Here is a 126374-nt window from a genome sequence, read left to right as displayed (position 1 = left end):
GGTCCGGTGCTCAACTGGAGATCCTTTTCTCTGAGCTTGCCTTTCCACGAGGCAGCGATAAATCCAGAAATGGCAATGACTATAAAATAAAATTGGCCTACATTGTTATTAAGTCCTTCATGTAATTCTAGCAAAATTCAAAGTCCATAACAGTCAATTCATACCCAATACCTCGACATCACCGACCTCCAGCGTAGTTCTAGCCAATTCCATGGGCATAACGGTCATTGCAGAAAAAACAAAACAGAAAAGGAAAATAAAATTTTAAAAAAAGAGAAAATAGATGGACGGCAGAGGAAATGGCTCTATGTATATATATATATAATCGGAGGGCATTCGGGAATCTACGCGAGCCCTTCACCTCCAAAGTATCCTTATTAATCAAATAAAGCCCAAACACTTGGCAAACTACAAACTATAAACCCCTCTCCACTCACCATCCCAAAAAAAAAAAAAAAAACTGTATTTCTTCTCTCACTCTGTGTGTGTGTGTGTGTGAGCTTTGCGGAAAGAGAGAAGCTATTGCATAGGAGTTGGTGAATTCGTAACGTTTTTCTCCGGTGTTTACGTGTGGCGTTGTCCTAGTCATCTTTCTTCCTCTTAGTCATTGTTGTTTTGTTTCTCTCTCTCTCTCTCTCTCTCTCTCTCTATTTGTGTTTTTGTTCTGTTTTGAGAGTTGAGACTCAGAGTTTTTCCGTTTCAAGCTCTGAGCTTTATTTCGAATACAGGTATTGTCCTTGCTCGCTGCTTTCTGTTAATTCGTTTGTGACTGTGAATTCCTTTTTTTTTTTTTTTTTTAAATTTTTACTTTTTTAAAAAAATGATGGAGAGGATAGGGAAAATGACTTTGAGATGTCAGTTTGACGCTGAAAGGCGGCTGAAAGTTTCCATGGAATTTTCTTCTCTCTTATCTGAGAGTTTTCGCGTTAGCCAAGCAGAGCCAAGACTTTGCTGATTTTGTTTTCTTTCTACGTTTTTAAGCTCTCAAATTCAGCTTTTCCGTTCACTCGGTCTCTGTGTGTGTGCTTTTTTATTATTTATTATTTATTTTCTCTATAAAATTTCCTTGGAAAGGCGTTTCTGTTTTATGCTTTTAGGTAATGATTTTCGATTGATCCGTGTTTTGGCAACTTTCTAAGTTGGGTTTATCACACGGTTTCCGTTTCTTGTTTTGCTTTTTTTTTTTTTTTTTTCGTTTCAATTAATTTTTCTCATTTGAATTTCAAAACCTTATATTGGCATAAGCTTATGTGCTTCGAACCAAACATTTAATGAATTGCAAAGTTGTTTAATGGCTTTAAACCGAATTTCGAAATTGATTGATGATTCTGCTATCGTTGGCTAATTTCCTGGAATCTGTTTTCCGGAGAAATTCTGGAGAGTTGACTGTGTTGACCGTCGTCAAAAACCCCCAAAAAAAAAAAAAGAAAAAAAAAAAGAAGAAAGCTTCGAAGCTTCGTTATGGTCCTCTCCAGTGTGCTGGAAACTTGGATCGGTCATCGCTATTGCCGAACTTCCTTTTCAACCTCTCTTGAGATTTTGACTTCACCATTTTACATACTTTAGATATCTTCCATGACCTTCTACTTCATTCTTCTTCAACATAAATTTGCTTTTTGTATTTTGTTTTAATTTTGTATTTGAAGGATTGCAATTCCTATTGTTAGTGTTCTTTTCTATTTGTTTGGTTGCCAAGAAAGCCGTGGAAAAAGAAAACACTTATGGAAATTTTATATTCAAATCTTTCAACGTCTCGGTTTCTGTAAAGTGGTTAATAGAACAACCAATGGGCATATCACTTATTGGTTGTGCGCATTAATCAGCAACCCATTGGAGTTTTTTTTTTTTTTTTTTTTTTTTTTTTTGAGTTGTTTAAATGTCGCTCAACTATTTGCCTGAGCACATGTAACTGGGCCATGGATAATTTTCCATATTTCTTTTTGGGTATTCTTTTATGATTATAATTGGTTGTCGAGAATATTCCTGGGCTTTATGGCTATCCTTGTGAAGAAGATTTAAATTCATGTATCATCAACATTTTGTGTATTGCACTGAAATATTAATTTTCATTATTCTGGAGTTAGAATCCGAGAGGATGTTGGATAGAATGGAAGAATTCAATGGGGATAAATGGATAGAGGAGTTCGAGGCAATTACAAAGGATGCTGAACGCGTCCAGAGAGAGAGCCTTCGGAAGATTTTGGAGGATAATGGGTCGGCAGAGTATTTGCAGAGTCTAGGCCTCAATGGAAGAACCGACCCAGAGAGTTACAAAGCTTGTGTTCCACTTGTTACTCACAAGGAACTCGAACCTTATATTCAGAGAATTGTAGATGGGGATTCCTCACCCATTCTCACTGGAAAGCCAATCACAACCATCTCATTAAGGTATTTGTGAACCTTTTTTTTTTTTTTTTTTTGGTGTGTGTGTGTGTGTGTGTGTTTTCTACCGAATTTTAAATTTTTATTATGTAGAATTATTGTTTTCTTAAGAGTTTTTATACTATTGCAGTTCTGGTACTACTCAAGGAAAGCCAAAATTTGTACCATTCAATGAAGAATTGATGGAAACTACCGTTCAAATATATAAGACTTCTTTTGCCTTTAGAAACAGGTAAAACTGGCCTTTATGTACACTATTTCACTGAAGCTTTGTTTTATTTATTTTTTATTATTATTATTCATTTATTTTTTTTTTTTTTTACTAATTGCTGAACATGATGGTACTTTGTGATGTCTGTGATTCTTTCTATTTAATTGATCAGAAAATGCTTTTTTAAAAAAAAAAAAAAGTTTTATTGAATCTTGTGATATTTGGAGAATGAAGTAATATTTGTTACACTATCAATTTTCAGAGAATTTCCAGTTGGGAATGGGAAGGCTTTACAATTTATATACAGCAGCAAGCAGTTCAAAACCAAAGGGGGTTTGGCTGCTGGGACTGCCACCACAAATGTATTCCGTAGTTCACAGTATAAAAAAACAATGAAGGCACTTCAAACTCCATGCTGCAGCCCAGACGAAGTGATATTTGGACCAGATTTCCATCAATCGCTGTACTGCCATCTCTTGTGTGGACTAATTTTCCGCGAAGAAATCCAGTTGATATCATCCACGTTTGCACATAGCTTGCTCCATGCCTTCAGAACATTTGAGCAAGTGTGGGAAGAACTATGTGCCGACATTCGAACCGGGGTGCTAAGCAACCGAATCACCGTCCCTTCCATCCGAACAGCCATGTCGAAATTGCTAAAACCAAACCCTGAACAGGCTGATTTGATCTATGAAAAATGTTCAGGATTGAGTAACTGGTGTGGATTAATACCGGAAATTTTCCCTAATGTGAAGTACATTTACGGAATAATGACGGGTTCAATGGAGCCTTATTTGAAAAAATTGAGGCAGTATGCAGGGGAGGTACCACTGATGAGTGCTGATTATGGGTCATCCGAAGGGTGGATTGGAGCAAATATAAACCCAAAGTTGCCTCCTGAGCTGGCTACTTATGTTGTGCTCCCAAACATTGGATATTTTGAGTTCCTCCCTCTGTCTGAGAACACTGGGGACCAAGACCAAGATAAGACTGAACCCACTTTCCTTTGTGTGGATTCCAAGCCTGTGGGTCTCACTGAAGTCAAGATCGGTGAAGAGTATGAGATCATTGTCACTAATTTTGCAGGTACTTTATTTCTTAATTTCATGTTTAAGTTTTCGGAATACATATAATATAATATTGCTTTGGCTTGATTTGTCTGGATAGTGTGCAGATTCATTGCATCAACACCCATTCATCCATTGCATCCCAATATCTTTTTATTAGAATCTGCTATTTCTTGGTGGTATGCATTTGATGCTTGTTATTGATCAAAGCCACTTTTAAATGTGGACTAGTAAAAAAATTTTAAATGTATTTAACATATTCCTTGTAAAGAGGCAAACTGGGCTTTAATGGCCACCATCTGATTCCAATAATCGGGGGACAAGATCTTGTTTACCGGATTACTAGTGCAGTATGCTAATGTCCACAGCTGTTTGAGTTGTTTATTTACAATTATTGGTTATCGAAAATAGATGCTTAATTTACTGGTTCGTTGACATGACTGAACCAGCTGGCTAAGACGCATGCATCCCAGGATTTGTTTGGATAACAGAATAATCATGTATAACAGTTGAAAAGGCATTTAAATAATTAGCTTATCAGTAAGATTCTTGTACCATTGCTTTGTGGGAGTAGATGGGAATTTTAGTGTCCGCCATGTATTGAACACCATTACCAAACACGAAAGGCCATGTGAATATATTTTTAATTATTTATTATTATTATTATAATCAATTTTTACATTAAAAGCTTCCCTACTGTACTTTTCTTTGGATACTGGACCATCCTGGACAGTTTTTTTTTTTTTTTTTTTTTTTGTCAGTATGCATTGGTAGTTGAATTTTCTATATATCAACTTGTGGTTTTTTTTTTTTTTTTTAGTTGCATTATTCTCATTTATTTAATACCTATTTGTATTCAAAGTTATCTCATCCCTATCTTGTTTGTGTAGTACTTATCTGGAAATTTTTTTCAATTTTGCTTTTTTTTTTTTTTTTTTTTTTTTTTTGGGATGAAATGGAATTTTTGCATTAAGCAAACAAAAAGCCTCCTAAAAGAAAATTACACAACAGAAACAGCAGACAGCTGGTTCAGCAAAAGTTGATCAAGCAAGCGGGGGTGGAAATCCCATCCATACAGTCATTAAAAACAAAAGACAAGCAGAGGGGAAATTCCAAGTTTGAAACAGGCAGTTAGGAAATAAACCAATGCATCTGTACACTATTGTAGCAGGGCTTTTTGGTCATCTCATCTTCCATGTGCAATTCTCTGTCGCTATCTTTCTTTGTCCATCAGTCCATATGATAAACAACTGTTGACATAAGAAAAGATTGATGTTTAGTTTAAGTAAATCTGGTAGTGGAAGAAAAGGCATAGGAACATATTTTATTGGTGTTTTCAGCTTTATCAATGTAGCCATTGGGCATCATAGGGTGGGACCACTTAAAATTGCCTTTTAGAAGATCTTTAATTTAAGCTTAATTAATTTTGTTCATAATTAATTTGTAATTAACTTGCAGGTCTGTACCGGTATAGGCTAGGAGATGTAGTGACGATAGTGGGCTTCCACAACTCAACCCCGGAGCTCAAATTCGTCTACAGGAGAAATCTTCTACTTACTATCAACATCGACAAGAACACCGAGAAAGATTTACAACTGTCTGTGGAAGAAGCAGCGAAGGTGTTAGCTGGAGAAAAACTAGAAGTTGTTGATTTTACAAGTCTTGTGGATGTTTCTACTGAGCCAGGCCATTATGTTATATTTTGGGAACTAAATGGGGAAGGCAGTGAAGAGGTTCTACGTGAATGCTGCAACCGATTGGACCAATCGTTCGTTGATGCAGGCTATGTTAGTTCTCGCAAGGTCAATACCATTGGTGCACTCGAGCTCCGAATTGTTCGGAGAGGAACTTTCCAGAAGATTCTAGATCATTTTCTAGCTTTAGGAGCTGCTGTTAGCCAGTTTAAGACACCTAGATATGTAGGACCAACAAACGGTATGGTTTTGCAAATCCTGTGCAGCAATGTTGTTAAGAGCTATTTTAGTACTGCCTTTAAGTGAAAGCTATATATGTTAAGAAAAATATATATGTAATTTTCCATCTTAATCCAATCTATCTGAAGCATTGTTTTTAGGCAATAAGCTTGCTGCCAATCTACCATGTGCATTTTGAAGTTTTAGTTGTATTTTGTGAGCCATGGGAGTTAAATTAATTTGTCAAATGTCTAGGTATTTTAGGGCACAGGTTAGACATTCTGGTCTAGGTGTCTTTGAAGTGTGGATGTCCCACTGGCCGATATATATTAGTTGCGTCCAGTCTATGATCTTGAGAAGAACAGGGTTTGACAATCAAGTACTCACCCACATGTAATGTTGGAGGAATTTAAAGTCTTAAGCAATTGAAGCATGATAATGATATACACTGCGTCCTACTTGAGCCAGGTGTTAAACGCCTTTTTTGTCTAATGGATTTGGTTATGTAGGACCACATGGAAGGCGATCAACCTTCTAAGAGAAAAGACAAAAATTGGGCCTAATAAAATAGGTGTATGACAATGATCCTTCCATTTATATATATATATATATATATATATATATATAGTGTTGTCTTTTATAATTTAAAATAAAAAGAGTAATTACAATAACTTAGAAATTAATATCAATTTAGGTGAAAATAAATTTTAAGGCATCAATTTTATAAATTCGGTAACCAAAAATAATATTGACTCGTGATGTTGTTGATCAATTTTGGCTAAAATCAAATTTAATATTAGATTATCAACAAAAAAACAAAATAGTCTAATATTAGATTCCCAGCATTCTATCAATCTTATGAGTTTATTTATTGATTAATTGGTTACTTTGGTGAGAATTTTTTTTAAAAAAAATTAAAGCAGTAAAGCAAATATGAGTTGCATTCAAGGTTAATTTAGTGGGGCTATCAGTATGTTTCTAGAATTGCGAGCCTGCCATGCATTCGATCTTTCTTGCCACCGGAAATAGCTGAACCATGAACCAGACCTATCGTGGCACTTTTTTTCCGTATAGAAGATACAGCCTTTTGAAATCGACTTCTACAAAGTGCAAAACACTCCCTTACAAGTGTATATTAGAAAATTGAATTTTATAAGCTCTATTTGAGAGAAAGCTGGTCTAGTAGTTTCTAAGAAAGTGGATTATGATTCATGATGAACAGATCTTATGCAATTATATGGAAAAAAAGAAAAAAGAAAAAAAAGCAAAAAAAAAAAAGATCAGCATGGATCACAATTTTAATGATAAGATTAGTCTTAGCTACCTTAATTGGATATGTTTTCTTTTTAATGAATTAATTGAAAATTTTCCTATTTATAACAAAATCCAAAAAAAATTTCAACTAGCTCCCTACGCGTGCCTGATAAGACTTCCTAGCTAATTATTATTATTATTATTTTCTTTTCGCGTCAACAGGATATACCTTTTATAACTAGCTATCACTATCATTTTATCTATTTATTTATTGATAAATTAAATTGAAGATAATTTAACATCCAATTTTGAATTCAGAATTTAAAGATTTTTATCAATTATCATTATTGTTTAGGCCGTTCAAAAATACAATTATCCTTTTATTTAATTATGTTGAAATTGCACGCTAAAATACCGAAATTTGGACATACAATTTCCACCGGAAAAACCAAATTTGGACCTACTTGAAATCTGCAAGGAAAGATACAACTAATCATAATTTATCATAGTAGAAACTATTTAATTGGAATTCTAATTATGCCCAGGAAATTATTTACATTATATATATCATTAACACATATAAAAAGGGTGACAAAATATTTCACAGAAGAGTGGCAGAATTTGGAAATGTGTAGATTTTTCTTTTATCATTCTTTCATTGGTTATTTAACGTTCGAAGTAGTTGATAACATTCTTAAAATGCAGATTATGGTTTAGGTGGTGAATTAAATGACTTCAAAGCTAATAAGATATATTAATACGAATATAGCTCATAGGATTTGAAACCCAGTATTCAAACCAGCGGATCTGTCGTTTTCGTTATCCAACTCTGGACAAATAATACACATTTTTTTAATAAGATAGACATCTGTCGTGTCAAAAGGACATTTGGTAGCACATTAGATGCGTAATCAGTTTCTCCCCTGCAGGGGCATTAAGGGGAATTCACTGTTCTAAAGGACAAAATTAAATTATGCAGAGAGCAATTATATTAAACCGCAGCTTAAATTAAAAAGTGAATAATAACTTGGGTACAAATCTCTGCTAGTTGGCCACAAAACACAGAAGAAGACAATGCATGCTTGTCAGCCTGCCTTGGAAAACGCTCTTTTAAACCAATCTAAAAGTTGAAGACCTTGCAGAAGATGAAACAGACAACATTGGAAGGCAAAAATGGAGATCACAAAGAAGAAAATGAAGCTTTGGCCAAATGGGATTGTGGAAGCCCCTTATATGACTCCTATGAATTGGTTTCACTTAACCATCTTATCGAACGGCATCTAATGGCAATTCCGTCCCTTGGTGGATCAAGGCGGTTCATCTCCCAATTCTCTCATCCATCATGCGGTGTGATCATCAACCCCTCAACAACTGTGGATTTGGGATCCACAAAGGTGGCAAAATGGTCTTCCATGGTGGCTTGTTTGAGTGAATTTGTGGGGAGGAAAGTGTGGAAGAAAAGGTTGTTTGGTGAACGGAAGGACAAGGTCAAGAAGTTGAAACTTATTAGGCCTCTTGGCTCTTGTAGTAGCATTGGTTTTGGGAGGAAATAGGAATTAATACAGGTAATTCCGATTACCATGTAGAAATTGTTATTTATGTATGAGATTGTACACATTTTATTTCCTTTATATATATGATCTTTAGCCTGTATCGATTTCCATTTATAAACCAAATACTGTCTTAAATGCTCCTTTTTTGAAAAAAAAAAAAAAAAAAGTGTTTTCTTATAGCAATCTATTAGTCTTAAATCTTAATTTAAGGATTCAATTTTACAAGTGAAATAACATATATATTTGTACATTTTATATTTCTCTTTGTTTTTATTTTCTTAAGTAAAAAGCCCTTCATCCCTGGTACAGCCAGTAAAAAAGCCTCAAAAAAGTGATGGAACTAGCTTAGGTATATTCTAAAGCGTTAACAATCTTTGAATCTGAATCTTAAACGAAAGACAGATTGACCAGTCTATTAATAAATCTATATAAAGTTAATTACTAATAACTCAATTTATTACTTAATAAAGGTACTATAGATCTTATGTTTTGATTAATTACCAATAAAGAAAATAGATTTTATGTTTTGGTCCTCGCAAGTAACCCTGTTCAACAACGAGAATGAACTTGAGTATATATGCATTAGATGTTGAACTAGGATGGTCACTAATCTAGAAAAATGGCTTGCGTTTATTGTTAAGCATCAAACGCAATGTTATATTTCTATTTTTTTAATTATTTATTTTGAAGCCTATGTTTTGTCCGTTGGCAAGGGTCTAATAATGGAATTAGTGGGCCGAGTCTCCATCATTGGATTAAAAATATTTTGGAATTGAAACTATTTAATTGTCCATAAATGTCAACGAAATTTTAATAAAATAAAATTTATATTAGAATTTTGGTGGGTTGTTAATCTAAATGATAGTTTCTCGAGTAATACAAAACTGAGAAATTATTAATTTATTTTAGAGACTAATTATAAATTATTTTCGAAAATAAATAGTCAAATAACAACGATGGAAAAATCTCATTAAAAGATAACCATTAAACTCTAATAAACATTCCTTTCACCGTTATACCAGAAAAAAAAAATTAAAAAATCCTTTCACCTAAATTGAATTCTGATAATTTATTCATTACCTCGATTTACTTTTTTTAGACCTAATTATCTCACTTCACTTATATAGAAATAAATAAACGAAAGGAATTTTATTATTTATCCAAATTTCCTTGGGGGCAACAGGAAATTTTTTGTCTTTTTAGTTTTTTTTTTTTTCTTAAAAAAAAAAAAAATTAATAATTTCTTAAGTAGACTAGAAGGCTACCCGTATGACCCAGTTTTGATCCATCTTTACTTGGGCTAAGGTTAATAGCTCACTTAAAGTTGGAATAGCAGGTGTGAGGCCCACAGTACAAATGGATCGAATAGTGGATCAGTGCCTGTTGTGCAGTGCAGTGCAGTGCAAATATTCCATTTGCTATGTAATTGTTGTTGTTTAGTGACCATTTGTGGATATCCGGGAAACTGCCGTTGTCTGGCTTTTGATAACAAATCAATCCCATCATCTGATCTCTTTTTAGCAACTAGGATTCCGTGTCTCCCATCATCATCATATTCACAGAGCAGAGATGTTGACCCGCACCTACCTTGCGGTCAATCTTAAGCTTCATCTACTGCAATGAACTGCACTCGCCAATCAGCTATGTATATTTATTCGACCACAGTGTAATGTAATTGGGCTCTGTCCATCTTCTTCTTATTCTGTTTAGGCCCAAAAATTTCTCCTAATCATGGGCTTTCGGCTGTGATTACACGACGTGTAATTTACCTTGTCCTTTTTGAACCATAATTAAAAGTATCATAATTCTGTTCCGTACACTGCCAAATTTAATAGGACTAGTTATAAATTATATGCACCGTCCGCAGAAACATTCAACCTGTGGAGCTTATCAAAACCGTCCACTGGTTGACTCCGATGGACTGATCAGGACTCGAATCCACCATGTTAGCAAAATTACAACGAACTTAGAATATTGAACTTTTTTTTTTTTTTTTTTTTGGTGAATAACATAGAATTTTTTTTTACTGTTACGATCATATGCATACCATACCACTATATATAACATTGACTTTTACTGGATAAGTCTTGGTCCACTTCAGCGCGTGTAATTTACAAGTAAGCAAGGGGTTTCATACACCAGATGAAGCAAACTCTAAACAAATCGTTGGAAATATTGCTTGGAGTTGATATTCTTGATTTATTTATTGATCCACTAGACCATTAATCCTATTGACTTGCACTAACCATAATTTATTGTTAGAGGGTCAAATTTAATAAAAGGTTATGTTAACTTAGCGATATATTGTTTAGTCCAATATGATAACTGGAAATACAAGAGTTTATTCTTGCATTTCCATTATTTTATAAGTTTGTTTAACATATAAAAACTAGCAAGTAGTTGTATTAACAATTCATTAACCTATATTTTTAAACATAGAAAACAATGCTTGATGCTGCAACATTACCAGTTAAAATGTGTTTGCACAGATCAAAGTCAAACTCACCCGTTTATTGCTGTATGCACAGGTGCCAATAGTTCTCCACAATCGATACATTGATTAGTCTAATAGATTTCTTGTTAGTTAATGGTTACTTTTCCATCTTCCAAAATCATTGTTTATCAGCAAACAAAGAGTGAAACGCAATATAGAGCTTGTGATTGGAAGACAAAAGCATTCAAACAATTGAAAAGACCAACTCGATTAGGATGCTTCCGAAGATTAATTTCCAAGCCACTTCTTGTTTTTTGAGACCTTGATACAACAAAGTACAAAAAACCCTGTTAGTCTTTAAATAATTGAACAAAATTAAAATATACTGAATGAGCACTATGAAGCATCTTTAACGGCCAAAAACCCAAAGAAAAAAAGAAAAAGAAAGGAAAAGTTATAGAAAAAAATAGAAAAAAGTTAGATTTGAAGAAGAAACAAGACCCCCTTTTTGCATGTGAAGTCGATGTACTTGTTTGGGCACTAGAAACCCAACCAGGCACCCCCTTTTGGCCTTGTGATGAGTGTTAAATAAAAATATCAGATCCCCAACTTCCCAATTTATGTGCCATTTATGCAAAATTAGTTATAAGCCATAAAATCCTCGTAAATTTGTATAATGATCGTTCAGCTACATGGCTTTCTGATACGTGCAAGCAAGCACTTGCACTTCCAACTTCCAACTTCCAATGATCCACACCCCTCCTTCCTCTCTGGTGTGTTAATAAAAACTTCCAGCTGGGAAATATTTATTCTCAATAAAAACCTAAAGTTTTAATTTAATTTCTTTTATTTATTTATTTGGTTTTAGAAAAATGGAAAAATGTGGATAACAAAATTGTGAAAAAAAAGTCAAAAAGATGGCATTGAATGAGATGCAAATGGTGAGAGAGTTTGATGGGACAAGGAAAAAGAAGAGCAATAAGAGAAGTAGGGACCACCATAGAATTAGGTGGGGGTGTAGGGCAGGGGAGCAGAGAATCATATAGAGACTAGTCAGAAGAAGCCTTAGATTTGTCAGTCTCTAAGATTTTACACTGCCTTCCTCTTCTTTTCTTTCATTTCTCTTCTTTTCACATCCTCCAAATCCTTGCTTTTATTATTATCGTTTTTTTTTTTTGGCCCTTTCTTCTTACTCACCCGTCACATACGAGAAAACTCAATGGGTAAAATAAAAATAAAAATAAAAATTATTAACAAGGAAAGTGAAACAACGAATAAAGTTAAAGAAAACATGGGAAAAGAAAAAGGTTCGATTGCGAATCACTAATGCCACTCTATATTTGTCTAGGCTTTTTGCTTCTTCCACTCTCGTGGAAAGGAGTAAAGTTTGCGTGGAAATAGTAGTAAATGGAGTACACATAGCCTTGTCTCCCTTGTCCTTGCAATGTGTTATTTCTTCAACCCCCACAATCACAGCGATTCCCACAAACTTCGTACACCAGACAGACAACATAAATAAAACGACAACGTTTGAGCTGGCAATTTTTTGTTACTTTAAGAAATCCGGCAATATGATTTTTTTTTTTTTTTTCCCTAAAACATTGGAAAACGATCCTTGAAGGCGTGAGCACTCTATAATAATAAGAATAATTATTAATAATTAAATAAAATAAAAGTCATAAAAAAAGGGGCATAAACCGTAAAAATCACATTTCTCAGAAAACACAAAAACTATGCCCGAATAGAATTTTCAGACTTATACTTCCAGAAGTTCTAGGTTCTCCCTCCATAGTTCCCCGACAACATTGTCACCACCTATAAAAGCTTGCAAATTTTCCTTTCAACCACCTGTTTGTTTCCTGAGAAAACTCAGCACAAACAAGATAACCAACAGCCTAAACAATCCAACCCAACCGAATAAGAAGTAGATTTCCTATCTTCCATTCTTCCTCCAAGTCTTTAAACTCGAGCTTAAGAACGATATTCTCATTCATTTTAGCTCGTTACCTCATTTTCTTTTCGTTTCTGCGTTCAGACGTTGACTGACCCAATAGTTATTTTTTACTTTTAGTCACGTCGCGTTGTGCTTGTTGTTTTTCTTTTTGGTTTTCTTGAGGTCTTTTGGCATTTTTACAAATGGAGGAATCGGCTAAAGTACGGCTGGTTCGATGCCCAAAGTGTGAGAATCTGCTTCCGGAGCTAGCTGATTACTCTGTCTATCAATGTGGTGGTTGTGGTGCTGTTCTTCGAGGTATGCTTTCCTTCGATTTTTCTTGTTCTACCCACTAATTTTCTATCAGTTTTTTCTGTTCAGTGAAAATGCGAAACAAAAGAAAAGAGGAAAAACCATATTTTTAATTTCGTAATTAATCTCTGTTCTGTTCCAAAGCCAATATGTCAATTTATTTTTTTTTCTTGGTATTCAACAACTGCATTACGATTTCTTTGAACTCAATCTAACATCAATTTTGAATTTTTTTTTTTTTGCCCTTTTCCCTGTTTACTGTATAAATCTATGTTTGATTTGTGAAGCTGGACTTTGTGTTCGTATTCGTATAGAACCCAAGAAGACCAACAACTTTCGTAACGCCTAGTGCTTTCTGTTAGTGGATTTGAGGTTTTTTAAACCAGAAGTAAATATATATATAACTCGAGGTTCAAGATTACTACCTCTTTTGTCTCTACTACCCAAGGAACGTTATTTTACTTTCTTAATTTGAAACAAAAACACCATTTCTTCTCAAATTTTGTTTATGAAATTATTGTCTTATACAAATTGACAGCCAAAAGTAAACGCCGAGAAGGGGATACTTTGTCAGAGAAGTCAGAAGAAGAAAGGGTTGGAGTTGTTTCAGTCAAATCGGATAATTCTTTGGAAAAAAGAGCAGTGGAATTGTGTGATGCTTCTGATTCAGATGTTAAGTCTAGTGGTGGTTCTTTAAGGTGTGATCAAAGTGACTTCGATATAGAGAAGGAAGATGTTAAAAACACTGAGAAATATAGGAACCAATCAAAGGTTACAGCGGAGAAATGGATTGTTGAGAATGGTCTTGACATGAATTTAAATAGAGATTGTGAGTTGGGAAATGCAATGGCAGGAAGAGAACATGGGCATTTTAGTACCCAAGTTGGTCCAACAAATGCAAACCAAAGATCAGCAAGAATGTCAGATTGGAGAATTGGGGATGGAGGTGAAATGGAGGAGCCTTGGAGAAACCCAAAAACTGATGTTGAAGGTGTGAGGTTTTCAACTTCCAATTATGCGGATGAGGGCTCATCTAATTACCAATTAGGTTCTTCTTATGGTTTTGGAGAACCAGTGAAGAAACATAACGACCCAGATGGACCTAATAGAGCTCAGTACCTTGAACATGACCGAGCTGAGCTTCTGAAGAAGCTGGATGAGCTGAGGGACCAACTTAGCCGTTCTTGTGATTTGGTTGACAAGACAAAAGAAAAAGTTCCTCTGGATGCAAGGGTAATTCCTCCAGATCCTTATGGTGGTTCAGACTCTTGGTTTCCAGATGCTCCACCAGGGGCTAATAGGGCTTCCATGCAGTTCTTTAGACCTGATAAACATGTTGGACCCTCTCAGTTCAATCATTACACTGAGCCTTATCCTTATACCAATGGGCATGAAATTCCTGCTCGGAGCTTTTATCCTTCAATGCATAATCCACATCGTATTCCTGGATATGGAGATCCTTTCGGATCCCAAATGCTCAATGGAGGTCCACAACACTTTCCTAAGCAATACCAGCAACCTTCCCATCCATACTTCTCCACACGGTATGTGGATACTAATCCTGATCCTTTTGAACCATTGACACAAAATGCAATGTTTCACCAGCCTACATGTTCTTGTTACCATTGCTACGAGAAACATAGGAGGGTTTCAGCACCAGTTCCATCCACTGCTTTTTGTAATAATCGCTTCCCTGATGTTTCAAGCAATCCCATGCCATATCACCATGAAAAGCCTGGAGCATTTGGTCCATTCGATCCTACCAAATCTAGGACCGCTGTGCATTCAAATCTACATGTTTTACAACCCCATACAAGAAGGCCAAGTGACATTAACTCTGATTTGGGCCATGTTCGTTCACGTCCTCGAAGGATCATGTTGGCAAGTGGTGGCCGCCGTTGCCGGCCCATTTTTGGTGGTGCTCCATTTCTGACATGTAGCAATTGCTCTGAGGTTCTGCAACTGCCCAGAAGAGTTTTGCATATGGTGAAGAATCAACAGAAAATGCAGTGTGGAACCTGTTCTACTGTAATTGATTTTGCTGTTGTGGACAAGAAAATTGTTCTTTCTGGAAACCCAGAAAGATATAAAATTCCCACAGTGGTTAATAATAGCTTTAATGAGGTGATCAAAGATGGTACTTCGAATTCCCACAACCATGTGAACCGGACTTATGCTAATTTCTCTTCCGATGATTATGATAATTCTGGTTATGATTTTCAGTCAATAGATAGAGAACCTGTTTCACTATCTATAGGCTCTGGCTTGAATTCAAACAAGCCTCAAGAGATGCAAAGTTTTCATTCATCATCTCCATGCATGTCAGATGATGAAAATAGCCCAGAAGTTCCAAGTGCTCAAAGGGAGGTTACCAGCTCAATGCAACGGTCAATCAAAGCCGCTTTATCCCCGCCACCTCCTGGTTCACCTCTTCAAGAGCATTTTGACTACTCATCTAATAATTATGCAGGAAACCGATTTGGGAAGGGAAACCGCAGTAGTCGCTCAGACCAAGAGAAGGTGAAATCAAATAAAGCTACCTCTCGACAGAATTCTTTGAAGGAGGCATCACTGGCAACTGAGATGGAGGTTTCATTCAATGAGTACTCTAATACTGGGATTTCCCAGGATTCTGGGGATGCAAGCAGAGATGATTACCAGCCGAAAAGCAATAAAGGTGGTGAATCCTTCCTCACGAATATCATTAAGAAGAGTTTTAGGGACTTTTCCAGATCTAATCAAACAGATGATCGTGGCAAAAGTAACATTTCAATAAATGGGCATCTCATACCAGAAAGAGTGATAAAGAAGGCTGAAAAACTGGCTGGACCAATCCATCCTGGACAATATTGGTAAGTTGTTGGTATGAATGAGGTGTCCTTAGCTTGAGTACATTTATGTTGAATAAAACTGATTGATTCTGATTATCCTGATTTGGTACGTTTGCTTAATCAATCATTTCATAGGCATTAGCATTACTAAGTTCATAGGAAACGTAGATGTTCATCATCAGACAATCTTTCTTGTGGACTTTTCTTTTTATTTTATTTTATTTTGGTGCATTATATTATAAATTTATTAAACATCTACTGTATTGATTGTTTTTCCTTTCTTCAATTCTTTAAACTAGGTATGATTTCCGAGCTGGATTCTGGGGTGTTATGGATGGGCCTTGTCTTGGAATAATACCTGTAAGAAAAAATTGATTCTTACACAATAAGTGCACCAGCCATTATTTATAGGTTTTATTTCCTGGTTGTATTGATGGAATATTGCCATTACTCATGCAGCCATTTATTGAAGAATTTAATTATCCCATGCCCGAGAGCTGCTCTGCTGGAAACACTGGGGTCTTTGTGAATGGAAGAGAGCTTCACCAAAAGGATTTGGATTTACTGGCCGGTAGAGGACTTCCAACTGCTAGAGATAGATCTTACATCATTGAGATATCTGGGAAAGTCCTGGATGTGGACACTGGAGAAGAGCTAGACGGCCTCGGCAAACTTGCTCCAACGTAAGTACCATCAGCAGTGATGAGTGTTCTTCCTTTTTCCTACTATTAGTTTTTCCAAGACCGCTTTTCATGTTCATGCCATGTGGTTAACTCTAGCCATTGCATATCAATTTCATGCACCGGTTATGCTATCAAACTCCTGATGATACATGTTATATTTTTCTGTCCCGATTAGAAAGAATTAAAAGTAGTGAAATATTAGGTAGATCTAAAGCAAATCTGTATGGGTTAATTTCACTGTTAGCTGAGGGGCATTAGAGATGAACATCTATATAGTAAGCTTCTTTTGGGTTTGGTGGCTATCACATCTAGTAGGATTGCAATGATGACATTGTGCTTTGGGCTATGATGAAATTTTGAATTGTATAACATATTGTTTTTGATGGAAATTGCGTATGATGTCTGTACATTCCTTGAGTTCCCTGCAATATGTACTTGACCAGGTATTACCTTTTGAGAATTTGAACAGAGTTTTATTTTTGGTGAACAGAGTTGAGAAGGCAAAACATGGATTTGGCATGAAACCTCCAAGAGCAGCTGCATAAATCGACTTGGAAATTTTACAATTTCTTCTGACTTTGTGGAAAATCACGAGGCTTCCTTTCTGTCTCCTGGTAAAAACTATGATCCGGACCAAAGTCCTGATATTTTCTGCACTGCAGGACACCATGTATTGTCAGATGGAAAACAAGATATCTAATGGTTACTATGACAGTGTTGTCTGAAAGCTACTCTTCTATCAACAACAACAAATTTAATGCTTCGACTCATCCAAAATTTCCTAAGGTTGTCCGATGCCATGGTTTGTGGTTGCCTTGTTTTGGCCTTTTTTTCTTTTTTTTTTTTTTTTTCCCCCTTCTTTTTTTGAAGATTTCGATCGGACTCCAGTTTTTGCTGTATATGGTTTGATTTGTTACTTTCTTCTACTTTCATTTATCGAAGTAATTCAAGTGTTCAATTCTTACTGTATATGCTTGGAGATTAATATTTAATATTCAAATAATTCTTTCGTTTTTTTTTTTTTTTTTTTCCTTTCCCCTTAAATATGCTCGAGTATTCAGTTAACCATTCTTCGGCGTACGAATTTAATGGAACAGAAAAATGTTCAGACTCAGAAAATTTTTGCATTAAAAATCAACTAAAATTGACAGCGTTTCTAGTAGATGAATGTAATTTCTTCTTGGGTTCATCGAAAGAACACGAGATTGGGCGCGGGCACGATATCCTAAAGAGATTGGGCACGGGCACACATACCAACCATTCCCTGTCGTTGGTACAAACAGACATATTGGACCTATATTATGGGGGGCCCAGAATGTATTGCACTAGGCCCACAATTATATATTTGGGGCTGTCTGTGGGCTCTCTCCCATTCTAGCCTACTGCCCACGGACGGTCTTCTTTATTTTTAGAAAGTCCGACAACTGCTCAGCCTTATTGTTAGGCAGCAGTAGCACCTACCTTTTAGGCTTTTTATGGATTAATTGGCATTTAAATTATAAATTATTCATTTCCCAAAAACAAAAAAAAAAAAAAAAAAAACTTTCAAAAAGTATATCTAATTGCTAATTAAATACATTTGCTTTTCCATATACTAGACAGGTAAGTTTAAATTTTTTTTTTCTTTTCCATTTTTCTATTTTGGCCACTGCTTCTGATGAATTAAATTCTTTGATGTGTGATCTTGAAGAATAAATGGTTGACGTATTAAAAGAGAAGCTGGTGTTTGCATGAAGATTCCTGCTTTCTCTGTTTTTTAATGCTAAAATAAAATATCCATATCAGATTATACATTTAAAGCATTATTCGTGCTTTTGGATTTGGATTTGTAGCTCGATTAATGATTCGATTTGAAAGGTTCCTACTTTCATTTTAGTCATTTGGAACCAAACCAAATTTCAGTCATTAAAAAAAAAAAAAAAAAAACACAAAAAATCTCAACCTATTCTTCAATTCTTTTTTTTTTTTTTTTTCCTTAAATTTATGGTAGGTGACAAGTAGGACTGCAGGTGAAGTAATATTTATTTATGGTCATAATGTTATAATAAAAATAGCAATAAACATGTCTTTTTCATTATAGGGCCGGATAGCTGCCATCTTGTCCTTCCTGGCTTCCACATAACTCCTCCGTCTCTTCTCTCTCTCTCTCTTTCTTACTCTAGTTCAAACAAGTGGACAAAAGTGTTTGACATGGAAAGCTTTTAAAACTATAGCTTTGCTGATTACAGTTACAGTACCTGTACACCTTTGGTCACTTTCCCAAGTAAACTTATATTCTTGTATATATCCCATTTATGAGTTTTGTTCAACTTTAACGTCGAATTTACAAAATAATTAGAAACCTACTCAATTTTCTAACCAATTGATTTGCACATTTCACCTTGATATTCTCGAGTCGCAAGTTCCAACCTCTCTAGAAATGCAGTGAGTCAAACGCTTAAACAATAACAGTATAATATAAATTTAATATGTTTGAAAATGTATTTGCCACTGATCATTTTTAAAATTTATATATAATTTGATAATTTAAAAATTATATTTTTTAACTAAAAAATGATTAAATAATTAAAACTAATCAATAAATAATTATTTATCGCTTATAAAAATTATATTTTTCATTTTTTCTTATTTAAATAAAAATGATTATACTCTTAGGATAACCTTGATTTCTGAACCACCTTAATAAAAAAAAAATTTAAAGTACAACGACTGAAAATAATTTTTTGAAAAATTATTGTCGAGATCCATGCAAACAATGACCACGTAATTTAAAAACCAATACACCTTAATTGTGTTTTGTGTGCATCTAAAAATAATAATTCACCTTCTTTGGCTCCTCGATATATGGTTTATTTCCCTATGCCAATTGAGAATGACCACTGACTGATATCATATATGGTCTTTAAACTATTAAAAGAATTTCTATTCTTCTCACATGGTCATACCTACCATTTGGCAACATATCTCTCAGATGCCTGATAAAAGTGTAAATTAAATCATTAATTTTCATTATCAAGTTTCAAGAATCTGGTCTTTCACATTGATGTTGACCCAATACCCAATAGTTGGAAACATAGATGCTACACCTTACTAGATATCAAATAGAAAGAGAGAGAGAGAGAGAGAGAATGTTTTCAGCAATTAAATGGATTCATGAACGACAGAATGAGTAAAATTGAAGACTGCAAAACAATACACATATAGAAGAAGAAGAGGAAGAAAAAAGAAACAAAGTGCAAGGTTGAAAACTTCAAGATTGTCTTCTTCTTGCCTCAAAGTTAGAAAAGAAATAAGAAAAAGAAATTAAAAAAAGTGGTCCACCTATGATGTAAGACACATTAAAGCAGCTAAAAAAAGCTCCAGCCAGCTGTGCCCATACAATCTAATCCACTGTTTCACTCAAAAATTAAGATCAAAAGTATGAGGAGGAGAACCGGGCATGTGCATTATACATATCTCTGTTTCCCCTACAACTTGCAACCAAAAAGAACTAATTTCATATTTGATTTAGACAATATGACACTTATTCTTTTATCTTCCTGCATACCCCATCTCTATTCTTCTTCTTCTTCTTCTTCTTTTTTTTTTTTTTTTTTTTTTTTTTTAATATCAATTTTCTTTTTCCATACATAAAAATTGTAAAAGATTTGTTTCAATTTCTTTAATATGTTGAAGAAAAATAAGTAAAATACAACATTTTATTGGGTTTTGTGTATTTCTACTCACTCCTTATCTGATGCGCTTAACATATGGAAATCAATCTTGCTTGTTGGTTAAGCACAAATCAATTCTGTCCCACCACTTCTTTTGTCTTTATAATATTGGGGGGGAGGGAGAGAGAGGCGCTAACATCCTTTCATCTTTATTAAGAAAAATTAATTCATTTTCAAAACAACTCTTTCACAGAAGTAAACTAAATTCCACACACAGAGAGAGTTACAATAAAAGGGTAGATCTTAGGTCTGAGTTTGATTGAAAAAAATAAAATAAAATAAAGAAAGAAAAAAAGTCAATTTTAAATTTTAATTCAATACCAACCAAACGAAGCCTCATATACACCAAAGATCACCGCCGAGTCACTCAATCCCATGTAAAGAATACGTACAACATGTCTATGTATTAACTAGTGAACAGTCATCAGCTACCTAATAACTAATAATACGCAATTTCTTCTAAAACACCGTCTGGTTTGTTGCAAAAGACCAGCAAATTTTAACACTTTGTTCTGTTTTTTGTTTTTTGTTTTTTTTTTCTTTTTTTTTCCCTCTAACGTTTCAATAACTATTGAAGAGATTTGGTTGGTTTCTCTAAAACAAGCCACCAAAACCAAAACGGCGAAGGAAATGAGGTTCGAATCAAACCCATTATCATCACTGCACAAGCAAAACCATTTCTTAGTTAAGTTTGCAGTCTCTTTTCTCTTAATGGGTCTTGCTTTTCGTATCTTCTTTTCCGATTCCATCAGATTATCTTCGGTGTTAGAGACAACTCCTCTGGCGGAGCAAAAGCCAGAGCCTCCTCTGGCCGAGCCAAAAACAGAGGATTCTTTGGCCGAGCAAAAGACAGTGTCCTCTCTGCCTTCATCTCCTACTTTTGATTTTCCAGGAAATGAAAGCCAAACATCACAAAATGGTAGGTAAATATTTTCTCTGTCGGTGTCTTTTTTTTTGCTTGGTTGAATTAGACAATGCTTACAAAGAAAACAATATAATATATGTTGCTCTATGTATTTTTTACTCTAAGAAAGAAAAATCGATTAGTTGAATCTGTTTAAATTTCTTTCTATTTACATACTCAATATTCCCTTAAAAAGCTAGATCTTTCAGACTTTAAATCTGCATTTCTTCATTCAATCAAATGGGTTTTGGTAAAGTTTTCTCATTTTTATATTGACTTCTGATTTTGCTGAATCCATTTTCCTTCTCCTTCAATAATTCATACACTGAGAGGAAAATTTATTTCTTGAGCTTCCTACCTTCTTTGTCTCTTGAATTTTGTAGTTTTTATGTCCTTTTATTCTCTATGCTATTTCCATCTACTAGTTTCATAAATCCAGGGGACGAAATTTCAAACTAAATTACTGAGGAAGAAAATAATATTTTTTCTTTAATGCTTATTTTTTGTTATTTTGTTTTAATTTCTGTGAGACAAAGTCAATGCTATCCACATTGTAGTCCATAAAACAGCTGCATCATTGAACTCTTGTACTAAATTTAGTATTGGATATTGGGAAAGTGGGCATGGAAAGCAGCATAGTTTAAGTTTGGAAACAAAATCTATCTCTGAAAGCCTCTATGCTCCTTGGTGGTAAACCTTTTTGAATTATTTAGGAAATTTTTGTTCAGTTCTTGGCATTCTCCTGAGCTGTGCATCAAACTGATTTGAAGTTACCAAATGCAGATGCTAAAAAATGTGACATATTCAAGGGTGATTGGATACCAGACCCATCAGGTCCAAGATACACAAACGAAAGCTGCCATGTGATGGAAGCTCATCAAAATTGTATGAAGAATGGACGGCCTGATTCCGGCTACTTTTACTGGAGGTGGAGTCCACGAGACTGTGACTTGCCCAAGTTCAATCCTCAAAGTTTTCTTGATATGATGAGGAACAAATCAATGGCTTTCATTGGGGATTCAATTTCCCGTAATCACGTACAGTCACTCCTCTGCATTCTCTCTCAGGTACCACCATTCTAATCATCTCTTTCTTTTGGACCCAAGAATAATGTCTAGGTTTTAAAAAAAAATTATATGAATTTCGAATTTACTTTCGAATCAAAAGTAGTACTTGCATTCTATATCAAGCATAATAAACTAGCTTGATCTGTTTTCATCTGCAACTTATATTTCTTTATTTGACCATAGACCAGAAACCAAATGGTAAATCAACTTAAAATAATCCATAAAACCATTAGCCTCATCATTTATTTATTTTATTTCGGGAATTGAATATGTGAACCAGTGGACAAAATTATGGTGTGGGGTCATTAGTGGGTAATGGTCATAGGCTTATTTATTTCTGGACGCCTAGATGTATCGATGCCTCCATTAAACCGTCACGTAAAAGCTTTTTAGGACCGTGACACTGGGTCCTAGTGCTCTAATTTCCCGAATTTTTCCTTCTAACTAAGAAGGGGTTAGGGGATTTACTACTGGCATCGAGTCATCGACTGTGAGACTGAGCTTTATATTAGTTCATCTTAGTGCTGCTAGATCTGTTGAGAATTTCTAATCAAACAGTCAACTAAGAAATTTGTTGTAATTGGTGGACTACAGCTGCGATATTCATGGTTAGAACCCTGTTTTTAAATTTAATAGGTTAGAAGGTCATTTTCATGGCAGGTTTACCTACTATATGTGAGGATTCATTATTGCTAATTTAGTCATTGTCTTTTTTCTTTTTTAGAGCTGTTTGTTTTTTTGATAATTAATGCTTAACTGCGTCTGCTTTCTTTTCAAGTAATCAATTAATAGCATCTGATAAAATTTTCTTTCTTTCTTTCTTTCCTTTTTATTTATTTATTTAACAACCAATGGTCGAATTATTGGTTTTTGTTGTATTCTGACTGCATAGAAAAAATAGTAAAATTAAGAAAGACAAATTAGCATCCCTTCAGGATCTCCATCTTATGAAATGTCTTGATATTATATGTCTAGGCATGATATAGCTATTTGACCATATGATGGTTTCTATGTTTCTGACCCAACATGGGAGGCTCAGGTTGGTTTATATTTGAATTATAAACAACTAAATTATCTTAATGGAATAAATAATTGGTTAAAACAGCCGTATATGCTTTTATAGTAGATATATGTATATTTTTATGTTGGTAAGCCATCAATTTGAGTTGAATCTTAGATGTGGAGATTCTGACTCTTGGGACCTGAACATGTTGAGACCAGTCCTCGAAATATTCAATGTATGTTCATTTGGACCCAGAGTTGCACCCACATGAAAAAATTGGAACATGTACAAAAGGACCTACCCTAATACTATCACATAGCAATATTACTATTGTCTGTCTTCTTCTTCTTTGTTCCATATCATTTGGTCGGTCCCACAAATGGTATAAATTGACTATCAAAGCTCATTGATTATGTCCCACAGGTGGAACAAGCTGATGAAGTATACCATGACAAAGAATACAGATCCAAAAGATGGCACTTTCTTTCTCACAATTTCACTCTTTCAGTAATTTGGAGTCCATTCCTTATTAAGGCAGCTATTTTCGAAGATATGAATGGGGCTTCTTCGTCGGAGATCCAACTTTATCTTGACAAACTTGATAATTTGTGGACTGATCAGTTTAACAAGTTCGACTATGCTGTGATTGCCGGAGGCAAATGGTTCCTTAAAACTGCCATTTACCATGAAAATGGCACCATAACAGGCTGCCACTACTGCCCTGGAAAGAACATAACCGAGTTGGGATATGAATACGCCTACCGCAAAGCAGTAGAGCTAGTTCTCAACTTCATTACTGGGTCTGAGCATAAACCAATGGTTTTATTTAGAACTACAACGCCGGACCATTTTGAGAACGGAGAATGGTTCAGTGGAGGGTATTGTAATAGAACAGTGCCGTTTAGAGAAGGTGAGGTTAACATGAAAGATGTTGATGGAGTTATGCGAAATATTGAGTTGGAAGAAGTAGAGAAAGCTGCAGGCATAGGATCCGAAAAGGGGCTGATGTTGAAGATATTGGATACCACCCAACTTTCATTGTTGAGGCCCGATGGCCATCCGGGTCCATACAGGCAGTTCCAACCATTTCCTAAGGACCAGAATGCTAAAGTTCAGAATGATTGTCTACATTGGTGTTTGCCTGGACCTATAGACTCTTGGAATGATTTAGTGATGGAATTGTTGGTCAACGGTGATAAATATCGATGATCCTAGTTCATTTATATTGGGTCTATACAGGGTTTTTTTTTAGATTAATGGCTTCAATAAACCTTGGTCATTCGACAAGAAGCGGAAAAGGTTAACTTGAAATATGAAATATATAGTTTTTTGTACAAGTTTTTCCCCGTGAGATGATTTTGTTTCTGGAAGGGCAGGAACCCCTTTGACCTGTAATTTATATACGTTGAGATAATGCTTACAAAAAGGTATATGAGATTGCATGTACCATTTCAAATATTGCACTATTGCAAATCGTCTCCCTATATTTTGTTACTCAACCTTTTCAAATCCAAATCCTCTGAACTACCAAGTTACTTCCTAATCCAATTCTAACAACCATGTAAGTTTTTTTATAACGACAATGTCATCTACATGTTCTACTCGTCTAATACATTGAGTCTCTACTAAATTGACTTTGAAACGTTGAAGTCGAACTGCAGGCATTGTCACTGCCCATTTCGTAGGTAAATTAAAGAAACAGCTTAAGTTAGAAATGCCCTAAAAAAAATGATAAAACAGATCACAACAAATACAACAGCAAGAAGTTTACTGCATTAAAGACTTAAAACAAAAACAGTTGAAGAACAGAACTCAAATTCAATTCTGAAATTATTAATGACGGAATTCGGTCACAAACTGCAGAAATCAACATCACACTGCATTACATGGTTGGTTAACCAACAAAGGCAAAGACACAAGCTTTATTCACCTCCTTCTTTCACTTGGTTGCTGGGGTTGCATCTGGCTTTCTTTTCTCGGGTTTAAGAAATCGATCCTATCGAATTCATAACATGTAAATTAGATACTATAACAAGCAATTCAACCCACCACTATATAACAAAACATAGGATTAAAATTCCAATGAAAAAGGCAGTTCGAAGAACACAAAGAAGTAGGATTCAATCATGTGGAGTAAGATATTGAAAGTAGTATTTCCCCATCAGAAGATTCAAGTAATCAACAACCAAGTAGTGCAGCTTAAGGTAACCCCAAAAAAAAAAAAAAGAAGAAGAAAAAAAACTAACTATCAATATTAATGAAACGTTGATATAATAATGAGTTTCCGTCATTTTTCTCATGTTCAAAAGTAGAATGTGAATAACTTGTACAATTTATTATAATATATAACTTCTCCAAACTCCCCAAAATTAAGTCTCCCAAAATTGGTGTCAGATCGTAGAATCCCACTCGAAAGTTTCAAAAAGAGAGATTTTTATTACTTTGACAATCAATAATGAAGCTAAACGATCCAACTATCAAATGGTTTATAATCTCTCATAACAAGTAAAAATATATATATATATATCACCCGAAATTGTAAATTCCCGACATACACAGCCGATTTCAGTGCAGAAATTGAGTAAATTTCAATATGCAAGTTAAAACGACGATTTCTCCAAACAATACAGATACCCGAAATTTCCTATTCCAAATAGTTGTTATTTTAAGATAGCTAAATCTTTAGTAAAGCGAATCAGCAAATTTCGGAAACCCTAACTTTGCAGATCCAAGACACAGAAACTGCAAAGCGATTCGGGTAAAATAATATTATCAACTTAAATTAAATAAATAAAACTACAGATTTTGATTTAAAAGAACATATAGTTTATCATTAACCATTCAAAAAGAACCAAACATAATAAAAAAATAAGATAGGGATCCAAAACATAATGGAAATTAAAAAATAAAAATAAAAAAAGAGAGAGAGCGAGTGGGAGATCAAAATTACGTTATCGACGAGCAGGAAATGGGCGACGACGACGGTACCCACTATGCCTCCCAAAATCGCCACTGGGCCTGTTAATAGACTCCATTTCCTGTATATCATCTTCCTTCTTCTTCTTCTTCTTCTTCTGCTGCTGGTGCTGCGTCGTCGTTTTTTTCCTTCCTCTTCTTCTCCTTCTTAGTTTCTGGCTAAATGAACTATACTCGCCGTGTCGTCTGATTGGTATTGATCATTCTAGACGGCGTTACTTTTTGCTAATCGTGGGCTCAGCGATACACTTTCATCAATGGGCCTTTATTTGGGCTGAGCAACATGGGCCTTGACTTTTATTACACTTGAGAATTTCAGATTTCTTTTAAATCTTTTAGTCGTTGCGATGATGCAAGATTATCCAAAAGTTGATTGCACGAAAATCAATATTAATATAAGTAAAACAAGTGATCTAATAAGTTGATTTTGATATTATCAGTCAAATTCTTTCATTTTGTTGAAAAAAATCTTAAACAATAATTAGATTGATTGAATATTAATAGAAATTATTGGATTTAAGTCGTACAATCTTAATTTTTGTTTATATTGAATGAGTTGAACTGTGTATATGTGTATATATATATATATGTAAAAATTGCCCTCTTTTTATAGATTTTCAAATGAAAATATAATTTTCAAAATAAACAGTAAATTTAGGTAAGATACATACAAACTCATTATAACAATGAATCTTGGCGATAAAATGCCAAATTGATTTTAAATGTTGGTGGATGGGGTATCGTGTTCCATTCTTGTAATTGAGATTGAAAAGCAAAACAAATAATAATAACAAAAATACAAAAGCAAAAAATTGGAAACCCCTTTAAAAAGCCAAAACCAACCAAAATTGGAGCCGTATCACATTTTCAAAAAATAAATAAAAATTTAATATTTGACCAGTAAAAACTTTAAAAAAATAACAAAAAAGAAAGATTAAAAGCTTAAATTGACAAATGAGAATGACCCTACGTCTAATCTTTTATATATTACCTCAATTATTAACTTTTTGTCCCTATTGATGGTTGCATACTTTTTAAAAAACTTAGAAGCATTATATGCGTTTCACAGCCTCCACTATTGACAGGGTTTAGAACCAAACCAAAATTCCATTTTTGTTCTAATTTCTTTCTCTTTTTTTTTCTTTTTTTTTTTTCCATATATATAAGCATCATATTTTCATCACCGAAACGTCATTATTGAGTTTAATAAACAAATATGTAGAGGAGAAGAAATATGATTTGTTCAGAAACTGTTTGCTAATGTATGAATGACGCACGTGTATCTAAAAATAACAGAGAAAATGGCAGTCAGCATTGATAACTCTTTGGCTGCGTTTTAAATAATGTTACAAAATGGAATAGTATTAACAGGCTTCTGAAAGATGTCCAAATAAGAACGTAGATGCATAAAATTTGCATGATTCACTAAAATGATCATCAGTATAATATGAACACTTAGCCTTAAAATTACGTGTCTTGTTTTTTTTCCCCCCACTTTCAAAAAGCCACTAATTGCTTTTTCGTTTCATTTACCAATTGGGCAAAAGGCATCATATGATGACTACTGCTCAAAATGGCTTACGAAGTCATTACATATGATGTACTTGATGATTCTTCCTAATATATTTGTCATTTTATTTTAAAAAAATTAATTAGTTACAAAATACAATTAATTTTGTTATGGATGAGCGTCACCTTCTTTATTAGGATTTTTTTTTTAAATTTTATTTTGATACATCATATGCACACATTAGAATTAATATGTTGTCAATTGTAAATTCTCTCTAATAAATTGTTGCTAATTATTGTTATCATTAAATGTTAGTAAATGTTGACAATGCACGCAGTATATTAAGCCTAGCAAGCTCCCATAACCAACTGCTCCCAAAGACTCAAAGTGGCAAAGGCCAAATTAATGAAAAACAATATTAAATGTGGGTTGGCGGTATAGCTATTGACCAATTTTAAGAGATTGGAAATATCTGCCAATTATTAATTACATAAATCAATATTTATAAGTTAACAGTAAATTTTAGTCAAATTTGCAACTTAGTATTAACATTGAAACATCAATATAAAACGTATTTTTTCTTTAAAAAAAATGAAAATGTTAACTTGAAATTACATACCAAATTTAGCTTTACATGATTAAAAAGAATAAATCGAGAAGGGCATGCCGTGCAAGTGCTTTCTAATCGAGTTTTTATAAATTGTCAATATTGTATGAATTGCTCTGTTTTTTTAAATATAAATTAATTGGTTTATAATACACTTTTTTGTGGAATACTGCATCGAACATGTCCGACGGTTAAAGAATCTTATATCTAAACTGGACATTGGTGTTTCAAAAAAAAAAAAAAAAAAAAACTGGACATTGGTGATAGGTCAGTTTGAACCTGATTTTATCTTCCCGGTTTGGTTAGAAAAAAAAAAATTAGTTATTTTGATAAAAGATGATATTAGTTATTTTATCGAGTGTTTTTACACGTTTTTTGATTTTTTTTTGCAAATTTTTTTAAATATTATACAAAACAATAATTTAACAGCTCATATGGATAATAAATTCTAATGTATATTGTCATATATGCTATATGGTTATTAAATAATCTAGTCAACTAAATTCATCTATTTATTCTATTAATACATTTATATATAAATATATATATATATATTTTTTTTTCCTTAAAATGGGACGATGGCGATGGAGCTGCTGAGAGATGACGAAATTTCATAAAGAAAAATAATAAATTCATATTTAGTAATCTTATTAGTATAAATTTTTCTTAAAACAAAAACTTGTCTTGGTTTTTGGTCCTCTGATTATGCATTAATGATGATACCCATCATTAGTTTGGCAAAAAGCAATTTTCAGGATAAAATGCAAAGTACAAAATCCAAAAAACAATTTGTAAATGGATTTTGATTACATAAGGCTTACGCTAGAAATGACATCACCAAATGGGCCTACATGGACAATCTTACATGCGTTGCACATTCCATCACATCCGAGAAAACTCTTTAACTATCTCCCTCTCTAGAACATCCCGTCCCTCCTCTGACCATACGCCGTATTCGTTTGTTGAATATTACACATGTATTCCTCATCAAAATTTACAAATATTCTAATCATCAATTATCAACCACCCCTTCTTCAGATTCCAATCACACCTACAAACAAAACGATTAAATTAACAAATATCCAAAAGCATGAAAAAAAAAAGAAAAAAAGAAAAAAGAAATTAGAAAACTAATCCATGGAAAAATAATCTCTCTCACACGTCAAAAGCTACAGAATTAAAATTTTTATTTTTTATTTTTTGAAAACAATGCCTCTATATAAACCAGCCAAATGCTTCTCACCGTGCTTCATTCCTCTTCATCCTACAACAAACCGTAAACGAAACAAAAGCAAAAAGAAAACAATTGCCAGAATGGAAAATTCACAGAAACAAACCACCACCACCACCGCCACCACCAAATCGCAACCATCACGGGTAGTGATATTTCCGACACCAGGGATGGGACACCTTATTCCGCTGGTGGAATTCGCAAAGCGTCTGGTCCAATACCACAATCTAACCGTCACCTTTATCATCCCAACCGACGGCTCTCCTCCCAAAGCTCAGAAATCCGTACTCGACGTCTTGCCCGCTTCCATCGACTACGTCTTTCTTCCTTCCGTCAACTTTGACGACGTCCCTCAAGGTGCAAGGATCGAAACCTTGATTTCCCTCACCATCGTTCGCTCCCTTTCCTTTCTCAGACAAGAATTGAAGTCTTTGCTTTCCCGTGCTAATAAGCTCGTTAGCTTGGTGGTGGACCTCTTCGGCACCGACGCCATCGATGTCGCTAAGGAATTCAACCTATCGCCTTACATATTTTACCCTTCCACCGCCATGGCCTTGTCTCTGTTCCTCCATTTGCCCAAGCTCGACCAGTCCGTGTCCTGCGAGTACAGGGACCTACCGGAGCCGGTGAGAATCCCCGGCGCCGTACCGATTCCGGGGAAAGAGTTGCTCGATCCTGTTCAGGACCGACAAAACGACGCCTACAAATGGGTTCTTCATCATACCAAGAGGTATGGATTAGCAGAGGGTATCATAGTCAACAGCTTCAAGGAGTTGGAACCCGGGCCGATTTCCTTCTTGCAGGAGAAAGAGCCCGGCAGGCCACCAGTTTACCCGGTTGGCCCACTTGTGAATATGGAGGCTAGTAGTAAAGCCGATGGGTCGGGGTGTATGAAATGGTTGGAGGACCAGCCACATGGTTCGGTGTTATTCGTCTCTTTCGGCAGCGGTGGGACCCTATCTTCTGAGCAGATCAACGAGTTGGCTCTGGGTTTGGAAGCCAGTGAGCAAAGATTTTTATGGGTGGTGAGGCGTCCCAATGACAAAGTTGCTAATGCCACATATTTCAGTGTTCACAGCTCGGATGATTCTTTTGATTTCTTACCAAATGGGTTCTTGGAAAGGACCAAAGGGAGGGGCCTTGTGGTTCCTTCATGGGCACCACAGGCGCAGATCCTCAGCCACGGCTCCACGGGTGGGTTCCTAACCCATTGTGGTTGGAATTCTACACTTGAGAGTGTGGTCAATGGTGTGCCTTTGGTTGCTTGGCCACTCTACGCTGAGCAAAAAATGAATGCCTTCATGTTGACACAAGATATAGGTGTGGCACTTAGACCCAAACCAAAGGAAAGTGGTATAGTTTGTAAGGAAGAGATCGCCAAAGTGGTTAAGGCTCTCATGGAAGGTGAAGAAGGGAAACGGATTAGAAACCAAATGAAGGACTTAAAAGATGCAGCTGCAAGAGTTCTGAGTGAAAATGGATCTTCAACCAAGGCGCTTTCCGAGGTGGTTGCAAAGTGGGAGAACCAGTGTGTCCATTAGGAATTAATTAAAATTGCAATCATTTTCTACTTTTATCCCTTTTTTACTGTCTTTAGTTTTTTTTTTTTTTTTTTGGCCCCTCTTGTTTAAATGGTCTAAGTTCTACATGATAGTATAATACTTTGTGTTTGACTAGAAGAAGTGGGTTCGATTTGCATTTATCTTTTTGCCTTTTTGTGATGTTTTGGAGAGTAGGTGTGGTGGATGTAGCCATAAAATTGGCACAAAGAGCACCATCCAAATGTAGCCAAAGAAGGGGACCCAACTGCTGAGAAATTTTGTTACATCACAATAAAGTGGTGGACACTAATTAGTTGGTTGGCTTGCATTGACATTGATCAATTGCAAAACAAAATATATGTATTAATTATAAACGTAATGGGCATTTCAGAAATAGAACTGTTTGATTATCCGGGTAAGTCCAATTATGCAATCTACTTAAAATAGTTAACAATTTTCAAAGTGTTGCTTTTTTGCTGTGGCCCGATTAAATAATCGCTCTAAAAGGTTTGAGATAAGGCCAAAAAATTTTAAATATAAATTACAATGAAACCTGAAGTCGTCTTCTCTATAATGTAAACTGAATTGTTAGATTTATCACCCACAGAGAAAAACGTAACAAGAAACATTAGTTTAAAAAAAGAAGTTATATTGGGTTTTTGGCATGTGGTTTAATTGGATCCTTCTTTCTTTGATATATATTAGTAACATATAGAAAATTCAAAATACATGCAAAGCAGACTATATTAAATCCCAGAATATGGTATTGGGAATTCAAAATGCATAAAATTTAACAACGAATCACACGGTGTGATAAAATTTTTAGTACTTTAGTTTGCATGGACAAATCTAATATTTAAAAAAAAAAAATTCCTCTTCATTCATTATATCTAAATTGTTCAGAATTTGGGGAAAAAAATCGCGTAAAAAATAATAATAATAATAATGAACTTTTTGATAAATAAATAAATAAAACTATCCAGATAATCTTTTTTACTTTTTTCTACAGTAATATACACATATAAAATTCATATGAACTTATCAAAAATCAAACCCATTAACTTCTACAAACAAACAAATGTAACAAACAAATGTGATGAGTCGGCCACTTCTTTCCGTTTGATTCACCCCTTGGTGTAATAATGGTAGGCTTGGATGTCCCGTGAACCACCCAATTGCGAATCAGTACTTTTTTATTTTTATTTTTTGGTGAATAATTGCGAATCAGTACTTAGAATCCAAAAGATAACAAGAAGTTTGACAAATAAACACACAAAAAATCCCATCACTGTATATATATGTATACGTATATGTACGTCAACCTGCGCAGAAGGAAATGACATTCCAAAGACAATCTGCTGCTTACTATCTCACTGTGCTTTGTGAAAGCTACGATTCATTACGATCACGCCCCAGCGGTAATACTGAATTATGTGAAACCATGTGTGGGCTCTGTACTTCCAAAGCTTCAGTCTTTGTCTATGAAAATAAATTATATTAGACTACTTTAATTCCATCCTTGATGGAGAATTTAATGATAAGAAGTTTCTACTTTTATCCACCATGCTAAAGTGGACTCATCAGAAAGTTTTGAATTAAAAAAGGTCTGGAGCTGGAATCTTAATTTATTGCAAGAAAAGTGTTCATATTAGCGTTCAAATTTTCCGTGACGCACACCTGAGGGTTTTTTTTTTTTTTTTTTTTTTTTTTTTTTATAAATTTTTTTAGAAAAAAAGAGTAAAACATCATCCTTGACGAGCAGCGTGATAATCTCTATTCTCCCGAAGTTGTTGTAGCCTACAGATATTATTAGTAATTTACTAACTTTCTACAATTTGTTTGAAAAATCACATCTTGCTTCTTAAGCAGTAATGCGTAGAGAGTTATTTTTAACTAAAAAAGTAGACCAAAACTAGATTAAAAGATGTTTAATATTTGCATGTATATATATATATATATAATTTTACTATGATACGTATTAAATGATACCAAACAATATATTTCATGACATTTTTATTTTATTTTATTTTATTTTATTTTTTGATGAATCATCTTTATCCTTTATTAGATAAAATATTATATAACATATAACATATTATTAGATATTAAATATTCGAGCAGAGCCATATATAGGCTAGCTCCTAGATCCCTGCCTCCCGAGCCACTCGCAGTCGTACAGCTGTCCCTACTCTTGATGGTGCCGTGAAAACGACACAGTTTCTTACAATTAATTCTTTTTATTTTTATTTCAAAAGCCCATCAAAATGGATGGAATTATTTATTAGTTCCAGCAAATGACATGGAAAGCCGTAAAAAGTGAGAAAAATTTTCAAAATGTAAGGAGACCCACCTTGATGGTTTTCTATCTAGAAGATATTTACACAACACCTTAGATTGAAAATAATGGTGGGGTAAGTAATCAAAACGCTATGATCACAAACTGTTTTTAGAGGGTCAAAAGTTGTGAATCATTTCCTTTTGGCCTTTCTAACTTCAATTATTCTCCTTTTTTTGGGTACTTTTCCACGCGCCAGCCTTCTTCTTACTTTTCTTTTTTTTCTTTTTTTTTGTTTTTGGGCATCAAACTTCCAATCGCAAACCAAACTTTTTCTCGACCTTTTTCACAGTGGTATTTGTGATGATGCAGTTTTTAATATATGGTGGTGGATTGGTTATTACTTTTTTCTGTTTGGTGAATGGACTGGTTATTATTTACCACACTGTGGAAATGCTTTTCCTTCTACAGTGAAAACGTTGGATATTACCAGTGGCATAAGTTTGTATATTGAAAATTTTGTTTTGCTGCAAAACAGTTCTATTTAACTTTTTAACAGCAAATTTACTGATGGAATATATATATATATATATATATATGTAGCTATGGAACCATGTTCTACATATTAGAATGTTGCTTTAATATGGAATTAGACTCGGTACAAATTCTTGTGTTCAAATCCTTGTTTATTACCTTTTTTTTTTTTTTTTATTGTGGCTAAACTTTTGCTTATTACTTTTTTGCTGAAAAAACTTTGCTTATTACTTTTTTTTTTTTTTTTTTTTTTTGCTTATGACTTGATGTTTATCAAAGTGAGCCTTTTCATGAGATGCTAATTATATATATATTTTTTCCATGAGAAGCTAGTTATCAAAGATTCGAATCTTTTTGGATTTAATATTTATGTGTATTTTTCGAAGAGGATAGTATATATATATATAGGCTGTGTAGCATAACCTATAATACATGATAATGATGACGATGTGGCACAGCTGTAAATTAATATTGCTATATAAAATTTGTTTATTCTACCAATATGTAGCCCAAAATCATGTAGTTTACTAAATTATAAATTATATTTATATAAATATAAAAATCCTAACATGGGCAACGTTTCTCATTAAAAGGTGGATGATAAGTATTTATTATCATTTGATTAACGCGTAACATATACGATTACATACACTTATACTAAATCAAACAATTGTCGTCTATTAATCAGTGGGCAACATAAGCCATATAAGCAAAATCATATATATATATATATGTATATTAATTTTTGAAAAATAAGAAAGCCTTATGTTAGAATTGTCTTGAGAAACTATTAAAACCTTCCTTGTTAGTTTTTTATTTGTTTTAAGAGTTGAAAAATGCATTTTAAATTTAAATAAATCTATACATATTTTATTTATTTTAGATTTAGTGTATTACCAAAATCATAAAATTTAAATGTTAATTTTTAAATAATTTAAAAGCTAATGATAAGCACTAATGGTAAGTTTATAAGAACATCCTAGGAGAATGAAGATCTGGCAAAAGAGTATAAATTGGTAAGTTAACAACGGAATAAAGCAGTTTCAAATAAATAAAAATGTAAATATATATAAATAATTGAAGGGGAGTGCGTAGAGTTCACATTGTTGTGCGAAGAGAAGAATCACAATGTTATGAAAAAATGATCCATAATCCATTATGAGGAACGGACAAATCGTTCAAATTTGAGAAGCCCAAACCTCGAGGTGCCCTGTGTGATCTCGTGAACTCATCTCCAACTTATATAAGAAACGTTTAACGTTTCTCTAACGTTTTCATCAAGTTGCAATATTTTGACGCAGGCAAGCCAAAATATATTATTATCAATAATTTGAAAATCTAGCAGCTGCGGAGTATAGCTACACACCTTCGTTTAACAAATTTTCCAATTCTACTTGGTTGACTGCGTCATTAATTCTACGAGCTGCTGTGATCTATCATTATTAATTAGTTTTATTTGTTCTTATAACAGTTTCAGATTTTACCAAGGTGCTTATTCAGCACATGTGGGGATGTAAATGAGTTGAGTATTAAAACTCTCTATATATAATTTTATAAGTGTTTAAATTTTACCTAACCTCATAAAAACTTGAATTAACTTGTTCAAATTTGGTTTACCTAATTTATAAAAAGCTTGAATTTAGCTTATTATAACATAAAAATTTAAAAACTTGAATATTTTTTTTAAAAAAAATAAAAAATAAAAAATAACATTAGTTATTTTATTTACTTTATTAATTTTATTAGAAAATTAATTGATTTTTAAAATAATATTTAAGTTTAAAATATAAAAAATATTATTTATACATTATAAATATTTAATGAGTTTAAATTTATAATATAATTTTTATATAAATACATGTAAATAACATATTCAAACAACTTACAAACTATCCAAGGTTTATTTTATTGTTTAAAATTAATTTACGAGGTTCATTTTTTATTTATACTTGCTTCATTTTCTTTATGTATAAAGTTCGAATGAGATAAGATTAAGTAAAGCTCAAGCTAATCATAAGCATAAGCTGCTAGAGCCTATTTATAGCAATAGGTACCTAATATACAATTCCATGCATGTGTTAGGGAATTAGATTGAACTCCTAACTCCAAAACTCCACTTTTTTTTTTCTTTTTTTTTTAAATTTTTATATGTAAAAATAGACTGAGCTGGTTTTTCCTCTTTAATTAAATTAGAATAATTCTAATACCAACAAATCTACTAAAATATTTACAAAATACTAAGTATCACTATTTTATTGATTTTATAATTAATTATATTTATTTTTTAATGATTCATTTAATCATATTCAAATCAAATTAATATTTCAACCAATAAAATAATAAATCATCTTGCCACATATTTTGTTTAACACCTTAATAGACTTCTTGGTACTCTAGCTTTACTTACTAAATTATCTACAAAATAGACGATATATATGCACTTGCCAATTTCTTGCACAATCAGCTTTGTCTTTTTTCTTTTTTGACTTTTACACGCTCAACATTTGCGCCTCCAATTTTTGGTCCGCATTCACCCAAGTAAAAATAAACTGGTTTAATTAATTCGCCTTGTTCCAATCGAATTTTGTATTAATTTATATGTGCTTTCAGCTTAGTCGAAAAGGTTTAGTGGAGATTTTTCAAAAAGAAAAAAATAAAAAAAGGGGGTAAGTTGGGTTTTATATTTTTCAGTGGAGTTGGGTTTATCTGGACATATATATATATATATATCGAACTTGTATATAAAAATTGACGTATATTAACTTTGACCTCTGAAATTATTTTTGTCATAATTTCAACTTCCCTTTGTAATTTTCGGGCCTTAGTTTCTTCTTGTTTATGATATCAAGGCTATGTTATCTTAATTTAATTAATTAGCCTTGGTTTTTATAAATTCCTGCAACCAAATCCTTAAATTCAAAATTACACAGATGAATAATACCATAAACATTAACTAATTTATTAAATATATACATGTTATTATATTGTTGGTTTATATTTAAATATATTTATTATTTTAAAAGTTGACTTATACAATTATATTAATATATTAACAAATCAAATAATGATATATATATATATATATTTAATAAAATAACTTTTTTTTCTTGTTCATTGTTCGTTTGGTTTTTTTTTTTTTTTCCTCAAAAGCACTTTTTGATATTCAAAAGTTTTTTTTTTGTAAAAAGTAAAAATATCAATCAATAAGTATTTACTGATAAAAAAATAATTTTATAAATTATTTTTAAAAAATTTAAATTTTAAGTTTTTCTAAAAAAAATTGTTTTTTAGTTGCTATAGCAAAAATAGAATATTTATTGCAGTTTTTTTTTAATGATAACCAAATATCCATTAATTTTTTAATAAAAACTTTTTTCTAGATAGATCTATTATGAAAAATTCTAAAAAAAAATCTATTTTCATAACCTATATTAAACAAACCATTAGTAAATAGCTTAGTAGTGTAGTTAATACCTGTTGTACGATTCTATATTGATAAGGAACTTGCAAAAAATGCTATGTGATTGTTGGACCGTGAGTTGTCTTTTTATAAATAACATATCGATGTTGAAGGTTGATATATATAATACTAACATCTATATATAATTTAAATTAAATAAAACTCAGAAATGACTTTTGGAGCCGTTAGACGTTATACAACAATTTTTTTTTTTTTTGATTTTTTTCTTTTGGGAATCGATATTTCTGTGCTTGAAAAACCTAAGTCGATGTACTTAATTGGTGGGGAATACAAGTCACCTACCCCAACAAACTGATGAAACAGAATTTAAATATACATTTATGATATATTAATTAGCAAAGTTAACAACGATAATGACATACGTTTTTCTTCTTATAATTTTTTTCATTTTTTGGAAAATCCTAATTCATACATATTTGATCGTTTATCCTTAAAATTTTGTTATTTATCATGGCAAAAGATGTTTCCACGTGATACATTGGCTATGAGGTGCAGAGATGCTAATGTTAAAATTGTCTCGTTTTTGTCTTTTATTAATTTAATTGCAATCCCAAATTGCAGTACTCTACAGCCTTCCACTTCACCCTAAAGATGCAGGAACACCCGAGCAAAAATTGCAATTTTTTTTTTTTTCTCAGCACCCTTTATTAATTGTAACCAATTGAATTATTACATGAAATGAAACTTGATGTCTGCAATGGAGAAGAGGCAGAGCAAGGTATGTGTTACAGGAGGCGCAGGGTACATAGGGTCTTGGCTCGTCAAGAAGCTTTGAGAGAAAGGATACACCGTCCATGCAACACTCAGGAACTTAGGTGTGCGTCTTCATGATCTTAATTAATTAATTTCTCATCCACTGGCTCTTTTTCTCTGTTTGATCGCCACTATTTTTATGTGATGACCATCTGGTTAATTTATATGGCAGATGAGCAGTCGAAGGTGAGGCTTTTAAAGAGCTTGCCTGGTGCTGATTCAAGATTAGTGCTGTTTCAGGCTGATATTTACAATCCAAATGAGTTTAGCCTTGCAATTGAAGGTTGTGACTGCGTTTTTCATGTTGCAACTCCCTTGCAACACACTGAGAGCTCTCAGGTTAATGAATTCGCTAGCTGGCCCATATGCAAGCCATAATTGCTATTATGTTCTATATTCATTTTTTGTCTCAACATATTCTTTAATAGTATTAATTTAGTGTCATGTTAAATTACAAGAAGTTAAATCTTATATATAATGAAGTGCAGTACAAGAACACGACAGAGGCTGCAGTTGGTGGGGCAAAAAGCATAGCAATGTGTTGTGTAAGATCAATAACAGTGAGGCGACTCATATACACTGCCTCTGCGGTTGCTGCTTCTCCACTCAAAGAGGACGGCTCTGGTTTCAAAGACTTCATAGATGAAACTTGTTGGACGCCCCTCAATATCTCGTTTGCTTACAGCAATAATTTCTTAACGGTAATTAACTAACTCAATTTCCAATAACCTTCTATTTAGTATTAATGTTGTAATCTTTTGTAACTTGTAAAAAGGATGAGGACCAGGGAAATACTCATGTATATTAATTTATGTACATATAATATTGCAGTCGTACGTATATTCGAAGACGTTGGCAGAGAAAGAAATCTTGAGGTTCGGGAACCAAAAAGATGGTGGTGAATTGGAGGTGGTAAGCCTTGCCTGTGGTCTTGTAGGAGGGGATACATTGTTACCATCAACACCCCACAGCGGCGTGGTACTTACTTCTCAGCTTACAAATCATTGATATTTTTGGAGGAATTGATTGGAAAAATTCCAATCATACACATTGATGATGTGTGTGAAGCCCATATCTTCTGCATGGAAAATCCTTCAATCCGTGGTAGATTCTTATGCGCAAGCTCCTTTGTCTCATCTGCAGAAATTGCCACTTACTATCAACATAATTATCCACGGTTTCATGTCAAGCAAGAGTAAGTAATTAATTATGTATTAAATAGTTTGTTTATAATCTTATTTATACTATTACCATGGTTTGCAAGCTTAATGAATAAAGTGGGCTTTGGAATTGGGTCTAATCAGGTACTTGGATGGGCCGGATAGGAAAATAAAGTGGGCTTCTTCAAAGCTCAATGATGAGGGTTTCGTGTACAAGTGTGGTACCAAAGTGATATTAGATTGCTGCATCGGTTGTGCGAGGATGGGCGACCTCGTCTAAATATTAATTAAAATATTGGAATAAATGGCTCTGCTCCATTAATTATTAATTAACTACTAGATGAATTTTCTTGTTCAGTAATTTGAAATTGTAGTTAAAGTAGTAGCTAGCAATCATGCATTATATTATTCAATTATGTGTGGAGGCAGTATTAAATGTATTGGAGAGGCGGTTCTTCTGCATCGATTTTTAATTGTTTGATTTCTAGTACTTCTTATATATGTATATAATTTTAGTTTTGTTGATTATTGAAACCAAAGCAAATTGCAATCAATTAATGCATGAAACCGAAGTATAATTTAGAAAGATAACTACTTTGTCCACAATAATAAATAAATAAAATTAAATTAAACAGTGATTTATAAAATTGAAATTGACTACGTTTGTAATACCCTTCACACTCAAACTTATGAGACAATGGGCTCAAGATACAATACCCCAATCATAAATGTTGGTATGGTTGCTCAAGTCTTCCTTTATAAAACGAAAGTGACAGATTATTTCAGTATCACCCTTTTTCCGTCCTGTGATTTGGATATCATAAACTCTCACTCAACTGTATATAATATATCTCTCAATCTATTCATCAAAAAAATAAAATAAAATAAAACAAAAATCTCTCAATCATTCAAATATATATGTATTGTGTCAGGAATCAATTTTATTTATTAATGAAAATATAGAATTAATATCATATATACACCCCCTATAATTTATTTATTCCTATTTTAAATTATATTTGTGATTTAAAACATTTTAAAAACCTAAAATATAATTAAAAATAGAGACAAACCAGTAAGGCTTAGATGATATTAACCCTTAAATAAGAAATTATTCACATGGAATGTGAATTAGTGTACATATCCATTTAAAATTGCCATGTGTACAAATTCATTGCACGTCAGGATTGAAGAATCCAAATCAGCACCTCATTAATTTAACGCTTTTTGTTAATTAGTTTTCCCCTTTGTTGCCAGAACTTAAACCCTCCTTCTCCATAGTGGGGTTAAATAGGATCCTATTCTCAGACATGGAGTTTCTTTGATGAATATACCACAAGGGACCTGAATTGATCATTCAACTATATACAGCTCCATGAACAAAACTTGCGGGACACCTCCATCCTCCATACCGTCCAAAATGTGACTCAGGGTCTCCCACGGCTGCTGGAATAACCCATGTTGTCTTCTTTGTCTATTCGTTTGGGCTCCTTTCTTTCTATCTAAGGTCAACTATCAACGGAAACATTAGATTTATTCGCAAAATAATAATAATAACATTAATATTAATATTAATTCAGAAACATCGGATTCTCCTTGTCCATGTCGGTCATATGGTTAATCTTGATTATTGTTGTTTTGTATATTATATCAGTTGAATAAATATTTATATATATATATATATATATATATACAAGAGCCATAAGAATCAACCAAAAAAAAAAAAAAAAAAAAAAAACAAAACTGCTGGGGATGAAGATCTGCAATTGAGTTTGAAGGCGTGGTGGAGAAGAAGCGTTTAGGCCAGAGAAGGAATACGGGAAGTATTAATGACTTAATGCTTATTTGGATTTTTTAATGATATGTTTATTAATACTACATGTGGCATTTTTTTTTTTTAAAATTTTTTTTTTATGATTATACGTACCACATCAGTTGGTATAAAATGTATACTGAAATATGTATTGTCTATTATCTTCTCCCTGTCCTTTTCAGTGTTTTGATTTTTATAAGAAAAGGTAGATAAGCGCAAAGGTTTGTAGTGGTTTGAAAATGGATGACACCATAGTTTGTGTGACTGGAGGATCAGACTACCCGGGTTCTTGTCTAATTAAAAGGCTCTTAGAGAAAGGATATACTGTCCATGCCACAGTCAGAAATCTGGGTCTACATCTTTCTCTTTCTCTCTACCTCTCTGTCTCTCTCTGATATTCTGTATATGCATTTGTTTGACAAAAAAGAGAGAATTTGCAGGTGATGACCGTAAAGCAGGGCTTCTCAAGGGTCTTCCTAATGCAAACACCAAACTTAAATTGTTTGAAGCAGATGTTTATAGTCCAGATAATTTTGATTCTGCAATCCAAGGGTGTCAGTTTGTTATTCACATGGCCACGCCTCTTCAACATGAACCCAAGCAAACTCAGGTGTGATCCATCTTAGTTTCTTCCTTTTCCGGACTCTTTATTATCTTAATTTGGAAGCTGCTTCTTCTTCTTCTCAAATTTTTTTTTTTTTTTCAGCTTCATTTGCCATTCTTTTTTCCATTTGAGATATCTAGAGGTTAAACGACTTTTATTTCTTCTAAAGCAGTTAGAATATATTAGAGAAAAGTATAAGGGAACATTTTTTTTAATATGTAACGTAAAAAGAGTAGAAGAGAGGTGTTACACTTGTTAAGAATCTTTCCCACACCAACTATTGGAAGAGGCTACACTTGACAATTTATTCTGGGAAACATCATAACTAATCATCATTTTCATTGATTTGAATGTTAATGGTAAGCCCTTTGTCTATATTAGGTGTGTGTTTGAATCATGCTTTCTTCCTTTTTAGTTAGAAGATATTGTAATCCAGATCAAAAAAATGTTACTAGCATGTTAATCTTTCAAATGTTTTAAAGACACAGTTTTTTTTTTTTTTTTTTTTTTGACAATTTTGAGGCTGTAGAATTAAATTAATTTGTTAATTGAAAATAATTACAAATCAAGATATAAAAGGCACATGACGACCATTACAGATGGCGTTTCGACACTACAACGACCCTTGATTTTTTATTTATTTTTATGCGGACTAGACAAGTCGCTTGGTAGCCCAACCTTTGTTTGTTATTTGGTAGAAAGTCAGGCTTCTAGGCTACGGTTTGGTCAATGCCCTGATGGTCCATTTTTAGGACCCTGACATTCCATGCAAATTCCAAAAAGCTCTTGGTCTACCACTACTTATCCACTGCATTATTTTTCATTCTCTATTTTCAATCTTACAATAAAAGTGCTGACACATATTTGTCTGGTTGCTTACAACAAGTTGTGGAGATTCCTTTATCATACTTATCATTTCTACTATTTTTGCATTTCTTTTCTGGTTTCCTGTTTGATTAAGACTTTGCTTTTATTAATTTGTCAAATTTCAAGCAAAATCAGCATTACTTTCTTATGTAAAACTAAATGAACTTTTCTAACAACCTCCTTGATTTTTTTTAAACTTTCTTATGCAAAACTAAATGAACTTCTCCAACAACCTCCTTGATTTTTTTAAATTTTTTTTTTTTTAACTGAAATTCTTCAACAACCTGGATTAAAGAATAAATTGTAATAGGTCAAATGTATATTTGCTTTGTTTAACATGGACAGTTGAGAAATACTTCAGAAGCTGCAGTTGGAGGTATAAAAAGAATTGTGGATAGTTGCATTAGATCAGGCACTGTGAGGAGACTTATTTACACTGCCTCCGTGGTTGCTGCACAACTAGGCAACATGATGGGAGCGGCTTCAAACATAAAATCGACGAGTCCTGTTGGACTCCCTTCAATTGTTCTTTCGAACCAGGCTTTCACATGGTAACTTTATTACATTAGATATCAAAATATTTATCAAATAATACATGTTAAAAATATATTCATATAATTTAAATATAAAAAAATAAATCATTTAATAAATAAATTAAATATTATCATATCATTTGATAAATAAATTTAATGAATATTTTATTAATTTTAACATATTGATTTTGTTAAGCTAATAGGAAAGGAACCAAATTTGTCTTCTTTTTTGTTATTGTTATTATTTTTCTTCCAGTCATGTTTGATTTTCGTTTTAATTATTAAAAGAGGGAATATGCACACTCTAAGACCCTGTCGGAAAAAGAATTGTTGAGGCACAATGGTGAGCATTGTTTGTGGGCTAGTTGGAGGGGACACAATTCAATCTACCATGCCTCAATGCATGCAGGTCCTCATCTCACAAATCACCAGAAACAAGGAGATGTACTCCATCCTAAAATGTTTGGAGTATTTGTTGGGAAAAGTCCCAATTTTGCACATTGAAGATGTTTGTGAAGCACATATATTCTCCTTGGAAAAGTCCTCTATCAGTGGTCGATTTCTATGTGCTAGTGGATATTTGTCTTTGGCTGAAAGTGCTAGTCACTGGAGAATATATTACCCAGAAATCAACATAGGGGAAGAGTAAGTTATCTCCAATCTAATTACGCTAGTCAAAATGATTTAAAACCAATTCTAATGTAGGCCATGGTATGTGACTAGCCCAAGTTTTTTATTTGTTTTTTATTTTATATTTTTTTTATTGATGCCTTGTTTTCAGGTTTGTGGAAGATTCAGGCACTGAAATTGTTTGGGGTTCCACAAAGTTGAAGGATATTGGATTTGAATACAAATTTGATTCGAAGGTGATATTAGACGACAGTGTGAAATGCGCAAAGAGATTGAACGAGTTTGATGCACCAAACTAGGATCCTACCCAAATGTTCCAATACTGATGGATTGCTTTCCATCTTTCCGATGAGTAATATGTAATATGAAGAAAGCCAAGTGAATTTTAGAGTCATCTTCATTTTGCATGATTTATCAAGCCAAGTGAATTTTAGATTCATCTTCATTTTGCATGATTTATCACTATTACTAGAATTTAACAATTTACATGGCAGCAAGAATGCAAATTTTATCCCTCAACAACTTACCACTTATCATCTTGCACCAAAAATAAAAATAAAAATTATAAATCAATTAGACTGCCTAGGAAAAAGGAAAAAAACTCTCTTGGCCAGCATCAGAGCCATAATCATGTCATATTCTATGCTTTGAAATGGCCACCATACGTATCAACATTCTTTTCGTAGATGTTAATATGCTGGCAGGATCATCAACCTCATTGCTTATCCAGTAAACTGAACTATTCAGGATTGAAGAACACTTAGGAGAAAAGTTCATGGTTGTCGAAGGAGAAATTCAATTGAAAATCATCCTCATTGAGTTGGAAATCCAGGTCCCCGATCGGCGAATTGGCGACTGATGTAGGGGCTGACAGTATCTCGGTGAGTTCGGATTCGGAAATTTGGACATTGTCTCTTAGTCCAAAGTTGATCAAGCGGAAAGGTGAAACAGAGAGGTAGTTTGATTCTGACGTTGCTGGAGATATAAATGGTGGAGAAAAACTACCCATGAAGTTGTTTTCCATCATTGACTCGGAGAAAATTTGGTTTTCCACATATTCACATTCTGTTGATGTAGAAGGGAAAGAAAATAATGGAAAAATGTCATCCTCCCTCGTGTCCAAGTCCTCTGTTTTCACTTTAAGCCCTGCTACGTTATCACTCAACATTTTCTGCGGCTGCTTTGGCTTTTCCTTTTCATGTTGTCGAAAAGTAATTTCGTTTTCTTTTTGTTTAAACTCTTGTTTGTTTAGTGTTGCTGATGCCGTGGCTAAATGAGAGGATTGCCTACAGGTATGCCGTCCTCGGTATGTTACTTCCAAAATCGATGCGTCTTCATTCAACCTTTGAACTAGCTTTGTAGCCAAACAACCTTGAACATACCTATGTGTACATCTATAGTAGCTCCTGAAATGCCAAAAAGAAGGGAAAAAGGTTAAAAATAAAAATAAAAATAATAATTCCCATATCAGAAGCAGAGCATATGTGGTCCAAAGATGTAAACTTCAAAGAAAATAGACGTTTCTAAATTTGGACCCATCTGGCCTTGGTTCAGGAATTTGGTCCTAAGGTCATTTGCTTAATTATAGTGCCCCATTGGTCACGCCAATATTTTGGCACAATTCCACAAATTTAACCCCACAATCAAACCGCAGTACAAGGAATAATAAAAAGAACAAACGTATAAATCAAGTTGGTACAACCTTTATGGTTATGAAATTTTGAGTCAGTCGACACTATACGGAGAAATAGCCTGTAATTGGTCCTCTGGATAAGTTGAAGTATCTTTTTAGAGTCTTATTTGATTCAGAACCTTACAGTTCGGATATAAAGACCATATGTTCCATTTCATACTCATAACAATATTAGATTGTCCCTAAAAATACGTCGTCATATCTATGCGTTTTTGTTTCATCCATCCAACATTGAAGAGCAATTATATATTGAGCAAACTTATTAAAGTTACCTTGGATAATTAGCTCCAAGAATATCTTTTTGGCCGTACTTCCTCCAGCAATAACCATCATCTGTAGGTCCATCAAGCCCTGACTCCGAGCAAACCTTCACTTTCTCAGTCCACCTGGGCATTGTTTTCCTGCGATACAAAAAAATCCAAATAAATTAACTTAATTCTGACTAATTTAGCTAAGATTTAAAAAAGGGTACTCATTTTAAGTGTTAAATTTACCTTTTCTTGAAGATATCTTTTTGGTCAGAATCTTGATCACAGATCTCACTTCTTGGGCTGCCAAAGGGACTCGGGGATTCTATTGTGGGCTTGGTTTCTCCATGAAAAGCACTCTGATTAAGCAGCGAAATCGCTTTTTCATAGGACAATACTATCTGTGCAGCCAATAAATCTCTCGTTTCTTGGGATGAACAAAGTTCAATCTGTCTCTTGAGCTGCTTTGCTAGTTCCTTCCCTTGGATTAGCTCACTGATTAGATTCTTTTGCTCCAAATCCATGGTCTTCTCCATTAGAAAGTAAAAGACAAGGAATTCACCAAAAAAGAATTCAGTTTGTAGCAAATGGCTAATGCTAGAAGGAAACAGAGGACTCTGAAAGGCTTTGAAAACGGTTGCTTATGTTTGAGGAAACAGAAACCACAAACATGAAAGTAGCTTGACACCCAATTGTGTTTGAAGTTTGAGGAAGTGAAACATTCACTGTCCTTTTTAGGAGTAGAAGATGAAGGAAGCTAAAAACAGAAAATGGGTCTGTAAGATCAGTTGCTTAAACAAAGTAAAATGGGCAAAATGTTAAAAGGAGATAGATAGTTATAAACAGAACCGACAGAATCTTGAATTGAGATTTGATGGATAATACTTACAAAATTTGGATATATAGCCCTTCGAAGCAAGAGAGAAAATGGTGAAGCTAATGGATGTAAAGGCAAGGAAGAGGCTTTCTTAGTGAAGAAGGTGGGAGGAAGTGGGAGATATAGAGGGAAGAAAAGAGAAGGAAAAGAGACATTTGACCGCGAAAAAATAACTTTTTAAAAAAATAAAAATAAAAAATAAACAAGAAAAACGTAGATTAGTAAATATTAGTTTCTGAGTGATAACTCCCTTATGGCTTTGGATTAAGATATAGGGAAAAAATCCAAATGCTGACCACTTCAAACCCCCAACGACTAATCACCCAAAAACAAGCCTTCTCTCTCTCTCTCTCTTTCTCTGTAACAACGCGGAAGAAGATTTGAAGATTCTTGTTGTAGGCTAATCTCTGACTTTCCTTCCCATTTCTTTTTTAGTTTGAATGCGACAAAGTAGAAACATAACACTCCTCAGATGACGTAATTTGTTGTTGTAATTGAAGCCCCTTTGCTTACGTTGATGGCGATTGATAGCCCATGTGATCCACACATTTAAATTACCCGCACTCCCACTTTTATATAATTTATTTATATTATATATTCCTATGTTTACAATTCGGTTTATATTAATATATATGGAAATTTTATGGTAGATAGTTCGTACAGGATCGCAGTATTAGTGAAGATTTTTTATAATATTAACTACGATTTTTTAGAAAATCATCATTAATATTATGAAAAACTGTCACTAATACTGTGATCCGTATAAAAATCATCCGCACCATATACGAACTGATAATATATATATTAAATCCAAACCAATCTTCATCTTTTATCCTATGCATATATTTTTATAAGCTCATTTTGAAGAACTCTTAGAGAAATTATTTTGTTTAATTTGAAGCTAAATCTAAATCTATATGCAATAATACTAGCATTTGTTCTGACTTAGTCTTATTCACCGTCCAGCGGGGAAATTTACCAAGTAGGAATTGAAAATGCTAGTTGATGTGATATGCTTCCCCATGACACAGATTTATTTGTTCCGATTTGTCACTTTTCAAATTCAATGGAGGAATTCCCAAAGAACAAAAAAAAATAATAAAAAAAAATAAAAAAAATTAAGGCTTTACTTGAAGACTTTGAAAAAGATACTGTGAGAAGATACACTACTCAATAATAAAATCAAATCTAGATTTTCACCAAAGGACCAAAAAAATAAAAATAAAAAATAAAAAAATAAAAACATAAAAAAATAAATCTAGATTTAGATATAATAATCTCTGTTAATTTGAAGGAACGTTAAAGTATTTATATGAATAATAAATTAATCAGAAAATATGTTCTAGAACATCAAGTGTGAACGCCCATTTGTTTAAAGATCAAATTATTTCATTCTGTCAATTTAGGCAAAGAAAGAGTTGTATTTGGAGTAGTGCCCGGTAATCTGCAATCCATGTGATGTAAGCTTAATATTTGCTTATGCTTTTTACAACTTGGGAATCACAATGTTTTAGATTCCAAAAATGTGCAAAGGATTTTATAGTACCTAAGTTGCAAACTCGGAACAAATTCAATGTATTTTATCTATTTGTTTTGTATTAGCAACTGAGGAACTAGATATCAATACTTCCCTGAGAATCTAGTCATTACTATTAATGCACTGCACGTTTTCACTTCCAGAATTCTCATTGTTTGAATTTAAATATACTTTAGAGTGACAGATGTGATTAGTTTTTTAATATAATTTTAATGTTAGAAAAGGTTGAATGTATACTTACGGATTAGTTACTAGCTGATCATGTTTTTTTTTTTAATGGCTTTTTTAAGCAGTTTACACATCTTCCTTTGATTTATTTATTTAATATCCTGAAAACTGGAAACATAGCTTAAATAATTCAAATTTTCAGCTAAAAAAAAAATATAAAATGATCCAAATTCAAAATCACTGTTCAAAAACAGTAATTTTATTATTAGACGGTCCACAACTAGGCATTAAAATCTTAACAACCCAAGGACTCCTTGAATAAACATAATTGAAGCCACAAAATGTAGGTGATTTCTCATGATTTTCCATTGTTTTGGCTGATTTTGATTTACACGGAGTAAAGTTTCCAAGAAGCTACATTGTTTTCATTGAGAAAGTGAGGACGACATGAAATAAAGGTCAGTCTGTAGGGTACGTACCAAGTATTTATTTATTTTTCTCTTCTAGATGCAAACCGTGTGGGGCTACGGTTCATTTAGAGCCTATCTTTTAAGTTTTGATTCTTCTTTGTCCTGTTATTTTCCCTCAGCATATAAAATCGACCAGGTCAAAATATTTGTGAGGTTTACTGTTAGGTGGGAAATGGACAAAATCCACGTGCCCAATTCACAAGGCTTTTCCACTCGGTTTTCTTTCAGAGTATAAAGAGGGGTTTTAATCAATTAATTAACCCTTAAATTCGATATTTTGAATTTTCAAAGTCATTTAATTATCACAATCAATCATTACATAGAAATTATGAAAAAAAGCCAAAAAGCATTAGCCGGTAATGCATGAGAGTCACATATAATTAGAACGGAGAAAAGGTGAAAGGACTATTGCTAGTAAACTCCATATTGTTTCTTTTCCTTCTCAATTAATTCCTTGATTTGATTTGCTTAACTATCTCTTTTTTTTTTTTTTTTTGGGTGCCTCATCAATCTTTGTCATACCTTTTTCTTCTTTTTCCTTTTTTCTTTTTCTTTTTCCCTTTTCTCTAAATTTGTTATGTGAATCTTTATTTTGATTTTTTCTTAATCTATTTCGAATGCATAGGTCCCTTTATGAAAGTATTGTGTTTCACCCATAAAAAAAAAAAAAAAAGTATTGTGGTGCGGTCTAATAATTCCCACACGATTAATTAGTTCTCTTTCACATTGTTAGACAACAAAAAAAATTGAAATATGATATGCATGGTTATTAATTAGTTGTTTAATTATCATATGGTTAAATAATTTTTCATTTATGTTTCTGTAAAATTAACTGAACCATTTTTTCTGGCAGATTTTCCAAACTTTGATGCCTGAAATTTACTTATTTCTTCTTAACTTCATTTGTAATAATAACTGGTCTTCTCTAGGCTTTTAACTGTTGCCAAAAAGCTTTGTTTAAATCTTAGACGATACTCATTATATAAATTCATGGTGGCTTAGAAAGTTAAAAGGGTAAAACTTTCATCGATCTTTTTTTCTATGTCTTTGATTAATTTCAGATTAAACAGAACATCTGAAAAAGATAACTTTCTTTTTCCTTTTCTTTTCTAAAGCAGGATTTTCTTATATTTATTTTTTCCCTAGAGATTTGAATTCGAGATACCAAACCAGAAAGACCAATTGAAAGAGTATTGCTACTAAAATTACTTAAATATCCTTTGACTTTTTCTTCTTCTCCTCTTTCATTTTTTTCTTTTGTATCTTCTTCAGCCTGCAGCAACCATTAGGATTTAGGAGGACTAGTGAGAGTGACAACCATTTTTTTCAAATCAGTCTTCTTGGATCTGGCAACCACTAGGAAGGAACCAAATATGATCCTTTTTAGTCAATCTAACCTACACTCATTTTCTCAGCTGTAACATTAGCTCTGTTCCAAAAAAAAATAATAATAATGAAGATAATATGGAGGAGAAAGATGACGATGACGATGATGAGGAGGAAAAGGAATTCTAATACTAGGTTGCCGAACAATAATATGGTCTAATAATCTTAGCCAAAAATAGAAAATAAAAATAAAAAAAAATGATTTTTGATGATAAGTTCGAAATGCATACGGGAGACATACGTCGAAAAAAAAAAAAAAACAGTTAAAATATTTAAAAGAAAATAAAGTTTAAAAGGGCTTTTGGTAATTTTAAATATAAAAGCGGTGTAATTAGATATTATTGAAGGGCAAAACGATGCACTCTGAATGTAATCCGGCGACCTCTTTGGGTATTAATGGGCCCAATGAAATTAATGTTCTTGTTTTGGGTTCTAATCCTGTAACTTACTAATCGGCCATACATAATTAATGGGCCCAAATGGTCCAGTCGCTAGTCTTAATCGAAAAAACTCAGGCTCGGCTAACTAATCTGTCCTGCCCATGAAGTCAGCACCAAAGCACCTTTGTTTTGTGTGTGCGTGTGTGCGTGTGTGTGTGTGTTGCGTGCGGCTTCAAAGCATCCAAAGAACATGCTTGAAGCATTGAACACTAAACAACATATTAAAATTTTTCCTAATAACAACATATTCAAAACAATATATTTAGTTAATATCAAGTTAATAAACAACATTTAATACTGAAAGCAGAAACTTTATAATTTTATAAATTCTGGTTTGGTTTGGTTTGGTTGAGGAGGAATGATAAGGGTTCTTATTTCCAAAATTTGAAATTCCCTTTTGAGAATGTATCGAGACACCAAATAAGCCAAAAAGCATTGAATAATAGGGGAAGCAGTCATGATATATATATATATATATATATATGCTGGTTCAGCAATGGTAATTAACGCTGACTGCTTCGTACGTATATTTATGGTTCACGATTCAGGATGTGTGGCTGAATATTTTGTATATTAACGCTGACTGCTTCGTACGTATATTTGTGGTTCACGATTCAGGATATGTAGCTGAATATTTTGTATATATATATATATATATATATATATGTCTCATGATTCAGGATTCGTACCTGCTGAGAGGGAGTTGGAGAGGGTGATAAATATGGGTGTCGCTTTCTGTGTAGGCCTGCTTCGAAGAATAGCTTCTCTCTTTTCTAAATTTATAGTTCCATATAATGAATGCCAATACTTTCCTTGAAATGCTAATTGATTTGTCATGTGTGGAATTTTACCAAGACATTGCATTATTTCTATGATTCAATTTCACATTCTCTCCTAGCTCTTTCATCCATTTCTTGATCCTTTTACTTTGCTAGTTCAAAATAATTAATGCCTAGATTTATCATACATATGTGTGTGTGTTTGTGTATATATATATATATATATATATATATCTTATGTTCATTTTTTCTATGTTTTTCACGGAAATAGATTGTTTCTTTATTCTATTTTCTTGGGGGGGTGGGAACTTGTAAAATGTGAAGGTAAATAACAAGGGGAAGTTTTATAACATCTAAATTAGAAGTTCTTTTCTTTAGAGCCATCTAAATTAGAAGTTCAGAAATGCTATTTTTGTCCCGACTGTGCGTGCTGCATCTGCTTTTTCTACAGTCATACTCAAAAGCTTTGATCTCTGTTTTCTTGCCCCAAATTATTCATATTCAACATGCTCAAATGTAAAATGGACCACAACTAGTTCATTTTTTTCTTTTGGGTAAAAAAACCTCATGTAGTTCATAATCATGTAAGTAGTGACAGATTATATATAGACGAATTTGTGTTTTGGGGCGGGGAATTTGAGGTGTTGTGCGATGAAAGATAAAGACTAACCAACCTTTTTTTGTTTTTCTTTTTATCGCTTGAAAAATAAAGACCAATTATCTGTTAAAAAAGAAAAAAAGAGAAAAGAAATGGGAAAATGGGAAATGATTGTAAGAAGAGCACAGACTGAGTACGCAAGGAGGATCTAACTCTCTATATCTTTCTTGAAACAGAAGTGTCCTTTACTGTCTTTAGTAGCGTGTGAAGGTGGTCAGAGACAAACAGAAAAAGTAAAAATCTCAATAAATTAGCCAAATAAGTTAAGTCACAACTACCATACCTCGTGACATACATAGTAAGTTCTAAAAAAAAATTAAAAACAGGAAAAATACACATTAAAAAAAATACCAAAACGAAAAAAACCCAGAAAAAAAAAAAAAAAATTCCCCAAATTTGAATTTCCACCCTACCCTACTCCGACTGACAAGAACTGCTAAACCAAACCAAACCAAAAGCACTAGGAATCGCATTTCTTCAGCTCTCTCCTTCTGCTTGCAAATACTTCTCCATGTCTCATTATCCAAAACCTCTCTATTTCTTCTGCTTTTCTACCTGGAATCCTTCCAGCTATTAGTGCCCACCTGAGATTCCGACTAAAAAAATTAAAGTACCGAATGCAAATTCATACATACAAATCCAAAAGGCTGGATTTTATTCTCTAAATAAGCTTATATTCTTGTCCAACAATTTTATAAAAAAAAAAAAAAAAAATACATTTATATTCCCGTCCCAAAAAAAAAAAAAAAAAGACACACAAAAAATGGATCAGCATAAAATATTAGGAGCCTCTGTACATTATCTTCAATGTTTATTTTTAAATTAACATGCAAATCACGCATCATATTAAACAATTTTGTTAAACAGTATCACTGGCAAGGAAGAACCCACCACCTCGATTATGCAAAAACAAAATTAGTTTAACCATAAATTAATAGAACAAAAGTTTTTGTGAAAAAGAAACAAAGTCTCTGTTTTTACCTGTCTCCAACGAGTTTATACATTCTAAAGATGAGATCTTCTTCTTGTTCCGTCATGTTTATGAACTCCCACTCGATGCTGCTCACCTCTGCGGCAAATATATAGGTGACAACAACAAACAGAGGGAAAAAAAAAAAAAAACAATAAAGTAATATTGTGTAAAAACCAGACATGAAAACACTATATTGTGGAAAAAGAAAGAGAGAAAACAAGGAAAAACAGAGTATTTTTATTTTTACTTTTTAAATTAAATTAAGACAAAAGGAGACCAGAAACGAATATGGCATGGCAAAAAACAGAAAACGAATGGAACCCATTAAAGAATTGACAAAAAGGAGAAAAACCCATGAAGGAATTAGTCCAACAATGAAAGGAAAAACGAGGACCCAGAAGGGGATTAAAGTGAAAAAGAATGAAGGAAAAAGATTGCCTTCAGAGCAACAGCTGCTAGTCTTGGCTTGCTTTCTTCGGCGTTTGTCCATGGGCTTCTTGTAGTAGACGACTAAAAAAAAATGAGGGAAACACAAGGTAGAGAAGAAAAGCGCAAAAAAATAAAATAAAATAAAAATAAAAAGGCCCAACAGAAGCTTGTGAGTGATAAAAGAGGAAGAATTGGCATTAAGTAGTTTCCCCAGAAGAGAATCTGACCCAAAAAAAAAATAAAAAAATTTGAGACGTAATTAATATGCATTCCCAACTCCCATTGAGATAAGCACTTCAGCTCTTTTGCAAACCAAGCCTAGGAACGGCAGGTCCTACCAAACAAACAAATTATAATTCTGTTGACTTGTAGTTGTCCCTGTTCCATGCAGCTTACCATATCAAAGAGACAGCACCCCTACTGAAATGACAAAAATAACCCTCTCCTCCAATCGCCAAATCCAAAGGGTTTTGTCATTTACGTAGCCCCTGCTTGATTAATTAATTACAGGGTGAAACCATTGGAATATACATATAAATATATAAATATATATATATATATATTATATAATCATTATTTTATAATAGGAATATACATGGGAATATACATATAAAAAAATATATATATATATATTATATAATCATTATTATATATATCGTATCAGACCAAAGCAAAGATTGCACTTCAGCTTGTACTTTCTCCGATTAGGCCTTCTAAATAAATTATTAATTATTGAGTACTTATTTGGGTCAATATAGTGTGGGTAGTCTGGTATCCTACATACATATATATATATATATATATATATTGATAAGATTAACTACTCGATCCAGTGTTGTATTGTGTTTAGGAAATTTGGGACTAAATTTGAAGGCGGTTATTTCAACAGTATTTTGCAAAGGACAAAATAAGCCTCATTATTTAAGTCTTTCCTAATGAACAGAAATAATTATAAACCCCTTGACTCTACCAGTCTCTAACTAATAGTGTACAGTAATTTTACTTTCCCATTGAATGAATCTTAGTTTCCTAGATCATTGATTGCAGCCCAGGTGTGTACTATTGTCATCTAACTTATTTTGTCCACAACCCAGGTGAATATCTTATCTGCAGCACTTATTAGGTTATGTAAATTGAGTTTTAATTTCTTTGAAGGTTCTCTCAATTTAACGTAGAATCAATGGATGGAAAGGAGAAGACATGGACATATTCATATTTCTTTATCATGACCACAGTGAAATTCATTCTGAATTCAGAAGCTTTAATTTTGATCTAAAATATAATAATATACGTAATCATGCTTTTAGACTTGACACTCCCAAGTCATAATCATATTGGCCCCCAATCTTTCCCTTATTAGTAATTTGAAAAGAGAACTAAAATATCTCCAACATGAAGCATGACAATGAGAATGTAAAAACCTTAAATTATTTGTAATGGGGTTAGGTGCAAGAATATCATCCTTTTTTTCCCTTTCTCTTTGAAAATATTTTTAAAATGTCCATGGCTTTCTTGGGCATTGAGTCGGTTAGCTAGGTTGTCATTATCGTTTAGTGTAAATCTGAAGGCATTAAGATTTTAGCTCGTGGCTTATTTATAGGTAAACTCAAAATCAACTAAATATACATATATGTCTATATTTGACTAAAGAAATTAAAAAAGAAGAAAAGGATCAGAAAACACAAGAATAGTCTAAAAAGTAATATTCTTTTTATGTTTGATTTTACTCTTCAGTTGTACCGTGGGAATGACGGCAATTTTACTCAAAGGTTGGTTGGAAGTTGTTGAAAGCATATACATACTAAGCTTTATGGATAACTTTTACTGCCATTGGGAATATATAAAAACCACATAGAATTATTCCTAGCAACTTCCAAAAGATATACTGGATAAGTAATGAATGTTTGGTAGGACAATTAGAAAGGTCAAAAAAAGATATAAAAAGAAAAGACCAAAAATAATATTTACTTTCTAAGATTAGGTCGTATGCCTTCTGATTTTTCACTTTACCTTTGGAATATTTTATTCTTACTCATGTGTTGTCGCTAAAGAATCCGTTTAGTCACCTAAAAAAGCTTAATTTGTATGCATCGCATTTGGCAGCTCTTTTAATGGCTTTAGTTTGCCTTTTAAGCCTTTTTTCTGAGTGAAAAATCAACTTTCAACTGGTGTGCTCCAGATCTTCATCATATCCTTCTTTGGTAAAATAGTATCTTATTTCTTCATTCCACACAGGCTTTTCACCAAAATAAAAAATAAAAATAAAATAATAATAATAATAAATAAAAAAGAGGATCCCCAAACTAGCTACCTAGCTAATTCAATCCTTAATATCTCCCTATTTCTCACAACTCAAAAAACAAATCATAGAAAGAAACCCCATAAAAATACCACAAAATGTGGAAAAGCAGGGCTTTTATTTTTGTCCGTGACTTGGCCATAAAATCAACGTCAAATTTGGGCTTCTTTCTATCATTTTCTATCCTTCTCTTTTCTTTTGTGGGGGTTGTTCTGTTTTCAATTTGGTGGGGTTTGGGAGTAGATTTAGCGGGCAGAATAGCAAATGTTGATTTGTAAACACTATTGTAAGATTACAGATCATTCACAAGTCACAACCAACCCTTTTTTTTTTTTTTTTTTGTTTGTTTTAGGAATCACATGACCAACCCTTTTTTTTTTTTTTGTTTTAGGAATCACATGCATAAGTGCGAAAGCGTAGACCCAGCAGGCTGAGAAGTGAAAATCTGGCTACTTTTTGGTCTTTGTCATGTAACTAAATAGAAGCCCAACATATATACCTGGCGGCCAAGTATCTACATCTATCTTAATGACTCAAACGATTGGCTGCTATCTTGCTAGGAATTCATAGCCAAAAGCCATGGAATGACAAATAAATTGAATGTCGTATCAAGTAATTTCTTGTCAAGTTAAAACATATAAATGAGGATGTATTGACGTTAGAGGTAAAAGAAAATAGAACCATAAGTTTTTGTAAGTCACATCGATCCATAAAGACGATGAGGTCCAGAGTGTTCACTTTATTAAGTTTTCATTTTATGTTATATATTATTCCTTTCTTATCGTAACTTTTTTTGGTGAATGATCATGGAGTGGTCCACTAGCTATACAAGGAACATGAACATCTCTTGGACAAGGTGAAAAGATTTTCCTTTCTTTTTTCCTATTTTTCTCAATCTAACAGCGAAGATTATAGATCACAAACTTCCATTCCCATAAAAGAGTCGAAAGCTCCTTAAATTAGAGATTAAGAGCAAAGTTTATGTATACATACAAGATCATGCTTAATTTTCTTGCTTAGCCCCAACTGGATGTGTGTATTTCTTTAATATGCATTAATTATTAATCAACCATATGTAGAAAGGATTGAAAGGCTATCCACTATGTGTGGTTGAAGTCATAATTAGGAATTTCACCCACTCCCATCAGTCATGCACCAATTCACAGAAGTCATGATTAGGAATTTCACATTTACAGCATATTGTGAATTGAGAGGTTGCTTGCTACTTACCATTTAGGAAATGGACCACAGTTTACTATTTGCTACTTACCAAAGAGGAAAGTGTACGTGTTTTTACTTTCGGCCTAATTCCAATTCCAACCCATGTCTCCAAAAAACGACAATGACCACAATAACAAGACAGAGCCCTGATGCTCCATAATCGTTACCGTTCTTGTCTCATCAATAACTATCTAATTATATTGTCTTCACTTTCATATCCTTGAATCCCTCGGTGATTGGTTCTACTTACAAGTCCTCCATTTCCGCGCATTTTCTTAAAGTTTGTTTGACTAAATGAAACAGAGGTAATAAAACAACAGAACTCGGTGGGTGTATCTATTGCCATATGACAAAAGCCATAAACACTTGAAAAATCGCAACCGCGAATCCTCTGGTCCGTATAATTTGAGCTCATGTCATGAAGCTATCGTTTTGAGAACCCCATGATCAAGCCAGACCAGACTGGTAGCAGATGCACTCACCCTTCTCTGTGTGTTGACCCGGACACCCCACTCAATTCTTCTTCTACCAAACACCTCCCTCTATCTCTATCTCTCTCACTCTCTCTTACGTTTCAAACCAAAAGATACAAGATAATACATACATAACCCAGTTTGGATTGATTAGAGTTAAGACCATCTAGCTACTCTTACTTACGATTGTTGGGCGAAGATGAGCTGCATAAACATTCATTAATTTATTCTCATTTCAGAGAAGCTACATTACATCAACAGGTTTATCCTACCGTCTGCAAAGGAAATACCATCCCCACTATGTCGTATATATGAAGTAGTTGATCGTATTGAATCCAGCAAATAAAATATATATATATATATATATAAAACAGCAACTGAAAAATTGTCTTTGATTTATTTAGTTCATATTGTTCTAATATTCAATAGTTCCAAACACAAACATATAAAGAGCATTACCAAATCAAAACGTTAACAATCAATCAGAATCCTTTAAAACTCCATTATTAACACCACCACCATACACACGCAGAGTAGGCTAAGACCCATGCTAGTCAAACTCAAACATCAGCACCTCCAAGAAGGTGGAGCACCAGGTGGATACTGGAGGGTAGATGCCTTCCTTGTCTTGGATTTTCGCCTTCGCATTGTCAATTGTGTCAGAACTCTCCACCTCAAGAGTTATAATCTTGCCTGTAAGAGTTTTTACAAAATATTTGCGTGCCACCTCTCAACCTAAGAACCAAATGAAGTGTAGATTCTTTCTGGATATTGAAGTCTGCTATTGTCCTTCCATCCCCGAGCTGTTTCCCAGCAAAGATGAGCCTCTGCTGGTCAGGTGGTATCCCTTCCGTGTCTTGTATCTTAGCTTTGACATTGTCAATGGTGCCCGAACTCTCTCAACCTCAAGAGTCATGGTTTTCCCCGTGATTGTCTTCACAAATACGATTCACTCAAATGTTAAATGCTCATAAACTCAAAATTTCAAACATCCAAAAAAACAAAAATACAAATTCAGCCATTGTAATTGTTCAAGGGGTAAGCAACTAATATCTCTAAAACTAGATTGAGTGATTATTATTATTATTTTTTTAAGTTCTTACCAAAATAAGATAAGAAATTATTTCAAAAGACATCAATTCTGTCTAATTTTAACATCAATGAAACAGACATAGTTCTACAAATATGATCAGAGAAATATTTCAGAAACAGCGTATAGAAACTAAAACGAGAAAGCTTTTAGAGAAAAAAGAAAAAAAAAAAAATCACAAAACTTTAGAAACTATCTAAACATAACGGAAATAACAAAGAATTGGACAGCACAAACAAATAGATGAGAAAAACGAAACGTAAATACATTTAAAAAAAATAAAATAAAATAAAGAAAACAAAGAATAACCAATTTATGCGCCGATGTTTGCGTCAAATGGATATATTTCCAATCAAGAAATAACGAAAATAATCAATTTACTACGATATTTCCGATCAAGAAATGAAAATAACACAAAAAAAATAAAATAAAATAAAACAAAATAAAAACAAAAACAAAATCTTGCACAATACGTATGTTTCTCAGGCTCAAGTTTCATCAGAGGGGGGAAAAAAAAAATTCTTAAAATCAAAACTCAAAATTAAAATCATACGCAGAAAACTCCGCTCACAATTGCCCTAAATCTCAATTTCTTATAATTTCGATAATAATTTTCTCAGTGAAAAACTAAAAAAAAAAAAAAAATGTGCAAACAGCTAGTGATAGATGTACCATTGCTTCTCCACATCAAAGAAAAAAAATAAAAATTCATGAACTATCATTCGGAAATTACTGGAAAACAAAGGAAAAAATTCTGTATGTTTTCTCCTCTTTCGATTTTGTGGAATTTGTTGATGATTGCGAAGGAGGCGTGGGTTGTGGTCAGTTGCAATATGAACTCGTGCCTGTTCACTTTTCTTGCTTCCGTAGAAACAAAACGGCGTTTTTGGGCCTTCGAAAGGCCTGGACAATCCTCAATTTCCATCTAAGGCCCGATTATTCTCTTTTCCGCTTTAATATATAATATTAGAAATATTTTTAAAAGTAATATCTTCTCTTTATATGGACCTATTAGTTTTTTTTTTTTTATTGTTTTTTTTTGGAGTCAGTTTTTTATTTTTTATTGTTCAAATCAAATCATACTCGAACATTTGAGATTCTCTCCGAGTCTCAATGTACTTTCTTGTAAAGATATATATACATATATATATATATATATATGTACTTTCTTGTAATTTGCAAAATATGGACTCACGGAAATTTAACTTAAAGAGCAACTTTATAAATCAAATTCACAAATTATACGCATACTACTTTTTTCCTTTTCTTTTTCTTTTTTTCCCCGAAAATATATATACGGCAATGCTAAAGAAGAAATAGCTCTCCTACACGGTTTCATTTGGAAGTTGAGTCAAAGTTTCACATTCACTTGGCAGGTTTAGCACATACATGACGAAGGACAAGCATGTTCAAGGATTAGTCAACCTGGAAAAAGACTTACGCGAATCCCACGCCAAGGCCATCAGTATCTGAATAAATGCCGATGATTTGTGGTCAATGGTACAGACTACAGAAATCAATAGGGGTCGAGAGTCATAAAGAAGATGTCAGGATATACTTAGATTTGAACTTTCTTGGGTAATACATCTGGTAACTACCAGTTCAATTAGTCATTCTAATCCAAACTGGTATTTTCACCTACTTTACTATCACTTAAAACTAAATTACAAAACAATGGCTACCTTTGAAGAATATATGACAATTGGTCGAATGGTTGCTGTGATTAGTGATAATGGTGCTGCTGCAATGAGATATCACCACGGCCTCCCTTTCCCTCCAAGCCTACGCGCCAACTCAAAATCTTTCCTCACTGAAAATAGTAACAAATGAAACAGCTTTAGTACCCAAAGCTCTCCATTGAGACAAGATTGACTGCAATTACAACGTCAAGAAGCATAACAGCATACCAAATGAAGACAAGCATAAGAGTAACTAACATAACTAGCAAAATGTTTACAACTTCCCAATTTTTATCCACAATTTTTTATTTTGTGTCACTACCTTATTAATCATAGTTCCAAAAGGGAATTTACCATGGTACAATTCAAATGGACTTATAATATATGCTTAAATGGGCCTCAGTCAATAATCAAAACCAACAATGTAGTTGACTTTGGATGGAAAGCAAAATAATTAAGAGTTTCTTTTTTTTCTTTTTAATCAAAACATATACATATTTGAGCACTGTACAAATGATTAACAAATTACTAAGAAGATGAAAGATATAAGATATTCCTACAACTACAGATTCCCAAAGTCAAATGTTCATAGCTTAGCAAAGTGAGCACCATGAATATAAACAGGAAGGCAAGCCACAAAACATATGGGTAATCTATCTAGCCTAGGCCCAAAGAAGCATCACTTAAAAGGAATTAATAAAAGGCAGATAACTGAAGAAAAATAGAGGGTAGCACCCACAAACTAACGAATAAATGTGCTCCGCACTTCTCAAAACATTTTAACAACAAAACTTCTTTCATGGTTTCAATTATATGCTACCAAAGCATCAATTTATGACTTGTAAATAAAACATAGTATCTAAAGTGAATTAAATTCTAGAGAATAAAGTGAAATTAAGTTTATATTACATATCAAATTCAACTTACTAAGTGTGACACGCTTTGCATGAATTGCACATAGCATTGAATCTTCAAATAAATGAACCAAAAAATCCTCTGCTGCCTGCAATATTGAAGAAAATGTTAAAGAGTAATGCTTTTATGCCTACTCATTTTAACTGCAAATGAAATATCCAATAGGAATATTAAGAAAGACTTCATGGCCCATGATATGATTAGTATAACGAAAAAGGGCTTCAGAAACAAGACCCAATGATGACAGTAAATAATATCTGTAAGCACAAGCAGGTTAGATTTAAACAGATACACTAGCCAGCAAACAAGAAGTGTATACTCACCTCTTGAAGTGCCATCAAAGCTTCTGGTGTCCAACGCGTAACTTGTGGAGAAAGTTGGTAGCTAATCTCTCTTACCTACAATGAATTAGAAGGCCCATTAGAACAATTTCACTCGCATAGAATTGAAGAGAGAACACTAGCTACTGAAAAAAAAGGGGGAAAAAAAAATGAGAAGAGACTTATTTTAGTGACAAAGCAACACTTATTTGTTTCTGTACAGAAAATTGACATGGTTTTGAATTACGGCCTAAAGTTGATTCTAAAAATAACTTGCAGATTTTCTAGAATAATGAAATCATTGTAAATTGATGGCGTTGCCATTTATATGAGCAGAACATAAACATAGGCTACATAGCATAGGCATCCTGTTCTCAATTCTCAACCATCTAAAACAATGGAGTTGCATAACACTGGTAACCCAAATAATACAATACATGCAGTTGGGATCTATAATGTTCAGTTTTAGAGGCCTACTAACATTTTAGAATAATTCAACATATATAAAATATTAGGCTAACATTTTAGAATAATTTATAAACTGACAAAGTTCCAATACGTCTGTGAGTGGGTGCGTTTCTTTGTGTGGCATACATATAATTCGGTGTATCTGATGCTGTAATAATAATAAGCTCACCGTTCTGAAGAATGGAGCATGAGGCAGTAGCATCTTGAAAGACTTCTGAAAATATCGAATCTCCCGAAGAGCAACAGTTCCTGGTCTGCTGCGACGCTTCTTCCGTGTTGTTGGAGTCCCTTAAAGCCCAAACACCACAGATAATAACCCATACATACATTCTATCACCACCATTTTCCTCAAAAACATAAAAAAAAAAAAAAAAAAAAAAGAAGAAGCAAAATTTATAAATAAATAAGCAATGAAAGATACTTTTACCTTGACCAGCAGCATTTTCAGATCTACTCGTGCTTGCACCAGGTGCCTTCAATTTATTGCAAAAAACGAAAACAGTGTATATATATATATATAAATATCAGTCCCATTTTCGCTACATTTATTAACCGAACAGAAAATAAATTTTAAAAAAAAATAATAAAACGAGAAAATGAAAAACGACAGAAAGTACCGATTTCTTTCTAGGCGATGGTGTGGAAACTCCTCCTGCAACGTGAGAGAGACAGAAAAATTAGGGTTTTAAAAACACCAAAAACCATAAATCTCCGAAGCTAAAAACCAGAAATCTCACAAACATGCTTTTGAGAGACAGAGACTTACCGGATGGCCGTCTGAGCTTCCTTTCAGCAAGATGTTTGGTCCTCGCCATTTCTTTTCTTCAAACAGCTTTAAGAACGCTTATCATTTCAAACTTCTCTTTTTTCTTTTTCTTTATTATTATTATTATTATTTTTTTTTTGGTGTGTATGTTTGTCTATTTTTCAGGGTTTTGCGCTCTCATATTTTTACATATTATTCTGAACCTTTTAACTTCTTGTTTGGAGCTTTAGCATTGGCGGCTAATTTTCTTGGATTTTTTTTATTTTTCTTTCTTTTCGCCAAATCTTAACATCACTTCCCGCTCGATTTCATTTTGATTTGGCATCCGCGTTTGTTTTACAATATGGATCTCTACGACGACGTTTGGTCGAATCTTTTTGTTTCTTGAATTAAGCATACGGCGCGTGTTACATTATGTCATCAATGCAATACAAAAAAACTCTCTTTTTTTTTTTTTCCTTCTTTTTTTATAGAAATTAAATTAATTTCTTTTAAATAATAAACATATTTTTATCATTAATCAAACATGCCTTGGTTTCTTTCATTCTTAAAATTACAAGCAACACATGTATAAAATAAATGGAAATACTATGGACAGTGTTGAGGATTGTAAAGATTAAAGATTTTTAGTGGTTTTCTGATCCACATATACCTACATGCATGGAATGCAAACATGGTAGTGTTTTTGTTGAAAACACAATCGAAAGAAGTTGTATTTAATTATTTATAGAGAATTCAAAAACAGTGCTAATGCTTGTTTCTATAATCATATCTAAGAAAGATCCAGCAACTACCAAAATAGTACTATATCAAGTAGCCTAAGAGATGCAAGTGGACTGCGGATGGATTTTCAAACTCATTATGTTCTTGTTGAAAATTTGATATGAGAGAGAACAAGCTTCACAAACTCGTAGTGTACTTTGAAAATTCCATGCCAATCACTGCCCCATTGTGCAACTTTGCAGATATCTATGCATCCCAACTTTAGGGCTGTGATGGTGTAGGAGATGTTGGAGGCTTGAAATCCGGATACTACAACCAAGAAAAAATGAATAACAATGTGAATGGTGAGCATTTATTCACTTGTACACCACAAAACGAAAAGTGGAAGTATAACAAAATCTTCATGATGGAAATATTATTTTTACCAGGAAATTTGATTTCTAGGACTTACATAAGGGTATGGTGAAAGTGGTTTTGAAAATCCAGGAAGTGATTCCGCTTTAATTTCAGCTCTGGGAACTGAGTTTATTTCTGCAGCTGCTTCTACTTTTGGCTCGGCAATAGCTTCAGCTTTTTGGGGAGTATTATCAGTAGTAGTAGGCTTTGGACTTGCATCTGTAGGAGCTGGAAGAGCCTTGCTAGTCCCAGACGATGGTAGAAGAGCTACTCCAATTTGCTGAAAATTTTAGGCAATTTAAAGATAAACGCAGCATATATGACCATCAGTTGGAATCATCAACATTCAATGTCAAGATAAGTTCCTATGCTGAAGACATATTAATATATTCAGGGGAAAAAGAACTTGGCTTTGTCTCCTCACTTAAAGAATGTGGTCACGGAGATTACATATTTCTAAGTTTGAGTACCTTTATCTCATCAACAAGCTCTTTAGGAGCAATCTTGGTGTTCAAGAACTCATCAACTTGCTTGATGGTTTCCTTGCGGTCCTGCCATGGAAAAAGCAATTCAAAGTTGAATGTTATCCTTACATTTCAGTATGGCACGTGGTCTAGGCTGTCACTAATTTCTGTCTTAATTCTATATATGAACAGGGTACCCCTCTCTCACTAACAGAGAAACACGATCAACTTTTACAAGGGTAATTTAATGTCAGTGTTGTGATACAGTTCCTTTGACAGCCACCATAAACCTTCAATTAAAGAACTTATTGAATGGATACAAAGAATGGGGACTTGCCTCAGCAAACAAGAGTTTCTTGCTCACAAGCTGAATAATTGCAGCTGAGCCTAAAACTTGGAGTATTGTTTCTATCTATAAAAATAGAGCACAATAGTTAACTGGAAATCTCTTATTATAAAAATCATGTTAAAAGAGAGGAAAATCAAACTAAAATCAGTTTTTGCAAAGGGCTTATCACATGCCAACCTCTGAAAAAGCCAAAAAACCTAATCCAGTTGCAGCAAGCCCAAGGGTAACGGTCAAGCCACTTGAGCCTTCCTGCACATAAATCTCCGCATAAGATACATAAACAACTCATTAACAAGAAAATATAAAAGGTATAAAGAATAGTTTAATTCTTTTTGATGACATGTAAAGAACAGTTTAATTCTTTTTGATGACATGTAAAGAATAGTTTAATTCTTTTTTATGACAACTCGTTATTTACTCAATTGAGAATGGAGGATGCATATAGGTCTGATTTTTTGCTTTTTTCCTTTTGGCTTTGCTAATGTCTGAACCTTGGACTTGAAGGTAAAAAAGTCGAATTTACAGCTTGACTGTTGGAATCACTGTTTCCCTGTAATGCCATTCTCTAGGTTGCCACTTATTTACATAAAGTCAAAAATACTTTCATTTCAGCTGAAGCGTTAAACACAACACATACACAAATTTCTAGACTTTCCATCATGATTGATATATTTGTTCGACAAGTCAACTAGATTATAACGTCCTCAATGAAATGGAAGAGATTGAGGTCAATTGAGCACCTTATAGTTCAATATAGACAAATTTCCACTTGTGCATTGAAAAGCAAAATGAATGAAAATGTCAAGATACATACACCAATTGCATCACTAATAGCATCTGTCAAATTGCTAAGATCAAGACTTGCTTTAAGTGGTGAAATCCAAGGAAGACTGCTATTCTGCAAAATGGCAATCCATATTAATTAGCGGGCAGTTTTATACATATTTGTATTTGTATGTCGAAAGCTATTGCTAAAAGGAAAAAAAAAGTTGATGAATAACAGGACAGACCACCCATCCTCGGGGTCCTTCTGCACCATCTTTTATGGCATAAGCAGCCTTGAACCCGTTTACAGTTACCAACTCCGCAACCAGTTCAGAGTTTCCATCAAATCTGGCTTCCATCAATAATACATAACTATTAGTTTCCGCTATTAGACTTTTGTTAGCAAATTTTCAATATGACACTCCCAGATCTGTCATAAAAATCACAAAGAATGTGCAAATGGAGAAAAGGAGAGCAAATTACCATCCAAAGCGATCTCTATTTACTACCTAAACAAACAAATCGCCAACATGGCAACGAGGATTATAAAGGACTAAAAGAAAAATTGATTAAGTGCTCAAGTCATTGGAACAAGAAACAAAGTTGATTTGGCTGTTCTTAAAGTGGACATTTACTTTAGCATGGTAACAGCTGACCTTAAACTGTGTCCTTTATGAAGTTATGGATATTGGCTGAGCAAATAGGTCTAAGAATCCATGCTACAGCATATATCTTGAGGCAGTAATTATAATAATTGGCTTCATTTAATCTTGTTTGAAAAAATAAATATCTCTTCTCACATTGGACATGGGAGTTCATATCTTTCAGCCCGAATCTAGATTTGGAATATAATGCTAGTTGCTTTGCCCAATTTAAAAAGTTGTATGTTAAATAATTAAGCATAACAATTTATGTGAAACTGATTAGACATTTTGCAGAAATGTACTAAATTAGGCAATAAAAGATCAGGCATTTGATACGGTTGATCCTATTTTTGTTTTGTACTTTAGGTTTTTAAAAAGTAATTGAGAATTAATAATTATCAAGAACAAGGAAAACCAAAAAGTTGGTTCCAAAATCTTACTTGTCCAGGATGAACAATGTGGTATTTTCTGGTTCCTTGAACTTTAAAGAAAGCCTCTTCAAGAAACCTTGTTTATCTTCCCCTTTGTAAAAAATGGAAACTGGCTTCTTTCCCAAACCCCTGATATCCGGACTACCCACTTTCCTAGACTCCCCCGGTGCTCTTATGTCAAGCAACTGAGTATTAGGATCATCACCCAATTTTGCATAAGCACTTTTTGCAGACTCAACTCCCCAAGACTTAGGCTTGTTCAGAAGCTGAAATAATATCAACGGAACAGCCAAAATGGCAGCGCCACCGGCTACAACTGCAGGGTTCTCTGTTGCAAAGCTAATAACACCATCTACAACACCATTTCCATCAAAGTCCCCTGCTGCGGAGGTACCTGCAGATAATGCTTCCTCGTATGTTAAAGCTTTGGCCAGCCCAGGACTGAGAACAGAAGACAAAAGCACTAGAGCTCCTTGCCTCCTTGATAAACACTGTTGTATAGCTGGTGGATTGGTACTATGACCAGAAGAATTTGAGAATTTGAGTGGAGAAATCGAGGGGAATGATGTGAATTTTCTGGGTTCTTGTTTTCTTTCGCAGAGAACTGATATTGGTGTTAAGCCTGCTGCATTGAGGGCCTCCATGGCATATTCTACTTCAGACACTGTATATAGAGCTCTCAAAGATCTGATGGTAAAGCTTGAAACACCATTAAAACGACAGGTTAATGCAGATTATGTTGGTTGTCAAAGTAGGGTGGATTGGACGGAGAGAGAGGTGGAGAGCAAAGGATACTAACCTTACCTACCTTCACTAAGTGCAATATCGAGAGCGTCCTCGAGTGGAGGAAGCTGCTGACATGGAAAAAGAGATGAGAGAATTTCGCCAGTCAATTCCCGACACGTGGCAGGAATGGATGAGAGGTTGTTGATCATGTACGTTCTCGATGGCATCATGACTTTCATGTTGCTTAAAATTCTGTGGCTGAGAAAATTTCTGTTTTCAGAACAGTGGTAGACAAGTGAAAGGTCCTAGAGCCTACGGTACACGTTGTACTACAGCACTAGTACTAGCATAGACTACCCCTTTTTTTTTCTTTCTTTTTTTTTTCTTTTTTTTTTTTGGGGGGGGTTCGAAATACATGCATAGACGTCGTTGCCAGAGATATACCCACTGATTTCCATTCTTTTATTAAGCCTACGATACGCAGTTTAGAATGGCGTTATTCTTTTTATTAAGTATTTTTTTCTTCCCGACGTTTTGTTGTTTATTATTATTTTGCATATGGAAGCTCTAAAAATTGTACGAGGAGTGAGATAACAATAATAATAAAAGTTAAAAAGGAGATGTATGCAATTTTTTAAAATATACACTAAATAACTTACAAAATAGAGGTCGAGCGCAAATGTTACGAGTACAGATCTCAGCAAATTATCTAATAACCAAAATTTTGTTCGTAGCAAAAAAGAAACAAAGCCAAAATTTCATCACAATACGAACAAGATGTTAGACATGGAGATCAAATGAGGACTATTTTACAGAAGATCAAAAAAGTAATCTAAACCTTGCCCAATTTCCCAGATTGAGATGCCACATCCCCATTTATGTGCTTCCTCTAGCCGCAAAGAAATGGACATCAGTGATGGATAGAACACGGCATGCCTGTTATCCACATCATCAGAGTAAAAAAAGAAATGTTCCCCGCTGTTCTTTTCCCACTGAAAAATAGGCCTGTGCTTCTCCAGCAATGAGAGATAATCTCTTCCAGTAATAGCTCCCCCACCTCTATCTGCATGGCCAAATGGCAAATTGGATCCTCTTATGTCATAAATCAAGAAACCAAACCGCTCTTCGGATTTCATCCTAAAAAGAGCCGAACTAAAGAATCTGGAAGACATATGAATTCGTAACAAAGTCATACCTCCTGAAAGGATGAAATCATTTCCATAGAAATTGATGCCAAGAAATATCTTGCGGCCCAGAGTCCTGACACTGTTGCTGGTGGTCCCACGGAGCAGCTGCAGCGTGGAACGAATCCACTTCAGAGGTGCATTGGGTCCTGGACTATGAGGATTTGAGAAGTCATATGTCATGAGTGAGAATCCATCCACAGCATCGGCCAAGCTTTTAAGATCTTCAGGTCCAAAATCATGCTGTTGGAGCTTCTCTGAATGCGGTGGACCTATTACATAGATCAGCTGCAACGATCTCTCTGAGCTCACAGAATGCAGTGCATGTCCAAGCTGTTTTATAAACTGCAATGCCTAAGCTTGCAAAACAAATTATTTTTCAGACCTCACATATCAACTAAATCAAGGATAAAAATCAATAGTTACACCTCCTACCAAACATTAATGGTAAATAGCCACAAACAAAACGACATCATTAGGAAATGGGCCAAAATGCTCAGAGACAAATAGAGAGATTTTACTGTCTAAGGAGCAAAACAGATTAATGCTTACCAAACTACGCATGTTAGGATCATGCAAAATTCCATAGCCTGCCCACCTTGACCAAGATTCTAGCACAATACCATCATATCCCATTTCCCTGAACACAAAGAAGATCCATGCAAAACAGGGGTTACAATTTCTATCATCGAGATAAAAGGAACCTTGGTGAAAAATAAAGATTATTGCTTCTACAGTGATAAAAATTAAATTCACCAAGTATTTCAAGATTTGTCTTCACAGGATTTCTCAATGGTACATGTACAAAGTTGCACCTCATGAGCCTCAAATTGAATAAAGTGCAGTATTGACCAACCCAACGTCAAGATGTATTTAGAAGCCCAGACACATAATTTTGAGAAGCAGCTAATCAATAAGATCTCATTATAAAATGGCCTAAAATTTTTACAGAGGTATAATTTAAAACTAAGTGAAGGCTTACTTGCACTCGCTTACAATAAGGTTAATGGCTTTATTCCTCTGTTTCTTCTTTGTAAGCAGCTCCTTCGGAAATGCTTCCAAAACAACTCTAGGTAAAACCTATTTTAGCGCATAAAACTACATAAGAATGAACAATTCATCCTGATTGGCATAAACGAGGCTCTGTAAAATTCATACACAAACTTATTCTAGGACTGAATATAAATTCAGAAGTCTTCCAAGATGAACAATCTGTAGAAAGAAAGCCTTTCATACATAATTAATCAATTATATGCGTTAAAATAAAATAAAATAGATTTCAAGAGTTTCAAATTAAAATAACCCCTTAACTAAACTGCATAGCAATTTTTATTACATCACCACAAAGAAGAGCAAAAAGTTTCCTTTCCATACCCGAGCATCTCCTGTCTTCCGGAGCTCTGAGATCCATCCCATATCAGCATTATGTCGGCCTTCAAGAACTAGGCTGCTTCCTTGACTGGCAGCAAAAAGAATGAATGAGATCTCATCCAGTAGACAATGCAACTCTCATTATCTCAAACTTATTAGAAAGCATACCTTTTAAGATCATACCATACAGGTGCTAAATGTGTAAACTTGGAGTTGAATCTCTTCGCTAAGTCATAGCCCCTAGAATTCCTGCACTATTTTTGCACGTGAGCAGAGAGATTCATAAATATTAAATACTTCCAAGAACCAAAAAAAAAAAAAAAAGTTTATTTAAAACGAAGGTCTAAAATAAAAAGCTTCCATTCAAACTTTAACAGGTAATTAAGAAAGGCACACTATAGAATGTAGACATCTATAGCACATAACAACAAATGTCCAACTACACTATATTTTTCACATCGAATGCTACAAATCATTCTTTTTTTAACCCATAAATTAATATAATCAAACTTAGAGAATATAAAAAACATCACTAAATATTATAAAGATCATAACAAATAGACAATTCTGCCTAAATCAGAGCATTAAATTCGAACAAAGAGATACCATGGTGTGATATAGGCCAAGACAGGATAAGTATAATGCCGGTGAGTCGAATTTTCCGAGACCTTTGTATGTTCCTGAATTTCTTAAAAAAATAAATTAAACAGGAAAATAAAATAAAATTGAGATATCTGATTTTTCATTCTCCCACACTGAAACAGAAGCAGAATGTTACACAATGCAATCGTCGTTTGACTGCTGAGAAAATGAAAGAAAGAAGCGCTCCCTTGGCCTACTAAGCCAAAAGAGAATCAATGGACGGAGAGTGAGTAGATCCACCGATGCACTTACAGTGAGGATTTCGTAATAATCCATATCAGGCTTGATGAGGCCTCGTTGGAATACATACGAATCCGTACCACTTTCCGTACGTGGTGGAGCGAATTTGATGCTGTATACGAGCACCGAGATGGCAGGGGATACGATGAAGAAGAAGACGAAGATGATGATGAGCCTTCGATTGGACGAAGCCGAGTCGTCGACTTGATCCTGCTGAGTCGACGATTCCACTCGTTCTTTAGGGCGATTAGAAGTCGGTGCGACTCGGCGGTCTCGCTTCTTGGCCATTTTTTTTAAAGTCTCCGACTGCAAGTCACGCCCAAGTGAGAGGAACTTTCGCTGACAAGAACGAGCGAGCTGAAGAGGGGTAACAGAGCAAGGTGAGGAAGGGGAGGGATTGGCGTGATACATCCGGTGCCCCCAAGTCTACTGTAAATAACTGGATTCGGTTGGGTCTAAGCCTCTAATACGTTATTGCCACGCTGATTTTCTGTTTTGCCACGCTGTTATGATTACATTGGCTAAAGTGAAACTCTGCGTGGCAATATATGTTAGGATATGCGATATACGACAATGCGTTGAGTGATGAATGTATGCTAAAAGTCAAAAAATTAATGTTTATTTTTTTGCTATGCCCCAAAAAAAAAAAAGAAAATTAATGTCTCTTTGTAATGGGTTTGCTGTAAAATGCAATATTTATTTACATTTACCACTAAAAAAACTTTATAAAGTTTTTCAAAGTATTGTAAACATATAAAACTGTCGCCCCAAATTATCTTATTTCTTTTTTCAGATGAAGGGTTTTTCTCCCCATTGCAGTTGCAGATAAACCCTAAACCAGTACTCATTCCCAAAGAACCTTATCACCTGCTTCACTGCCTCCAAATCACACCAGGTGAGCAATCTGCTTCAGTTTCAAAATTGATTGTCTTTTTATCTTTAATTTTGTAATCCTATCATTATTGGTTGGAGATGGAGCCAAAGCTCTTGTTTAGTGCACCCAAAACTACATCGTCAACTTCTTTACCCTTCTTTCTTTCTTACAAATCCCCTTTTCTTCAAAAGCCAAAATTTTCTGTAAAATCTCCTTTGTCCATCTCAACCATACAAGCAGAAAAGTCTCAATTTTGGGGCAATAGTTTGGTTTTACAAGACAGAAATGTTGCTTCGAGTAACCTGATTGTGAACCATTTATCTTTTCGGCCAATAAGAGCTGCAGTGAAGAGGAGGAAAGAGCTTCCCTTTGACAATGTGATACAAAGGGATAAGAAGCTGAAATTGGTCTTGAAGATAAGGAAAATCCTTTTGGGCCAACCTGATAGAATAATGTCTCTTAGAGAGTTGGGTAGGTACAGAAGAGATTTGGGTCTCAAGAAAAAAAGGAGGTTTATTGCGCTATTGAAGAAATTCCCGGCTATTTTTGAGATTGTAGAAGAAGGTGTATTTTCCTTGAAATTTAAATTGACACCGGAAGCGGAAAGGCTTTACTTTGAGGAGTTGAAGGTTAGGAATGAGATGGAAGATTTGCTGGTTGTGAAGTTGAGGAAATTGTTAATGATGTCTTTGGAGAAGCGGATTTTGTTGGAAAAGATCGCCCATTTGAAGACTGATTTTGGGCTTCCTATGGAATTCCGCGACACAATTTGTCAACGATACCCACAATATTTTAAAGTTGTTGCAACTGAGAGAGGTCCGGCATTAGAATTAACTCATTGGGATCCGGAGCTTGCAGTTTCAGCAGCTGAGTTATCTGAAGAGGAAAACCGAGCTAGAGAATTAGAGGAGAAGAATCTGATTATAGATAGGCCTCCCAAGTTCAACAGAGTTAAGCTACCAAAGGGTCTAAATCTCTCCAAAGGTGAAATGAGGAGGATATGTCGGTTTAGAGACATGCCTTATATATCCCCTTATTCTGATTTTTCGGGACTGAGGTCGGGGACGTCAGAGAAAGAAAAACATGCCTGTGCTGTTGTTCATGAGATTTTAAGCCTCACTGTTGAGAAAAGAACCCTTGTGGATCACCTTACTCATTTTCGAGAGGAGTTTAGGTTCTCTCAGCAGCTGAGGGGGATGCTAATAAGGCACCCTGATATGTTTTATGTTTCCTTGAAAGGGGATAGGGATTCTGTTTTCCTCAGGGAAGCATATCGTGATTCTCGTTTGGTAGACAAGGATCGTCTGTTGTTAATAAAGGAGAAGCTTCGTTCTCTTGTATCCGTTCCTCGATTTCCAAGAAGGGGTGTTCCTCAAAAAGATGCAGATCTGAAAGAAGGGACTGATGAGCCTGAGGATGGAACTGGTGAAGGGGAAGAAGAATGGGCTAGCATTGATGATTTTATGAGCGATGATGGATCTGATGATGAAGAAGATGATGAAGATGATTGGAGCAATGAAGACGATGATACACCTCCAGATTTTGATGAAGATGGTGGTACCTTGAATATTGGAGTGCAAGAGCCAGTTAAACAGGATGTCAACTCAACAAAGCACAGCGCAAAGGTGCTTCACCCTGTGACCCCTGATGGTCGGCCAAGAGAACGATGGTAAAGTTGGAGCAAAATATTTCGTGAATGTCTTAAACTCTCATAAAAGAGTCTTGTTATTTCGTGTTGAACTGGCATACTCTGGAGGTTTCATCCTTTCTTGGAAGATAAATTTAGTCAACCATTTGCAAGGCATTGATACTTGTTACTAGAGTCAGTAAGCACTGGACTTTGTTTGCTTACATTACATGTGCGGTTTAGGAAAGGAATATGATGCAATGAAAATGCAAAAGTCTGCAAGCCCGTAACAGATTTAGAGATTACTTCCCATATTTACATGTGCACCAAACTAAGAACTATCGTTTAAACAAGTACAATGAAAAGACATGTGGAAATGGTAAATATCTTTCTACTCTACCGTGATATCTAATGGTAAATGTTTTTTTTGACCCTTCTGTTATATATGGTACAGACGTTAAATATTTGTATGACACGTTTTATTGATTATTTACTTATTCTTCTCTTGATAATTGAGATTAATAAATAAATAAATAAATAAATATTTATTTATTTTATTCATCAATAGAGAGGAATACATCCGTATAGTACAATTTCGAGGAATATATACATATTGATATGGTACAATTTCTAGTCGGGGGCACAATGTTCATCCATATAGTACAATTTCGAGGAGTACATTCATATTGATATGGTACAATTTTTAGTCGGAGGCACAATGTTTTTGTGATAATCAGAGTGTGTGAGCATATGCACGAAGTGTAATAGCAACGTTGGAGCTTTTGACTGCTTTATATTCCTCTCTTTTTGGTCGGTCCCCCGGCATTGCATTGCACTTGATGAAATGAAATCAGATTGCAGGGTAGAACTTTTGTCAAGCCCTGCTTCCTATACCAACTACCAAAAGTGATGTACATAGTCTACAATGATAGAAAATTTCCCACTTGCCCTTGTGTTTAATTAGGAAAAGATTATAAAGAATTAAAATTGTTAAAGCGCCCTAATACTTGGAAAAGAGAGAAATTTTCCCTCGGAAAGCATTTAAATTGTTTTTTGGCTCACCAAAAAGATCTAAACTTTCATCCTCTTGTTGTTTCTCAGTTGAAATACTGAATCAGTCCTATATATTGTCCAAATAATCGAATAGTTTTATTAGGGTTGAGTGCCATATCTTTCATGGTAAGGTTAACACACAAACTCGCAATATAATAAATAACATTTTGGTAATAATTATCTCGGATATGCCAATGAATGTGCTATATAGTATGCAGTCACATCCATAAAAGCATGGATTCAAGAAGATTTTTTTGATCACGCAAGCTGATCAATGAAGTCCTGCCTGGTGGGAGTAATTGAGAATCTGAGTTTGAAAGATGATCTTGGAAAGACATCGATACATATAAATGGTTGCAACTTGCAATATTTTCCACTATATTCTATGTGGGAATAAAGATCAAGAATTTTTCATGTGTCGACATAGTTCGAGATGCCTAAAGCTGCTTTATTCTCACATTGCTTGATTGAAATGCAAAGGCACCACAGACCAATTTCTTTAACCGATTCAGGAATGAAAGAATCTCTCGGTGGTAACACTAACAGAACGATGCAGTCACAACAACTTTTCTCTTTCCCTCTTTCTCTGTGGTTATACAGAGACATATACGTATGCATGTATTAAGACGAATCTCGAGAGCTATAAATTGGTCTCTCTTGCTCATTCTTGAGTAAGTGAGGCCTTCTGATCTCTGGCTTTCTCAGTAAGGAAGCCAGGCCAGCAAGGAAGTTTTATATGCATGGCAGTTCGCCATCCTCAAATGGCCCCTTGACATCACTTCACAAAGTGAGTTAATAGCCTAATAAGCATTTGGGGATGGCAAACAAGTGTTTTTGCCTTGCTTATGAGAGTTTGTTCCTCTGATTTATGGTGACAATTGTTTGTTCACTCTCCCTCAAGGCTTCTAGCGTTGCGTACGCAAAAGCTGGAAGCCTTTTGGGGAGAGTTGACAGATTGTTGTCACACCTTTTTGCAGTTTTCTACTCCTTGGACTAGTAATATTATTTTATATGTAATATCACTGCTTTACTTTGCCTACTTGCACTCTCTCTTATCATGTTTCCTAGTTTCCATTTTTCTGAAATTTTGTTGCAATTTGTGCTGATTATGCTTACGATTAAAGATGTAATTATAAAATATTGGCATGTTTTTAATGCTGTCAGTCACCGGAAGGATTCGCTCTATTCCTAGAAAGTGGAGGAAAAACAAGACTACATACTACTAGTAGCAAGTATAAATGCTGAAAATTCAGTTTTAACAAATCTCTAGCTAGCTCTGTCCCTATATGGCGCACAACACACCAGAACCAGGAAAATCTATTAGAACTTTTTGTAATGCATGTTCTTGAAGCAATATATAAATATATATATATATATATACACACACATACACATATTGTTGTGAATTATTGTATGTACAATGTTAAACCTCACTACCCAAGTAAGTTTAGTAACTCTTGGAATTATGTCCACACCAGTAAAATATGATGTTTCCAGCTACAGGGTTCAGGTTGAATACTGAATTGAACTGAAATCTATACCATATATATATACATATATATATATATATATATATATATATATATATGTTCATAAGAAGTCTCGAGTCATCATCAAAGAAGACACTGAGTCACCACCATCACTAGCTATTTCATGCATGTTGAAAAAGGGACATGCTATTCTATAAAATCCCAAAGTTTTGGTATGTTTCTGACAGGTTTTGATGAATGATGTGCAGATTTTGGCTTCAGTTGTGTCACTGCTCAGCTATTAGTATTATTGATTAAATAGTAGTGGAATAATATTCTGTATGTGTGAGATTGTATATGGATTGGGATGGAGTAATATAGACTGCTTCAAAATGATTGGATACAAGTATTTGTTCAGAAACATAGTTTTCTGATATAATATCGGTTAATATAGAGGATCTCCAAAATCCAATTACAGACCTTCTGCAATCTGAAACTGCCTAACAAGCCAATTAATTTGTTTAGGTGCCGTCCATATATAAAGCATTTAATAACTTTAACATCAACATGCTTTAGTATGCCCCTTATTAATATGTCCAAAATAACTACCTAATCATCTTTAGTAACTTCCAATTAATACATAAACATGTGTATATATATAACTGTGTAAGCTGTCTAATGCTTTTTCGTTCTTGCAACATATCATTTCAGTGCAACAACTTGTTCTCTATGATAGTTTCCGTTTTTCTTGTTTTCAGAAGTATAGCAAAGCGAAGCAACTGTCTGGCTTTCTGATATTTTCACTTTGTACTATGTTTGGAAGTTGGAACTATAAACTATGGAAGTGAAGACACTGTTAGGTGAGTATAGACGCTCCTTGCTTGGTTTTAACTTCAGACACCGAGAAACCAAAGAACACTACCCAACAAAAGGTACAATTTGGGTGGGCAATAACCCATTTTTTTTAATCCAATGATGCAAATTAGCCCCATTTTATTAGTCAAAGCATGAGTCATGCTAATATGCTCATATATATAGTACTCAATAGCAACAATTAAATATACTACACAAAAACAAAGACAACTTAATTAAACTACTTCATGAAGCTCCGAGTAGCAGTCATATCCCCACAAACCTCCACTCTATAAATAATAAATTCTCATTCTTTAAATAATTTTGTTAAAATATTTTAGCATATGGAATTAAATATTAATAAATTTTATCATCGATATCATCGTTAATATTTTAATCGTTATTATGTTGTTACAAATTCAAATACATTATGTATTTCTTAAAAATTCTATTAATGATGATTTGTACTCAATGTTAACCTAGCAACTTTTTTAATTATAATAGTTAACTTAAATGTAAAAAAATGCTAAGACAAAATATATATTATAACTACTATGTATTTCAGAGAAACATGAGGACTTTTGATCCATCTTCCTCTTTTCTATTTCTCCAAAAACTGCATGAATTAACAAACCATGTTGAAATTTTTTTTATTAATTAACAATTAATTATTGTTATTATTATATTCAAGGTATCTAATAAGATGATGAGTGTTTTGCGGAATATGGTGCTGGGTTTTGGTTAAGGTACCAAGAAGTATCATATATAGGCATAGTTTTATGTGGATATAACGTCATGCATTCTTTGTCGAGGGCAGCTATATAATATAGAACTTTTTTCTGATATGCATACAGGTGAATTATTCCATGTAGGCTATGGCCTCAACAATTAATTGGTGAATAACAAAGGCATAGAAATAGGTGCGCATATGAATATATATATATATATATATATATAATTTTCCTTAAAAGGTAGTTGTTTAATAATATGCATATATATCAACTACACCGGTCAGTTCTTCCACTCATAACTTTTTAACGACTCTCAGATAGATCGAAGAGAGGCTAAGATGGGTGAGATGCGGCAGACCGTAGGGTTATAAATATTTATTCTTTTGCTGAGAACTCACAGTCATACTTCACAAGTAAATATATATTCCAAAAGGTCTAATTAGGTAGAGATTATAATTAATAACATTAATTAATGGGGTAGATATAAGCAATAGCATATGCAGCAAACTAGTTACCATCAATGGCATACTTTATAATAAGATGACCATATATAATCTTTGTTGATGGCGTGCTAGCTGTTTTTGCATGTTGGTAATTGGAATTAAGAAATTCAAAGGAAAAAGTACAATAATTTCCAAACAGCTAGCGATGGATATATGTTCCATTGCCTTGGACAATAATATACAGAGAAGAATTGCCAGGAATTTTCGCCAAGGTGGACATATACATATATATATATATATATATATATAGATAAATAGATATGGTTTGAGATGGCTAAAACTGCTTTTATTATAGGAGGGTAAATTTCCTAGCAAAATAGTAGGGTCTAAAAGCCAATATCTTTGTTTTTGTCCATTGGGGAGTTGAAAAAGACCCTCGTATCATATCATGGTGCCACATGGTATGGTATTTGCGACCCAACCAATACACTGCTATCTCTCTCTCCGTCCACCGCAAACAGACATCTATCCTCGGCGTCTATATATATATATATATATATATATATTAATGTCTTCCTCAAGGATTTGTAAAAGGAGGCTTTGAACAGAAATAAGAATATATATGGTTAAATTGAAATCTTCATATCTGGGGATTATGGATGATGATCAAGACACTTCTTGTTCACTCCCCTCAAAGGCTTCCGACTTGTGCCTCTTAATTTCTCAGAGATTGAGACACATATATATCAGCCGGAAGCACTTGAAGGGAAAACACAAGGCGTGCTTTGCTTATTTGCTTTAATACAATTTGCACTTCCAATTGTTGCTGCCCTAAAGCTAAGCTCCTTCCTTTTCTTGTGTTCTCTCAATATCCATGATCAGATCCATCCAGTTCCGTGCGAGCTTCTACTAGCTTCATCAATTTTTGCTGCAAATTCTTATAATATCTCTTGGTACGTACTAAATTTTCGTAGCTTAATGAATCATTCCTTTTGTCAATATCAGTAGTAACTACTAACTACTATCACCTATTCCTTTCTCTTTTCCGAATTTACAACATGAAATAATGCTTCAGGGCCGGGAGATGGAAAAACGGATCAAACCCTAGCTCTTCCGTTTGATCACTAAATACTAATAAATAATACTTACATTTTTCATTACTTTCCTCTCAGTTTTTTCTTTTTTTTTAATCAAACAACAAAAACTAATCAAAATATTTTCTTTTTCCCTCAACATGCAGGAATATTATATCTATATGGATACATATATATATATATATAGATGATATATCATATAATTAAGCTGAAGTTTTGTGTGTGTATATATATATATATATATATGAGTTATGTTTGAAACCAAAACCTAAAATACAAGCGTTGAAATTAATTAATAATGGGCTTTTTTATATTAGGGCTAGCTAGTAGAGTGGCGTTTAAATTATATATATATATATATATACAGCTTTTTGTATCATATTTTATGGGTGCATATGCGTGAAGAGGATGGAAAATGGTACTACAGCAAACTAATATATATGCAAGTATTTGACGATGAAGGTGTTGACAACATGGTTGCTTGCTCAAGAAGAATCACATTCCAATTCTTATGCATATACATACACGGGGGACTTGCTTAAAATCCTTTTAGTTTATCTTTTTTTTGTTTCAAATAAGGAAATACTCATTTTTTTTTTTTTCTTGGATGAGCTTTCTTATTTTGCCAAGTAATTAGTTGCAGTACAAAGTCCCACACTTTGGGAAAACTACGGGCTACCATGCAGGTTACTAGCGAGTGCAATGCATATATATTATTACTTACATCAAAACCAAAGGTTACAAGTTAAAACAGCTACTAACGATGATTATGTAAAGGAAGGAATTCTCTAGTAAAGTAGTTAAACATAAAAGAAGGAATAACCAAGAAAAAATTCATAGACTATTTTCAATTGTGTGTTTAATATTGGTACGGAGAAATTCTCAATTTGCTATAATGAAGTCAAATGTAGTCGTCTTCCTGCTTCTTTTTTTTTTTTTTTTTTTTTTTTTTTTTTATTGGACATAGTCTTTCTGCTTCTTGCTATAGAAGGAAACAACTGAGTATATGTGTATAGAATTAGTAAATTTATTAATATATTATGCTTTCTAGGGGGAGTAGTGAAATATAAAAACAATGCGGTACTGATTTTATCCACACACACACACACACAAAAAAAAAAAAAAAAAAAAAGAATTGTGTGGCACAGGTATAGCTGGAGGAAGGGTCTTCATGGCTCAGTGTTCTCATATAATGTAATGTGCCTAAATAACTCTGTTTTATTGGAACGAACTTATGCTTTCTAGAAAGGGGAAAAAAAAAAAAAAAAGATTTCTCACTTTAAGAACTAAAATTAAGATATACATGATAAAAGATTATTGATTTAGTCGAACAATTTAGATTGAGAAAATTTAGAAAAAAAAAATGGAGAATTTGGACATTGTATAAAATTTCTTAATTACAGTAATTTATTGAAATTTTAGGGATAATTAATCAAGAATTAAATATATTTTAGGATTTTGAAACGTACCAAATCTTTCCACTTTAGCTAGCCTTTGTTTGGCACTTCCGGTCGGACCGAATAACTGTCCGGTTCGGTTCAACTATAAACCTTATCCACAAAATCCCAACATTCAAACGCTTTTCCGAGTGTGGCATTAGCACAATCACAATGAAAGCTCTGAAATTTATGTTCGACTGCCATATCTACAGATCAGTCCGATTCGGCTTACCTGGCGACCTGAGAATCCTCCATGGACAAGCTGGCTTCATTAAACCACCTTAATTCGCCTTTCCTTCAAAACCCACTAATCGCTGCTAGCCCATCAAGAAGCCATTCACCCACTTCTCTTGCTTTTGGTGTCTCAGAGAAGTCTCTCGTTGCTTCTCTTCCAACTTCTTTGCCTAGACTTTCTTGTGGTTATCACTTTGTGGATGACGTGGTTGAGCTCAAAACTCTTAATTCAGTGAAACTGTTGCATACCCAGATTGTAAAAATGGCTAACAAGGAGAATTTGGCAAGTCCGGTTGGAAATTTGATCACGTATTACTTGCAATTCGGAGACTTTAGCTCGGCGTCGAAGGTATACTTTGTGGGTTTTGAACGCAACTACATTCTGTGGAGTTCTTTCCTAAAGGAGTTTAGAAGTTTCGGTGGTAGTCCACGTGAAATTCTTGAGGTTTTCTGTGAGTTGCATAATGCAGGAGTCATTTTTGATACTAAAGTTCTAACTGTAGTTTTGAAGCTTTGTTCAGCTTTAAATGATTGGGAGCTTGGGGTGGAAATACATGCTTGTTTGATCAAAAGGGGCTTTGATTTGGATGTGTTTTTGAGGTGTGCGTTGATCAATTTTTACGGGACATGTTTGGGCATAGAATGTGCCGACCAAGTTTTGTATGAAATGCCTGATCAAGAAGGAATGTTGTGGAAAGAGGCACTTATGTTGAACGTCAAGAACGAAAGGTGGATAGAGGCTCTAGAACTATTTCGTAATATGCAATTTTCGTTTGTGAAGTCTACCAGTAGTTCAATCACCAAAGTACTGCAAGCTTGCGGAAAAGTGGGAGCTCTCGATGAAGGAAAGCAAATTCATGGTTATGTTTTACGGCAGGCGTTGGAGTCAAATTTATCAATATGTAATTCTTTGATTAGCATGTACTCCAGAAACAACAAACTTAGACTGGCGAGGAATGTTTTTAATTCAATGAAAGATCATAATCTATCTTCATGGAATTCGATTATCTCTTCCTATGCCGCATTTGGTTGTTTGGATGATGCTTGGAACCTCTTCAATAAAATGGTGGTGTTCAGTATGGACCCAGACATTGTGACATGGAACTGCCTTTTGTCAGGGCATTCTCTTAATGGCTCATATGAAGCAGCTCTGACCATTTTCCGGAGGATGCAAAGTGCTGGCTTCAAGCCGAATTCAAGCTCCATCACTAGTGTTCTTCAAGCTGTTATTGAACTAGGTTACTTAAACTTTGGGAAAGAAATCCATTGTTTTGTGATGAGGAATAGACTTGACTATGACGTATATGTAGGGACCTCATTGGTGGACATGTATATCAAGAATGATTGCTTAAAAAGTGCTGAAGCTGTTTTTCATAATATGAAGAATAAAAATATTTTTGCTTGGAATTCGTTAATATCAGGCTATTCATTCAAGGGCCTTTTCGAGGATGCTGAAAAGCTATTAAGTTGTATGGAGTGGGAAGGAATAAAACCTGACCTAGTGACATGGAATGGTTTGGTTACAGGCTATGCAATGTGGGGCCGCAACAAGGAAGGTGTAGCTGTAATCGATCGGATCAAAAATTCAGGATTAAGACCTAATGTGGTTTCATGGACTGCTCTGATAGCAGGCTGCTCAAAGAATGAGAACTATGCAGATGCTCTGAAATTTTTTATTCAAATGCAAGAGGAAGGTATCAAGCCAAACTCAACCACCATATCTAGCTTACTTCGAGTTTGTGCAGGCCTATCCTTGTTACATAAGGGTGAAGAGCTACATAGCTTCAGCATACGGAATGGTTTTGTAGAAGATGTATTTGTATCCACGGCACTTATTGACATGTACAGTAAGGGAGGCAACTTTAGGAGCGCCCATGAAGTTTTCAGGAAGATTGAGAACAAGACATTAGCTTCCTGGAATTGCATGATCATGGGGTTTTCCATCTATGGGTTTGGGAAAGAGGCAATTTTTCTTTTTGATGCGATGTGTAAAGCCGGTGTCCAGCCAGATGCTATTACTTTTACAGCTCTCCTCTCTGGTTGCAAGAACTCAGGTTTAGTCAATGAAGGATGGAAGTTCTTTGACAGTATGAAGAAAGATTATAATATAGATCCTACAATTGAGCATTGCTCTTGCATGGTAGATCTTCTTGGAAGAGCTGGTTATCTTGATGAAGCTTGGGACTTCATTCAAACAATGCCACTGAAACCAGATGCTACGATTTGGGGTGCGCTTCTAGGGTCCTGCCGAGCCCATAGAAACGTAGAGTTCGCAGAGATTGCAGCCAAAAATCTTTTTGAACTGGAACCATATAATTCTGCCAATTATGTCATGATGTTGAATCTATATGCTATTTCAAACAGATGGGAAGATGTAGAGCGTCTTAAAAACTTGATGCGTTCTGTAGGGGTTCGAATTGGACATGTGTGGAGTTGGATACAGATTGGTCGAAGGATTCACAAGTTCTCTGCAGAAGGCAAACCCCATCCAGAAGCGGGAGAAATATACTTCGAGTTATATCAGTTGGTTTCGGAAATGAAGAAATTGGGGTATGTGCCTGATATCAGCTGTGTACATCAGAACATTGATGAGGCAGAAAAGGAGAAGGTATTGCTGAGTCACACTGAGAAACTAGCCATTACTTATGGATTGATGAAGGTGAAAAGAGGAGCACCAATAAGGGTGATCAAGAATACAAGAGTATGTAATGATTGTCACATAGCAGCAAAGTTCATGTCTTTGGTAGGAAGTCGAGAGATATTCGTCAAAGAAGGTCTTCGCTTTCACCATTTTAGGGAGGGAAAGTGTAGCTGTAACGATTGCTGGTAAGAAATAAAGGATTCCCACGTTGGCCTCCTTTAAGCTACGCCTTATCAATTGAATTGCCTTGAGTTCTCAAGCCTCAACAATGACAACATGATTGGGTCGACGCAGCTTCCCCTGGTCAAGGCAGGACTCAGCGGATTTGGCAAGGATTTGACGGGAAATGTCCGGTCAATTCCATAAGCTTGTCAGGCAGGATTAGGAATTGGAAGAGGCTAGCTATTAATGGTTAAATCTTTATTTTGCTTTGAAGACGCACTAGGAAGCTGATATCCAACCCCACTTCTCCTCAGTTCCAAATTGCTGTTCCACAAATAATATCTAGCCAGGTCATACCTAATTTTTAACACCTTCAGAGGCGTTGACTTTGGTTGACGAGAGCTTTTTCTTTTGCGCCATCCTCCAGCAGTCAGCATTATAACCCAAATGGCAAATGAGGCTCCAAAAGGAATAGAAAAAACCAGAAAGAATGAAAAGCCTTCTGTTAAATGTAAGCATGTTTTTGCTCCATGCACTTTCTTTTGCTCTCTCTCCATTCAATGGGGATCCATTTCATTGTCGCACTGATGTCTCATTAAGAATATTCTCCCTTTAATCATTCAAGTCAATAAATCTAAAAGAAATGATAACTGAATAACTATAGAGCTGGTGTGGAGATTGAAGGGTGACTCGAGAAAATAAATTGATTCTTGGATTTATCAAATGACTTTAATCCAGAAGCCCAGAAATTAAAATTTCAAGTTTTTTTTTTTTCCGCTTCCTTTTACTTTTCTGGATTTTTTTGAATTCTTAGTTTGAAATAATGCTTATTGCCGGAGCATTCTTATCAGTAATGACATTTAACGTCTGGTAGGAAATCTTTCTGGAAGAATTAAATAAAAACAAACGTCTATTAGGGGAAATAAAATATTTGGTGCAACGTGGCAAAATTTTAGCCGTGGGAGAGGGTACAGGGAGAGATATAGCACTTTTGAGACAGGATCTGAATACCCACCAATCATACAGGTATTTAAATCCTATGGATTTCTTCCTTGGCTTAAGCTAATCAGCCTTTGACATAAACGAAGGTAGAAGGACCATCATTTCTTTTTTTTCAGTCTTGACAGAAACGAAGATAAAAGGACCATTATTTCTTTTTCTGAGTCTTTGTTGTGGTTGTGCTACAACAAAAGCCACTATTCATTCACGAGGGCAATGAAACATTATACAACGGTTGACTTGACGTTGAAGGCGCTTCGCTACATAAGCCAGAGAGTTACCTTTCCCGAAAAGAAAGGGAAGAAGAAGATTGCCAAGTCACAGTTCGGAGTTGGAGTTGATAGATTAGAAAACGACTGATAAGCAAAGGACAACAATGCGGATAAAGTCATCAACTGCATTTTTTGACCAACTGACTTTGTTTCGCTTCAAAACAAGCATTGTTTGCAGTTGCATGAAACGTGTAGACTGTGGAAGTGGTCCTCCTCCTCAAGAGAAACCAACAACACCCCAAGTGGAAGTGGTCCTCCTCACTCCTCACCTTCTTCTTCTTTCTTTTTGTCTTATCAGTTGTTTGTGAGCATGCGCGGCCTAATCCATTCGGAGAATCAATCCCCTCACAACCACAACAATTTTTTTACTTTGCAACAAGATGACAAGTGAAAAATCAACTGATAAGGTGAAAAAACCATTGACAATTGCTCGACCTTTAATCGCTCCCGATATATTCACGACGACGACCAAATTAAAGATAGGCGGTTTTATTTTGAAACTCGATCTACAACCCAATAAGAAGTGAAAACAAAACTAAAGCGATTACAATACTTTATTTGAAAATATGGTATATACAAAACAAACAAAACAAAACTAGCGCTGGTTCTTCACCCAATCCTTCCACTACCTACCAGATCAAACACCAGTTCCATGGACACCCCATATATTTTCCAACATAACTATGTACAAATATAGTTATAGCAACGTTGGTACCAACCATGCGCAAATCCCAGAGGAATATCACAACTGAAAAGAACTTCCCCGAAGAGCTATATAAAAACCTACAAAGCTCATCCTTTCAGATACGGCATGACAAAGAAACCCCAGCACCAGTTTCACACTAAAGTAAATGAACGAAAAATAAATGAAAACAGTGTAGATTGATTCCCATAAGACAGAAATACAAAAGCCAGCAAGTATAGCCAAAACTTCTGAGAAGTGGAAGGACATCCCTACCTATCTCTACTCAGCATTTGAGATCAAAAACCCATGGGCAATATGATTGTAGTCATTGTTCTCCAGTGCCATCCCCGATTCTCCACTAGCGGTTGATAGGTTCAGTCCGGTCCTGCACAGCCATTCTCTCAGAGACATCAGCCAAGGCTTTGAGGTTGCACCGGATCAGGGCCTCAATAAAGTAACATGTCTCATCCTCGGTGTTCCCATCGGGCACATCCACCACAAAGGACTCAATTACCAGTGTCCCAGGTCTCCCATCAATAACCTCGGGATGGACAGTGATAATTGAAGAATAGTTCTGCGTATTTGAAGAGCACAGGAAACAGGGTTGGAATCTTCTTTAACTCATAGCATAAAACAAGGAAGTGCAAGAGATACTTTTAAATATTAGGGGGGTCAAAAAAAAAAAGAGGCAATATACTTAATTGTCCTATGCATAAGACAATAGATACCAGCAGACTTAGCTGTTTCAACAATGCTAACTTTGACAGATTGTAAAACATAATGTTCTAGATTTACTGTTTTTAATATTAGGACTCATACATTCTGAAAAATGCTAAGGGCGGTCAAGAAGGAGAACTAGCCATTCACTGGGCCACACATATTTACATTAGGATCATCCCAACCATATGTAGCACACAAGGCAAATGCATTGGGTCCATGAGCAGTTGAATGCCTATTGATATAATTGGCACTAATACTCATCAGCAGTTCCTTTCCTATTTTCATGAACCAAGTGAGAAACAAACAGTAGAGGTATGGATGTAAAAGGTAGTACCAAACCTCAGTTTAAAAATGCTTCAGCACGAGCACACGAATAATTGATGATGCTATGCATCCTATACAACCTAACCTATCAAAACAATGACAAAAATGTACATCAAAACTCAACTCAGCAGACGCCACTTCTACACCTTTATGTGTGAGTAGCAGGAGGATTGCTATAATTAGCAGATGCAGACAAAAATCACCACCATATCCCAAGGAGAAATTTTCAACACGGTCCAAATTTCTTCTAACTTTACAATGATAGACATAGAAGTAAATCGAAATATAACAAAAAGAAAATAGCATGAGATCTCCAAGGTGGTACTCAATTGATCACAAGAATACAAATCCAGCATGGTTGCAAAACACTTATCATCTCCAACTTAACATATAACTCACAAACAATTCCAACTCCAAAGACAAGAATAATAAGAAAATATCCTCTAGACTCAATGGCTAGCAAGAGAAATGGAGAAGTTGTGCCATCATAGAGAAAGTATAAGACACATATATTCCTGTTGAAATCCAATCACTTTTGAGTTGTTCATCATATGATTTTTCACTACCAGATGGTCCTATGTGGACTAAGTTTGACAATTCCCTGCTATCATAAATTCATGGAAAAACAAAATTAAGAATGCTATCCCTAAGCCACTTGCGTTTGAGTACATACTCAAAGAGTTAACTAATTAATTTGGTAGGATTAAAATTAAAAATACCCCAAATTTGGCAAATACCTGCTTCCGAATGAAGGTCTAAATAAAAACTTAAATCCAAATAGACTGCCTATTTATGACATGTTTATTAGACATGCCAGGCAATACCAACAATATCAATATAGTCAGCTTAAGAAATACAATAATAACTACTAAATAATAAGAAAACACAAGCATATAGATTTGAGAAAGTGCACAGTTTCTTCCAAGGCAATGGTCTGTTTTCGCTGTTTGCCATTGATTTGAGCCTATTCTGCAATTAACCAAATCTTTCTTGTTTTCACTTTGATCAAATGCTATATGTACTACATTTATGCCCAGCAACTCTACAGAAATCAAATCTAATAAGTTGCATGTTAAACATAGTATAACAGCACACCAACCCATGTAAATAGGTTCTTCAACTTGTAAGAAGAAATAGAGGAGAGAGAAGAATTAATACCCTAAGCCTGTGATCCCCATCAACAATCCTGATGCCAAGAATGTGCTTATCATCATCTAGAAGCTCCAGCCTCTCCATGCTGGTCGTAGCAGGAAGCCCAGATTTAACATTGACTTCTCTAACGCTTCCAATACCAAGGTCGTCCCCCCTCATGGTGCACCGGCTAACAAAGGGCTTGTACCTCTGGGGTTGATCAAAACTCCTTACCAATGACCATACCTAATAAAAAAGAAACAAATTTATCTGAAGCAATAAAAACTTCATTCAACCAAAGAAGCGTAAGTATCTACACGCAAGAAAGAAGTTTGCATAGAACAAACTACTAACAAACAATTTGAACAACAAATACTGCACCTAATACCCTCAAATCAAGACAATATACATACATATATATATATATATATACATACATATATTTCGAGTCCTTTAGATAAGATCAGAGTTCTTTAAAAGATTTGTAAGCTTCAATCGAACCAATCCAACGAATCCTTTTTGACTAACATTAATAACCAAAAATCCATACCCAGAAAAACCCATAAGTTAATAAGCCCCACTACTGGCCAAAATTTACACATTTTAGCCAAAATGAAGAAAACCCATATAAAAAAACGTCAAACAAGAACAAAAGCCACTCCAAATCGAGCTGAACTGCATGGATCTTCACAGAAGAACATGGTCACAGAAATGGAAAATCCTTTCTGTATCGAAAGCCAGTACGTATAAACGACTCCCAGCAAAAGAAAACCCAGAAACGAACAAAAAAAATAAATAGAAAAGAAAGAAAAGTTGATAAGCCGACCGATCGTACGGGTCAGAGAAACATACGAGATGTACAGGGGCTCTGATGTGCTTGAACATGGCCGAGGTGCACTGATTGTCTCTGGTCTCGTGCTTGTGATGCCTCCGTATGTACTGAACCTCCATTCCCACATATGCATCACCACCGTTCATTTTTGCCTAGTCCTTCTCAATCCCAATCTCAATCTCTCTCCCAAACTCTTTTTCCTTCTCTCTACACAAGAAAAGATACAAAAACACATATATATGAAAGATCCTGGAAGAGGGGTAATAGAGCAGAGAGTTCCAGAGAGATAGAGTAAAAATAAAAATAAAAATAAAAAGCCGTTTTGTTGCAGAAGCAGAGGCCTTTTGGTTGCGAAAAGGTACAAAACTTACCTTAGCTAGAAGCTTATTGGCAGGCTCTCAAAAATCTCTATAAATCCACCGACAATTTCTTTTCTTTTTTTTTTAATTTTCCATAAAAAGCCCAAAATCCCTTCCTATTAATTTTAATTCTTATCTAAAATAAAATATATTTGCTTTATCTCTCTCTAGTCTCTACTTTTAATTAGTTTATTAAAGTTGCAAAATAGTTATTATCTGTTGTGGGATTACAAGAAGAGGGTGATGGGGTTTCTGTCACAGCTTCTCTTTTACTGTTGGTTTTGAGCTTTGGGTTCTAGGCAGTGCCTTTATCATATCATAACTGCTTTTTTCCTTAGTGGGTATTTGGTACTTTTCTGTGACCCGCACTTAGTAAGTGGTTTTTTTTTTTTTTTTTTTAATCTTTTTAAGGTCAAATTATGATGGTGTAGATGATGCTAGCATGATTGTTACCACAAAAAAATAATAATATCCAATCCTAGTTAGTTCACATTGTGGGATGCACTAACTCTTTTGGTGATTTAAAACCGGCATATGGAAGAACATTTTTAATTTTTTTGGGGAAAAATGACAAAAACATTTTTAATTTTATTTATCACGGTGGAAGAAGATTGTATGTATTCTATACCTCTCAAATCTTATCACAAAAAACAAGTTGATAGTTTAGGTGGTAAAAAAAATTCGTTTGTTCTAAAGTTACAGATTTAAAATATTCGATATAAGTATATATTCAGGAATAAAAAAGTTTTTAAAATATATATTTTTAGCTTTTGTCTTTTGGCTGAAGTGAGAAAAAACTTTACAATTTTGTTTTATTTGGTGATTTAAAAAGTAGCACTTATATTTGGATTGCTTTGTTTCTAACTTAATTACTTCTACTTCCTTTTTCATTTCCTTTATGATGATTAAAAAAATGAGACTATTTTTTTTTCTTTTCTTTTCTTTTTCTTTTTTTTTTTAATTTATATGTTCATTGAATAAAAAAAGGGGTTGCGAAATTCATAAAAATAAATAAATAAAATTTCTTGTTTTGGGAGGATTGAAAATTAAGAACATTAGGCTATGAATGTGACCTTAGTTAAAGCTTCAAAGCTTCCAAACCTATTGCATAATTCAAACCCACCTCGGTAAACATGTCTTCATCGCACCAAAAGACAAAAATATCAAGTTGGACTTCTAGTTTCTTTCCACGTGTCAGTGCCGTATTGGAAAAAAACCATCTAATGGTGTTTTGTGGATTATAATTGGACCACGTTGGCATAAAACGATTTTATCCAATATTTTAAGCACGTCATCCACCGACCAAAAAATAAAATAAAGGGAAAAATAAATAAACAAAAGTGTTCCTGATAGACATCCACAAAGGGCGTGTAATTTCTTAGATAGATGGATGTCTTTAAAAAATATCCACTTTGGGGACAAGTTGGCCCAAATCGACCTAATCACCCAAAGTTGTAAAGAGTGTAAAAATTGATAAGCTCCAAAAACGACAAATTAAATATAATCTTTACAACGTCTAACTTTTCTCTACTTGTTAGGAAAGTAATTACATCAAAAGATTATGGCTTTAAGAAAAACAAATACAAAATTTAAAATTTTATTTAAATATATAATTAGATTTACATTACAATAGATATTTCTTTATTAACCTTGAACTAAAATATCAACAAATTGATGAGACATAATAAAATTATACTTTAAAAAAATAAACCTTGTAAAAATCGTAAATGCATATTTTTAAGTTTCAATTCCAATAAAAAACAAATATGTTTTTTTTTTTAAATGAAAACACACATTGCTTAAAATAAAGATATGTGATAATAAAGCCATCATGATTATATATAAGATTAATTGTGGATTAATACCATGAAATTTCAAAGTTATACGAATTCCACCCTAAAATTTAAAATTATTTGAATTGAACATTAAAGTTTCATACATATTATAAATCAATCAAATTGACTAATGATTTTAATTTGACTATTTAACAACTTCAACATACTGATATCATAATTTATTTTTCAGAAAAAAATTAAAAAATTTTGAAAAGTAATTTTCTTTTTTTTTTCCACTTTATATTTAGGATTTTCTATTTAAAAAATTGTATCAGATCCTATTTTATTTAAATTAAAACTTCGAAAAAAATGAAATATTTTTAGACTTAAAATTAGATCCAAAATAAAATTTCAAAATAAAACTAGAATTTATGTCAAATAAAATATTTTTATTAGAAAAAAATTAAATAAATAATTTTAATAGATCAAAAGTAATAATATTTTTTTATGCCCAAACCATAAAAAAAAATAGTACTGAATAAAAAATAAAATTAGACAAAAAATAAAAATAAAATTTATTTTTTTTGTTTTTTTATTTTAATCTAAGAAAAAAATGATGGCAGATTTATTTATATTCATTTGCAAATCACTAGATTTTATGAAGAATAAAAAATCATATAAAAATCAAAAATAAAATGAAAAAGATAATGATCTAAAAATAATAAAAATAAATTATTAGACCAAACAAAAATAAAAATAAAATCAATAATAATAAATTTATCTTTATTTTTTATATTAGACCAAAATAAAAAAAGAACAAAAATTAAAATATATTTTTATTATTATTTTTTTTTATGGTTGATAATAAAAGATTATTATAAATTTTTGATCTAAAATTATTTTATTTAATTTTTGGTCTAATTTATATATTTTTACTAGAATAAAATTCCAATTTTAGTTTTATTTTTATTTTTTTCTAATTTTTATATTTGTAATTTTTTCCCTTTTTTTATGGTTTAGGCATGGAAAATTATTTTACTTAATTTTTGGTCCAATAAATTTTTTTTATTAAATAAAAAAAATCAATTTTATTTTTATTTTTATTTTTTGGTATAATTTTAGGTCAAAAACATTAATTTCTTTGAAATTTTAATTTAAATAAAATAGAAATGGATAGAATTTTTTAAATAAAAAAAATCATAAATATAAAATAAAAAAATAAGAAATTTTTTTAATTTTTTTTGTTAAAACAAATTATGATGTTGATATAGCATTATGCTGATGTCATATAACGGTAAAATTAATAACGTTAATCACTTAGACTAATTAGTAATAAATTTGAAATTTTAAAATTTAATTCAAACGATCTCAAACTTTAAAATTCAATTCATATAATTTTAAAATACTAATTAGTAATTAACCCATTTATGTATACATCAACATCACAATTCGAGACTTAAAAAATAAATCTAACTAGTAAGATAATAATTTATGAGTGTCCTACATTCCAATGGCATATCCAATAAGAAAGCAAGTATCTTAATCTTATACAGAAAATACGATAGAAGCCAAATGCAAAAAGACAGTCAAATTTATCTGAATCGAAAAAGGATATGTTACAATTGTTTTGGCAGCATTAGGGGGTTGTGGGTTAGGTCCAATAATGGATGGTATAGCAGAATATTTGTTTTGTGAGGCTGTGAAGGTTGCAGCCTGCGAGAAGAGGACCAATGAATCATCGTCACGGCGAGAGTAGTCAGATTCCACATTTGGGTTTCCATGTTCAATGTTCCAGAACTCATTTTCTTTATTAAAAGCATTTATACTAATGCAGTCCTAAAAAGTGAGCTAAAGTTAATAGCATTTTTGGCAACTTTTTTGTTTAAGGGTTGCTGCTAGCCTTTTTTTTTGGTGGGATCCAAAACTCGAGGGACTTTGAGGAGGTCCTCTTGTTTATTTTTGGCTGTTGTAGAAACTTAGAATCCCACAAGTATTTGGACTCATTTTACTTCTGAATAATGAAAATCTAGAATTTTTTTATTAGACTTGGAATTTCATAATGTATATATATATATATGTTAGGGTGCAAAAAAAGTCTTATTTTTTCAATTTTTTTTACTTATTTTTAACTAGAGTTGGAATTTCATAATATATATATATATATATGTTAGGGTGAAAAAAGTCTTATTTTTCCATGTTTTTTTACTTATTTTTAATTGGACTTGGAATTTCATAATATCTATATATATCTTAGGGTGAAAAAAGAGTTATTTTTTCAAGTTTTGTACTAAAAAGAAAGCGAAACAACAAACAAGTATATTAAATTCGTTAGAGACTACGGAACAAAGGAAAGGGACAGGACAGAGAGAATTAATTGGTTGGTAAAGCATATGGTGATATGAGATATGGTTTTTGTGTAGTTTCATTTGATGAGAAATAACAAGAAAAAAAATAAATAAATAAAAAAAGGGAAAATATCATAAAATCTTAGGAGTAAGAATAGTCAAAAGTCATAAATTTTACCGACATGTAGTTCGCATGCCTTTAGAGGATTCTAAAACTTATCCATTCTGGTTGTGCTTGTGACCCACTTTTCTTCTTTAGTGCCCAGTGAAATAAACAGTTTTCTTTGAATTTTATTTTATTTTTTCCATCTTATGATTGAAAATTGTTTGAACAAGACAGTTGCCCAACCAACTGCATATTCTGTGTTGTGCCATCATTTCATGATTCTTCTTCAATAGCCAATTGAATAATGTGTAGTGAAATTTTCTTAAAGGTAATAATATTGTCTCCATGCAATTGATAATGTCACCAAAATGTTAGGCAGATATTAACTTCCATTTCATAAATAGCATTGAAGATTTGTTTTTATAAAAAGAAACTGATTTTAACTTTTACATTTTGAAAATTAAAATTAAAATTTTGATAAATTTTATTATTATCTTAAAAAGTTCTATACTGTTTATTTGCATGACACAGAACCTTGACATGATACTTTAAGACACTACCAAGAGTTTTTTTTTTTTTTTTTTTTTTTTTGGTTGTGAGAAAAAAAAAAACTTCCATTTTATATGTTGTCAAAATAATAATATTAATAAACTTCCATTTCGCATGGTCTGTCTCCTCTTAGCCAATCAAAGTTGAAAAAATTTGAAGTCACTTTTTTCTCTTTTTCTTTGATAACCAAGTCACTTTCGAATTGAGATGCCCTTTGTACTACAATAGGTCTAATCAGAAAATTTTAAGTGGCCTTGTTAGATTCCCTCCATTGGGCCATTATTAATGTGCCATGGAGTTCAAAAAAAAAAAAAAAAAAAAAAGACCAAAAAAGAAATAATATTAAAGGTAACAAGGTTCTCTTATAGGGCAAGTGGAGCAACATAATTGGGCAAACCAAAATTTTGGAGACAAAATTATTATTCTGCAAGTTTCTTTATTGCCGTTTAGCAAAAAAAAAGTTTCTTTATTGCAGTTTCCACTACCCAAAGCCCAATTGGCAGCAGATTTATTGGATGTTTCATAAAAGACTCAAACTTGACATGGACCAAGGTTCACTAGCCGAAAAAAGTGTCCCTCTTTTCAGACATTTCATTTTAAAAGAATACTCTTCCTCAGGATTGGGATTGACTAGCCTCATTATCGGGGAAAATTAAAAAAGAAAATAAATAAAAATAAAAATAAAGGGAGTGTTTGAGCAGCCCTATCACACCCATAACAATTTTAACCTACTTTAATGTCTTTTTTTTAAAAAAATATTCTCTCCTATCACCTGAACAAGTACCATCCAAAAAACTGCATTTGTTTGTTTGATTTTTTTTCTTAAATCAAAATTTGCGTTTGTATGTGCAGCAACAGGCTATTTTGCTGCCAGCAAGATGCATTTTGGTTAACGAATTCTAACTAATTAAATTTTTTTTTTTTTTGGGTTTTAACTAATTGATTTGATTTTATGCAATTTATGAAAAATTTAACCCTTTTTAGGAAATATAAAACAAAATCTACAATCAAAAGCATATATTTTAAGATGCATATGTATATATATATATATATATTATTTAAAAAAAATGCTTATATTATACACGTACATAAATACATTGAGGATGATGTGGGAATCAAGAATTTTGTTGCGAGATGAATGTAAAGAAAGAAGGTTGCTGGCAATAAGTCGATTATAATAACCAAAATAGCCCAACTAGATATAGATCTTTTGGGATATGATACACACACAGTATGGGTTGGTAGTCAACCCAAGTAAGCCCAAGTTTCTAAATACTGGACTGAGCCCATTTAACTTGACTAGACAAGGTTTGAGTTACTATCAAGCTTATCATGTTCAATCATGTAAAGAAATCTCATATCAGCCCAACTCAATCCAAAGTTATGTCAGGCCTATTAACTGTTTATGGCTATTTTGAAAAGAAAAAACAAAATATTGGAGTATACATATTTTATTTATAAGTCTGGCTGTCTGGGGGTATTTTCTTCTTCTTCTTTTTTATAATTATTATTTTGGTAAAATATTTTGAGCTAATGACTGAAAAATTGTTTAAATCAATGAAGAATAAATTTGGAAAAATAACAAATATAATGTAAGAAATAGAACCAATTGAGGATAAATGTGAAGTGTTAGAAGGATGAAGATTGTGGAAAATGAAGAAACAAAATGAAGCTCATGAAAAGGTTGTGAATGGGAAGGGAGATGAGAAAGGCGTGGCAAAGGGCAAACGTGGGTCCCACTCCCAAACTAAGACGCGGGCAAACGTGGCGAGCGGTGAGGCTGCCACGATGGGGGTGGGATGGAGTCTGGGCTTTTGGGATCGGTTTGGCGTTTTCCGTCCCAACGCCGTTGGAAATTAGCAAAGTGGGAGCCAGGGGAAAACAAAAACCAAAAGCTGAGGGAGGAAATAGGATGAGAGAAGTAGAAGGTGTTGAGGTTTGAACGAAATGTGTAAGCATCTGCCACTGACTCCTTCATGCAACCGCACATTTGGCCGTTTCACCAACTTTCTAAAACCCTTTTCATTTCATATATGCACGTGTGACATTAAAAAAAAAAAAGAAAAAAGAAAAAAAAAAGGTTGCCATTGCCAAATCTAATAAATCACCAACATACACCTGAGAGAGATCCATGTCGAACTTGAAGAAAGTTTGCCATTTTTTTTATTTTTTTTATTTTTTTAAATCTTGGATACGCTTTCAGTTAGAGGACCCGAAAGGTAATAAATAAAAAAGAAAGGGGTATTTTATGTCCCTTTACTCATTATTCTTATTATTTAAAAAAAGAAAAAAAAAAAAGAGATTGTTGAAAGAGTGTGGCAACAGACAGGCCTCTACATCCACGTGAACAGATTCTCCATCTCCATGGCTCTCTGTGTAGTATCTGCTGCTATATAAATTAAAAACCTCCATTCTAATTCCATTGTGTTGTAGTATAATAAAACTCCCCCAGATCTCGTTCTCTCAGAGCTCGGAAACAACAAGGAAGGAGAAGAATTACAGCCTCTCTCTCTCTCTCTCTGCTATTCTCTGCACTATAAGCATTTATACATTGAGCCTTCTTCAAAAATCCGTACATATATATATATATATAAAATGATTTTGTTACTTCCTTAAATTTTCAAAACCTTAACTACTCCAATCCTGCTTTGCTAATGATAATTATATACGTATATATTGGAATCTACATAGTCGGAATCTCAATTCCCTATAAATTACATCCTCCATTGCTGTAGCTCTCTCTGTTTTTGCTCTTGATGATCTCCTTCTGAGTCCAATGTGATATATACTTTCAAAAGACCTCTCAAGGCTTAAATGGATTCAGTACGAACTCTTACACTGGTTGGCAAAATTATTGACCAGGTAATTAAGTATACTCCCTATCTCTAACTTCTTTGATTATATTCTTTTCTCTTTTTTCTATTTTATATTTCTTTTTTCCAACTCTTGTGATCAGTCGTTTTAATAGGCATAGATTAATGGTTGGTTTGGTTTTGTTTTTAGAAAAAGAAAAACTAAAGGAGAATATATAATTAACAAACTCGGCAACTAATTAATTGTTTAGTCTTCTATATGTGAATTTTTTTCTTTTACTATTTTTTGTTTGAGCATTCTACCTAGGAGGGAACAAAAAGTCATTAATTCATTTGTTTTTTTTGGGTTTCTCTCTTTTTTCTTTTTTCTTTTTTTTTTTTTTTTTGGTTGAAGACAGCAAAGTCGTAATGATTAAACAGAAATTAAGAAAATAAAAATAAAAATAGGAGCTATGGTGGATAGAGTTTGACAACAATGTTGTTCGCATTAATGGATTGATTAATATCCACCAATCTATTTGAAAAATTCATAAATTTAGAGTAATGGTGGCACTGGTTGGCTTGGCTTTTCCTGTTAATGATTGAAAACATATGAAGCACATTATTTATTTATTTTTTTGTGTGTGTGTGTGGAATATATTATTTACATTAACATGCTCAATTAGCACGAATTTTCTGTCTCACAAATGTTTGCCAATTCCTTAATTCAATTGAAATTTTTGATCTGACCCTATCTTTCAATAGACTCAATAATAATATATCTCACAGAAAAATAGACAGACAAAAAAGAAAAAAAAAAACAATTGTTTACACAAAGAAATTAAAATAATAATAATAATTTATGACAGAATGGGAAAGGAAAGGAGAAGTAACGATTTTAATTAATGAGGTAATAAAAGTGAGAGATGGGGTTGTTAAATGATGCATCGCATTCTGATTCCACCTGGCGCACATGCAAATCTGTTTGTTTACACTTTAAAGGCTCCTAAAGCAAACCATGATGTAATAATCTAGATTCTTGATCTATATACTTTCTTTTTCTTTCTTTTTTAATCAAAATTTGAAATTTTATATTAATATGAAGAAAAATTTCATCTACCTTCCTCAAGTTTGATTAAAATTCATTTATATTTAAAGGTCTAAAAATCAATATTTATCTTTTAAAATTTGAATAATTATTATTTACCATCCTATAAATTAATATTTGATAAAATTAATTTATGAAAAGCCTATTTTACTTTTATGAGTTTAAATTAACATTCCATTATTATTTTATCATTTACTTTGTAATAATCTACATTAAAACATATCATTTACTATAAATTTCGTTTGTACAATAATAAACAATATGCAAAAAGTTTTGATATTTATTTTGAAATTAAAAAGTAAAATAGAGTATTTATAAATAAATTTATTCAAAAATAATTCTAAAGGTGATAAATGATAATTTTCTGTTTAAATGATGATTTTTTAAAAAAGAATCTCTGAATTTTTATCAAGCTTGGGAGTGTAAATGAAATTTTACCTTAATATAATATTATATTGATATAGCCGAACAAATTGATTAATTGAAAGAGTTTTTAAGTCTTATGGAGCTTTGTTATTCCTGCAATGTCGTGTTTAATTAATTATTTGCGATTATTCCAATACAAGAAGATAATAATTAAAAGAAAACAGATTCGACCTATCCGCAAGTAAAACGAATTGTGGTCAATTAAAACAAAGATTTACTTGATTTTAAATATTTATTAATTTTTTAAAATTTTTGTTTGAAAAGAATTTGATGGAAAATACTCGCATATAAACAAAGGCAGTCGTGCAAGATATCTAGGAAGCGGTGACAAGTTCAAGGATTTTATAACTTGGTGAGAAACTTCTAGTTTAGTGTTTTTTTTTTTTTTTTTTTTTTTTTTTTTTTTTTTTTTTTTTTTGGGTATATGCAAAGTCCCCCATTGAAATTAACCAAGAGTTTTACTTCTGTCTCTCTATTGGTCTTTTGTGAAAATTTTCTATTGATGAAATTTAAACCAATTAATTGCACAGTTCAAAGGCAACTAACATTTGATCGCATCTAAATGAACAATGAATGAGTGAAATAAGGAATTGTGAGTTTCTCATACATATATATATATATATATATATATATATATTATTTTTTTTTCTTTTCTGAAAATTGAATGCATGCATTTTTTATTAAATTAAATTAAAAGACTAAGTTTCTATAAAATACGATAATGTAGAAGATACATAATACACGCCTGACCGTATAGGATGATATCTACATAATACATACTGTCCCACTTCTGATTTTACAATAAAACTTTTTCAATTTGGCATCAAGATAATTTCAATAGGAATCTCTGCTTAGCTAATTGGTATTAGATAACATTAAATATAAAAAAATTGGAAAACTACACAAAATTCCATCATAAAGAATAAAATATTACATTACTCAAATGCTGACACGACGATCGTTTGAGGATATCTAACCAGTTTCATAAAATTTGCCGACACTGTTACTATGGATTCGAAAATTCAAAACCTTAAGATTTATATAGTTGACAAAGCATTGCCATTTTGTTAGCTATACGATAGAAAATTTGTTAGTAAAAAGTCATGGAAACAGAAACATGTCTTCGAACATAACTAAGTTGTGTTTTGGCAGTAATATAGGCCACATTTTGTCCACTTTACAAATTAAATGACTATAGAACCACTTTAACCAACCCAAAATACGAAATGTAGTATTTAATGGTTTGGTGGTTTCCATGGTAAAAAATGGCCTCCTAAATATCTTCGTTGTTAACAAGAGGAGCATAGGTTTTTGCATTGTGCTTATAAGGTCCATTTCCATAAGTTGATCGGTTTTCAAGCTGTTTTCCCAGAACTCAAAAAAAATTTCTAGTTCAGGACTTGTCTAATCCTCTGTAGAACAGAATCTGACATTTTCACTAAGAAGGTTTGCATCATTCTTTTTCAGGCAAGTCTTGGCTATTAGGATTGTACAGTAGCAATAATCGGCACAATCATGGCATGTACTTCATTGAGTATTCCAACCTCACCAGCTTCATCAAGAACAAATGGCATCTTCAAAGAGCAGGGCAATGGCCTTTACCGATCCGGCTCCAGCAAAGACCTTCCGAGCCATGCCAGTGCCTGTATGCGAAGGTCTTATTCTGATAACCATATTTGTTATAGTGGCAATCGTGTCCATGCTGCACAGACAGAACCAAAACTAAAGAACAGCCGTTCCGTGGGGATCTTTCCATTTCAGTTATCGGGTTCCATTATTCCGAACACACTAAAATCTTTTTTATTTGATCCGGAGACGAGCAGGGATATGAGTATGGTGGAGAAGGAAACGAATATAGTGGTGGTGGAGAATACCGGTGAGAGTGATCATGAAGGACAGGAGATAAAAAGAGCAAATTGGGTTGAGAGGCTACTGGAAATTAGAAGCCATTGGAGGAATAGGCATCAAAAAGAAGATATGAAGGAAGAAGATGGGGGTCGTGATGAGGAACAAATTGGTAATTGTGGTTGTGATGAAGATGAGAATGGATGTGTGGTGAGTTATAATTCTGAAGAAGAAGATGAAGTGAGATATGATCGTGAATCATTTTCCAAGTTTTTGGCGAAGGTACCCTTGTCGGATACCAAACTATTCTCTAAGCTAGCCTTCTTGTGTAACATTGCTTATGTGATACCAGAGATCAGGGTATGTGTTTCTCAATGTATTTTTTTTTTTTTTTTTTTTGGGGGGGGGGGGGGAAGGATTCAATTTCAGTTGAAGATTGAATTCAAATTTGTGTTAAACCAAAATGGGATATTTCATGCATAAAAAAAGTAACTTTGTCCTACTAACATGCAGGGTAAGGATTTAACAAGATATTTTGGCCTACAATTTGTAACATCTTCCTTAGAAAAGAAAGCAGAGACAGCTGCAGTCAAAGCAAAACTCGACCAGGATTCAACTCGTGTACCCGTAGCAACCTCCTTAGACATTAGTGAATCCTATTCAGATAAAGCTTCAGATTCAGAACCGAAGCTTTCCATCCATCCTTCCCGTGCTTATGAAATTGCTGTCTCAGCTGCATCCTATGTCCAATCACGAGCAAAGAACATGTTATCGCTTGGCTCCAAAAATCTGCAGGAGGACAATGAGCAGGATTCAAAGGAAAGTAAAGATCAAACACAAGAGGAGGGACAAAGCTCCCGTGTTTACAAATCAGAGGTCGCTGCTTCCATGGCTGCATCAACAATGACAACCGTGGTTGCAGCAGGGGAAAAGGAAAAAATGGAGGCAGCTAAGGACCTTCAGTCACTCCACTCCGCACCTTGTGAATGGTTTGTCTGCGATGATTCAAGTACATATACTCGTTGCTTTGTAATTCAGGTAAAAGAAACGATATTAGTTTAAAATTTTCTGAAAAAAACAGATAGCACCCTAAATATTTGATACACAAAATCAATAAGATATATGAAGTGATGGGATATAGCTAACATGCTATTTGTTTTTGTCTTTCAGGGTTCAGACTCTCTAGCATCTTGGCAGGCAAATCTCTTCTTTGAACCCACTAAATTTGAGGTAAAGCATATTTTCTGCTTTTTAGAGCTTTAAAAAAACTCCTTAATCTGTGCATCTTTGGAGGGAACAGATATACCAGAAACCATTGACAAATTTAAGAATGTACTTGTGCAGGGAATGGATGTTCTTGTTCATAGAGGAATTTATGAAGCTGCAAAAGGAATCTATGTGCAATTCATGCCAGAGATAATGGAGCATTTGAATAATTATGGGGAGCGTGCCAAGCTTCAGTTTACTGGTCATTCTCTTGGAGGAAGTCTTTCTCTCTTAGTCCACTTGATGCTACTAACTAGGAAGGTTGTCAAGCCATCCACCCTTCGCCCAGTGGTCACTTTTGGCTCTCCATTTGTGTTCTGTGGAGGCCAAAAGATACTCAATGAACTGGGATTGGATGAGAACCAGATTCATTCAGTGATGATGCATAGAGATATTGTCCCCAGAGCATTCTCCTGCAACTACCCTAACCATGTGGCTGTAGTCCTAAAACGTTTAAGTTCATTCCGGTTACACCCTTGTTTAATTAAAAATGTAAGTAATGTATCATCAACTATATCGCATTCCATTTGGAAGCTTGGTTCATTATTGATCTGAAGCTTATGAAAGTCGTCTCTCATACTGCAGAAATTACTATACTCTCCACTGGGTAAACTATTCATCCTGCAGCCTGATGACAAGTCATCTCCTCCTCACCCTCTTCTTCCTTTGGGAACTGCCCTCTATGCTTTGGACAGGACTAAATGTGGCTTCTCAGCAAGTGTATTAAGGGCCTTCCTCAATAATCCCCACCCACTAGAAACTCTGAGCGATCCTACAGCTTATGGTTCAGAAGGAACAATCCTTAGAGATCATGACTCCAGCAACTATCTTAAGGCTGTCAATGGGGTGCTAAGGAAACATACAAAGCTGGTTCGGAAAGTAAGAAAGGAAAATAACTTAGTGTGGCCACTGCTTACTTCACCGTCACCACACTCATGGAGCCATGAAAGTAATATGGAAACAAGAAGACTAAGAACCAAGGAGATAATGACTGGTGTGTGATGCTGTTTTTCGCAGGGTTACAGACAAAGGATGTTTATAAGGCACTTGAATGAAGATTCACGGATCTAGTTGTTCTCATCTGTTTCCTGTGAAAGTTGCAATTTGCCAAGTGTCTTGCTTGCTGACCTCTCAGTACAGTAATCTATCCTACTGCTCATAACTGACAAATGCCTTTGTTCATCTATGTAATCTATTCTACTCATAACTGACCAACACTGTAATTTAATGGAAGATATTTCTAATGGAAGATATACGGTATTTTATGTCCCAAGTTGAAATACCATCCTGTGGCTGATTTACAAATGACTTGTTTGTAAATTCTCTACTAATGCTCTTTGAAATAGAATGCACTTTTGTCTTCCAAAGAGTATATTTAACAGATTTAAGGAAAGTGAAATTTTTTCGACAAATCCAAAGGAGGGAACTTGACTCGTTATTTTAGTTCAAATTCACTCATTATTTTTTTCACTGTTGAAGAATAATAAAGAAAGAATATATATATATATATATATATATATATCTATACACACACACATTTGGAAAACACCCTCAAAAACTGTATATTTTCAGAATAAAAAGCAAGAAACTTATTTTACATAATAAATAAATTTTTTGAATAAATATAAATAGTTAAGATGGAACTTTTTTTTTTTTTATTGCCCCATCTAATATGTGGCCTTAGTGGCAATAACTTCATCAAGACAAAAGGATATGCTTACCCACACGACTACAGAGTAAAGAAATTTTTATTCTTTTGGGTAGAATGGAGAGGACCAAAGGCCGAAGAAATAAACTACACAGATCATACCGGGCCCAGCAATCCAATCACATCCTCGAATAACAGCGTTTGAATTCTAACAAAGAAAAGTTAAAAAAAAAGAAAAAAAAATGTAACTCCCGAATTTAAGCTCAATGCAAAGAGACTAAACCCGCCAGCTGCAAAAATGAGATCTCGGCAATTGGAAATCGAGTTGAACAGCGACTGGTTTTCCTATACCGACTAATATTGAGCCACCATTATCTCCCCTCCGCAGCCATCTTTTTGCGTATCTCATGAGCTGTATTGAATATACCGAGTGTAGGCTGGTTGCACACATAGCACTTCTTGTTCTTGGAATGATGCTGTCGATACAAATACACAGGTTTAGTTGACACCTCAAAAGAGACAAAGATGCACATCATTTGGTCTTTTGGAAAGTAAAACAAGAAGACAAAATATATCACAGTTCACAGACATTATTTATGGTACACAAAATTTTGGCTTATCATCAAAAAGCTCATCCAGGCAAAAAAGCCAAAAAAAAATTAACTCAAGACATAATCCATATGTTAAGCAGTCATCCACAGTTCAAAAGATCTGAAATTTACTAAGTGGCTTGTATCACGCACTTCGCTAATCAATTTGCCAGGTCTTGTATGATTAATAGCTATATGGCAACAATAATCATTCAGTGAGTTTAATGAGTGCACGCACACATAGAAAAAGAGATATATATCTATATATATATATATAGAGAGAGAGAGAGAGAGAGAGAGAGATAGAGGAGAACGGTAGGCAAAAGCAAACAATAACCATTCATGCAAGCTCATAATTTTCCAAATTCGAAAACCAGCAACTTGCTTTATTCAACTTCTTTCATAAACTTTTTGAAACAAAAGAAGATTGTTGAATAATTTTGGTTTTAAGAGGGAATATTTTCTAGTACATAGCCAACAAAGAGACAAAATTCTTTACTTATTTAAAAAGATTTAACATCAACATACTGCATTAAAGCTACCAAACACAAATAAGAAAAAAAAGGAGATACCTTTAGCGCGCAATGCTCGCAGAAGTAGTGCTTGCACTTGGTTACAACAGGATCCACAAAAGGCTCTCTACAAATAAAACATGCAAAAGGCAATTCATCATCATCATCATCATCACTCTGCTCTGCAGCAGCTTCATCGGAATCGTCCCCTCCCAAAGCTGAATTTCTCCTCCTTGCTTTCTCTTTTTCCTCCCACTCCTTTTCCAATTGCCAACCGGCCTTATAATCACCACGATCATGCATAAACTTGCAGGAGTCTCCGTAACCACAATAACCAGTCTCTTTGTAATCCTTACATATGTCTGGCTGATAATCAAATCTCGATGAAGCTCTTATGTGGGCAGAAGCTCTGAGAGGCCCATGAGCCCCTCCAGCTTTCTCACTTGCAACCGTATGCTCTCTTCGGAACCCAGCTTTGTAATCGGTATATCCATGGATTCCTTTATAAACCTTTTCATCCCCAGTGCCTTTCCCTTTTCCTTTGAGGCCATCCTCTGCTTGCCTAAGCACTCTCTCGCGGATTGCCCGTGCATCCTTGGAGAATTCAGTCTCGGTCTCAAGGGTTGCTGTTGCTCTGCTATCGTGTTGAACTTGGATTTCCTTCGAAGACTCGAACTTGAAGATTGGTGTATCGGATGCGGCATTTGATTCGGTTGGTTTAGAGGCTTTAGAGGGTCCTGAAGAAAAATAAAGTTTACTGTCGGGCTTTGGGGCTTTTCTTTGACTGTGTAAGAATGTGCTCTCGGTTTTCGATTCTTCGTCGTCTTCTTCCTCAACCGTTCGTTTTCTGATGTTTTTGTTCTTCGACGGCTTTCGGAAGAAACTGCAGACTGGAAATTTTCAAGGAACAGCAAAAATTTTTAGTGGAATGGCAAAAATTCAAAAGCATAAATAGCAGAATCAGAAGGAAAATATACAATAAATAAAAGTAAAAATCATAAGAAATAAGAAATAAGAAATAGATGTACCTTCAGGCTGTGGCTTCCCATCCGAGTCTGCCATAGGAGCTGAAAGTATCACAGTGTTCCGACAATTTAAACAGTGATAAAACCCTAGAATTGAAATGGGGCTGAAAATGGGAGCTGGACAAAGCAAAGTTTGGATTTTTTTAGAACCCTAGGAGATGGAAATAAGATGCTGGTGAAAATAAGGCTCTTCGAGAGGCAGTGAAATAAAAGAGAGCAGAGATTGGGTTACGAATTTGGGCGATTCTTACATTGCAGAAGCTCGCAGGAGCAAATAAACTAAATCTAATCCAAAAGGCCGGATTTCACACACGATTTAGCCCGCGTTTTTTTTTTTTTATGATTATTATTATTATTTTTTATAAATGTTTATAGTACAATTTTAATACAGTAACGACATTTATGTTATTCATATTGATTGTAATATTGAAAAAATAAATTATTAATTTAATTAAAAAAATATTCAATTAGGTAATTTTTTTTAAAAAAAAAGAGTAAATCTCAGGTATATAAATATAAATATTATTTAAATAATATAGCTTGTCATACAAGCTATTTTAAATTCTGTGTCATAAAAGCTATTTTAAATTCTTACCATCAAGTTTTTATTGTATTAGTAGAACAATATACATAATTCTATGATAATTTTGCTATTATAATTTTTTTAATTAACTATTAAATCACTTTAGAAATTGAAATTATATTGAATGCATCATTTTTCAAAACAAACTTTTAATAAATTATTAAATTTATATTAGATCATTAATTAATTTTAAAAATTAAAAAAAAATTAAACTCTATTATATAATTGATAAAGATACATAGAAATATATTTTTATATATTATATGGAAATATTAATTTAACTTTAATAAAATGAATGATACTTGTCCAGAAAAAAAAAAAATTTGAAGAAATAGTTATGTGTGAATTTAATGACTAATGGGCTTTAAATTTTTAGCCAAAAAATAAAAAAAAAAGGAAATTTAATCTAAATAATGTTTTCTTTTTTCTGAAAATGACTAAAATACCATTCCGTATGGAAACACAAAAGCATAAAAATAGACCCACATCGTTGGCTTCCATCCAGCAGCACCTCAAAAGGGTGCTTTTTCCTACCTATTGGCTATTGCCATCAATTGGTCTGTCTATTCTATAGCATCCCCTATCCAAACATCCCATGTCTTCTCCTCTGTCTCTTTTCCTACTTTTAAGGATTTTTGCAGATAAATTAAAAGAAAATTAAATTGAGATGAGAAAATGATTTTGGTTTTTGAGTTTTTAATTAATATATTTAATGAAAATATTTATAAGATTGCAATAGGCATTAAAAGTTCGTAATTATGATCGAGCTCATCCTCAGTACCTAAAAATGATTAACAAGTTAATACTACAATAGGAAATTAATTTGTAAAGAAGTTTAAATGCGACTTCAATTCAATTTCATTTTCTATAGTAAATACAAAATCATTATATAGTCTGCGAGTTGCTTTAAGATATAAGAATTTTTTTTAATGAAAATACTAAATATTGGAGTAAAAAAAAAAAATACAAATTATTGTCAAACAGAGTAGATAATTTAGTCATTTTTTTTGGCTTAATGATTATATATTTATATATCTTTTTTTTGATGAATAGAATTTAGTCATATATAATATGTTATGGTCTAAAATTTAAAATTAAATAGTATGGTCCAAGCATTTTTTTCAAGGTGTCTTAAGAAAGTACTTAAAAATGGATGAGGGTGAGCCCACCATGAACGCCCAGGCTAACGGCCCGGCTCATGAGGTAACCCAGCAAATTTAGTTATATTTTTAAACATTTATTTTATTTTATTATTTTTTCTTAATTATCAAATATTGTATTTTTCTCTTCTTCTCTCTCCCTTGCTTTCTCTGTTATTTTTTTTTTCTTCTTTTTCTTTTCATCTTCTATTTCTCCCCAAAAAAAAAAAAGAAAAAACAAAAAAACAAAAAATTCATTTCAAAAACCCCTCAAATGCACCACAACCTCCTCTAAATTCTCAAACCCAATCGCTACATCTGATTCTCTCCCTCTTGTCTGTCTCTCTCACTTTTCTCTCTCTTTAAAAAACCTAAGTTTGATCCACGCCTCTACCTTATTTTGCCTTATTTCATCTAATGCCCCAACCTCTCCTCCACATTTGCTATTTGGTCCTTCTTCTCCTCCGCCACTACGCCTGTGGTTCCATTACCCGATTCGCCGACACTTGCACAGTATTGGGATTGCGGACCTCCCATCTTTAGGGTTTTAATAATCTCACCTCTTTTGCATCACCAAATTGCTTCGCCAGCTAGGGTTTCTATCTATCCCTTTTGGTTTTTAGGGTTTCCGTCCCTGTTTTGGATGTGGATTTAATTCCTTAGGTTTAACATCTATCGGTATTCTGAAATTTTTTTTTTTTAAAGGTTCTATATTCCTGATTTTTGTGTTTTTTTCCCCTTAAATACCAAGTCTTGGTAATATTTGTAGCTTGTATAAATTTTGTACAATCAATCTTAACCCAAAAAGGAAAGAAACGGGAACAAAATTCTCTTCTGGTTTTTCTTGTTAGAATACTGAAGTTTCCTTTTTTAAAAGAAAAAGTCTTACCTTGGCAAAGATTTTAGGTAGATAGAGTACAATAACCCATTTGCCCAACCTGAATATCCAGCATTGCTTCTTGATTTCTCTACTTTTTTGTGTTATTTGTTTTCTCCGTTTTTGGTTTTGCGTGGAGGTAGATATTGCTTTCGGTGTAGTGGGTGGTGTTTTGAAGTGAGGTGTATAAAGATTAGTTACTGATTGTGGGGAAGGGAAGTCTTAGCTTGCATGGGCGAACATGAGCGGTGGGCGCAGCCACCAAGTGGGCTATTGCCGAATGGCTTGTTGCCCAACGAAGCAGCATCTGTGATGCGGCTGCTTGATTCGGAGCGATGGAAGAAAGCCGAGGAGAGAATTGAAGACCTTATTTCCTGCATTCAACCTAACGCACCATCCGAAGAGCATCGAAATGCGGTTGCAGATTATGTCCAGAGGCTCATAACCAAGTGCTTCCCTTGCCAGGTAACTATTCATGCGTATTTTTCTTACCATTATTTATATTTGTGTGATGTAAGCAATTGGGAAATAGGGAACTAGCAAGTAAGAAAATTAAGTATTTTTCTTAACATTCTTCATGAAGTGAATGTGCATTAGTATGTTTTTTTAATCACAATTTAACAAATGGGTGACCAAACATATTCGTTTTCTGTTCCCTGAAATAAGCTTCCTCACACTTTTCTATCAAAAGAAAAATTAAAAATAAAATCCACACTGATAGTGGGATTACGTATAACTGTTTCAGTAATTCTTCTTGGTTTGTGAATTCAACAAATATTAAGCTTTTTACACACCATTCTGTCTTCACTTTATATATATATATATTTTACGAGTATACAGTTAGTGTTTGATTTTCTCACCATTATCACCTGGAGTTTATTGTTTCCTGCAGGTGTTCACCTTTGGTTCTGTACCCCTTAAGACATATTTGCCAGATGGAGATATTGACTTAACAGCCTTCAGTAAGAATCAAAATTTGAAGGACACATGGGCCCATCAGGTTCGTGATATGCTGGAGAACGAGGAAAAAAAAGAGAACGCTGAATTCCGTGTAAAGGAGGTTCAGTACATTCAGGCAGAAGTAAGTTACTTATAGTATCATTATCTTTATTTTTATGTTTTTTATATTGTCATCAGACATTTTCTCTCGGCCTATTTGATTGAATAGGGAATGCTCTAAAAGATATTATCATAGAAACTCATTAAATTTTAGAAAGATGCTGTCAAGAAGTCATCTGAACTTCCTTAAATGTAGAAACTTCTGGTTAACATATTTCCTAGGCCAGTGTGGTTGTTTAATATGTTGTTAAGAGTCATTGGATATTAATTTTATGAGTAAATCTCTGGATATATTTAACTTCCAAAGTTAGTTTTAGTTTGCAAGTAAGAGATGTAACCATGTAAATAGATTCATGACATATACCAAAACATTTTTATTTTTTGTTTTTAAAAATATTGGTGTGTTTATAGGAAATGGATGTGTGTTGAAAATGTGAAATTTAGATGATTGCAGGTTATACTGCTATTCTATTTCATCAACAGTGAAAATGGTGCTCCATTCTAGAGAACCTTAGAATGTTTGGCTAGAAGTTTTGCGGACTTTATGAAAGGAAATGTCTCAAACTGCTTGTAATGAGTGTAATTAATTAGTCTTAACGATTATGAGGAGAAATAGGAAATGTTAAAGTTGTAATTGATAAGCATTTCAAAGTAAGTTTTCATATGATGCATTGAATTCAAGCAAGATTAGATTAAGGTATTTTTAAATGTAAAAAAATGGGTTTGGTATAGGTTTCAGAAATTTGTTTCAAATTTAAAAGTCTCTGTGTATGTTTTTAAATAAAAGAGAGAGAAATCAAAGGTGCAAGATTGGATTGGAAAAGATTGTGGGTCCCATTACTTAGGATTTTGAAGAATGGGTTTTGTTTAATAAGTAGTTTGGTTGACTTCTTTGTGAAGGCAGTAACATAAACAGTATTTTGACCTTCAATGAAATGTAGTCCTAACGTTTCGTAATGATTATATTACATTTCTTTTCCTTTTCTGCCAGCTTTGTTGTTGCTGTTGCTCCTGTTTTGATTGTAATTGTCATTGTTATATTTGTTTTCATTGTCATGGTCATTGTTGCCATTTATGCCTTTTTAGCATGGCAGTATTTCTTCCAAAAATATTACATCTTATTGATTATATTTTTGTAGTAAAATTAGTTTAATATTTTTATTTACTCATATAGGTGAAGATAATTAAGTGCCTTGTGGAAAATATTGTAGTGGACATATCATTCAATCAGCTTGGAGGGTTGTGCACCCTTTGTTTCCTTGAGGAGGTGAGAGTGGTTTATTTGGAGACCTTGGATCTTTCTCCTTGGGTGAATAAATAATTACTCAGATATCTTCTCTGAATGGTTTTGTTGCCTTCTATAGGTTGATCATTTGATAAATCAGAAGCATTTATTCAAGCGTAGTATTATATTGATAAAGGCCTGGTGTTATTACGAGAGTCGTATATTGGGTGCTCACCATGGACTTATCTCAACTTATGCATTGGAGACCTTGGTTCTTTACATATTTCATGTTTTCAACAATTCCTTTGCTGGACCACTTGAGGTTGGCATGTTTACCTTGGTTTATTTGTTTATTGTTTATTGTTTATGGTTATTATTTAGTGACCATTCTATAATATTTTTCTCTGTGCGGGCAGGTCCTTTATCGATTTCTAGAGTTCTTTAGCAAGTTTGACTGGGACAATTTTTGCGTTAGTCTTTGGGGTCCTGTACCCATTAGTTCACTTCCAGATGTAACAGGTATAGAAAATAGAAAATTTACTTGAAGATTCTCCTAGTAACCCTTGATGTTTGACTGAACTTCAAAATTTTTGAATGTGTCCAAATTGTAAGTTCTTATATGATGTTTTGAAATATTACAGCTGAACCTCCTCGAAAAGATGGTGGAGACTTGCTACTCAAAAAGTTTTTTCTTGAAGCTTGTAGTTCAGTGTATGCCGTTTTCCCTGGCGGTCAAGAAAATCAGGGGCAACCTTTTGTTTCCAAACATTTCAATGTCATTGATCCTTTGCGCGTAAACAACAACCTTGGACGTAGTGTAAGTAAAGGTATTTATACTCAACATCTTATACTAGTTACATGTGTGTCTGATCTACTCTTTGTGGGATGATACTATTTTGAGTTTATTGTTGTAACTAACCACATCTTGCTGTGTATGAATATTCTTTATTTATTTATTTTTTTGGTGAATTGCTTTAATTTTTATTTTGAGTTGCTGCTGGTAGCATTAAAAATTAGCCAAATCTTTTTCTGATCTTCAGTTTCATTGAAACTGATAAATTGCTTTTTTCCTTTTATAAGTTAACTTTGAATTATTTGTTTGTTAGACTGTGCTTCCTTTTTATTAGTAGCTATTAATATTGTCATATGTAAAATGAATATTTTCTTTTGTTTGAGATTGTACCATGTGATATATTATATATACCATGTGATATATTATATAATTCCTTTTCAGGTAACTTCTTTAGAATACGCAGTGCATTTGCATTTGGGGCTAAACGACTGGCTAGGTTGCTTGATTGTCCCAAAGAGGACTTATATTTTGAAGTAAATCAGTTTTTTTTCAACACTTGGGATAGACATGGCAGCGGCCATCGTCCTGATGCACCAAGGAATGAATTGTGGCGCTTGAGATTAGGAAATCCGGACAACATACATGGGCCTGAAAATACCAGGAGCGATACGAGCAACAAAAAGAATGAGATTTTATCTGGTCGTGAAAATCAAGGAGATGGGATACACCGATTTTTTTATGTTCCTTCCCAGCAAGGGAATTTATCTTCGGAAAGTATAACCAGAGCTAGTGATGTATCAACGATAGCTCATTCTCAAACCCAAAAGAGCTATGGAAATGCAAATAATTCACAGGTCCCTGATATGATGAGGAAGGAAATCAGTTCGAATCAGAGTGCAAATATGGATAAAGGTCAGAGAAGTTTGAAAGCTGATACTTTGGTGAATGACATTCAAGGAAGATTTCATTTCAATAGAACACGTTCTAGTCCAGAGCTAACTGAAAGTTATGTTGAAGTTCCTTCTCAAAGTAGGCATGGTAGAGCCCCAGAAAGTGGGAAAAGCCAAGCTTCTTCTACAAGGTTGGATAATAGCAGGAGGAAGAACCTAGAATCTAATACTTTGGCTAGCCATAGCATTAGATCAACTGATGATCCTTCATCTGTCAGACACATTTCATCACGTCTAAGTCTTGATGCTGCCGTTGAATCAAAGAGTGGTTCAAATAGCTATCAGGAAGAATCAGGCTTGGGGGCTGTAGCTGATGATTTTGCATCTGTTTCAGGGGCACAAGGGATGCATCAGGAGGAACAAGATCTCGTTAACATGATGGCATCTTCTACCGCTCATGGTTTCAATGGACAAGCTCATCTTCCACTTAATTTGGCTTCTGGTCACCTACCACTACCAATGCCACCTTCCATTCTAGCTTCGATGGGGTATGCACAAAGAAATATGGGTGGGATGATTCCTACAAATATTCCCTTGATCGAAACTCCATGGGGCACAAATATGCCATTTCCACAAGGTGTTGTTCCATCACAATTAACACACTATTTCTTGGGTATGGGTTTGAGTTCAAATCCAGAAGACCATACTGACACTGCTAGCGAAAATTTTGGTGCTGTGGAAACAAATTCAAGGGAGGCTGATAATGATTTCTGGCAAGAGCATGACAGGGGCTCTAGCGGTGGGTTTGATCTTGATAACGGTAGTTTTGAAATGCTTCAGTCAGATGATAAGCAACAGTCAACTTCAGCTGGTTATAACTTTCATCCTTCAGCTCGAGTAGGCAGCTCTGGAGGTTCTATGCAAGTCCAACAGAAGTTTAATGAGGAAAACCAAGGTTCATCAAGGGATGATCTTGTAGATGATTTACAGTATCAAGATAACCATGGAAATGAAGTTTACTTCGATGAGAAAACTGCAAGTTTGAGGTCCTTACCTGCCACGCATTCTGGTTCTCTGAGAAGTAAAACCTCTTCTGAGAGTTCATGGGAAGGATCATCAGCAAAGGTATCAAGGTCAACGAGGGAAAAGCGTGGCAGGAAAAATGCTCCATCGTCAGTGCCGTCTGCTGTCTATGGGAAGGGTAAGAGTGGCTCCGAACATTCCTCAACTCAGGCAGATGATGATAATAGAGATTGGAATGCACTGTCAACAATGGGTACTGAAATTGTAGAAAGAAGCGCTGGACCTCAATCTGCTTCGTCTTTGAATGTTTCAAGGCATCAATTACCTGGATATGAACCAGCTCAGACAAGTGGATCAGATTCAATGATATCTCTTGCACCTGTGCTCTTAGGTCCTGGTTCACGGCAGAGAGCTGCAGATAATTCTGGGGTTCTTCCCATTGCATTTTATCCTACAGGGCCACCTGTTCCAATTTTTCAGCTTCCTTTTTACAATTTCCCAACTGAGGCAGGAACTTCTGATTCACCACAGAGCCATTTCAGTAGGGATGAGGGACTGGATAACAGTGATTCTGGTCAGAATTTTGATTCTTCAGAAGGAGTTGACCACACTGAGGTTTTAAGTACTTCTGATCCTGTGATAAGCGCTTCGTCTGGTGAGCCATCAGAGCTCAAATCTGATATTCTCAATGGTGACTTTGCTAGTCACTGGCAAAATTTACAATATGGAAGGTCTTGCCAGAACCCATGGTATCCTACATCTGTGATGTACCCTTCACCTGTTGTGGTGCCTCCTGGCTATTTGCAAGGACGGATTCCTTGGGATGGTTCTGGGAGACCTCTTTCAGCCAACATGAATCTCTTCACTCACCTTATGAGCTATGGACCTCGACTAGTTCCTGTTGCTCCTCTTCAGTCATTGTCTAATAGACCCACTAGTGTATATCAACGATATGTTGATGAAATGCCAAGATATCGTAGTGGGACTGGAACCTACCTGCCAAATCCTGTAAGTTAAAAATTCTTTCATCTTTTACCTTATGTGTTTTTTGGCAGTTTTATTATTTGATTTACTTCATTTGATCATTTATTTGCTTTTTTCTTTTTGGCTGGGAGTTTGGTTGAGACCTAGTTTGTTTACTTTGTCATGCTTTTCACAGTATTGACTTGGGAGCATTCTTATTTACTTGATACGCATGTAGTAGTCTTTTCTCCATGTTGGTTTTTAAACCCTCTGGAGTTTACCAGATGAATATTTCTTGTGCAATTAGGGGATAATCTGTATATTTTTATGTAGTTTGCGGGGTGTGGGGAGAGGGAGGCGAGGTGTGAGAGGTTTGGAATTGGGTTGGACATATAGCATAGTTGTGCCAATATATGGTTTGTTGGGTTTTTAGAATATATGCTGTCAAGGATGAAATGCTTTTTCTTAAATTCTTAATTGAAGTTATGTAGTTATAGAGCATCTAATTTCTCCGTTTTTAAGAATATTTTTTAAAGTTAGGCAACTTCACTTTCATTGAACTTGATATAACTGTCCAAGTTATTTTGCTATCTTCAGTGGATTTATATTTTCATTTTTAATTTTACTTCACTTCAGAAGGTTTCTGTAAGGGAACGCCACGACCGACATTCTACAAGTTCAAGAAGGGGAAGTTACAATTATGATAGAAATGACCACCATAGTGATAGAGAAGGGAACTGGAATGCCAGTTCAAAGTTGCGTGCTTCTGGACGCAACCATAATCGCAACCAGGCTGAGAAATTTAACTCAAGGCCAGACCGCATGACAGCAAGTGAGAGCCGAGCTGAAAGGCAATGGGGCTCACATAGGCATGAATCATCCTCTATGTACCAGTCTCAAAATGGTCCTGTCCGCTCAAATGCTGCACAGAATACGTCTACCAATGTGGCATATGGCATGTATCCACTTCCAGCCATGAACCCTGGTGGGGTGTCAGCAAATGGGCCGGCCATGCCATCCGTTGTGATGCTGTATCCTTATGATCATAATGCTGGCTATAATACACCTGCAGAACAGCTTGAGTTTGGCACTCTTGGACCAGTAGGGTTTTCAAGTATGAATGAAGTACCGCAAGTAAATGAGGGAGGCCGGATAAGTGGGGTATTTGAGGAACAAAGGTTTCGTGGTGGCTCTGTTCAACGGTCTTCACCTGATCAGCCTTCCTCACCTCACATCCAGAGGTAGTTGGTTTGGTTGCTTCTCCAAATTACCTACAGTTTTACAAGATTAGGAAAGAAAGGCATCAAGTCGAGCACTTTGTAGCCTTACAACTGTACAGCTGCCAGTTTTTGGATACAGTGGCAGTGTCTCATAGGCCAGAATACTTCTGAATTTCTCTTTAAAGTAAATCTTTCATGTGGGGTTAGCTCCCCTTACCCTCCTCTCCCTTCTGCCACAGGGTGGTGCACTCAACAAATTCATATATCACGTGGCTGTAATATTGTAGTTTTATGTTAGAATTTTTGCAATATTTTTCTTTTTCCCATTTTGCTACATGTGATTATTTCACTGGGATTGTTTTATGATGCTGTCAATTTTATTATGTTAACAGGGGAGTTTGATTATTTTGCCAGATCAGTGGCCCAGAGGAATTATCAGTTGAAAGATGAGGATTTTCCACCTCTTGTATTTCCAATCCATGGAGGGAATGATGGTGGGAGAAACTACAATGAGAAACCCCTCCCATTACCAGGCGATCTTGTTCTCACCTCCACTCTTAAAATGATGATTTGACCATCCATTTTTTTTTTTTTTTTTTAAGGACTGTGCGGTCGCTAATGCTTCCTTGTTGCTTGTTTGTACACTAAGAATTAGTTAGATAGCCTTCATATTCAAGATTATAAAAGTTCTGGTGAAGAGGGATGCAGGCGGTGACTACCTATCATTTAGGGCTTAGACACATTGTAACTCGCTGAACTAACTTGCTTAGGTTCGCAACTTTAGGATCTTGTTTTGATTTTTGGCCCCTCAAGGTTTCTCTTCCACACACTGTATTAGGATTCTGATTTTATAGTACTCACTGTGTAGCGCTTTACTTTTATGAACCCTTGTTTAAGATGTTTAACAGTGTAGCAATAATACGTCCACAGAAAAAAATTATATATATTTATTTCAGATTCCTCTCTGAAAACGTTTTAGGAGGAATGCCATCTGATGATTGTACATCATTGGAGAGCTTAAATCCGTTGCTTCTCGGTTATAAAATTCACTTAACGGTTCCATGTTTTAATTATTGGTTGGCGAATGTTTCATTCAGAACTGTAAATATATAATCATATACAAGTATTGGCGTGGACGTACAAATAATATGTTGCATGATGTAATAGGACTATAGACATATTTATAATTGCATTATAGGATTATAACCATATCCTAAATGTTATACGTATTAAAACTAAAATATTAACGAAATTTATTTATTAAAATAATATATATTAAAACATTATTAATTAACATATTTATATAATTTAAATATAAAAAAATAAAATTTTGAAATGAATTAAAAAAACAACTATTTAAAAATTATCATGTCAATTGAAAAATAAATTTGATCAACATTTTGATAACTCTAGTATTTTTTATAACCATAGATACCACTTATTTTAATTTTTCTTCAAAAAAGTTATATTTCTTAAGTATGAAAAGTTGATTTCTTAATGAAAAACTTATCTAGAATTATATGGAAATATTATTTATTTATTAACTATATATAATCATTTTTTTAGGTGGTGGATTAATTTGATATTGAAATCTATTTTAATATTATATTATATAATAATTTGAAGTAAAATATCAATAATTTAGAGAATATAAATTAAATATCGCTAATTTTTATCAATGTATTGAAAAAAAGAATACAAGCGTCAGTTAGTTTCTCTTTTCTCTAAAAAAGACCTGGCTTCCAGCTGTCAGCTATTTGGAACGCAGTCCAGGGACATTCCTTAGTCCCATCTTGCCAAGGACAAGCTTTGGAATGGCCGGAGGATTATTAAGCCCCATGCTTCGGCTGAAATCATTAGCAAGCTCCACAAGCCTATGCTTGTCACGCCCAACACTCTTGTAAGAATTGTAATATCCAAGCCACGCCTGGTACGCTGCTTCTTTGTTCTTCATCTCCACATGAGATAGTGCCCGTTCCACCTGTGTGGTGTGTGTGTGTAATAATAATATACATATTAGTCACCCATTACAGATTTTTCGTATTTACTAATGAAGGAAAAAGAGAAAAAGAAAAATTGCAAGATTTTATTGTCAAAAATATAATGACAAAGTATAGGAGTGCAAATTTTGGGAAAACAGAAGCACCATGTAAGCTGGAAAGAGAGGAAACTTAGATATAACCTTTACCTTTCTCTTTGTATCTGGATCAACTGAAGGTACTGGAGCTTTTGATATTGGCAAATCCTTGATGGTGGATAAGAAAAATTCCTCCCAGGGTGCTAAAAGCAAAACGCCATGCCCTTCTTTACCTTTTCGCCCTGTTCTGCCAAGCCGATGTATATACTGTTCTCTATCAGCAGGCAAGCCAACCTGCGATTGCAATAAAACAAGACTGTAAGAGAGCTGCTCGACTAAATTCCATGATACCTAAAGATAAGTCTACATCGAACTAATTAAAGGTTTGATTAATAAATAACCTATAGAGGACGCTCGAATCCCTGACTAAAAAACTAGTCTTGCTAAGAAAATTAAGCGACAAATCTGAAATGTCCCAAAACTGGGTCAATGCTTCTTAGTTGCAAAAGTGAGAAGAAATACGCCTAAAAGTTGCCAAGAACAAAAGAATGAGAAAGGGAGGGAACAACAGAGGAAAATATTCTCTTACCTGTATGACAAGGGTAACATCAGGATAATCAACCCCACGTGCAGACACATCAGAAGTTACAAGTATAAGACCTTTTGACTTCCTGAACTCATCAGAAATCCTGGTCCTATAACTTTGTGGCTTTCTAGAATGAATCTCCCTGACATTCAAGCTCAACTCACCAAGAAGATCAGCAACCATTCGTGTGACCATGGCAGTTGTACAGAAGACAAGAACCTGGGCAAATTGGAAGATCAAATTTTAGACCTATGCTGTGTGCTTGTGTGCATGTTTCTTCTACTAATAATAACTTTCATAGAATGTTGTAATAACAGTGAAATAAATTTCATGAATCAGTTTCTTGAGAAACTCAAATGCATTGGCCTGTGATTAATGATGACATGGATAAGACTAATTGAAATCCACAAATGTCAGCCCTGTATTTTGGATTTCAAAGAGCATCTTCATGACCATGGCCTAGTGGATTGGTTTGTTCTTAAATGCATACCTTATAGTCAACATCATCTGCGATATGCTCCTTCAGAAGAACATATAGTAGGGGAAATTGCATCTCCAAAGGAGCAACTAAATGCATCTGCCTCACCTGGAATGATCATATTTTTTAGAATCAAGATATCAACAACATATATGAATTTTTATCAGACTTATATAAGAAACAGCATAGTCATCAGAAAGCATACTTGTGAATGTGTCTCCTCACTGCCCTCTTCAACTGTATTGATAAATTCATGGTCTCTTTTCAAAGCAACGTGACAGATTTGACGGACCTTCATACACAGAAGTACTTTAGATTTTATTCTCAAAGCACAATGCCAAAATAAAGGATGGGGGGCTGGGGAGGGATAGTGTAAGAAACCTGTTCTGGAACTGTGGCAGAAAACAGAAGTGTTTGCCGCTGTTTCGGGACAGCAGCAATTATCTTTTCAATGTCTTTACGAAATCCCATATCCAGCAAATGATCAGCTTCATCAAGCACAAGGACTTTCACACCCATCAACCTAGTTGCAAAACCTGCTGTATTCTCTATATGATCTCTCAGCCTTCCAGGTGTGGCAACTAGAATCTGTCAGTTTTAAATAAGTAACATATAAAATTAAATCAAATAAACTATGTTTGACAGGAAAATGATCATTCCATACTTATCTGGATAATAGCATGCAAGGCACATACAAAGCCAGACAGAGCATCAAATCAACTGAATGCAAGGTATTCATCAAGTAAATGAAGAAAGAGAAAGGATCGAGTAGGAGAACTTTTAAATTCCAAATAAAAGCCTAATACAACTAATTGTATAGAATTTGAGGGTACACATTTCTCCTATAAGCTAAAACTAACCTGGCAAGGGTTTGCTTGCATGCGCTTCTGTTCCAGTGCAAGCCTTGTTCCTCCAATCACAACTTGTACACCAATAGAGGGATGATATTTCAACAAGGTATTGGCTTCTGCAGCAGCTTGACTTGCCAACTCTCTAGTTGGGCATATGACAAGCACTATAATTGGCGGTCGCTTTTGGTCACGAGCAACAGGAGGTGATTTTACAACTACTTCAATTGATGGAAGCTGAAATAGGGAACTTGGTTTATTAGTAGAGCAGGAACATACATGCAAGATGCCGCTCTATCCAGTCTTATGCATGCATAGAAACACAGAGAAAGCTACTTTTTACATAGCCATATTTCTCCATTTACTTTTATCTTTTATTATCATATTTCTTCTCAAGAAGATGCAGTGGTGGACAAGGAAGACAAAAACCAAAACTCATATTAAGTTTTTTTCATATTACTAATCATGAAGTCCACTGTAAATATAGTTTTTAATATTGACAAAAAAATAAGAAAATAAAGAAATAGGATGAAAGAAAACCCACTTTATATAGAAAGTAATGCAAAAATGCATACTGACCACATAAAAATGAATAGTGGCAGAAATTCCCCAGTATAACGATAATTACAGCTCAGTTTGATAATTGGTCAAATACAGTCATGCATACACACAAATTAATCCCTTACCAAAAATGCTACAGTTTTTCCAGTGCCTGTTTTAGCCTTAGCCAGGACATCCTTACCTAGAAGACAGAAATAATTAGCATATGAGTTTCCATAAAATGACAACGCCAAATATTATGGAGATGCACAATGCGGATAAATAAAATAAACAAAGCATGAGGAACAGATACTCCAAGGCAAGCCCATCTCAATGTTCTATTCCTTGGTCAACTCAGGATTGGTAGAAAACTATAGGGCATTCAAAAAAATGTTAACCGCATCTTGAATTAAGCTGGGACTGGGAGTGACTAACAAGTCGATAACCTCTATCTAAACTTAGAAGGCTGTCCCCAGAGTTGGAAACTTGAATAGAACACGAACCTTGGAGTATCACTGGAAGGGTTGCCTCTTGTACTACAGTCATCTTTTCATAACCAGCATCCTTGATTCCTTTCAAGGATAAGGGAGAGACTGAACACTGATCAAATCTGCCCGAATTAAAACAAGATAAAATTGATATCTTTAAGTGCAAAAGATTCAAAATAAACAGAACCCATTAGAGAAATGAAAATAGATATACCTAGTGTAGCTCAAATAAGAGTCGGATTTGTTGGGCGAACTTCTTTGTGAATCTTTTGTACCGACTTCCTCGTCCAATCCAAACAAAGAAGTCGCAGTTTTCTTTGCTACTGTACCATCTTCGTCGTTATCGGTGTCTTCAAAACTATCACTATCTTCCTCGCTGATTAAATCCTTGATGCCAAACTTACTGCCCTCTACGCCTTCTTCATCTTCATCGTCCATAAAACGCAACCCTTTTCTCGAATCCTTCCCACCTTCCCTCAAATTCCTACTGTCTCGATTTCGATTGTACCCCAATCCCATTTCCACATTTTTCCCACTTCTCTTCCCCGATGAAGAATTCGCTTTCAAATTCATGTTCTCTCCTCGAGACCCGTGGCTCCTTCTCTGCGAAGAGAAATCCTCATCATCACTATCAAACCGCCTATTCATCCGTGAATCTTTCGAAAAGGACCCAATTGGTGCCTGAGCTCGTTGCCTATTCAACTCACTGAACTCATCCGAGTCGCTCTCCCTCCTCCTCCGCTTCGTTGAATAAGACTCCCTACCCCTACCTCTGTTCCTGCTCTTATAATCCCTATCTCCCTCGGACTCATCATCGCTAGTGAGTCTACCACGGAATGAGTCGGACCTCAACTCGCCTACCCAGTCACTAAGTTCTGCTTCGTCCTCAATCAGACTCTTCGAGACTCGAGCCTCTCCCCTGTCACGACCGCGCTTGAACTCGGAGCCCGACCCGGTCCTCGCCCGGAATGACCGAGCAGAGAATCTCCGTACCCCGGGTTGCTCATTTGGCATAAGGCAAGAAGAAGCTAAGCCAACGTACTTGAGCTTGAAGGGGAAGATCCGAGAGAACATGAGTGTTGCCTGAGAAGACGAAATGGAGGGTCCAAGCTTCATGGAAGGGAAAAGGGCGGGAAGAGAAGGATTGAAGAGACGCAGTTGGGGTAAGAGCCTGACGGGCATATCAACAATGCCGCTTTCGGCTACCCGAAAATCCAATGGAAGTAGCCGTAAAGTGACTGTCTTTTTCTCGGTGTTTTCGTTGGAAAAGTGGAGCCTCTGGCTCCAAGGATAGGGTTTAAGGGGTTTTCAGATTTCTCGGAATTGAGAGAAGTGTAAGGGAGTAGGGTTTAAACGTTGGAATGACATATTTTAATTTATTTCCTTTGAATTACATTTTACTCCTAATTTTAAACAAATATTTCTATTTGTTCCATGCTCTCTTGATTATTAAAAAATAATAGTAATAATAAATCTTTTTTTTTACTCTTTTTGAAAGTATTCTAAATATCATGTTATTATTATTATTATTATTATTATTATATAATATGATGAAAATATCATCTATGCTATAAAAATTAAATACCTCAAAACCTGATGTTATTGAAAACCAAAATTTTGATAAGCAAGCTCTTCTAATAAATCATCCCAAAAACAAAAAGAACAAAAAAAAAAAAAAAGAAAAAAGAAAATGTTCTTCTAATAGAATATATATCACCACTGGCATTGTAAAAGGATTTAAGCAATAGAAAGATAAAAGTTTCCTTTGTTTAGAATTCTTCAATTTCAAATTAAATATTAACCCCATTAACTTAATGAGGAATGTATATAACACCACCAAAAGCCAAGTGAAAAAAAAGAAAAAAAAGAAAAGTTCTCAAAGTCATATGAACCATCTTTTGTAATTATCCTTGCTAATTAATTTAACTTTGCACCTAGCTATCTATTTTCTAAATGTTGTGCCACAACTGATCATCTTTAGATAATCATAAGACACAACTATAAATTGCCAAATAAAAAAAAAAAATGGCAATTAGCTCCATCTGTATCCTAAACATACAGAGTTAAATTGATCAGGTTGGTCCTTATGAAAATAAAATAAAATAAAATAGATTAAATGGATGGTTGAAGATCTTGTTTCCACTTCACTAGGCGTTTCAGGAAAGACTTCACTTGGTTTGGCTCCCGAAGAGAGTAGGAAGCCTCGGTCTCCTTTGGAGTGGAAGAAACAACAATGGCTAACCCTTGGTCTTCTCCTCTAGATTGTATAACCTTTTACAAATACAATAATATTAGTGGTGAACCAAAATTATTTTGCTTGAACCAAACTAAACAATTGTGATTGGTGACCAAACTATTGTTACCTTGAAAGCATCTTCATCAGTTTTGTCATCTCCTATGTAAATTGGGAGAACATCATTGGAGTTGCCAAAACCAAGGGTGTCAAGCAAGTAGAGCAGAGCTCGTCCTTTGTCCCACTCGATGTTCGGACGAATCTCCATAACCTGTTCATGAAAAAAAAAAATATATATATATATATATATATATATATATTCATCAGTAAGATTAGAATTACATTAGGACTATGAACTTTTAACTTTTGGGATGAACAGTGATTCAACCTTTTTCCCTTCTGATATCTTGAAATTTGGATAACCTTGCATCATATCTTCCACCATGCTTTTAAGATCACCAACATCCTGCATTTTAAGCATCTATGCAATTTAGCATTTTACAGGACCTTGAGAATTAGTTGCTCCGATGTATATGAATTCTACCAAACAGTATTATGGAAATAATACTTCGCCTAATAAAATTTTCAGTAGTTGTTTATAAAGATCTAATATGTTAATTACCTTGTCTTCTACACATCGAAAGTGAACAGAGAGGCAGAACTTGTTGTCTTCGACTATTGCACCCTTTATATGTTTTGTTTTATCTCTAAGCATTATTACTATCTAAAAAAAAAAAAAAAACAGAAGATATAGTTGTTTACATATTTAGTTTCTTAATTTGGGCATCTTTGGCTCAGAGAAAAAGAAAAGAAAGAATTTGTTGTTAAGAGAACATTGACAGAGTATAGAGAAAAGATATGCAAAGTAGAAGTAAAACTTGCCAATGCTATGTTTAACAGTATTGCTTACCTCTTGAATTGTAGGTAAGAACTCTTTTGCCGGACAAAAGTCTACAACTTCCTCTCCCTTCAAAAATAAAAAATATGCAAAATGTCAGCACTTTTGGAAAGGTTAAGACTAGGTTTAAATAAATTAAATATAATCTTTATAGGGACAACCCAATAACAAAGTTATTGTTTACACGAAAAATAATTTCAAATTTCAATATCTTTATCCCCATCATATATAAAAAAAATAAATTAAATTTAAAAGATCATTAACCTTTTCATTTATGGTGATAGTTTGATGAATATCGCTGCCATACTTTGAAGAGCCTGAAGGGGTTGATATATCCATTCCATGACTTCCAGCATAGTAGACTTCATCAAGTTGCACAAATTCTAAGACCTAGTAGAGATATATAATATTGAATAAACTGATAGGGACTTATTAATTTCCTAAAGTAGAACAAAAAAAGATTACTACGGTTGCAGTATTAGATTACCTTATCTCGTCCCCTCCCAGAGATGACTGCAGTTGGGAAATGAAGAGCAACATTTTTCACCGCTTCACGCATCTATATGTAATTCAAACATTTTACCGGAGAGATATATCTATGATGGTCAAAATACTAGCATATTATATATAACTTGTATCTTAACATGATTACCACAAGAAAATACTAAAAGATAAACAAATTTATGAATAATATGTAAATATTGTGCAGGGGTTTTTACATTCTGAGTCATGGTAGCCTTATCGGGGTCTTTAACAATTTTTGATAGTGTTCCATCGTAATCTAAGAACACCACAACCTTCTTTCCTTCTGCTAACTTCATCATCTCATCAAAATTGTCCAATGCAGATGGATACTTTGTCTGTGAAAATTACCAATAAAAAAAAAAAAAATCAGTCTATTATAATTTTGATAAAAGCACACATATGTATAATATTCATTAATTAATTATGTGGAAAATAGTTCAATTTACAATGAACGTACCAACCATGAGCTGTAAGAACCAACTATGACTTCACCACAATCATCAAATCTTGCTCTCTGGATCGATTCTGTGTCTTTTTGCAATCCCATTGCTGTTTGAATTGAAATGCACTTGTGAAAGAAACCGATTTCTTTCTGCAAAACACCTTATGAATTTAGTATAAATATTGGCATTAGCTCTTTATATAGCATGTAATTAGAAAATGCCCACTTTGACATCCACTTTTTACCCGTTCCATATGAACAAAGGAAGTGAAAAAGAAGTCTGTCTCTCCCAAAACCACATAACTTTGCTCCATTTACCTCTAATAAAAGGGACCCAAAAGAAAAGGCATATTGAAATCTAGGATTAGCTAAGATTACAAAAAAGTAACATTCAGAAAATATTTCAAGGAATCATAAACCCACACTCTTTCTACGCATAAAAATAGTAAACCGCTGATATAATCCTATCAAGTTTTCCTCTTAAGTTTACACACTAATATTTTTAATAAAAACTTTTGCACAAATTAATGAGAGTCTAAAACTGAATTTAAAATGCAAAAAGCAAGCAAGCACCCGAGCAATCTCCAAAATTATCACTAAAAGGATAAGTACTGTAGGGGTTCCAGAATATAGATAACGAGGAAACGAATTATACCAACAATAATCAAATATGCTTAAATTCAATTCAATCGTAAAATCCTCAGCCTCTAATAGCAAATTATTGTCTCTTAGGCCACTACGGTGATAGAAATATTGCATATCAAACATTCAAATCAATATTTTGTTCAAGATGTGAACACAAAAACGCAAAACCAAACCCTATTATATATTTCAGTACCAAACAAGATTATAGCAACCAGGAACCATGTTAAACCCATGAAAATCAAATATGCTTAAATTCAAATAAATAGTAAATTCCTCAGTCCCTAATGGGGGTCAAATTATTGTCTCTTTGTTTTAGGCCACTACGGTAATGGAAATATTGCATATAAAAAATTCAGAGATATTGCATATCAAAAATTCAAATCAAAGTGCGTATGTTTTTTCTTTTTTCTTTTTTTCTTTTTTAATTCAATTCCAAATATTTTGTGTTCGAGATGTGATCACAAAATTACAAAACCAAACGCAATATATATTTCAGTACCAAACAGTACTTGTATATGTTTACACCTACATTTATTTATAAACACATTATACACGTATCTCAAAAACACATACTTGCACGCATATATAGAGTTTTGTGTGTTCCTATGTATTATATTGTAAAATACTAAGAAATTTAACAGAAGAAGAAAAAGGCATACCTTAAATGAAGCTGATTGGAAGCGAGGGGTCTTGAAAAGTCAAACGGGAAGAGAGGCCTAAAAGATACTATGAGGAAGGATTTTTTATTTTTTATTTTTTATTTTTTTGGGTAATCACTCTGGGAGGTTATTCATATATAGGCTTAGTTTGAAAGAAACATATGGCAACCTCATTCCTCGTTTACTTGGGTTTAAATGTCCAAAATCTACTTAATTCATTTAGATTAGATTTTTTTTTCTTTTGAATAAATATGTTGTGTTGAATATTTTTGGTGAAATATATTGCGTGGCATAGAACCTAAGATATTTTACCATATTCAAGTACAAATTAAACCCATGAACTTTTTTCCATCCCAAACCCAAGAACATTGTGCCACAGGATTTGTGCATTTTGCTCTGGTTGTACACGATATATATATATATATATATAGAATTGTTTTCTAAATTATGCACTTTTTTTTTGGCTGAGACTAAATAATACACTGTTAATCTTCTTCTTTTTCTTCTTTTTTTATTTTATTTTTTATTGTATGTTTTCTTTCCTAATTTGTATTAATTTCCATATAAGGTTTCTTATTAACGGTATAAACAATCATTTTACATACGAGTAATTATTCTCTATTCCCGAAACTTGGAACTCTCACTCGAAATATATATATATATATATATATCTATATATTATTTCATGATATGTTTAATTTCATCCCATAAATTTGTAAAATACATATTTGTTTAAGTTTATATTAATATATTAAGTATCAATGGTGTTCAAGTGAGGATATCCTTAACTTTTTAAATTAAAAAAATTAATTATTTAAAAATTACATATATTCAATTTGGTATGAAATTGAATGATTCTAAATAATTAAGCAATTTATTCGCAATCTTAAAAAAAAAAAACTGAAAATATCTTGAACAGATTTATTGAGCATACAATACAAAATATTAATGACGTATATTAGTTTTAAATAAAATTATTAGCTTCTTATAGAGTATTTGAGCAAATTATATACTAGAAAAACTAAATTTCTCTTAAGAACATTAGGCAGCAGGCATGGCTTGTTTCATTGATTGACCTTTTTTATATTGTCAATATAAACAAGAATTTTTCTAGTACTTCTAATTATTTTTTTTCTTATCAATATTTCATAAAAAAAGGAGCAAAATTATATATGGTTTTTCTCCTATCCTTAAAGAGAGCGGGCAAAAACATAAATGAAAACCAAAATTCCATGCATATTACAGTTCCACCCTCAATTCTATAGTTCTTTTACATAATTAAAGATAATAGAATTTGGAATAATCAGATTCAGCATTTTTTGTACGAAATAATGTGTATGGGTCAATTCATTTAATTTTTGACGTGTTACCACGTCATTTTACATCAAAGATGTAGTGGCAAGTGAAGGAATTTATTAACCATAATTAATTTTACATTAAAGGGTGACAAATATCCATAACAAACGTTTATGAATACTGACCAAAGAAATTTAAAAAATAAAATAAAATAAAATGCCAGTTGATATTACCATAATTTTGCTTAATTACTAATTTCGTTTTTCAAAGTTAAGGTATTTATTGAAATATTTCATTTAATTGTTTTTAAAAAATAGTTGAAACATTTATTAACATATTCATATTTAATATGTTTTCTGC

The 126374-nt window shown here is 33.9% G+C and overlaps 18 protein-coding genes, 1 long non-coding RNA gene and 2 pseudogenes across 31 annotated transcripts; 11 read left to right on the top strand and 10 right to left on the bottom strand.

The window, feature by feature from the left end:
- The first annotated feature begins 339 nt into the window (after positions 1–339).
- Positions 340–5741, top strand: LOC107424151 (jasmonoyl--L-amino acid synthetase JAR4). 3 transcript variants are annotated; one of them, XM_025076896.3, is made up of 5 exons: positions 340–728; positions 2081–2388; positions 2513–2614; positions 2856–3679; positions 5119–5741. In XM_025076896.3, the coding sequence occupies exons 2-5, from the start codon at positions 2096–2098 to the stop codon at positions 5658–5660; spliced, it is 1761 nt and encodes a 586-aa protein (XP_024932664.2). In that variant the 5' UTR covers positions 340–728; positions 2081–2095; the 3' UTR covers positions 5661–5741. The 3 variants fall into 3 exon arrangements, with proteins under 3 accessions (XP_024932664.2, XP_015889377.2, XP_015889376.2); XM_016033891.4 differs by having other exon boundaries at positions 341–728; positions 2085–2388; XM_016033890.4 differs by lacking the exon at positions 340–728 and adding an exon at positions 826–1097 and having other exon boundaries at positions 2085–2388.
- Positions 5742–7842: 2101 nt separating this feature from the next.
- On the top strand, positions 7843–8525 carry LOC112492650 (uncharacterized). The gene has a single exon (XM_025076897.3). It carries the CDS (start codon positions 7973–7975, stop codon positions 8378–8380), a length of 408 nt encoding a protein of 135 aa, XP_024932665.3. The 5' UTR covers positions 7843–7972; the 3' UTR covers positions 8381–8525.
- A 3952-nt stretch (positions 8526–12477) lies between these two features.
- LOC107424159 (protein ENHANCED DISEASE RESISTANCE 4) lies at positions 12478–17588 on the top strand. Its single transcript, XM_016033901.4, has 5 exons — positions 12478–13065; positions 13598–15911; positions 16190–16250; positions 16350–16573; positions 17064–17588. Exons 1-5 carry the CDS (start codon positions 12951–12953, stop codon positions 17116–17118), a joined length of 2769 nt encoding a protein of 922 aa, XP_015889387.3. The 5' UTR covers positions 12478–12950; the 3' UTR covers positions 17119–17588.
- Positions 17589–20425: 2837 nt separating this feature from the next.
- On the top strand, positions 20426–24718 carry LOC107424162 (protein trichome birefringence-like 26). Of its 3 annotated transcripts, XM_016033905.4 has the most exons (4): positions 20426–20921; positions 21039–21205; positions 21974–22257; positions 23684–24718. In XM_016033905.4, exons 1-4 carry the CDS (start codon positions 20917–20919, stop codon positions 24467–24469), a joined length of 1242 nt encoding a protein of 413 aa, XP_015889391.3. In that variant the 5' UTR covers positions 20426–20916; the 3' UTR covers positions 24470–24718. The 3 variants fall into 3 exon arrangements, with proteins under 3 accessions (XP_015889391.3, XP_048335696.2, XP_024932387.3); XM_048479739.2 differs by having other exon boundaries at positions 20427–21205; XM_025076619.3 differs by lacking the exon at positions 20426–20921 and having other exon boundaries at positions 21078–21209.
- A 4376-nt stretch (positions 24719–29094) lies between these two features.
- On the top strand, positions 29095–31535 carry LOC107424148 (hydroquinone glucosyltransferase). Its single transcript, XM_016033887.4, has one exon. The coding sequence runs from the start codon at positions 29563–29565 to the stop codon at positions 31123–31125; it is 1563 nt and encodes a 520-aa protein (XP_015889373.3). The 5' UTR covers positions 29095–29562; the 3' UTR covers positions 31126–31535.
- A 6342-nt stretch (positions 31536–37877) lies between these two features.
- Positions 37878–39861, top strand: LOC107424147 (NADPH HC-toxin reductase 1-like; annotated as a pseudogene).
- Positions 39862–40594: 733 nt separating this feature from the next.
- Positions 40595–44219, top strand: LOC107424153 (NADPH HC-toxin reductase 1-like; annotated as a pseudogene).
- LOC107424152 (probable WRKY transcription factor 53) lies at positions 44186–46824 on the bottom strand. Its single transcript, XM_016033892.4, has 3 exons — positions 45963–46824; positions 45741–45869; positions 44186–45181 (listed from the first exon to the last, which is right to left on the bottom strand). The coding sequence occupies exons 1-3, from the start codon at positions 46250–46252 to the stop codon at positions 44536–44538; spliced, it is 1065 nt and encodes a 354-aa protein (XP_015889378.1). The 5' UTR covers positions 46253–46824; the 3' UTR covers positions 44186–44535.
- A 5430-nt stretch (positions 46825–52254) lies between these two features.
- Positions 52255–53699, bottom strand: LOC107423643 (transcription factor CPC). Of its 2 annotated transcripts, XM_048478536.2 has the most exons (3): positions 53443–53686; positions 53013–53100; positions 52255–52615 (listed from the first exon to the last, which is right to left on the bottom strand). In XM_048478536.2, exons 1-3 carry the CDS (start codon positions 53492–53494, stop codon positions 52492–52494), a joined length of 264 nt encoding a protein of 87 aa, XP_048334493.1. In that variant the 5' UTR covers positions 53495–53686; the 3' UTR covers positions 52255–52491. The 2 variants fall into 2 exon arrangements, with proteins under 2 accessions (XP_048334493.1, XP_048334495.1); XM_048478538.2 differs by having other exon boundaries at positions 53013–53699.
- Positions 53700–57788: 4089 nt separating this feature from the next.
- Positions 57789–59485, bottom strand: LOC132804533 (uncharacterized). 2 transcript variants are annotated; one of them, XR_009639725.1, is made up of 2 exons: positions 59189–59485; positions 57789–58360 (listed from the first exon to the last, which is right to left on the bottom strand). It is a non-coding gene; the product is annotated as an uncharacterized LOC132804533 (long non-coding RNA). The 2 variants fall into 2 exon arrangements; XR_009639724.1 differs by having other exon boundaries at positions 59250–59485.
- A 341-nt stretch (positions 59486–59826) lies between these two features.
- LOC107423642 (histone H3-like centromeric protein CENH3) lies at positions 59827–62980 on the bottom strand. Of its 2 annotated transcripts, XR_003056991.3 has the most exons (8): positions 62665–62980; positions 62516–62550; positions 62326–62371; positions 62068–62186; positions 61434–61508; positions 61123–61198; positions 60199–60326; positions 59827–59985 (listed from the first exon to the last, which is right to left on the bottom strand). XR_003056991.3 is itself a non-coding variant. In XM_016033228.4 (7 exons), the coding sequence occupies exons 1-7, from the start codon at positions 62711–62713 to the stop codon at positions 60271–60273; spliced, it is 456 nt and encodes a 151-aa protein (XP_015888714.1). In that variant the 5' UTR covers positions 62714–62977; the 3' UTR covers positions 60053–60270. The 2 variants fall into 2 exon arrangements, 1 of the variants encoding a protein (XP_015888714.1); XM_016033228.4 differs by lacking the exon at positions 59827–59985 and having other exon boundaries at positions 60053–60326; positions 62665–62977.
- Positions 62981–63366: 386 nt separating this feature from the next.
- Positions 63367–67265, bottom strand: LOC107423669 (rhodanese-like domain-containing protein 4, chloroplastic). The gene is made up of 8 exons (XM_016033274.4): positions 66446–67265; positions 65607–65709; positions 65411–65494; positions 64774–64845; positions 64585–64659; positions 64254–64334; positions 63839–64063; positions 63367–63696 (listed from the first exon to the last, which is right to left on the bottom strand). Exons 1-8 carry the CDS (start codon positions 67078–67080, stop codon positions 63649–63651), a joined length of 1323 nt encoding a protein of 440 aa, XP_015888760.1. The 5' UTR covers positions 67081–67265; the 3' UTR covers positions 63367–63648.
- Positions 67266–67785: 520 nt separating this feature from the next.
- LOC107423667 (uncharacterized) lies at positions 67786–71186 on the bottom strand. Its single transcript, XM_016033273.4, has 8 exons — positions 70612–71186; positions 70324–70397; positions 69886–69966; positions 69721–69805; positions 69329–69426; positions 68899–68986; positions 68358–68700; positions 67786–68225 (listed from the first exon to the last, which is right to left on the bottom strand). Exons 1-8 carry the CDS (start codon positions 71008–71010, stop codon positions 67972–67974), a joined length of 1422 nt encoding a protein of 473 aa, XP_015888759.1. The 5' UTR covers positions 71011–71186; the 3' UTR covers positions 67786–67971.
- A 166-nt stretch (positions 71187–71352) lies between these two features.
- LOC107423625 (protein WHAT'S THIS FACTOR 1 homolog, chloroplastic) lies at positions 71353–73665 on the top strand. The gene has a single exon (XM_016033210.4). The coding sequence runs from the start codon at positions 71572–71574 to the stop codon at positions 73144–73146; it is 1575 nt and encodes a 524-aa protein (XP_015888696.3). The 5' UTR covers positions 71353–71571; the 3' UTR covers positions 73147–73665.
- Positions 73666–80241: 6576 nt separating this feature from the next.
- On the top strand, positions 80242–83842 carry LOC107423661 (pentatricopeptide repeat-containing protein At4g01030, mitochondrial). Its single transcript, XM_016033262.4, has one exon. The coding sequence runs from the start codon at positions 80435–80437 to the stop codon at positions 83243–83245; it is 2811 nt and encodes a 936-aa protein (XP_015888748.2). The 5' UTR covers positions 80242–80434; the 3' UTR covers positions 83246–83842.
- Positions 83843–85013: 1171 nt separating this feature from the next.
- On the bottom strand, positions 85014–88689 carry LOC107423662 (abscisic acid receptor PYL9). 2 transcript variants are annotated; one of them, XM_048478697.2, is made up of 4 exons: positions 88553–88689; positions 88202–88388; positions 87377–87595; positions 85014–85748 (listed from the first exon to the last, which is right to left on the bottom strand). In XM_048478697.2, exons 2-4 carry the CDS (start codon positions 88325–88327, stop codon positions 85533–85535), a joined length of 561 nt encoding a protein of 186 aa, XP_048334654.2. In that variant the 5' UTR covers positions 88328–88388; positions 88553–88689; the 3' UTR covers positions 85014–85532. The 2 variants fall into 2 exon arrangements, with proteins under 2 accessions (XP_048334654.2, XP_060674772.1); XM_060818789.1 differs by lacking the exon at positions 88553–88689 and having other exon boundaries at positions 88202–88503.
- Positions 88690–95450: 6761 nt separating this feature from the next.
- On the top strand, positions 95451–102025 carry LOC107423640 (phospholipase A1 PLIP1, chloroplastic). Its single transcript, XM_025076690.3, has 6 exons — positions 95451–96177; positions 99109–99846; positions 100000–100524; positions 100657–100716; positions 100831–101244; positions 101338–102025. The coding sequence occupies exons 2-6, from the start codon at positions 99157–99159 to the stop codon at positions 101752–101754; spliced, it is 2106 nt and encodes a 701-aa protein (XP_024932458.2). The 5' UTR covers positions 95451–96177; positions 99109–99156; the 3' UTR covers positions 101755–102025.
- Positions 102026–102482: 457 nt separating this feature from the next.
- On the bottom strand, positions 102483–104859 carry LOC107423629 (zinc finger CCCH domain-containing protein 1). The gene is made up of 3 exons (XM_016033214.4): positions 104531–104859; positions 103563–104392; positions 102483–102876 (listed from the first exon to the last, which is right to left on the bottom strand). Exons 1-3 carry the CDS (start codon positions 104562–104564, stop codon positions 102772–102774), a joined length of 969 nt encoding a protein of 322 aa, XP_015888700.2. The 5' UTR covers positions 104565–104859; the 3' UTR covers positions 102483–102771.
- A 1585-nt stretch (positions 104860–106444) lies between these two features.
- Positions 106445–115254, top strand: LOC107423652 (uncharacterized). Of its 5 annotated transcripts, none has more exons than XM_016033243.4 (9): positions 106445–107591; positions 108019–108207; positions 109360–109452; positions 109550–109732; positions 109827–109929; positions 110052–110237; positions 110645–113124; positions 113719–114320; positions 114714–115254. In XM_016033243.4, the coding sequence occupies exons 1-9, from the start codon at positions 107358–107360 to the stop codon at positions 114871–114873; spliced, it is 4230 nt and encodes a 1409-aa protein (XP_015888729.2). In that variant the 5' UTR covers positions 106445–107357; the 3' UTR covers positions 114874–115254. The 5 variants fall into 5 exon arrangements, 3 of the variants coding, with proteins under 3 accessions (XP_015888729.2, XP_015888728.2, XP_015888730.2); XM_016033242.4 differs by having other exon boundaries at positions 106446–107591; positions 113716–114320; XM_016033244.4 differs by having other exon boundaries at positions 106446–107591; positions 113716–114320; positions 114692–114941.
- Positions 115255–115930: 676 nt separating this feature from the next.
- On the bottom strand, positions 115931–120677 carry LOC107423621 (DEAD-box ATP-dependent RNA helicase 31). The gene is made up of 10 exons (XM_016033205.4): positions 119531–120677; positions 119332–119438; positions 118975–119030; positions 118301–118525; positions 117822–118028; positions 117646–117732; positions 117453–117548; positions 116966–117181; positions 116488–116670; positions 115931–116280 (listed from the first exon to the last, which is right to left on the bottom strand). The coding sequence occupies exons 1-10, from the start codon at positions 120496–120498 to the stop codon at positions 116053–116055; spliced, it is 2373 nt and encodes a 790-aa protein (XP_015888691.1). The 5' UTR covers positions 120499–120677; the 3' UTR covers positions 115931–116052.
- A 700-nt stretch (positions 120678–121377) lies between these two features.
- Positions 121378–123582, bottom strand: LOC107423615 (trehalose-phosphate phosphatase B-like). Its single transcript, XM_016033199.3, has 9 exons — positions 123430–123582; positions 123167–123307; positions 122935–123006; positions 122712–122837; positions 122460–122516; positions 122172–122273; positions 121938–122015; positions 121680–121820; positions 121378–121587 (listed from the first exon to the last, which is right to left on the bottom strand). The coding sequence occupies exons 1-9, from the start codon at positions 123517–123519 to the stop codon at positions 121429–121431; spliced, it is 966 nt and encodes a 321-aa protein (XP_015888685.1). The 5' UTR covers positions 123520–123582; the 3' UTR covers positions 121378–121428.
- Between the last annotated feature and the right edge of the window lie 2792 nt (positions 123583–126374).

The sequence above is a fragment of the Ziziphus jujuba genome, chromosome 7 (assembly GCF_031755915.1).
Source record: "Ziziphus jujuba cultivar Dongzao chromosome 7, ASM3175591v1".
Lineage (NCBI taxonomy): Eukaryota > Viridiplantae > Streptophyta > Magnoliopsida > Rosales > Rhamnaceae > Ziziphus > Ziziphus jujuba.
Note: the sequence above shows the minus strand (reverse complement) of the source record. Positions and strands in the feature narration are given on the sequence as shown.

Bases quoted from the DNA above. Each gene is read 5' to 3' on its own strand.
- LOC107424159 (XM_016033901.4), top strand. From the start codon at position 12,951: ATGGAGGAATCGGCTAAAGTACGGCTGGTTCGATGCCCAAAGTGTGAG. The intron at 15,912-16,189 runs GTAAGTTGTTGG...TCTTTAAACTAG, and splicing joins ATCCATCCTGGACAATATTG to GTATGATTTCCGAGCTGGAT. The intron at 16,251-16,349 runs GTAAGAAAAAAT...TTACTCATGCAG, and splicing joins CTTGTCTTGGAATAATACCT to CCATTTATTGAAGAATTTAA.
- LOC107423667 (XM_016033273.4), bottom strand. From the start codon at position 71,010: ATGTATCACGCCAATCCCTCCCCTTCCTCACCTTGCTCTGTTACCCCT. The intron at 69,806-69,885 runs GTATGCTTTCTA...TTTTGCTGCCAG, and splicing joins GTATGGTATGATCTTAAAAG to TCAAGGAAGCAGCCTAGTTC. The intron at 68,987-69,328 runs GTAAGCCTTCAC...CTTTGTGTTCAG, and splicing joins CTTATTGTAAGCGAGTGCAA to GGAAATGGGATATGATGGTA.
- LOC107423642 (XM_016033228.4), bottom strand. From the start codon at position 62,713: ATGGCGAGGACCAAACATCTTGCTGAAAGGAAGCTCAGACGGCCATCC. The intron at 62,551-62,664 runs GTAAGTCTCTGT...CTCACGTTGCAG, and splicing joins GAAGCTCAGACGGCCATCCG to GAGGAGTTTCCACACCATCG. The intron at 62,187-62,325 runs GTAAAAGTATCT...TTGGGCTTTAAG, and splicing joins TGAAAATGCTGCTGGTCAAG to GGACTCCAACAACACGGAAG.
- LOC112492650 (XM_025076897.3), top strand. From the start codon at position 7,973: ATGAAACAGACAACATTGGAAGGCAAAAATGGAGATCACAAAGAAGAA.
- LOC107423669 (XM_016033274.4), bottom strand. From the start codon at position 67,080: ATGGAGGCCCTCAATGCAGCAGGCTTAACACCAATATCAGTTCTCTGC. The intron at 65,710-66,445 runs GTAAGATTTTGG...GATGGAAGCCAG, and splicing joins ACATTGTTCATCCTGGACAA to ATTTGATGGAAACTCTGAAC. The intron at 64,660-64,773 runs GTTGGCATGTGA...CTATTTTTATAG, and splicing joins GTTTTTTGGCTTTTTCAGAG to ATAGAAACAATACTCCAAGT.
- LOC107424162 (XM_048479739.2), top strand. From the start codon at position 20,917: ATGAGGTTCGAATCAAACCCATTATCATCACTGCACAAGCAAAACCAT. The intron at 21,206-21,973 runs GTAGGTAAATAT...TACCAAATGCAG, and splicing joins AAGCCAAACATCACAAAATG to ATGCTAAAAAATGTGACATA. The intron at 22,258-23,683 runs GTACCACCATTC...TATGTCCCACAG, and splicing joins TCCTCTGCATTCTCTCTCAG to GTGGAACAAGCTGATGAAGT.
- LOC107424151 (XM_016033890.4), top strand. The intron at 2,389-2,512 runs GTATTTGTGAAC...ATACTATTGCAG, and splicing joins ATCACAACCATCTCATTAAG to TTCTGGTACTACTCAAGGAA. The intron at 3,680-5,118 runs GTACTTTATTTC...ATTAACTTGCAG, and splicing joins CATTGTCACTAATTTTGCAG to GTCTGTACCGGTATAGGCTA.
- LOC107423661 (XM_016033262.4), top strand. From the start codon at position 80,435: ATGGACAAGCTGGCTTCATTAAACCACCTTAATTCGCCTTTCCTTCAA.
- LOC107423643 (XM_048478538.2), bottom strand. From the start codon at position 53,185: ATGTCTGGTTTTTACACAATATTACTTTATTGTTTTTTTTTTTTTTTC. The intron at 52,616-53,012 runs GTAAAAACAGAG...TCGGAATCTCAG, and splicing joins TATAAACTCGTTGGAGACAG to GTGGGCACTAATAGCTGGAA.
- LOC107423640 (XM_025076690.3), top strand. From the start codon at position 99,157: ATGGCATGTACTTCATTGAGTATTCCAACCTCACCAGCTTCATCAAGA. The intron at 99,847-99,999 runs GTATGTGTTTCT...ACTAACATGCAG, and splicing joins ATGTGATACCAGAGATCAGG to GGTAAGGATTTAACAAGATA. The intron at 100,717-100,830 runs GTAAAGCATATT...GTACTTGTGCAG, and splicing joins TTGAACCCACTAAATTTGAG to GGAATGGATGTTCTTGTTCA.
- LOC107423629 (XM_016033214.4), bottom strand. From the start codon at position 104,564: ATGGCAGACTCGGATGGGAAGCCACAGCCTGAAG. The intron at 104,393-104,530 runs GTACATCTATTT...GAAAATTTCCAG, and splicing joins TGGGAAGCCACAGCCTGAAG to TCTGCAGTTTCTTCCGAAAG. The intron at 102,877-103,562 runs GTATCTCCTTTT...TTGTATCGACAG, and splicing joins GCGAGCATTGCGCGCTAAAG to CATCATTCCAAGAACAAGAA.
- LOC107424148 (XM_016033887.4), top strand. From the start codon at position 29,563: ATGCCTCTATATAAACCAGCCAAATGCTTCTCACCGTGCTTCATTCCT.
- LOC107424152 (XM_016033892.4), bottom strand. From the start codon at position 46,252: ATGGAGAAGACCATGGATTTGGAGCAAAAGAATCTAATCAGTGAGCTA. The intron at 45,870-45,962 runs GTAAATTTAACA...TTTGTATCGCAG, and splicing joins AAAGATATCTTCAAGAAAAG to GAAAACAATGCCCAGGTGGA. The intron at 45,182-45,740 runs GTAACTTTAATA...TTGGCATTTCAG, and splicing joins CTTGGAGCTAATTATCCAAG to GAGCTACTATAGATGTACAC.
- LOC107423621 (XM_016033205.4), bottom strand. From the start codon at position 120,498: ATGCCCGTCAGGCTCTTACCCCAACTGCGTCTCTTCAATCCTTCTCTT. The intron at 118,526-118,974 runs GTAAGGGATTAA...TCCCTATTTCAG, and splicing joins GAAAAACTGTAGCATTTTTG to CTTCCATCAATTGAAGTAGT. The intron at 117,733-117,821 runs GTTTCTTACACT...CTGTGTATGAAG, and splicing joins CTGCCACAGTTCCAGAACAG to GTCCGTCAAATCTGTCACGT.
- LOC107423615 (XM_016033199.3), bottom strand. From the start codon at position 123,519: ATGGGATTGCAAAAAGACACAGAATCGATCCAGAGAGCAAGATTTGAT. The intron at 123,007-123,166 runs GTAAAAACCCCT...AATTACATATAG, and splicing joins AGGCTACCATGACTCAGAAT to ATGCGTGAAGCGGTGAAAAA. The intron at 122,838-122,934 runs GTAATCTAATAC...TATCTCTACTAG, and splicing joins CTGGGAGGGGACGAGATAAG to GTCTTAGAATTTGTGCAACT.
- LOC107423652 (XM_016033242.4), top strand. From the start codon at position 107,358: ATGGGCGAACATGAGCGGTGGGCGCAGCCACCAAGTGGGCTATTGCCG. The intron at 109,930-110,051 runs GTATAGAAAATA...GAAATATTACAG, and splicing joins TTCACTTCCAGATGTAACAG to CTGAACCTCCTCGAAAAGAT. The intron at 113,125-113,715 runs GTAAGTTAAAAA...ACTTCACTTCAG, and splicing joins GAACCTACCTGCCAAATCCT to AAGGTTTCTGTAAGGGAACG.
- LOC107423662 (XM_048478697.2), bottom strand. From the start codon at position 88,327: ATGAACGGTGGTGATGCATATGTGGGAATGGAGGTTCAGTACATACGG. The intron at 87,596-88,201 runs GTATGTTTCTCT...CTTTTTTATTAG, and splicing joins TCAGAGCCCCTGTACATCTC to GTATGGTCATTGGTAAGGAG. The intron at 85,749-87,376 runs GTATTAATTCTT...TCAAATACGCAG, and splicing joins ATGGGGATCACAGGCTTAGG to AACTATTCTTCAATTATCAC.
- LOC107423625 (XM_016033210.4), top strand. From the start codon at position 71,572: ATGGAGCCAAAGCTCTTGTTTAGTGCACCCAAAACTACATCGTCAACT.